Source organism: Spermophilus citellus, assembly GCF_964194105.1.
Source record: "Spermophilus citellus genome assembly, chromosome: 5".
In the NCBI taxonomy this organism is placed as follows: domain Eukaryota; kingdom Metazoa; phylum Chordata; class Mammalia; order Rodentia; family Sciuridae; genus Spermophilus; species Spermophilus citellus.
The window spans coordinates 115380906-115513961 of record NC_138186.1 but is presented as its reverse complement, the minus strand read 5'-3'; the positions used below and the strand labels follow the sequence as shown (position 1 = coordinate 115513961).

The 133056-nt window shown below is 43.1% G+C and overlaps 1 protein-coding gene across 2 annotated transcripts; it reads left to right on the top strand.

Moving 5' to 3' along the window:
* The first annotated feature begins 27946 nt into the window (after positions 1-27946).
* Positions 27947-131293, top strand: SCML4 (Scm polycomb group protein like 4). 2 transcript variants are annotated; one of them, XM_081295899.1, is made up of 9 exons: positions 27947-28077; positions 71119-71333; positions 85239-85368; positions 94806-95006; positions 99488-99682; positions 104781-104816; positions 118133-118423; positions 128426-128571; positions 130953-131293. In XM_081295899.1, the coding sequence occupies exons 2-9, from the start codon at positions 71178-71180 to the stop codon at positions 131076-131078; spliced, it is 1281 nt and encodes a 426-aa protein (XP_081152025.1). In that variant the 5' UTR covers positions 27947-28077; positions 71119-71177; the 3' UTR covers positions 131079-131293. The 2 variants fall into 2 exon arrangements, with proteins under 2 accessions (XP_081152025.1, XP_081152026.1); XM_081295900.1 differs by lacking the exons at positions 27947-28077; positions 71119-71333; positions 85239-85368; ... (1 more) ...; positions 99488-99682; positions 104781-104816 and adding an exon at positions 110205-110303.
* Positions 131294-133056: the final 1763 nt, after the last annotated feature.

Here is a 133056-nt window from a genome sequence, read left to right as displayed (position 1 = left end):
CACAGATGAACTTTGAGGACATGATGCTAAACATCATACCAAATGCTATAAACTAGTCACAAAAGAGACCAACTACATGCTTCTGTTTATATGAGATACTTAGAGGAGTCAAAATCATAGAGACAGAACAGAAAGTGGTGGTTGGGGCTTGGAAGAGGGAGCAATGAGTTATTAATGGGTACTGAGTTTTGGTTTTACAAGATGGAAAGAGTTCTGGAAATGGATGGTGGTGATAGTCCCATAGCATTGTGAATGGACTTAATGTCACCTTAACAAAATGGTCATGATAGTAAACTTGATGTTATGAGCATTTTACTGCAATAAAAAAAAAATGGAGTTAAAAGGGGAATGGTGAGTTAGCCTGTGTGGTATGGGACTAGAGCTGACCAACAGACCAATGACACAGAAAGGGAATCCAGAAACAGAACCACATCTGTGGCTGGACTCACAGACAAGCTGGTTCGGCAGAACAGTGGGGGAAGTGAAGGCGCTTTCAAAATGTGCTGCTGGACAATCAAGTATCCATTTGGGGAAAAGAATGATCCATGGCCCCGTCTCCTGGCTCACACAACAATTGATTCCAGGTGGCTTGTAAATCTAAATTTGAAAGGCATAACAATAAAAGCTTTTAGAATATAATATAGGAGAATATATTCATGACCTTAGGGTAGGAAAAGATTTTTTAAACAGGATACAAAGAGTATTTCCAAAATGGGAAAAAATTGATAAATTGAATTATATTCAAATGAAGACCTTCTGTTCTTCAAAGACACAACAAAGAAAAATGTAAAAGGCAAGCCAGAGAGTGGGAGAAGATATTTGCCACCCACATAATTGATGAAGAGCTTGCCTCCATAATGCTCAACCAAAATAAAAAGCAAAAACAAACAAACAAACAAACCCCATAAATTGCTAAGAAAAAAAGAAAAGATAGAAAACTCAACAGCAAAATGGGCCATAGACTGAAAAAAGAAAAGGTGCTTCTGAACACCCAAACCCAGATTGGGTGTTCAGAAGCAGACCATGAGAAAGGAGTTTGTGGTGTAAGATGTTTAGGAATCAAGATGCTTTTGGTGAGTTGAGTTGTATTTATATTGAAACCTAATGTTTTTAAAGCAGTTCTGGTTCTCCAGTAACCTTCAGATGAGTGCTATGTACTTAATTTTAAAATAAAACTAGTTTTCACTAAAAAAAAAAAAAAAAAAAAAAAAAAAAAGATGCCCATGGTGAACAAAAGCAGAGGGTGGGGAGAGGGATTGGGCAGAGAAAGGAGCCGGACTCCATGACTCCCTGCAGGTCTGGTGAAGCCTGGGGCAACCTGGCAGGGTTGTCCATCAGGCAAAACTGGCTATGCCTTTACCCTCCCATTGAGCCAAAGCTGGGGCTCCCCAGGAAGAGCATGACCTTGGCCAAGGTGGTTCTGTGCCTTGAAGGGGGATCTGAGTGACTTCTCCCCACAGTTATCCTGATTCACAAAACTGGATAACCTAATGGTCAACCAATACTCGAAAAGAACAGTTGAAGCTCTTCATCCATTAGGGAATGCAAATGAACCACAATGAGGTATCACCACAAAGCTCCCCAGGATGGCCAGTTGAAGAAAGTAACTGAGTGGAGGGGTTTGAGGCCATCCAACAACCGCAACTCTTACGTACTCCTGGAGGGAGTACAGATTTATAGATCCTTTTGTGAAACAGTTTGGCATTAGTTACTAATTTGTAGTAATGCGTGGGCAGTGGCTAGCAATGACACTTCTGGGTATTTATTGGACAGAAACGGGTGTATGTATGCAGCAATAGACATGCATGAGAATGTTCACAGAAACGCTACCCTAACAGTCCCAAACTAGAAACAGCCCAAACGTCCATCAGTAAAAGGACAGATTTTTGTTTCTGTTTGTACAAAGATGGCAGAAGGCAACCTCCAAGATGGTGCCCCAAGGACCCTTGTGTCTTGATGCTCTCATTTGTGTGATTCCCCTTCTGCATGGACAGGGTCAGGCTCTGTGATCAGCAGCATAGGGGCAGCAGGGCTGGGTTACGTTATGAGTGACTGCAGCTTCCATCCTGGGAGCTCTCCTGCCTATGTGCTGCCTCTCTGCTCATTTGCTCTGGGGAATTTGTGTGAGAAGCAGCCCCCCATGGCAAGGCCCACACGGGGATCTAATCTCCTGTCAACAGCCAGGGGAGGGAATTAGTTATATCTTGCGAGTTAGTTATATCTGCAGCCTTAGTCATACCTCTGGAGAGGACAGCTAGAGGGGTAGTTTGGCTACAACTATGTGGGGGGACCCTATGCCAGAACACCAGCTAAGACATTCTTGGGTTTCTGACTCAAAAAAAAGTGATATAATAAATGTTAGCTTTAAGAGGCTCAGTATTTGGATCATCTATTAATGCAGTAATAGATAAGGAACATGGTTTTCTATAATGAAAATAAATGAAGTTACAACTATCCACATGGGTGAATTTTACCAACATAACAGAGTGAAAAGAAACCAACCATAGACTATGCTGTTACTCCAATACTGAATGTTCAGAAAATAGGTGAAGCTACACAGCATTTGGGGAATACATGACCAGAGGGCAAAATAAAACAAATCAAGTGAGTGATCCCCATGGCAGCCAGGATGGTTACCTTTGGGGCTACAGGAGGGCATTGGGAAGGGGCGTGGGGAGTGCTTCAGATCTCTTGCCAATGTGCTAGTTCCTGATCGGGTTGGTGGTAGCAAGAGTATTTGTTTTGGAAAAATCCAGTTAAGCTGTATGGTTCTATTTTTACACCTTTTCTCTATGTATGCCTATATTTCACACACACGCCTCCGTGCACAAGGAGAATGGAGAAGGGAACTCTTTAGAAGAATTTTGTTACAAGGATTTTTTAAAAAATCAGATAGTAACTGGAAGAAAATTGTGATGATTTCTTTTTTTTAATGATGAGGTATGTTTTATGTTGGAGAAAATGATCCACTGGAGAGAAAAAACTGATAACACAGGTGAGGGGGATCACTGGAGCCCTGATCTAAAACAGGTGAGGAGTGGGCCTGGGCTGAGCCAGATGAAGAGAGAGAGAAAAAGAGAGAGGGCTAGGGGAGATATTTATTTTAAGGCACTGGCCCATAGGACTGTGGAGGTTAGCTAGACAGAAATCTCCAGAGTAGGCCAGCAGCCTGGAGGCCCTGGGAAGAAGTGATGTTGCAATCTCAATCCAGGCCATCTGGAGGGAGATCCTCTTTTCCTTGGGAGAGGTCAATCTTATTCCTTTTAAGGCTTTCATCTGATTGGATGAGGCTCACCCACATTATAGAAGGCAATCTGCTTTATTCAGAGTCTACTGGTTTACATATTATTCTCCTCTTTAAAAATACCTTTAACATCTAGACCAGTGTTTGATAAAAAAAAAAAAATCTATATCTTGCGAGTTAGTTATATCTGCAGCCTTAGTTATATCTTTGGAGAGGCAAATTGTGGAGGTAAAATCTATCTAGGCAAATTGACACATAAAATTAGTCATGAAAACAACCTCGTGTTGACAGTCTCTGCTATTAACATGCTTAGGGCTGAGGAGAAGGAGAGTGGTATGTGGGGTGTTAGGACAACTCTTGCCCTTGCTTTTCACTGGGAACACCTGCCTCCGAATTCTTGCTCAGTCTAGAGAATCCTCTTACAGCGTCAGAGAGAGGTAGAAGAGGCTGAAATCATTATAGGAATAAGTAGACTTAAGATATAAGACATCTGTCCTTTTATTTTGAGTTAGTAGACAGAGCCTGAGAATTTATTTTAGTGGAATGAGAAGGAGTTGGCATCTTATAGCATTTTACATGCATTTTTCTTACAGATCTTACATTTGAAAACACAGGATCTCCCTATCACCCCAGGTTGTCTGGTGGGGTCAGCGAAGCTCTAGGCTGCCTAATGCTCTCAACCTGCAGCAGTGAGTTGGCAAAGATGCTCTCAGGGGCTGTGGGTGTCTCTCCCCCCACCCCCACCCCCGGCAGTCAGTCAACCAGAGGCTCCATTCTGCCCCCAGAACTGGGTGACCCGGTAGGAGATTGCTTTGGGGTCAGTATTAGGGCTGCTGGATTTAGCGAGTGAATAAAAGGAGATGCTGGGAGATGCTGTGGGCGACTCATACTTGTGATCGCTTGGTTCATGAAGACACTGAAGTGGTGTCTTCCGTGGAGTCACTTTCTTGTTCCCTGTTTCAGTACACACTGTTCCCCTAGGAGCCCTGTCACTACCTTCTCCTTCCCCAGTCTAGGATTCAGTCATTCTTTTTGCGGCGGGTGGCAGCAAAAAGAATGAGTGAGCGTCTTCTCCAGCGGTGGCCACCAGGGGGCGTGAGACGGCCAGGGCGGGCTGGCCCCGCTGGCCGGGACTGGGGTTTCTGGTCCGTTCCTAGAGCTCTGCAGAGGAGCAGAAGTGGCTGGAGCGTTGCTGCAGTCTCCCACGACGTCCCCCAACCCTGCCCAGCCATGTCCCATACCCCCGCTGGTCCAAAAATCAGGGTGGCCTTGGCTCTTTCTGTTTCACTGAGCCAGAGTCCAAACCATCTCCCCTCCGCTCTCTCTCCGGGACTGAGCAGCTACTCCTTGGACCCCTAGATACAAAAGAGGGTCAGTCTTTCTGTGTCTGTCTCTCCCTCTCTCCCTCCCTCCCTCTCTCTCCCTCTCTTGGATGAGGCTGCCACCTGCCTCCTAAGGGCGCTTTCCCATTGATGGGTTCACTTTTCAGGGTCTCTCACTAGAGCAGGGGCAAATGCAACCTGTCCTTGCAGGAGATTTAATTTTTATTAGGACACGCCATCACACATCCACAGTTCATTGAGGCTGGCTTTGGGGCCAGTGTTAGGGCTGCTGGATTTAGCGAGTGCATAAAATGATGTCCAGTTACATTGACATTTCAGGTAAACAGCAAATTATTTTTTTCGTGTAAGTATGAGCCATGATATATTTGGGACATACTTATACTACTATAAAAGTTTAAAAAATGAAATTAGAATTTGACTGGATGTCTCTCTCTCTCTCTCTCTCTCTCTCTCTCTTTCTTTCACCTTAGCCAGCAATGAATTTAGGTGGAGGAGGGAGGGGAAGATTGTGGGGGACAAAAAGAGAATGTATGGAGTTGCTGTGTGTGCATGCGGAGGACCGAGCTAGCTCGCAATAAACACCTCTTTGCTGCTTACACCGATCTTGGGTCTCTGGTGGTCTTTTGGGGGTCCCGAATTTGTCCATAACATATGGGGGCTCGTCTGGAATCCCCCTAATAAGCTTACCCAGACACCCTGATTGAGAGGTGATTAAAACCTGGCCGGGCATAGAGAAGATTTTAATGAACCAAGAAGTCTGAACATCTCTTGTAGAAGAATAAGAATTAGATTTGGTGATTAAGTAAAGTTAAGCAGGAATACTGTTTTGGCTCTCTTGAATAGCAGAACCCCCTAAAGTCCAAGTTGGGACAAAATTGGGAAGCTTGATGTCTTCAGTTGCCCTGAACAAGTTACTGCAATCTTCTAAAGCCTGATCTCAACCTGGCACCTGCCTCATGAACATCTAAAGCTGTTAAAGAAGGTGGCAGCAAAAAAGAGACGAGGATCACTAGGCAATGCTGAGCTGACGTGGATCTGGGGTGAACAGTCTGGGCCTCTCAGAACACGCACTGAGCCCGGATCGGCTGAATTCAAGCTCCCATTCGCCTGCTTCCCGCAAACAAACAGCTATGACTCAGCACTAATCCATCCGGCTGAAACAACTGGTCAGCCCTTCTCATCCTACGGAGGGAAACGAACTGTCGCCATTTGCAAGAGATACCACCATGGCAGAGAACTGATATCATCAGACTGCGGCGGAGGAGATAACTTCATTGAAACCTGCGGCTACAGCATCTAATATATTTATAGGAGTAAACAGTAACTCATCAGTCAAACAGAACAAGAAGTAACATGAGCAGCTTCAAAAAGCAAGGAAGAAAGGGAGTACAAACAATGCAGGACAGCCTAAATATTCAGGAGGACCTAGAGTCATCAGAAAAATGGTCATATAAAGAACTCAAGGAACACCTTAGACAGATGGAATGGAACCTTAAAGAGGATACAAGACAGCAAATTCAAGCAGTGAAAGAACACATTGAGAATGAATTACATAAACAGATAAAAGAAGAAGTTAAGCATCTTTATCAGGAGATAGAGATTATAAAAAATAATCAAACAATAATTCTAGAAATGAAGGAAACGATAAACCAAATTAAAAACTCAATTGAGAGTATCACTAACAGAGTGGAGCAAGTAGAAGCCAGAACGTCAGATAATGAAGACAAAATATATCATCTTGAAAAGAGTCTAGCCAACTCAGAAAGGCTGGTAAAAAATCACGAGAAAAACATCCAAGAGTTATGGGATAACATAAAAAAACCAAACTTACGAGTCATAGGGATAGAAGAAGGTACAGAGATTCAAACCAAGGGAATGAGTAAACTGCTGAATGAAATAATTACAGAAAACTTTCCAGAAATAAAAAAGGAAACAGATATACAAATTGAAGATGCATACAGGACACCGAGCACACAAAATCACAGCAGACCAACGCCAAGACACATTGTTATGAAGATATCCAATATACAGAACAAAGAGAAAATATTAAAAGCTACAAGAGAAAGGAGACAGATTACATTCAGGGGTAAACCAATAAGGTTAACAACGGATTTTTCATCACAGACACTGAAAGCAAGAAGGTCATGGAACAATGTATTTCAAACACTGAAAGACAATGGATGCCAACCAAGAATTCTGTATCCAGCAAAATTAAGCTTCAGGTATGACAACGAAATAAAAATCTTTCATGATAAACAAAAGTTAAAAGAATTTGCAGCCAGAAAACCAGCATTGCAAAGCATTTTGAGCAAAACACTACACGAAGAAGAAATGAAAAACAATAACCAAAACCATCAGTAGGAAGTGCCTCGGTAAAGACAGAGGGCGAGGGGAAAGATAATCATGGAGAAACAAACTAAATTTTTTTAAAAAAGGATAAATAATCAAACATGGATGGAAGTACAAACCATATATCAATAGTAACTCTGAATGTTAATGGCTTAAACTCTCCAATAAAGTGACATAGGCTGGTATCTTGGATTAAAAAAACAAATCCAACAATATGCTGCCTCCAGGAGACACGTCTGATTGGAAAAGACATACACAGGCTGAAGGTGAAAGGATGGGAAAAAATATACCATGCACACGGTCCTCATAAGCAAGCAGGGGTGGCCATCCTCATATCGAATAAAATCGACTTCAAGACTAAGTTAATCAAAAGGGATAAAGAAGGACATTATATACTGTTAAAAGGAACCATTCACCAAAAAGACATAACAATTATCAATATTTATGCACCAAATAATGGTGCTGCGACATTCATAAAGCAAATTCTCCTCAAGTTCAAGAATCAAATAGACCACAACACAATAATTATAGGTGACTTCAACACACCTCTCTCACCATTGGACAGATCCTCCAAACAAAAGTTGAATAAAGAAACTATAGAACTCAATATCACAATCAATAACCTAGACTTAACTGACATATATAGAATATATCAACCATCTATGCTAAGCCTCAGGCTAGCATCATTCTGAATGGACAAAAGTTGAAGGCATTCCCTCTAAAATCCGGAACAAGACAGGGATGCCCTCTATCTCCACTTCTATTCAATATAGTTCTCGAAACACTGGCCAGAGCAATTAGACAGACGAAAGAAATTAAAGGCATAAAAATAGGAAAAGAAGAACTTAAATTATCACTATTTGCAGATGACATGATTCTATACCTAGAAGACCCAAAAGGGTCTACAAAGAAACTACTAGAACTAATAAATGAATTCAGCAAAGTGGCAGGATATAAAATCAACACTCATAAATCAAAGGCATTTCTGTATATCAGCGACAAAACTTCTGAAACGGAAATGAGGAAAAACACTCCATTCACAATATCCTCAAAAAAAAAAAAAATACTTGGGAATCAACCTAACAAAAGAGGTGAAAGATTTATACAATGAAAACTACAGAACCCTAAAGAGAGAAGTAGAAGAAGATCTTAGAAGATGGAAAAATATACCTGTTCATGGATAGGCAGAACTAACATCATCAAAATGGCGATATTACCAAAAGTTCTCTATAGGTTTAATGCAATGCCAATCAAAATCCCAATGGCATTTCTTGTAGAAATAGATAAAGCAATCATGAAATTCATATGGAAAAATAAAAGACCCAGAATAGCAAAAGCAATTCTAAACAGGAAGTGTGAATCAGGCGGTATAGCGATACCAGATTTCAAACTATATTACAGAGCAATAGTGACAAAAACAGCATGGTACTGGTACCAAAACAGGCGGGTGGACCAATGGTATAGAATAGAGGACACAGAGACTAATCCACAAAGTTACAACTATCTTATATTTGATAAAGGGGCTAAAAGCATGCAATGGAGGAAGGATAGCATCTTCAACAAATGGTGTTGGGAAAACTGGAAATCCATATGCAACAAAATGAAACTGAATCCCTTTCTCTCGCCATGCACAAAAGTTAACTCAAAATGGATCAAGGAGCTTGATATCAAACCAGAGACTCTGCGTCTGATAGAAGAAAAAGTTGGCTCCGATCTACATATTGTGGGGTCGGGCTCCAAATTCCTTAATAGGACACCCATAGCACAAGAGTTAATAACAAGCATCAACAAATGGGACTTACTTAAACTAAAAAGTTTTTTCTCAGCAAGAGAAACAATAAGAGAGGTAAATAGGGAGCCTACATCCTGGGAACAAATTTTTACTCCTCACACTTCAGATAGAGCCCTAATATCCAGAGTATACAAAGAACTCAAAAAATTAGACAATAAGATAACAAATAACCCAATCAACAAATGGGCCAAGGACCTGAACAGACACTTCTCAGAGGAGGATATACAGTCAATCAACAAGTACATGAAAAAATGCTCACCATCTCTAGCAGTCAGAGAAATGCAAATCAAAACCACCCTAAGATGCCATCTCAACTCCAGTAAGATTGGCAGCCACTATGAAGTCAAACAACAACAAGTGCTGGCGAGGATGTGGAGAAAAGGGTACACTTGTACATTGCTGGTGGGACTGCAAATTGGTGCGGCCAATTTGGAAAGCAGTTTGGAGATTCCTGGGAAAGATGGGAATGGAACCACCATTTGACCCTGCTATTGCCCTTCTCGGACTATTCCCTGAAGACCTTAAAAGAGCATGCTACAGGGATACTGCCACATCGATGTTCATAGCAGCACAATTCACAATAGCTAGACTGTGGAACCAACCCAGATGCCCTTCAATAGATGAATGGATAAAAAAAAATGTGGCATCAATACACAATGGAGTACTATGCAGCAATAAAAAATGACAAAATCATAGAATTTGCAGGGAAATGGATGGCACTAGAGCAGATTATGCTTAGTGAAGCTAGCCAATCCCTAAAAAACAAATACCAAATGTCTTCTTTGATATAATGAGAGCAACTATGAACAGAGCAGGGAGGAAGAGTAGGAAGATAAGATTAACATTAAACAGAGACATGAGATGGGAGGGAAAGGGAGAGAAAAGGGAAATTGCATGGAAATGAAGGGAGACCCTCATTGCTATACAAAATTACATATAAGAGGTTGTGAGGGGAATGGGAAAATAAACAAGGAGAGAAATGAATTACAGTAGATAGGGTAGAGAGAGAAGATGGGAGGGGAGGGGAGGGGGGATAGTAGGGGATAGGAAAGGTAGCAGAATACAACAATTACTAATAGGGCATTATGTAAAATTGTGGATGTGTAACCGACGTGATTCTGCAAACTGCATTTGGGGTAAAATTGGGGGTTCATAACCCACTTCAATCTAATGTATGAAATATGATATGTCAAGAGCTTTGTAATGTTGTGAACAACCAATAAAAAAAAGTTGTACACAATAAATGAAAATTTAAAATAAAGTAAATCCTGTTTATGTAAAAAAAAAAGAGAGAATGTATGAAGACCTCCTACAATTTTTTGTTTTGTTTCAGGCAAACTCAAGTACAACCTTGTCTGTCACACTTTTCTCCCAAATCATCAACTTCCTTAACAGGTTTTCAAAAATTTTTTAAAAATTTGTTTTAATTAGTTATACATGACAGTAGAATGCACTTTGATACATCATATATAATAGAGTATAATTTCTATTCTTCTGATTTTACATGACGTAGACCTTAACAGGTTTTTAAAAGAAGCAACTGATTATTATAAGCCTGGCATTCAGCATTAGCTTTTATGTCTGTGGAGCCTTTCCTTTTGAGGAGCTTAATATTTTTATACTATTTTTTATGGGTAAACTTGTATTTTGCTATTTGAGAAGGAGATTTACTTTCTGACTGGATCCAAGCTGAATAGGGAAAATATGGGATTTTTTCTAACCACCCTGAATGAAGAAACTTCTAGGGACCTCATGTCTGGGTATTTCAAGCACAGTGGGTTTCTGTGCATGTGGGTTCTATTTCCATTGTAATTGGAGTTTGGGCCAAAGATTCACTTCTTATATGGACCAAGTCCCTTCTAATATTCCTAATAACACTGGCCTTTGTGGAGCTCATTTCCCTCACCTTATTTTGGAATAGGACACACTTGGAAGTGGACATGTTCCTCCTTGGTCCTGACCTGCCTGGTTCTTAGAGAAGAGGAGGCCAAGAGTATGAGTATGCCAGAACTGCTATAACAAAGATCACAAACTGCAGTTTGTGATCTTTGTTATAGCAGTTCTGGCATACTCAAAATAAGGTGAGGGAAATGAGCAGGAATTATTGTCTCAGTTCTGGAAGCTAGATGTCCAAAATCAAGATGCTGTTAGGGTTGGTTCCTTTTGAGGGCCACGAAGGAAGAATCTGTTCCAGGCCACCTTCCTCGTGTCTCTTTGCATTGTCTTCTGTGTGTTGTGTCCAAATTTCTTTCCATAAGGACACCAGTCACATGGAATTAGAGTCCAATCTAAAGATTGCACTTTAACTTGCTTAGCTCAGTAAAGACCCTATCTCCAAACAGGGTCACATTCTGAAGTACTGGGGGTTAGAATTCCAACATTATCTTTTTTGAGATGGACACAATTCAACTTCCAATACCAAGGAGACCTCATGAATGAAAGAGCAATTCATTGGTGCCTGAGACATGACTTTTGTGGAGTTCCCTCAGCCCCTCAATAGACAGGGCTTTGGCTGCCAGGCTGGGGCTTTGGCTGCCAGGCTGGAGCTTTGGTCAGGAAGCTCCTAGAACCTTTTAAGTTAAGTTCATGGGATAGCTGAGTGTCCCTGTAGAATACTTGAGCTGAGTCTGGAGCCTGCAGTTGAGGTCCACTGAGCTCCTGGCAGCAGAGGGGTTTCTCCTCCACAGTGGGCCTTTCTGTGAGGTGCTGGTCTTCGGGGTTCCTCCTGCTCAGAGCAGAAACTCGCTTGTCTCCTCTCACCGCTGGTGTGTATAAGACCTTATGTAGCATTTTCTCCACAGGTTTGCCCAGTACCTGCAGCACTTGAGTTCAATGGGGAGCTAGGCATTGGTCCAGAAAAGAAAAACAGGGGCCAGGCATTTGGAGGATCTGAGATAAAAATTTAATGGCACACGTAGTAAATGTTCATAGTAATTTGGGTCTCACAAAACCCTGCCTCCCCACACTGTATCCCTTACTCAGACAATAAAGCTAATGCAATTTCGTGTTCTGTCACACACACAATTGAAAGCTGAGAACTCAAAAGAATACCCTTGCCTATTTCTTTCTAAGGGAGCATAGTCCCTGAAGAGTTTCAAATACAACTTATCATCCTCATAAGATTTTAATATTCTAATTAGTAACAGGAAATTATGCAAGTAAGTGAGAAAATTCCCTGTTCCTCCATTGGTTCACAGAGACAAAAGAATCCTGTCAATTATTCTGCAGTTTCCAGAGAACCATCACTTTTCCAGTAGCGGCCAAGGCCAGGGTGCCGCGTTGCAAAGACAACAGTACATATCGTCTTCTCGCATTTCTGATGCTTGGGAGTGTCTGCAGACTCCAGTGATGCTAACTTGGTAGTCAGGGCCACCATCTCCTGCTACATTACTACTGTATTTTTTACCCTTAAATCTAATTTGAGATGGTCCCTTTGACTTAATGTGAGATCCCTGTGTCATTCTGTGAGAATATGATTTTCTTAGCATCCCTAAAATATATAGAGAGTGTTAGAGACACATAATTTGGCATGTGAACAAGTGAGATGGAGCATTGATGGTAGTGAAGAACTTCCTCCAACCACCACACACACTGTGACTGTCGGTGCAATTTGGGGCTCCAGATATGGATGCTTGGGAAAAATTGGATACTGTCTTTCAAAATAAAGTCATTTGACAACATAAGGAAGCCTTGATCTAGCTGGAGCCACTGGAGCAGCTGGGGCTTATCACCTATCTATGTGGCATACCTTTCAGTGTGTCCAAGGCTGGTGGCTGCTCATGGGTACCTGCAACTCATTCCTCCTCTTCCTTCTCTTCTTCTTCTTCCTTTTTCTCTCTTTCTTTCTTTTTTATTCTGGTATTGGGGATGGAACTCAAGGGCACTCTACACTGAGTAATATCTACAGCCCTGCTAATTTTAAATTTTGAGACAGGGTCTTGCTGGGGCTACCCTTGAACTTGAAATCTTCCTGGCTCAGCCTCCCAAGTCATTGGGATTAGAGGTATGCCCCACCAACAGCTTCTTGATATATTGAGAGTGCATAATTTTTTTTCTCAATATGTTGAAGGTAAAAAGATTTCACATAGAAGATTATTTAATGGAATGGCCTCTGTCCATGGCCAGCGACATTCTTTCTCCTGTCTCTCTTCCTATTGATGCCCTCCTACCACATAGGCCCATCTATCCATTGTGCTTTCTATGTTGGTCTCTTCATTTTCTTTACTCCTCCTTTCACACATTTGTGTCTGTTTCCCAACATCTAATTGCTTCGCATCATGGTTAACATTATATTTTTAAATTCTTTTCTATCTTCCATCTTCCGTCTAGCTCTTCTTTAGCAAATACATACTCACTGCATGCTGATACAGCTATTTCCCCTATTCAATGTACCATCATTACATTTTTCTTTGACTTTTAAAATTTTTCCTTGTTGTTTTATTTTCTTTCACTTCAAAGGGAGAGGGAATGGAGGGTACAGATGTTGAGGCTAGCCCACAGGACATTTCCAGCAGCCCTGATCCTGAATCTTCCACTTTCTTGGTTGGTGATTGCCCTAACTCTTGTGAACCCTGGTGTGTGCAAAGCTCTTTTCCCATCCCCTCTGGTCAGCATTTGGGGGTTTGGGCAGATTATCCCCACCTGGAAACATGTTTGTTCTCGTTTCCCAATGCCAAATGTGCTTCTGGGATACTGCTCTTCTTCAGTCCTCCTCTGTAGGTGACCACATCACAGAAGTCACCAGCAGGTCAGTGGCAGAGCAGGCAGGTGGACAAAGGTGTTGGCAAGTGACAGCGTGTATGGGGGAATTTTTTTCCTGGGTTATTTTGAACAAGGCACTTGGGAAATGCACTTCTCTGTACTTTGGAATATCTGGTGGTCAAGGGCACTTTACAGAGAGTTTTAAGATGGCAAAAGAGTTTTAGAGCAAAATAGGTCGCTCTAAATTTGACGAAGCCAATTCTGGATTTGTTTTAAATTTTGGAATGAAGACCTTCTAAAGGGGCATTGGGATGCTATTTCTGACCACTCCCAGGAGGATCCTTAATCTCTGTATAAATCATCAGATACAAGTGGGGATGTGTGGAGCAGGAACTCTTCTCCAATTGCACAGGTCAGGTTTGTGGGTGTAAGCTTTCTCCATCCAGGACCTCTGTGAAAACTAAATGTTATAAATGTTTTTAAAATTTTATATACTATTTATATCATTTTTCAAGCTGACATTTATGGAGTGCCTTTGACATGCCAGGTCTTGTCTCAGCATTTTGAATGTATTCATTCGTGTAGTACATACAGCTGATCTATTCGTACTTTTCTTTTGCAGATGTGGAACCTGAAGCCTACACAGGCTGGGTACTCTGCCAAACGCTATTCACCCAACACATGTCAGAGTCAGAATTTGAATCCAGGCAGCTCAGATGGAAAGCAGTGTTTTTGCTGCTGTCTGCGACCATGAGCTCCACAGTACAAAAGGCTGCTCTAGTTTCCCCTGTGCCAGCAAAGTGTCTGGCATGCAATAGCTCTGGGCAGGTGTTTGCTTGCTGATTTATAACAGGAGGCCATTTTAGAATAAAAAGGGAAAGAATCTTTACCTATTAGAAAGGTGATAACTGTAACTCTACCTTTTTAACTATTTATCAATTAGTGCTGTGGCTCAGTGCTGAGGAGCCTTCACTTCACATCCTATGATGCAATCTAATGGGCGGCAGGAGGGAGATGGTGTTTGGGGATTGAGCAGATATGTGGGGTGTGATGCTTCTCTGATGACATCGCAAAAGTCATTGGGGAGAGTAAAGAATTTAGTCTCTCAAATCTTCATATCTTTTATGAGTTAACATCACTCTCACTCTGAAGGGCCCAGGAAGAGGTCAGGAAACCTGCCCAAGGTCACCAGGCCAAAATGTGGTGTGGCAGGCGAGGGGTCCACGTGAACAGGCTGGGAGCATGGGATGTCCTCTTTCCACCCTGCATTGCAGCTGAGCAGCTGGGGCTTGGAGAGCTCCCTCCCTCCTCACCACCTCCAAGTCCAAACTCCTTTACTCCCCCATCCCCAAGGCTTTCTGGAAAATCATAATTTTAATTACAACCCTCTCACTTTCATAGCATTATTGACCCACCTTATCCCCCTTCTCCTCTTACTTTTCCTTCTTAACACTCATCACCAGTTAACACATCCACATTTTACTTATCTTTCTTATTATCTGTCTCCCTGCGGTGGAAAGTAAGCTCCTGCGAGGGTAGAGATTTTGGTCTATTTGATAAACTAAGCCTGAAACAGTGCCTGGCACTCAGAGGGCATTTGTCACCTGTTAGTTGAATAAACAAACTCAGATTCCCTGTAGTTTCTGCCAGCGTCAGTTAGAAGGATACGAGGTGCTCAGGGATCTGAGCATAATGCTAGATAGGGCAAAAGTGCCTAGTGACCAGAGAATCCCAACCATGACAGGTGTGCCCTGGTCACATTTATCCCAGACCAGGGCCTGATAGTAAAGAAGGCACAGGCTGGAATTTCAAGGAACTCTTCCCTGGATTCAGAGTTCTCTGATCCTAGATTCTCAGAAGTATTTAATGAATTGCTATATCTCATTCATTCATTTATCATTTCACAAACACTTGTTGAGTGCCTAAGATGTAGCAGGCACTGTTCTGGGCTCTACACAGTTCCCTGGACCTCTATTTATAGTAGAAATGCTTCAAGAAAAGAAAAATTCTGGGCTGGGGATGTGGCTCAAGCAGTAGCGCGCTCGCGTGGCATGCGTGTGGCCTGGGTTCGATCCTCAGCACCACATACAAACAAAGGTGTTGTGTCCGCCGAAAACTAAAAAATAAATATTGAAATATTCTCTCTCTCTAAAAAAAAAAGAAAAGAAAAATTCCAATGTCCATCTGAAGAACAAAGACTAAGTATTATCATAAGGAATGTGTAATAACATGAAAAATGGTTTATTTTAACAAAAAAGTCATATTAGTTTTAAATTTTTAGATTAGGTTTATAATTTTTATTTTATTTTTAATTGAATTTTATCTTTTTTTTAAATTATAGCTTTTCTCAAGTTAAAGCAAAGTCATGTTCATATTGTTTGTGAGTTCCTCCACCCTCAGAGGTGGAAGATCAATGGCTTACTTTGTGTCTTCTGAAATTTTAAAGAACATGCTTAACATTTTAATTTAATACTTTAAAAATAGGCCTACAGTATATATTATGTGACATCTATCAAGAAGGATATTAAGAAGGCAAATAATTCTATAAGATTGATATAAAAATAGCATTTCTCTGTTTCCCCATTCCTTCTTTTTAATGGCAGTTATCTTTTTAGCAGGTTCTTGTGGTATTTGCTGCTCAGTTTCTAATTAACCTTCATATGCTGACATTTCCTGAATCTTTGCTGTTTTAGACATAGTCTATTAACTGCCTACTTTGCAAGACGAGAGTTTAGCTCCTGAATTCCTCATTTCACCTCTCTTTCCCCACCTCCCCAATAAAGTTATATGATAATATTTAGTAAAAGCAATACTTAGTGATCATATTGTTTTGTGTCTATATTATTTGGAACTGAGTTATGTAGTGTTTTATGGCTATATTTAACTTCACTTTCTTTTTCTTTCTCCCTCACTTCCTTCCTTCCTTCCTTCCTTCCCTTGATGAGTTAATAATTATTTCTCTGTCTCTCTCTCTCTTCTGCTTGTTTGCTTGGTTTTCCAAGTATCCATCTCAAACGTTTGCCCAAACTACCCACCGCGTTCTCTCACCACGTTCTCGCTGCCTTACTTCCCAGTTTTACATTTTCCTTTAGGGACCTCGCCCCAGGATGGGCAGCTGTCTAGGTCTATTTGGCACCTATCATTCTAGAATGTCCTTCCCCATTATTCTGGAATAAATCACTCCTACTTGCTGCCCTGTGATAGTGAGTATGAAGTTGTTCATCTTCAGACATTTGAACTAGAGGACACCAGGACAAGATTGATGCAGTCACTGGGGTGGACAATGCACCTGGCAGAGCTGGCTGCAGCTGCTGGTGTGGTCCAAAGCACACTCTGATAATCCATGAGGAGTGACAGCGTGCTCCCAATTCCACTTACTGGATGTGTGTATCATCCCTAAAGAAAATGGCAACAGTGAAACACCATGTCCCTGAGTGCCCCCTTTGTGTTCCCCAAAACCCATCCAAGTTAAGGCAATAATCAGAGGCTCGTCAAACAAGCAGAGTCAGCAAGCTAATGCCGATGATGTCGTCACTTCTGCAGCTGAACATACAAAACTCCTCTTTCAGTGGTGACTGTCACAGAACTGAAGGTGTCATGGAAAGGGTACATACTTCTTGTCCAACAAATTGCCACTGGACCAAACACCGTGAGGGAGAGAAAGTGCCACTTGGCAAAATATCTTGAGAGATGGAGGTGCTCTCTGTTCAGCCTGTCACCACTGAACTCTTCTTGGAGGAGTCACTGATCTCTTGTAAGCTTGCCACCAATAAATCATATGTCTCCCAAGAGGTCTCTGGGCACTTTCTTTGGCCTTTCTGAAACCTATCCCCCACTGCCTGGCTCAACTGGGCTGTAGATATGACAATCTGTGAGTCATGATAGATATCTGAGAGATAGGGCCTTGAGGGTGGAGTTAAGACTGGGAGTCAAAAACTCCCAGGATAAGAACAGCATGCATGTATAATTTCCAATGTATGAAAGGGTAAATGTCACACGAGAGATTGGAAATACATCACTGAAAGAATAACGGCTTTGAGAAATGTAGTACTCCAAAACTTCACCGCCTTAGGCCATGTCCCAGCTGAACAAGGACATTATTAGGGACATGTGGCATTTCTAGCCTGGACAAACTCCCAATTACACAGGGTTTAACAAGACACATCCATGGGAAATTGCCAAATTTAGACAAATTCTAAGTGAGCTCTGGAGCATGTTGTCCTGATTCTCCTAATTTCTTTTGAGAAAATGGGAAATTATATTAATAAAATATGTATTTGTTTTGTTTTGCATGAATTGAAATGTTGATTAATAGATGTCATCATCTGTTTGAGGAGTCACCACACCTGTCTGGGAAGTCAAAAGTTTTCAGAGGGAGAGCTACTCCCATCCCAAAAAAAGAGGCAGATAATTTCTTATGCAGAGGCCAAGGTATTTCTTGGGGAACCTAGGGAGGGTACTCCCCCATTGTGGGTAGCCCTGAGTTGGAAAGTCCTGTCATGTGGTGAGAGATTCAGTTCTGGAAATGGACGCTGGGCCTGGATGATACGGTACCTACAGTGCAGTTTTGTTGGTTAACATGTTCCTGACGTGGCCTCTGGGGGTCAAGGGATAAAGTTTCTACAGTAAAGAGACTTAGTGCCTCTCTGACCTTCAGGACTCATCGTGTTCTGGCACCTATGTCCATTGATATGTCTTCAGAGTGCTTTCCTGCCCAAGTATTTTCAAAGGAGAGAGCAAGAGAATCCCAATTAACATAGTTTTGCAAAAAAAAGGCATGGTTTCTTAATGCTGCAATTGAAATTCATTTTAGATTATTCATGTCAGCAAAATGCCAGACTAGTGTGTCCAAGCCCATTGTTCCTCCAAGGAGATATCAAAATGCAACCAAAAAAACTGGCTAACATAAACTTGTGGGAGGGGGAATTAGAGGCTCACTTCTGTGAACCCCTTCCCTGGCCCTGGTCTGCCATCCCTCTCCTGAGCCCATCTCTCTGTAATCTTCTATTTTACCTCTTTAGTTTTTTTCTCTGCTACCTTGGAAGTTTCTGATCCTTCTAGTAAATTTTCCATTTCTGCTCTCAAATTTTTAATTCTCCTAGCTTTTAATGTCTTTATGAAATATAGCAACCCATTCTCGTGTTATCCATGTAATATAATATACTTTGTCTTCCAGGGTGTTGTTGATATAATATGCTATATTTTTGTCTTCCAGGATATTAGGTCATAATTTAATTTTTTTTCTCTTCTTGAATTTTGTCTGTTTTCTCCAGATTCTTTTTCTGCCTGTTTTTGGTTTTGGTCTCTTTCATGTCAGAGGCTCACACTGAAGTTCAGCCTTTAAATTGTGATCAGAATCTCTTTGCATGTGGTCACCAGTGGGCTTCACTGGAGGAGCATCTGCTAGGTCGGACTCTTGCATAGGAATCCCAACTGTCAGTGTAGGGCTTCTCTTGTAGCTGGTCAGTTTCTCTCAAGGAAGCCTCCAATGTCACTCCTGGGGGTATTAGCCTCCCTGTGCACAGTCTAGCCAGTGAGAGGGTGGGGGCTGTGGGTCTCACTTCTCAGAATGGGAACTTTTCTCAGATTTGTTCTTGGTGCAGCACCTCTCCCTGGGGCTATTCCTGGCCCTAGAGATAGAGTAAACCTGCATTCTGACAGGGTTGGGGGACAGCCACCAGCAGTACAGGGCTATGGAGAAGATCCTGCCTTGTTCTTAGTTCCCTCCCTTCATCATTTGGAGATCTCTGGGGCTTCCGGTTTCAGAGGCTTCCTGGGCCCCATGATGTACACAGAACACTTATCTGGTTGCCCCACTTTAGAATAAATGGTCATATTTCTCAGGTCTCTCAGGCCAGTTCCGTTGCCAATCTGCCTCCCAGCTTCTACAATTTTGTCGCTTTTACCCGATTCCCTTCTGCTCACCGCAGCGTATTTGTGCTGCTTAAATTCCCCTTTCCTTTTTACAGCATCTAATGTGTATGTGCCAATTATTTATACAATCTCTGTCCCAGCTTTGAATCCCTCTTGAGTGCCTGAGAAGCTAAATCACACAGGATAAGGGCTTGAGCTTCTTGGCCAGGGTCATAGACGTGGTCAAGCCAGAATCCCTGCACTCAGCCACTCAGGCTTCCCATAAAACTGGGACATCCTTGTTAAACTTGCTTTTTATCTTCAGGTTTGGTTGTTCGCATCTCTTTCAGGGTTCACAGGGAGGTAAATGCCTTGCACTCTTCTTTCAAAAAAGGAGGGAAGCCTGGCATCCCTCCCTAGAGTCCTCCTAACTTTCTGGGTTTCCTACTTGGTCCAAAGAGGCCATGGCTGGTCACTGGATGGTCAGTCAGAGGGCACAGTCCCAGATGTGGCCATGTCCTGTCACTGCCCCTAGCAGGCAGTTCACGCCCTTCACGGCATCCCCTCAGCCCCCAAGCTGGAGGGAGCTTGCTAACCAGCTCCTCGGGCTTCCAAGGCATCTAGGGGTTTCCACCAGGTTCAAGTGGACAGAACCCGGCTTCAGCAAGTCCCTTCAGGTCGTGCCTGCTCTGAGCTGCACTGGGAAACACACTTGCCAGGCATCCCTGCAGCCATGTCAGCCCTCTTCTCCCAAAGGCCAGGCCCTGTCTGTTAAAAGACTGTTTCAGGCCCTGAATGGTGGCGCTCGCCTGTAATCCCAGCTCAGGAGGATGAGGCAGGAAGATCATGAGTTCAAAGCCAGACTCAGCGATTTAGCAAAGCCCTAAGCAACTCAGTGAGTCTCTGTCTCTAAATAAAATACAAAATAGGGCTGGGGATGGGGCTCAGGGGTTGAGTGCCCCTGAGTACTGCCCCCCATCCCCCTCTCCACCCCCCAAAAAAAGACTAGTTCAGGGCTGGGAATGTGGTGCAGTGGTACAGCGCTTGCCTGGTGGTGGTTTTTTTTTTTTTTTTTTTTTTTAATCAGCTGAAATTGCATGCAATCTTACTTTACTTGAAATCTTTTCTTTCTGGCTCTTTGGTGTACACATAGAGATTTGTCTGAGGCTTTCATTTTCCCATTCCAACATGTTCAGACTGGGTTCAATTCCCAGAACCGGAAAAAACAAAACTGCAGTTCAACTAAATGAACACCCACAATTTGAGGGCTGTGGCTTCTCTGGCAGTGGCTGCCCCTCTGCCCCATAAATTCTGGGTTTTCACATCCTGGGAAGTCAAGGTCCTCCCTGCAGGGCAACCTGCTTCCCCAGGCTGACAGTGTCACAATCCCAGGCCGGCCCGGATTCTCGGTTATCTTGGTTTCGCCTGCGGTGACCCAGGATGCAAAACTCAGAGTCTTCATCAGTTTCTACCAAGAAATTCAACCACATCAAGCATTTCATAATTTCTGTGGTCTTTCCTGAAGATCTGTGTCTAAGAGGGCGGCAGAACCTGGGGTCACGTGTGCAGCGCAGGACACCTGAACATTCTCCCGCGCGGGTGCTCCTCTCCTCCCAGGTGGCTCCCACTCCACCTTCTTGCTGATTTTGGCCCCTGATTGCTCTTCCCTTTTGTTCAGAAGAGCAACACAGTTCTCATTCACGTTCCCACCCCTCCCCAGGAAGCTCCAGTGGGGGTGTGTGGGGGGAAACAGAGCACCCCATCCCCCACTCTCAGTTTTAAAGGTAGTTTGGAGCCAATCAGCATATTCTGGGGGCAGTCATTAGTTCAGGGATGGGGCGGGAACCAAATCCAGACAATGAAATGAGAGGGGTGTCATCAGTAGGTTCTTGGAAAGAAGGTTGTTTGCTCATGTGTGGAAACTACCTGGAGAAGCTTTTTGTGCCAGACTGGAGGGAATGGGGAAGTATGGGGCCTGGAAACTGCTGGCAACCCTTTTGTGACCATGAAGGTAACCAGACATAAGATAATTTGGACCATATCTTTGCTGACATCATTGAGTGCTTTTCTTTTTTTAAATTTTTTTTTTTTTTAATTTTGGTACCAGGGATTGAACCCCTGGGTGCCTAACCACTGAGCAACATCCCAACCCTTTTTATTTTGAGACAAGGTCTCACTAAGTTGCAGAGGCTGGACTTGAACTTGTGATCCTCCTGCCTTAGCCTCCCAATCACTGAGCTCTTGAATCAGCTTCACCCTAAACTCTCTGGACTCCCTGCTGGTTAATGCATTATGTTTTTAAAGCCAGTTTGAGTTGTTTTTGTTGTTTACTTGCATCCTTATTTCCCTCTTCTCTTAGATGTTTCTTTTCTTTGGACCCCATCTCTGCGTCACATTATACCTCATGTGGGTTTATTAGAGACATGGTCCACTCTGAAGTTGGTTGTCTGTAAGGGATTTATTAATCAGCTGCTTTTCATTCAGCAACCAGCTGCTTTTTATTAGAGAATAAAATTTTCAGACTGCTAGTCTGCATTCAGGTTCAAACTTTGTTTCAAGGACAAGGGTGTGTTTGGTAACAGAGGGGCCCATCTTGGAGTTGTTCCTCAAATAGAGAGGGAGCCTCAGGTGATCCATGACTTTATTTTAGAAACTACAGGAAACCCGAAAAGGCTGTTTTCTAAAAGAAAAATCTAAAAATGTAGAGTCTTGCTGTGTCTCTCCCTCCCTCCCTAGACACACACACACACACACACACACACACACACACACAAGCTCCACCATCACCTTTCTTAGAAACTGAGCCCCGAAGCAGTAATTTTTATCAGCTGAAATTACATGCACCTTTGCTTTATTTGTCTAAGGCTTTCCTTCTCCTGTTCCAGAAGTTTCTCAGCACTCTACAGTTTGTTTTACATGTCTAACATGGGGGAAAATATCTTGGGAGGAAAACGAAAACCGAGCTAATAGTCAAAAAGTGCTTAGAGGAGTGGGGATGCAGCTCAGCAGTAGAGCTTTGCCTGGTATGCACAGGCCTGGATGGCACTGCGCCTGCGCACTGGTGAGCACGTGCTTGTAAATAACCTGTATGCCTCTTGAAGAGAAGCTCGTTTGTTTCAAAGAAACATAACTGAAAGCAGAAGGGATCAAGGTCTTGTCCCAAGGAGATTAAATTTTAATAGCTAATGGCGGGGAGAGAGAAACAGGGAGGGAGGGGGAGAGAGAGAGAGAGAAAGAGAGAGAGAGAGAGAGAGAGAGAGAGTCAGTCTTCCTATCAGGCAAGCACTGTACCACTGAGCCACATTCCTAGTCCAGAAGACTTTCTTCCTTTCTCTCTCTCTCTTTCTTTCTTTTCTTTTCTTCTTTTTTTTTTTTTTTTGTTGTAGATGGATACAGCACCTTTATTTTATTTATTTATTTTTATGTCCTGTTGAGGATGGAACCCAGTGCCTTACATGTGCTAGGCAAGTGCTCTACCACTGAGCTACAACCCCAGCTCAGAAGCCTTTCTTTCAATCATAACAAATGACAATTTTTTTTTGATGACTGACATCCAAAATCAATTATTATTATTTTGTGTGTGTGTGTGTGTGTGTGTGTGTGTGTTGGGGGGGAAGAATTTGGTCTGAAAACCTGGATAACATTGATTAAGATTATCACCACTTTAACTCTTAGTTTCTTTCATTCATTCAGTGATAATTACTTGTTGATTTTCTAACACAGAACAGGCACTGCCTTGCATGCTAGTAATACAGTAGAGAACAAGATCCATTCCCTGCCATCTTGGAATTTACAGCCTTGCAAGGGAGGAAAAGTGCTGATGTTGGTATGCGCTCACCATACTAGTCCAGTTACCAGACAGTGGCCTGGAATGAGGATCTTTGGGCTCTGCTCCCACCCACCAAACCACCAGACCTTGAGACAAAAATTTCCACTAAGATAATCCCTATATGTTAGCTGGAGTTACAGGTCCAGAGCCACACAGATAGGAGGCTTGTCTGGAAATGACCATGTATTGCATCCAGGAGAACTTGAGTGAGTCATCCTTGCTTTGGACGGAAGTGATTTTTACTTCATTTGATCATCAACTTCCTATTCTTTAGTACATAGCTATTCTAAAAATAAACTCTGATATGATTCCCATTGACCATGGAACCCATGGGTGGGGAAGGATAGGAAGTCTGCTTCTGATTTTGTATTGGTTGTGCTGAGTATACAGCAGGGACCCCAAAATATTCAAGATGGTAAAACCTAGAATGGAGGACAACACAATGGCTTAGGTGAATTGGGGGACACATTCAATCTTGAAGCCCTGGCCAAGACCTTTGCTGAATGTAACCTACAGCTCCTGGGAGACAAAGGTATTGTTTTTATTTTATTATATATTTATTTGGTTCCAGGAATTGAACCCAGGGGTCTCAACCACCGAGCCACATCCCCAGCCCTTTTTATTTTTTATTTTGGGACAAGGTCTTGTTAAGTTGCTTAGGACCTTGCTAAATTGCTAAGCCCAGCCTTGAATTTATGATCTTCCTGTCTCAGCCTCCCGAGCTCCTGGGATTCCAAGCACTCCCCCAGATTATTTTTATTTTAATGGTGATTTAAGATTTATAATAAATATAAACAAATGTGACAAGGAAAAATCTGTTACTAATCAATTGATTAATTCTCATTATTTTTTTCTTTTTCTGCAGTCCTGGGATTGATCGGAAGTTTTCCTTGTACATGGTAGGCAAGTGCTCTATGACTGAGCCAAACCCCCAGCCCTTTACACAAGTTTTTATTATCCCAAAAAGAACTAGGTGATTCTTTGTAGTAAATATAAAAAAGAAAGTAAAAAAATAAAGATCATTTAGGGGCTGGGATTGTGGCTCAGCGGTAGAGCGCTCACCTCATACGGGTGGGACCCGGGTTCGATCCTCAGCACCACATATAAATAAAGGCATTGTGTTGTGTCCATCTACACCTAAGTAAATATTTAAAAAAAAGATCATTTATAATTCTACCACCAAGGAATCATTACTATTAACATTGCTTCCATATTTTGCAAATCATTGTTTTTTTTCAAAGTAAGATTCCATTCTGCATATTATTTTGTAACCTACAATTGTTTTTTAGCCATCATATATTGAAAACATTGTTTTTCAAGTCATTCGAAGTTCTTCTGTGACCTCCTTTCTAGAGCTTACCTTGTGTACTCTGTAGTGTGGACATATGATATATTTACTTAGGTAACCCTCTTTTTATCGAACGCTCAGTTGCTGCTTACTACAAAGACCAGTTTTGCCTTTAACTTTGAAATGTCTCTGCTTGAGTAGTTCAAACCCCACGGAGGTCAGGGCTTTAGGTGACAGTCTGAGGAACCAAGAGATCTGAAGTCCACTCTGACCTCACTAACCAAGTTAACATTTGCTCCTTCTATTTCCCCTTTGGTAAAGTAATAATCATAAGCCTCACACTTTCCATAGCCCTGAGGGGGGTTCCTAAGTTTTTGGGGACACTTAAGGCAAAGTGTGTTGAATAATATGGAAGAGAAGATGTGGGACCCCTTACCAGGGAGGCTGGGTCTCCCTTTCCTGCTTCAGGAACAGAATCTTGGCTTTTCTTCCTTCTTTCTCTACGTTCTCTCCTCTTTACTTCTGCCCCAAATCGACAGTCCAAAGCACTAGTTGCCCAAGTCTTATCCTATTGAGAAAGTGTTCTTGGCTTCTTAGTAATTGTGGCTATAGCCACAATTACTTAAAGAAGGAAGCCACAAGGAAGCACTCCTCCAACCCCAAATGTGGGTCTGTTCCAGCCTTCCAGCCTGGCAAGGAAAGCCATTCAAAGGACTGGAGAATATCAGACCCTGAGGGACCACAGAGGTGCTCTGGTCTCCTATTACCATTCCCCCTCCATTTTAAAGAAAGACAGTGATTCACCTGACATCATTGGGCTAATGGCAGAGATGGAATAAGAAGAGGCTGTGCCAGGAGGCCAGGTGGTAGGATGATTAAGCACATGACTTTGGGGACAGATTGCCTGAGAAATCCTATCTCTACCATTTCTGAGCAATGTGACCTTCTGCAATTTTTTTTTTAACATGCTCAAGTCTCAGTTTCTTTATCCGTAATATTGAAATGATATATAACACCAACAGCTGTAAATGGGATACTGTATAAAACTGTAATTCTTCAGTAAACTTTAGCCATTATCATGGTAACCAAGGTTTTTCTGCAATAGAATTGACCCTAGTTCAAGGCAGAGTCCTGTCAACCTGATGCTCCAGTTGGAAAACACACCTTTTGAGAACAAAGGATGGTTTTGATGTGAATGGTGGCTTTGCCAGCAACCCACAGAAAGATTAGTCTTCCACTGTGGACAACTGTAAGTGGATTTGCATTGGAGACACCTCCCAAATTAATCTGCTTTCTGGTCACCTCTTGCTAAGCACCACTCAGGTGACATTTGTGGGGGAAGAGTGGAGCAAGCTTCATTGGTCTGAGGGAGAAATGTAACCACAGTGCCAAAGAAAATTAACATGGCCCGAACTAAGCAACCTGGTTGTCATCAGAATGTAGACGATTTAGAGATTTTAGGTCTGAGGAGTCCCCTTTTCTTCTTAGTTTATCCCTGACATCCTATCAAATTTTTTTTCTCTTACATGTTCAACTTAAAATTTTCTTGGAATTAAGAATATTTGGGATTGTTTTTAATACATAGGTTTAATTTTTTAAGGTCTATTGTCCTGGTTGCAGAAAGGAAGAAATCCCAATGAGATCAGTCTATCATCTCTCTCTCTCTCTATATATATATATATACACACACACACACACACACACACACATTTTTAAAGGTAACCAGCTTAATTTAGCTTCAGTTGTAGGCATCACTGCCAAGTTGCCAAGTTGCCAAGTTGGCCTATCAGATGGCAACACTGCATCCCAGGCACAGCTCACTTAAGGACAAGCATGGTGACAGGACAAGCATGATGACAGGACATCTGGGAGGGGATAAGGAAGCCTGGACTCCAAAGATGGAGACTCCCTCAAAGCTGGGCAGGAAAATGAAGAACTCCTTTTTTGGGGACAGATTCGTCAAGCCCCCCCCCCCCACTTTTTAAATAAGGATAGGGAATAGTTCGGGTTCTTTTTAGAAAGATTTGTTTTATTTATCAGAAGAAACTTTTAAAAATGAAGCCTGGCCTAGTGTCTCAGCTCACTGAAGGGGCTTCACAGCTGGATGTGGTGTAGGATTGTGTATGAGTCACAGGCAGACCCACAACAGGGTTCACAAATGCAGGCCAAAGTTAAATCATCCAGCGGGTTCTACTTTCTTTTCTCCTCCTCTTCCTTCCCACCCTTTCCTCTTCCTTCTTTTCATGAAATCAACTTATATGAAGTGACTCAAATGAAAAACTACCAGACCTGTGCCTTTTCCCACATAAAGCAAAATTGGATGATTGGTTGATTGCTTTTTAACAAGTGCAATGCTTTGACTTCAAAAAAATTAATTTCCCCTATCTTCATAATTAGAGGAGAGAGATGTATTTTTTTTCTAGCGTGACTTTGCATGTGTATTCAGGAAAACCTCAAGTTGTATTGCATTTTTTAATATTCTCAGTAGCTAACCAAGTTGTGGCCTAAGCCCAAGCCTTAATTAGTGCTGGTTGATATTTAGTCCTGGCTGAACGTGCTCGCAGCTCATCCTCAGGAATAAGCCTGTGTAGGTTGCTTTTCATCTTGTAGGAAATACTTGTGAATACCCCAGTACCCTGAGAGGATGAAATGAGCAATGGGGGAGCCTTGCTGTATTCTGCAAAAGGAAACAAGAACAAGTCCCTTCACCAGTATAAACTGATTTGTCCCGAGAAGGCAGCATGGCTATCTTCTAAGCCCTTTTCTTGTAGAAGGTGCATCCACCCTACACAGGCTGCAAACATATTTGGGAGTGTGGAAACACTTATGCACTTACACACATAGTTCTGTAGCCAAAGTCAAGGCTCAGTGTTAATGACCTGTACACAGGTGTTATGGGCAGCTGCAGAGTTAATATGTACAGCCATGGTGTACTCACCTGCACAGGCTCATTTCTGTGGTAAACACACGGGCTCCCCTGAACGATGATGTTGTTGGAACGTTTCTCCTTTTTTTTTATCCGAAGTCAAATATTCACTCTGTCAGATCACCACTATCTTATAAGCCCAGTGTTGGCCCTCACTGCTGCAGGACTGGGACAAAGAGATGATGTTACAGTCTGGTTTCTATGGCAACAGAGGAGGGGTAATGAAAACTGAAATGTTGGAAACACCCATTCTGACAATTGTGACATAATTCAGGTTATTACAAGGACGTAACTACCAAAGAAGCAGAAGTGTCATTACCTTGCAGCTCGTGTCGGCAAAAAACTACATAGCACATTTCTCTTAGTTGGGCTGCTAAGAGGAAGGAAACATGAAACACACACACGCACACACACAGGCCTCGTTTTCTGCATGTAAAATGTGTGTGTTCTTTAAAAGCCAGTGGTTGGCTGGTTTTCCGGACATGATGTGGTTGAAGCTGTCATTGTAATGGAAATTCATTGCTGTAGCTATGGTAAATCGAGTGTTCTGCCTGTGCTGAATGCATTAGTCTAATGAGATGTTTGCAGCCGGAGAGCAGGGCTGCTGGAGACTTACTGTGAGCTACTAGCACACGGGTGGAAGACAGCTTTTGCAATACTCGGTTCCCATGTGCCGAAAGTCATCTGTCTTCTGAGTCAACACTCCAGTCCTGGTCAACACCCTGATCAGGGCTCTGGTGAACAAGCTGTAGGTAAGGGAGATGCACAATTGGAGGGTGTGTCGTTGACACGGGATCCTTCTCTTCTAGCTATCAGCATGACAGAAGACCTATTCTAGTTTTTCCTGGGTTGCAAGCCTGCCCCTATGGCAATGCACGGTGTCCTGCACTAAAACCACCGAGTCCAGCAGGTAAACTTCGGTTCCTCCTATTCAAAATACAATGTTTGCTTTCTTAACCAGGACCCAGGAAGAAAGATGTGGCATAGAACTATACAGTTTATAAATTTTGGATATATACACATTCACTACGTTTTAACTCTGCATTTAAATATATAGAAAGTTATTTTTATTCCAAATGTGAACTCAAATAACTGGCTAGCTTTTTTTTTTTCCGCAATAACTTTTCTTTGCTCTGCTTTTTTGATTAAAAAAATTATAGTGTGTCCTGAGATTAAAATATCTACCTAAAATTTGACTATTAAAATTGGTGTACTACAAACAATCGAAGTGTTGTTTTTTAAATTGATTTTTATCTTGAACATCCTGGATGGAATATTCCGCGTTGTCTTTGTGTTGGTTTTTCCTAATCTACCAGTCACAGATGAGAATAGTGTTTATTGCTGGTTGCTGGTTTTAGTTCAGATGACCGTGGAGTGTTAGGAATAGTTTTCCCAAGTTCAAGTACAAAGTCACCTCCTTCCCAGGTGGAGCACTGTGTGACCTCAACTGGTCTCCAAATGTTCCCTCTGGAGCCTGAGATGTCCTCTCTGTGTCTCTTGCTGGCAGGACAGGACCTGCCGGAGAGCGTAAGGTGCAGCTGCAGAGTAAATCATTTTACCAGAAACTGATGTGTTTGATCAAAGTTTTCTCCATTATCTGTGACAGTAAATGAAAGGTGGTTGGTCGTGTTGCCTCTGGATTCTATGACAGTTCTCAAAAAGATTAGAAAATCAGCTTTCTGAGAAAGTGGCTTTTTAGTTGTCTCAGGCACTGTGGTTCTTGAGAAAGTCATCCAGGCGCTTCAGAATTGAGGTGTTTGTTGTGCACTGTTTTTTCTTCCTTTCCAACCACAGAAACAATTTTTGAAGAGTTAGGGACATAAGTTGCTTTCTTTTCTTGAGACTGTTTTTTGAAGATAGAATATATGGAATAAAATCATAAAAGTATAAAAAATATAAAGGCACTCATAGAGCAGTATTTGTGTGGGACTCATTTTGTGTTGCTTGGTAGAACTATCTTGAAAACAGGGATTGTTTGAATAGTACCGAGTGATTGTCAAAACTCAAAATGTTAATATAGAACCCCTGTTTTAGAGAAGTTGTTTGGTGGCTTCAAAATCTACCTTTTAAACACATTTGTGACATATTTTTAAAAAATATAAATGCATTTTCTTTAACTCTTTAAATTGTGTATGTAGAGGACTCTGTGTTCGGTTTGACAAATTGATCAGTCTGTTTGATTTATGGGATTATTTTAAAAAGTGCAGATCCCACAAAAACTCCGTTCTTTTATGTGTGACATGTTTAAATTTCTCTCCTGTGGCACCCAAATTGCTTTTTATTTTGTTGCAAAAGAGAGAAAGCCAAGGAACAGTAATAACAAGACAAAAAACAATAAAAGAAACAAGAGTGCATTGCTTTCCGTCGGGTGTTTGCTTTTGGTGGTGTGTTTTCGCCCAGCGAAACCAGCTAAGCAGTTTCACTTTCTGGTGCTGGGTCCTCGGGTGGGGGTCGCTGCTCGCCTCTAGCAGCAGGTAGGCTGAGCTGATCAGCTGCTGGGAAATGAGCCAGATACAGTGACCCTGCCCTCAGAACTTTTGGCATGAAAATTCAAAAAAAGTGATGACTATTAAAATGTTCAATAAGATTTGCTAAGGACCAGGAAAAAAAAATCAGGCAATACTCCGAAAGGATAAGGACAGAAATTTTACATTTTTAAAAACTCTTAAGAATGGGAAAATCACAAACAGATTGCTTCAAACCTCTTCTAATGTGGTGGCTTTTATTTAATCTCATTTCTAAATCTCAATTACTTCAATAAGTTCAAGGAAACATAACTGAGGTTCTCTGAAATCATAATAAGGAATGCTCAGACAGGAATAACCTTTACATTGTAAATCTGGGGAGTTAAAGTTTAGAGCATAGGTCTGTTGACAATTTTGCATGACCCCAGGGCACATGACGCACACCTACGTGCATCCCTTGTGACTTTTGGTCAGGACAGATGTGTTGTTCATGGGGTCCCTGTAAATTTCCTTGGGATATTTTTTCCCTCCCAAGTCAGTGCTCTTGGAAACCTCAGCATCACAGGTAGCTGAGTGTACTGTCCCGGTGCCCCACAAGTCCTGAAACTCAGTTGAGGGGACACTACCCCTTCATGGGCTGAGGGCTTCAGAATTCCAAGTACCTCCAGTTTACTTCTCTCACTGATCCCTGAGATTTTATTTGGGGATGGAGGGAGAAAGGAAATGAAGAAAGACCCTCTTGCAATCTGATCATCAAGAAACATAAATTCTAGCCTAATGTTTTTGGGGATGGTGTTTGTGAAAGCAGTCTCCTTGGTTGTGAGCACACAAGCTTCTTTCTATTGGTGGGCAAATTTGACATTTCTAAGAAGGAGCTTTTAAAAAATGCATCCTCAGACATCTTATTTCTTAACTCTGCCATCTCCTGAAAGGCTAGTTTGAGATTTACACGTTTTTAATTTTTTTTCCTTCTAAGACAGAAGACAGGTAAGGAGGGGCCAGGGGGATTTGAAACACTCTTGGGAGAAAAATCAAATATTTTGGTACAAATATAATGTAACAGAAGCCACCAGGGTGTCTAGTAAATTACCCTAAATTTTAATTAATGAGTCACAAAAGCTACACCACAAGCTTTAAAAATTACCCCTTTATCAATAAGGTGATAATTAACTTTCTCTGGAATTAGCAATTCTGAGCCTCGGGCAGTATGCAGCCTGGCAAGTTTTCTGGAATGCTGCCAATTTTTAACAATTGGTCCTTTGGCAAACCCACTGGATTTTAATTCAAACATCCATTCTGACATTTCCCAATGTGGTTCAAAGACCATTGAAATCACCCAAATCACGGTAAAATTTCTGAGCTCAAAAGAGTAGCTCAGAATATTTGGTTTGCATTTGAATCTGTCACTTTCTTTCTTCATTTTTCCTTTTCTACCTTTTCTCTGAAAACCTCTGCATCTGCAGGAGCGCAGCACTCTGGTCCCTGCTATAAATCTCAGCTGTAAATCGCTGTGGTGAATCCTGTGTTTGTTGGTGCGCCCACACCAGGTCCGGTGCCCTGGCTGCCAACCCACGGGGTGCTAAGTGTTTTCCATTGTTGCCGCATTCATCTTGTTTTCAGCTCTGGCAAGGACTTGTTCCCTCATATTTCTGCAAACGCTCACTTGTGGTTTGTCAGAAGATGCCGAGATTTAGAGTGAGAGTCGGAGAAGAGGAGCTGTGGGCAGGAGGGTCATTTTAGATGTGTCCAGTCGGTTTGGAATTGAGTTTACTCTGATTTACACCAAGTAATGTGTGAAGAGGCATTTCAGAGCAGTCTGTGCCATACAGACCTTTTAGACAGACAGACAGATACACGCACACAGCTTTCCAGTAGTGCTGCTGGTCACTGGTGGGCAGCCCTGAGGGGCAGCCCCATGGCCCCAGTGGCTGGCAGACAAGTGGTAAGGGATGCAAATCACCCTTCCAGAAGTCACTGGATTCTATAAGCGTTAGTCTTGCGGGGCTCCTGCTTCTCTCAGCCAAGACAAGACGGGATACTAGTGACAAGGCTTCCTGCTGGGTTAGGCGGGCAGTTCTGACAGAGGCGTGAACCAAGAATGTTCCTGCCTTCAGGCCGGTGGGGTAGAGACCAGCAGCAAGCAGCACTCCTGCATTCTGGAATAAATCAGTGCTTGCAATCAGGACGGTCCCTTTGCCATCACTGAGGAGATAAAACACCTCTATTGCTTCTTGGGATGATTGCTTCTTGGGCTACTGTTTGAAAGCAGAAAGGAATCTATCACCCTGTGGCAGTCCTCACTTTATATTAAGCTGAAAAGTCATTCCACTGAGTCTGTGTGACACCCTGGAGTCATGGGAGTATATTCTCAGATCCACATGGTAGACTGCCCTGAGATTACTATGGTTTGTACCAGTTACATCAATTAAGTTTTATGTAGAATCCAGGGATGTGAAACTATATATACTCCTGTTTCCTCCCCCAGCTCAGGCACACTCTACCTAAATTTTTTGTTTGTGGAGGGGCAGGTGTGCTTTTTTTCTTTCTGGCAGCTGCAGTTATTGATCAGAACTTGGTTCCGCCCTTATTGATTTCCGAGAATGATTGCACCTTCCTGCACCAGGTGCCACCTGGCTTTGAGGAAGGCTGAGGAGTGAGCGGTCTTGCTTTCTCCAGAAGGCACACAACACAGAAGCAGAGGAATGGAGTTGGCTGTCATGAGAACATTAATGTGCCAAGGAAAAATAGTGTCAGAGCTGTACTTTGAAAGATGGTGATGTTGTCTGCTTGGTTCTGTGATGGTGACTCAACTTTTGAGAGCTGAATATTTGGTAACAAAAACCTTTGCCCCTTTTCTCTTCCTGTGCTGATTATTATAGACCCCAAAGCCCTCATTCTTCCAAGTCAGAAACAGACGGCTTGGAAGTAATATTAAAGAAATGGGCAGCCTTTTGTTAAGGTAGGTAGTAAACTTGGGGACAGATGCTGAGCTGGGCAAAGCAAAGAATTGGACTTAGACCCTCCAATTGAGTCTAAGTCCAGGAGGGAAAATGGCACCAAACAAAGAGGTACTGTAATAAAACCCAGCGAAGGGACCTAGTCCTTCTCCTTTCCAATGAGGATTTGACAGTTCCTCTCCTTCGAATATCTGCAGGTGCACTTTAGAAAAGATTCAATAATAGCTAACAAGAGCACATGGCTCTCAACTTCTAGATCTATGGATCCTTTTCTTTGGGCATTGAAGGAAATATTTCCTCCTTTTCCTTCATCTTTTATCCATAGGTCATCCTGGGACATTATTGCTATGATGAGAAAACCAGGGTTGAATACCAGGAGTGTGTTTTTCCTTGGTGGCCAGAGCCAGGCCCTGAGTCCTCTCACCAGCCCAGTGTGTTCTCTGAAGGCTATGCCTTGGATACAGCTTCCAAGCCCACCTGGGGCTGGCCTCAGGATCTGCATCCTGTTTTGACAGGCAGCCCTTGTCTTGGTGAATGAGGAAAGGAAGAACTGAAGAGAAAAACACAAAGTGTAAGCCAGTTTTGGGGCATTCATACTTCTGGTTTTGGAGCCAGAATTTGGAGGTCATGTGACTCAAACAATTCCTTTGGGTGGAACCATTTCTGAGCTTCTATAGGACTCTAAGCATCCTTCTCTTTCCTCATGGCCTTTCAAAAAAGAGGCTGACCTCTTTTCCCCACAATTCTTTAGGATCTAGAACCCCATTGTTAGGAAATGATGATGATGTGAAAATTTTAATCAATCAGCTATTAATACATGCTATTTATTCCAAAGAGACTGTTGGATGAAGTGCTGGCTATATTGATCAGAGCTATGGGAACAGATGTCCACCATGTTTTAATCGTGAGCAGTCTGTGGTCACTGGTTATATCTGAGCAAGTTTAGTTCGTGCTATTTCCACTGTTGCATGTACCAGGGGAGTTTGCCTTGAGATTCAGGGGTCAGTCCAACAGTCTTTTGTGTGTTGCCCCTTGTGCTGGGAGTTCTCCCTTTCAGATGCCAAAATGTGCTTGAGCATATTTGAATGTGTATATATATATTAGTTGTAGATAGACAAAATACCTTGGTTTTATTTATTTATTTATTTATTTATTTTTACGTAGTGCTGAGAATCAAACCCAGTGCCTCACATGTGCCAGGCAAGCGCTCTACCACTGAGCCACAACCCCAGCCCCAAATGTATCAGTTTTAAGACATCATTTTCATAAAATCTTCAAGTGGATATATATCCATATGTATGTATATGTATGTATGCATATGTATGTGTATGTGTGTATATGTGTGTGTATATATATATATATACATATATTCACACACATAACTTTGGCACATTACAAACAAAGCTTAGAAATAGTGGGGGAAAACTGGTTCTAATGCCTCAAATCACCATCCACAGTGTGAAAATATAGCCCTTTTTATAAGTATTTGTAACATAATGAATATTAAATATTTTAAATAAAGAGGGCAAATGGTATGGTGGGGGCTAGGTTAGCATCTGATGTAGAAATGGTTAATTGGTCCCTGAGTGAAAGGCTGTATGAGTGTGTGTTGCTTTAAATGAGACCAGGTGAGTAAAAACTCTCCCCAGGGATGTGAAGTCAGAAACTCAATTTGGGGTGTGATGTGTATAAGAATGTTTGGGGACCAGTGACATGTGATAGCATAGAGGACTGGTCCTTTCTGTTGCCCTCCCTTTTAGTCATTTGGCATGAACTCAATGAAGAATAAGAAACTTAAAGTGTCCTCATAGCAGACTGAGGAAAAAGTACCTTAAAAAGGTTTGTTTGATGCACACTTCTGTGGAAACAGCCCAAATCTTTTTTTTTTTTTTTTAGATCAAGTGCTAAGTTGAGTTTTTACTATATATATATGTATTTCTGAAATTGGTCAGGTTACTTCTTAAGACTATATTTGACATTTTCATGCCTGAAGAGAAAAAAATTTTAGTAGGACCAAGGACCTCATAGATTTTTATCAGAGGACATTGTGAGGTTTTGTGGCTTCGTGGACAAAGCTAAGGAAACCCAGGCCTCCCTTTGGTGCAGATTTCCTGTGTTCTGCTCATGTGTTTTGGGTACTGACTACCAGTTTTCAGAGGTTCTCTTTCTCATCCTGGAGAACACAGATTTAGGGCAGGGTAAGGAGAATTAATATGGGGCCCATGGATCCACATAAGCCCCAGACAGATTACCTCTCTGTAGAAGTTGAAAGGTTAAAATAATGACCAAAATGATGACCTTGAGGGTAAAGCATCTGATAACTGAATAAAGACATGAAAGCAAAAGCCACCTACACTCTGAGCAGGGTCTACAAGTGAGTCCCAGAGTCCCAGGTGAGATGGGTTTGAAGGCATCCCTCCCAGGACAAGGTCAGGCCCCCACGTTTCCATTGTAAGGATGCTCCAGTTGTCAGCAAGAGTAGCTTTTCCTTTCTGTACTTCCCCCCAACTTCCTTCTCTAACAACTACATCTTCTGAGGACCCACTTTATCCTCAGAGCTGCACAGAATACATCTCCATTTGGAGTCACATAGATTCCAATTCCAAAAGCCAGCTAATTGGCTACCAGTGTGGTCAGAGCCAGTACTGGAACATCCCTGAAATTCCTGGAACCTCTCTTCCTTCCTGGGGATGGATCTCCTTGGCAGCCCCCATTGCCCAGGTTCTAAAAAGAAACAATATTGAGAAGGGCTTAGTAAACCTGAAGTGCTATACAAGTGGTAATAAATCCATGCTTGCACTTATTGGGTGTCATCTACTCAAGGAGGCTGGGGGAAGCTAAATATACCTGTTTGATGCGCACAGGAAGTCAACCCTGGAAGGCTTGTTTTTATCTCCATCACACAGATGGGGAAACTGAGGCTTCTGCTACCTAGCTTGTTGAGAACCACATGGCCATATAAAGTTTGCCAAATCTTTTCTAGTTTGAGAAATGGACTGGGGATTTCACCTGCAAGGGCTGAGGAGAAAGAGCTCATTCATACCTCAGAGCCAGCTGCTCCTGCTCAGCCAGACTGGGCAGTTCCAAGACCAGCAGGTTCCAGAAAGGAAATGATTCCCTGGTGTTTCCACTTGAAAAGGCATTTTTGGTCCACAGCAAACTTTTCTTTTTTAAAGCAGTGGGCTCTCCGTCCTGTCAGACTCAACCTCCCTTTTTTATTACCAACATTTTTAACACCCTGTTTACAACCCTGAGGTGAAATTCCCAGATAACATAACCTGCCCTTACCTGTCATTTAAGAAAAATTAGGGCTGCGGGTATAGCTCAGTAGTAGAATGCTTGCCTAGCTTACAAGAAGCTCTTGGTTCCATGCCCAGTATAAAAAGAAAAGAAAGAAAAATTAATATGATGTCTAATTGAAATATAAATGGGAATGAAAGCAAAGTGATTCCAAAACTCCTTCTGGTGCCTGTGACCCACTCCCTACTCCGCATAATGTCCAGAGTAACCTACTCCCCACCCCCACGCTGAAGGATATACAGTTGTTACCATCAGAAAGTATGCATTTTCAGGGAGAACTATTATTTTAATAAATATGAGTTTAATTTTATGCGATCAGGTGCTGATAGTTGCTCCCAGGGGTTCCGAGTGGAGCTCTACCTTCTAGTGCAGTGTAAAACAGGTAGCATGAGCTGCCTGTGACACGGTTTTCCAAAATGATAACTCTTGGAATTCTGCACAAAATAAAGAAGAGTGTTCTCTCATTGTATACACTAATTGCATTTCTGAAAACACAAAGTCTATAATTGAATAGAAATATTTTGCTATGGTTTAACTGTGGTTCCAGTGTGTCCCCTAAAGTTTCATGTTCTGGGAGCTTGTCACGTAGGAGGGGGTGTTGTGGTACTGGGACCTTTAAGAAGGGGGCCTCAGGTAAGACAATTAGGTCATTGGGATGCTGCCCTTGGAAGGGATTAGAGTAGTTCTTTTGGGACCGTAGTAAGTTGCCAGTAGAGAAAGTTCTTATAAAAACGGTGAACCTGGTAAAAAGAGGAAGCCTGGTACAAATATGTATCAATGAATCCCACCATTATGCACAATTATAGTGCACCAGTAAAAAAATATGGGGAAAAAAACCCAAAAAACAAAGAGCAAGTATGAATCCCTGAATCTCTCAGACTTCCTGTTTTGCCATGTGATCTGTCCGTCTCACACATGGTCCTGCCATGATGCAACTATCACAATGTGCTGTAGCCAAGGAGCCCCTCACTAGAGGGCCTGCCTGCACAGATGGGGCTACCCAATCTTGGACTTTTGGGCCTCAAAATTATAAGCTAATTAAACTTCTTTAGAAATTATTCAGCTTTAAGTGTTTTGTTATAGTAATAGAAAACAGATGAAGACATACACTATGTTTATACACAAAATAAAGTTATTCCTAGGTTTAGAAAAATGAGGTCTTTCTATATGGCCAGACGATGGTTTATCATGCCATACTGCTCCATAGTGGAAAAGTGTGGAGAAGGAAAGCGACTCAGAACATAGCAACCAGGGAACAGAGAGAGCGTTCAGTTCACTGAGGACTAAACATATAGTCCAAAGTATGGCCTCAGTTCCCTATCTTCACCAACTATACCTACCTGCCTATGGTTACCATCCAGTTAATCCATTCAAGTGGATTAATGCACTGATTAGGTTAAGGTTCTCACAACGCAATCATTTCACCTCTGAACTTTCTTACATTGCCTCACACATGAGCTTTTGGGGGACACCTCATATCTAAACCATAACAACTATCAATGGTAAACCTGTCTCATAGTGGTCTCTTATGTCTTATCAAATTAACAACAATTCTTGGAATTTTAGGCGAGTCACACTCCTGTACCCTCACTCTAGACAGCCAAGAGATTCACAAAGCTTCCAACTGTCCCCCAGAGCAGAGAAGTAGTCTTGAGGTCCCCAAATCCCTTTTAAAAGGGAGCTGGAATTTCTCTATATCCCCTCTCTTCACTTATGTCCCTCCCCTGCCTGCACAGTACAGGTTCACAAAGCCCTACAATTTCTGAACCCCAACAAAAGGGGTTGTACTATGGTGTCAGTCTGGTACCTCAGATCTTCCGCTAGCTGAGTCAGGTCTCTTTGTGTGTCTTACCTTGCTCAGGGGTCAGGGTACAGCCTAAGATACTTGGTGCACTAACTGGAAGGGGGATTCTTGATGATATGGGTTCTTTAAGTGAAAATTATTAATCCAACTTTGATTAGGTTTTCTTTTTTCTCCAGTTCTTAAGAGATTAACTTGCTGAAATGGGCAATCATTATTAGGGCCCAAATTTTAAAACTCTAATGTTTTTAAATTGGATTACCTCCCCATAAGCTGGTTAACAGGCTCCATTTCCTGGAGCCTGAGACACCCTGAGTTAAATATCTCACTGCGTCAGTGACAGTGCGAGGGTTAGGACAAAAGTCCTGCATTCCTGAATCCCATTGTTAATAAGAACCTGAGTATGTGAAGACACCTTAACTTGAGGAGAGGGCAAGATGTGCTGATGGAGCATGGAGAGGTGTGAAAATACGTTTCTTATATGACTCAAACCCACACACTTGTTGGTGTGAATTGAATTTGACCCTGGCCTGTCACTATTATGGGTGACATCCACACACTGGCAGAAGCCTTGGGAGAGCCACCTTATCTATAGACCAGTGATCCTGGGGGTTTAGAAGGTGAATTTCTTATCCACATGTCACTCAGTGATACCCCCAACTGAGGATTTCCAGTAGATTCTTGGCCCCACCTGGTGGGGCGGGCCATATGCAGTGGTCCACGGTGAGAAGAGTGAGAATAAGCACCCTGGGCTTTGGGTTCTTACCTCCCAGCTGGGAAGTATCAAGACTGAGCTTCTAGGACTGAGCTAGTGCCAACAGTGGCCAGCACCAGGGCTCTGCCCTATTAGCCCAGGAACAGCCTCTGCTTGTTAACTACCTCTTTGCCACTGACCATGTTCAGGGTGCCTGGTGTACAGAGGTGCTCCCATGATTTCTGGGTGCATCAATGAAGGTATGGACAGGAGGGGAGATGGATTATGAACCTGAGGGCTTGCTTGGCTAGCCTTATTGAGCTCCAGTTTGGAATTTCAACTGTTTTAATGGTCATCCCTGCTTACATCTTCCACAGGCACCCTAAACTCAACAGATCCAAAACCAGACTCATCATTTACCCCCTTCTCATTGGAATATTCTTTCTTTTTAAATGTATCACTGTTCTTCAGTTATCCAAGATACGTTTTAGAATCCCATACTCTTCCATGCCTTCAAGTTGGAAAACAAGTCTAACAGATGCGACTTTCAGGAGAGTTTCCTGTATCCCCTTTCTCCCCATTTCCTCTGTTGCCCTTGCTCAGATCCTCATAGCACCCTTCATGGGGACCACAGCCATGCCACTTTTGCTCTGCCTCTTTGCTTCTAATTGCTCCTCCCTGCCACCCACCTTATTATTGCTCCAAGGATATCTGTGAGACACAGATCTGATTACTTTGGTCTGTTTGTGCTGCTCTGACAAAACACTTTAGACTGGGTGATTTTTAAACACGAAACAATTCATGTCTTATGGTTCTGGAGACTGGGAAGTCCAAGGTCAAGATACTGGCAGACTGGTACCTGGTGAGGTCTGTTCTCTGCTTCTCACAATGCCGAAGTCTGGCTGGGCACAATCCACGAGCCACTTGTCAAGCAGAAACGAACTTTATTTTTAGAACACACACACCGCACCACATGAACTCTTCAGGAATTCCCTCAGAGCCCAACTGCCACCACTGGCTTCCAGCGAGCCTCTCTACCCCCCACTCCTCCTGCTCTTGAGGCCAATTGACTGGGTTGTGTGGGTGGAGGAGTGGGGGGTAAAGAGGCTCGCTGGAAGCCAGTGGTGGCAGTTGGGCTCTGAGGGAATTCCTGAAGAGTTCATGTGGTTCGGTGTGTGTATTCTAAAAATAAAGTTCGTTTCTGCTTGACAAGTGGCTCGTGGATTGTGCCCAGCCAGACTTCGGCATTTGGTGGCCCATACGGGAACGAACCCGCGACCTTGGCGTTATCAGCACCAAGGTCTGATAGTGCTTTGATGGTACATCCTCCAGGGGAGATGAATGCAGTGGCCTCACATGGCAAAGGGGATGGAAGGGCAAGAGAGCGCTCCCTTCAACCTGAGTCCTTTTATAAGGGAGCAAATTCATGTGGACAGAACTGCCATGACTTAATCACTTCCTGAAGGTCACCCTTCTTAAAACTGTTGCATCAGGGGTTAAGTTTCAACATGAATTTTGGAGGGGACACCATCATGCAAAACAGAGCCCTGATTCGGTCATTCAGTTGCTTACCTGAGAGTCCATTGCTTACATTGGTGGTTGTCAATTTTTTTGCCCATGTTCTCCATTAAATCATCGCAATATTTGTATATTACTATAATACACATTCTTGAGTATGCATCTCCATTCCATGTATAGATTAACATACATGTTAGTATTTTATACACATTCTAAAACATACTCGAAAATAGAAAAGAAAAAGCCACCTGAGCCTTCTGCCTTATCCACACATTCTCAAAGCCTCTGTATTTTTTCATCTTTTCTTTCTGTGTCCTGGAATTCTCTTCTCTTGCTTCTCCATGTGATGAAATTTGATGAGTCCTTCAAGACCATTTATAGTAGCCAGACTCTTTTTTTTTAAATTTTTATTATTGGTTGTTCAAAACATTATAGTAGCCAGACTCTTAAAATATATATATATATATGAGTTGTAGTTGGACACAATATGTTTATTTATTTTTATGTGTGTTGAGGATCGACCCAGGACCTCACATGTGCCCATTAAGCCACAATCCCAGCCCCAGTAGCCGGACTCTTAATCTTCTCTTGCTGCAGGATCTGAGAGTGTGTTTCTGGTGGCAAGGAGGAATGTGTTGGGGTGTATGTCCCTTTGCCAAGAACAAATTGTAATAGTAACGTATCTTTCCTTCCTTGTCAAATATTCCAAGGAGGATTTCTCCTCTGTTTTCCTGGGTAACATATGCCTCCTCCAGACCAGCGAGGAAGCAGGCATTCAGACCTGAGGAGGGTGGGAGTAATTTAGCAAGAGGTGCAAAAGTAAACTTAATTCTGAACATCACGCAATTAGGCTAATGTGATTTAGACCAATGTGATCAGTGAGGTTTGTTTATTTTCCCCTCAGACTCTAATTAATTCAAGGAAGTGCTGTAGATTGTAAATTTTAGTAAACGAATAATGGAACTGTTCTTTAAAATAAAAGCAGTGGCAGCAACCTAGTCATTTTACAGTAGCATGAATGGAAGATAATTACAGTTGGAAAGAGCTAGTCCCCAACCAGTGCAAGAAGCCGAGCCGTGTCTCCAGCCTGCAGTCTCTGTGAACACAAATTGCAAACCAAGTTTCCCCATATAGCCGAGGAGAATGCTTAACTCACTTTTCAGATATTCCTACCAGTGACCTACAGGGAATCACGCTAATAAATATGACAATAACATTGTAATGGGGCAAGAAAGGCTGACACAGCGTTTTGTTAATTTGAGTTCAGCATTAGCAGGAGCTTTGTAACCCCTGAGCAATGAAATGGGAGCGCAGAGGTTCTGCTGCAGGCATTTTAATTAGAGGTCCTGGGAATATCTCTAGGCCGTGGCAGCTGAGTGAGACCTGTCCCCACCAAGTGTACCCAAAGCAGGCCTTCCTCCTGGCCCTCAGCAGTCATTAAGAGGCCTTGCCAGAGGCAGGGTCCTGGGGGAGGGGAGCAGAGTTTCCAGGAGGGGAGGAGGCTGGTGGGCGAGAGTCCAACAGTAATTAGCTGCCCAGATGTCAGCACCCGAGCCCTTGTTTTAACGAAGTGGTGGCAGAGATTGACAGAAATGGCTTGACCCATGATGGATCCCAAAGCATTTTTTTTAAAGGCTTCTTTTACTCTTGCTACCTTTCATAAATTGACTTAAATACGATGTGAAAATAAAGACATCATAAATCAAAAGCTGTTAGCATACTTGGTCCCTGAAATTTATGGGTATTAAGCAGAAAAGGCTTAGGAACATTTCACCAAATAATTCTCCAGTCCCTGAAGACTCATTTCGTTTTCCTTCCTCTCCCTCCCCCAGGGCTGATGTGGGCTCTCTGGCTGCCAGCTAGCACCTGAGCCCAGGGGGAAGGAGCCAGTGCTCCCATCAGGCAGGCGGCTTGGTTCCCACAGGTAGGGCTGGAAGCCATACCCAGGTGTAGACACCACATGGGGAAAGAGCAGAGAACTGAGAGAAACAGCTGTCCGTTGCCCTTGGGTTCTGGCAGTGTAGCCTTAAAAAAGGCCAGGTCCATCAGACCTAGTGGTCTCTGTCCCCATCTCTTTCCCTTTTAGTTCTGGGGCTGGGAGAAGGGATTAAATGGAGGTGAGAGGCCCTCAGACCAGGGCCTCTTAATATTCAAAGCCATCTATTTCTGTGATGGTTCAAGAACATGAAGGCTGGCTTTGGAGGCCCAATGGTAAGTACTAGATGATTCCCAGGAAAGAGTACTGGGTCCCTCCAGAGACTAGTATGAAGGAACTGAGCCACTTTATGCTCTGTCTGGTGGTCACTGCATCTCACGAAGTCAGAGGAGAAGTAGAAAGAATTGGTTGTGTTCCTAATATCTGTTAGTGCATCAGTGGACTCAATGAATAATTATGAAGTACCTGTGGTAGGTGAGGCACATGGAATAACTTAATGGCCCCTGCAGAGAGATGAGGGCAGGTGAGGGTCCACTAGAGCAATAAGGGGTCTCTACTCCTTCAATGGGGAAAGAGAAGAAAAGAAAGGTTCTCTGCTTAGACATTTTTCTGAGGTTGAATATTCAGGCCCAAAACTCAGCCAAGGCCTCATGCTCTCTGATTTCCACTGGTCCTGGTTCTTCCCAGAGATAATGTCTGTCGCATTCCAAAGCCATTGTCCTTATGGTCATCAGGAGTACGATATTTCAGAGCCAGGCTGACTTCTCATCAGGTCTCCCTGCCGATGTTATGACAGCTGTGTGTTCTCAGATCCGAGGGCCCATAAAAGAGCTCACCATATATGTGAAATTTGACATCGATCTTTTCTGAGCTAATGTGAACACTTTATGTCTTAGAAAGAATATAGAATCAAGTTGAAAATATGGCTTTGGCTGGGTCTGAGCATAATCAGGGTTTTCGGGTGTAGGTGGACAGATTTCATGTAACAGAAGCATCAGGGCCTGTAAAATCAGCCCGGTGTTAGAGTTTCAGGATGTTGTACTAAGTGATCCTGCAGTGGCTGCCATCCCTCACCTTTATTTAATCCGGGGTATTAAAATGGCAGGACATTGTGGGAGACCAATCTCGCACTTGACTGAGTTAACTCCCCTGCTGGGCGATGTGGTGTCAGGCACCCATGCTGCTAGACTGCCCCGCTCTTTTAGGGTTCGATTGACTGTCTTCTTGCCTGGGCGTGGCTTCCTAGAGCCCCATGAGTGAAGCTATGCTCACCTGTTCCTTTGTAATATAACCCCTTGCCCTGTTTAGGACAGATCTTCCATGGAAGTGCCTTGTGTGTATCCCCTTCTCCTACTGTGCCCTTGGGTGTGGCCTACCTAGATGTCAGTCAACCTGCTGACAGTGGACATCAGGAAGATAGACTCAGCCCCTTGAAACCTGACCCCTTGCCTCACATGAATAGCTTCTTCTCAATAAAAGGGGTCAATGCGTGCTCGCTCGCTCTCTCTCTCTCTCTTCCTGTAGACCCTTAAGGTCAGAGGATCTGTCACAGCGACCCCAAAGAAAAAGGTATTTGTGTCTCTTGTGTGGTTATTTTGCGCAGCCCAGTCAGCCCAGTTTACCTGGAGTGACCCCTGAACCTTTTAGTTGCAAATAGGACATGCTACCTTAAAAGACAGGATCTCAATCCTCCTCACAATTAGTGAGAATGAGCATGTTGTTGAAAAGCTTTTCTCATTTATTCATATTTCCTTTATGTCTATTGACATATATTTTAGGTGCTGACCTAGAATAAAGGCGAAGAAGGATGTAATACTTGCCTTCATTGGAGCTGATGGTCCATGTTTTAGTCAGTTTTTTTTTTTCTGCTGTGACTAAAGATCTGACTAGAACAACTGTAAGGAGGAAAAGTTTATTTGAGGGCTCACGGTTTCAGAGGTCTTAGTCCATAGACAGCTGGCTGCTCCATTCCTCGGGGCTTGAGGTGAGGCTGAACATCATGGCAGAAGAGTACTGCAGAGGGAAGCAGCTCACATCATGGTGATCAGAAAGCAGAAACAGAGACTCTACTGGCCAGATACAAATATATACCCCAAAGCCGCTCCCCAATTCCCATCTTCTCCAGCCACACCCTGGCACTTCAGTTAACCCCATCAGGGATTAATTCACTGATTAGGCTATAACCCAAGCATTTCTCCTCCAAACCTTCTTGCGTTGTCTCCCACATGACCTTTTGGGGGACACCTCACATCCAAACCGTAACACTTCAGTAGAGAGGTTGGCAAACATTTTGACTACACCAGATGGTTTTGGCTACATCACCCTTGATTCTTATTCCATGTCTCCTGCCCCTGCTTCAATTCTCCAGAATTCTCCAGTCCTCCCCTCATCCTCAGACTCTTACTCTCACTTTTCTCTCCCTGTAACACGGCAGCAGTGCCTACAGCACAGCTGATGGTGAGGAGTCGTTGAGCTGATATATAAGCCCCAACTCAGACTCCAGCTGCCATTTAATAAATCTGAAGCTGCCTCCCTCTTTTCCTTTCCAGAAAAAGTAAACCCCTCTTTCTGGCTACCCTGTCTGCCTGAGACTCATTCCAACTCAAACACCTTCCCCAAGACATTCTTTCAATCTGCTCTTTCTCTTGAACATGTTTTAATTTTTTTTTGTACTGGGGATTGAACCCAGAGGTGGTCAACCACTGAGCCACATCCCCAAACCATTTTTCTTTTCTTTAAAAATATTTTTTTAAGTTGTTGATGGACCTTTATTTTATTTATTTATTTGTATGCCATGCTGAGAATCTAACCCAGTAACTCACAGATACTAGGCAAGCACTCTACCACTGAGCTACAACTCGAATTCTCCTTTAGGTGCCCTGCATCTGAAAGGCTGAAATTAAAATGCATTAGCAGAGCCCTGGAGCTTAGTTTGCCTTGGGGTCCGACCTTAGGCAACTGTGGGCATTCTGCCAGGTCTTAACTTTGTAGCAGACTTTTTAATTTTTTAATTATAGTTTTGAGTTATACGAGTTGAGCACACACACATTCGGATTTAAGATGAAATTAATAAGTTAGTACAGAACCCTTACCTTACCCTATTGTGTTTTTTAGTCCATTGGTTTTTGTTCCTAATTTAATTTGCTTCCTTCCTTATAGTTACTATGTCTTTAATTTTTTCTTCTTTTTCTATTTTATTAAGGTAGAAACCTAAATAATTTATTTTAGATCTTTCTTCTTTTCTCATATGCATATTTAAAACCCTAAATTCTACTATGTTGGGTTTTTCTTTCCATTTTCCATCAGTTTCAAAATATGTTCTGATTTCTCTGATGATTTCTTCCTTAACCTAAAGCTTATTTGGTAGAATATTTTAAAATTCCCATATTTGGTGTCTTCCTGATTTGTTTTTGTTATTGACTTCTAAGTGACCTTTCTGATCTGTACTGAGAAATTTATTGAGACTCATTTCATGGCCCAGATTTTGGTTGATCTTGGTTAATGTTCTGTGTGTATTTGAAAAGATATAATATTCTGTAGTTGAAGGTCTAGTGTTCTATAAATATTACTTAATTTGGTTGATAGTGCTGATCATCTGTATCTTCATAAACTGTTGTCTACTTGTTTTATCAATTACTGAAAGTACAGGGTTAAAATTTGTAACTGTAATTGCAAAGTTGTCTGTCCCCTTAATTGGGTCAGCTTTTGCTACAAGTATTTTGAAACTCAGTTATTGTGATGCACATTTAAGATTTTTATTTCTTTTGATGATTTGACTCTCCTTATTATCTCTATTTCTGAAAAATAAAACTGTGTGACATTAGGTCTTTCTTGTGATTAGTGTTTGTACAGTGTCTTTTATTGATCTTTTACTTGCAACCTATGTGCAATTTTAAATAAGTGTGTCTTGTAGCTATTTGGGTCTTCTTTTTGTTATTCTGTGTGAAAGAAACAATTGGAAAATAAAATAAAAGTGCCATCCACAATAACATCAAAAACCCCCCAAATATTTCATAATATATTTAACAAAATATGTGTAAGACATCTACACCAAAGACTACTAAAACACTTCTGAGACAAACTCAAAGTGTCTTAAGTAAATGGAGAGAAATACCACAGTATGGATTATAAGACTCAATATGGTTCAAATGTCAGTTCTCCCCAAATTAATTTATAGATTCAATTCATTTACAATTAGAATGCCAACAAGTTTTTTCACTATATAAAAATTAAAATACAAAATAATCTTGGAAAAGGAAAGTAAAGTTGAAGAACTCATACTATGTAATTTCAAGACTTCCTTTTGGGAGGCTGAGGTTGGAGGATTGTGATCTCAAAGCCAGCCTCAGCAACTTAGTGGGGCCCTAGGAAACTTAGAGAGACCCTGTCTCTAAACAAAATTCAACAAAGGGCTGGGGATGTGACTCAGTGGTAAAGCATCCCTGGGTTCAATTTCTAGTACCAAATAAAAAGAAAAAGAAAAAAAGACTTTCTAAAATGGTATAGCAACCAAGGGAATTTGGTATTGGCATAAGGATGGGCAGAAACATCAATGAAGCAGAATAAAGAGTCCAGAAATAGACTTAATTCCATGTGGTTAATTGATTTTGATAAAGGGGCTAAAGTAACTCAATAGAGACAGAAACATCTTTGGAAAACTGGTGTTGGAATGATTGCACATCTGTACAGGGGAAGAATGAACCCTGAACCTTATCTTACACCACACACAATAGTTAATTTAAGATGAATCACAGACCTCAAACTGTAATAGGTAAAACAGCAAAGCTTATTACTTAGAAGAAAATATAGGAGAACATCTTCATGATCTTGGGTTGTGAAAAATTTCTTGGAGATGGTGCAGAAGCCACTAATCATAAAATAAAAGGTTGCTATATTGTATTTCATCAAAACTTAAAAACATCATCTGATCATTAAAAGACACTATTTAGGAAATGAATAGGCAATCCACAGAAGGAGAGAGATGTTTTGCATTATATATTTTAAACAAAGGACCTGTTTCCAGAATTTATAAAGAACTCCTATAGCTTTATATTAATAATGAAAAAGAGCAAACAACTGAATAAAAATTTGGGCAAAAGACTAGAACAGAAACTTAAACAGAAGAAATCAAAATGCCCAATATACACATAAACTGTTTTCAACATCTCTACACATCAAGGAGATGCAAAATAAATTCCACCTACCAGAGATCTAACATGGAAGACTGACAGTGCCAGCGCTGGTCACAGTATGGAGCAACTGGCTTCCTTACAAAGCCAGTCGGGGTGAAGATGGTACCATTACAGGAAAATTGCATGGTAGTTCTTGATAAAGTTAAACATAAACTTAATCTATGACCCACTCCTAAGTATTTATCCAAGAAAATAAAAACATATATCCACAGATGCTTTGAGTGGTAATGTTGCTGGTAGAGTTTTAAAAAATAGCTTACAACTGGAAAAAATCCAAATGTCCATCAACAGGTGAGTGCATGAGCAGATTGTGGCTTGCTCATACAGTGAGCTGCTACTCAGCCACAAAAAGAGTGAGGCTACTGTATACTCAAAAATGTGATTATGAACCAATGAAGCCAGATGCAAGAGAGTATGCATAGTATGACTCCATTTATGTGAAGCTTAAGAATGGATGAGATTAATCTATGGTGATAAAAAAATAGAATAGCAGTCGCCTTTGGAGGAGAAGGGTTGACTGGAAAGAAGCATAAATGAACTTTCTAAGATGATGGAAATGTTCAGTATTTTGTTGGGGTATGCATATGTGGTGAATATGTTTGTTAACACTCAAACTGTACTGTTAAGACCTGTGAGTTTCATTGTATGTAAATGATACCACAATTAAGACAAATATTTTTGCCTGTAATCCCAGCAACTCCACTCAGGAGGCTGAGGAAGGCGGATTACAAGCTCAAGGCTAGCCTTAACAATTCAGGCCCTAATCAACTTAGTGAGACACTGCCTTAAAAAAAAAAAATAAAAAAGGACCAGGGATGTAGTTTGGTGGTGAAGTACCTCGGGGTTCAATCTGGGGGGGGGGAGAAAATCTTAACTCAAAAGGAAAACTTTTGTTGTACAAATTAGCTGGAAACTTAAAAAAAAAATCATGCCATCATTACAAGAAGTCCTCTCAGATTTTCTTATCTTCTCAAAGATAGAGCCATAAAAGGCTTCTAAACGATGGCAAAGGATTTCTACAGAAACTTATATGTGAGTTCATTAACATACCACCATCCCTGTTAAAAGGTGGTATTTCTCCCAATGAGAAGGTTGATGTTTACTATTTGTACTGGGTCGAATACAGTGCCTTCTTCGTGTCTACCTAGAACCTCAGAATGTGAGGTTATTTAGAAATAGATCTCTGCAGATGTAATTAGTTAAGACAATTTCACACTGGATTGGGGTGGGGCATAAATCCAATGACTAGTGTCATTATATTCAGTCCATGTGGAGACAACAGAGGCAGGAAGGGGGAAGCAGTCCATGTACAAAGGTGGAAGAGATGGGTATGATGTGGCCAAATAATGCCAAGGATCCCTGGCAACCACCAGAGGCCAGGAAAGTGGCATGGAACAGAGCCTCAGATTCGCCCTCAGGCTCCAAGAAGGAACAATGCTGCAAAATTCTGGCCTTCTGGGAGAGAATGAGGCCACCAAATTTAGGGTAATGAATTATGACAGCATTAGAAAACGAATACTCTAGTTGCTGGGTTATCAAAGAATTAAGTTAGGAATTCAAGCATCTTTCTGGTGTACTCAGGTAGAGCTGAATCAATAAGCTAAAAATGTGCTCTAAAGTATACATATTTATTTTAGATATACACAGATCATCTTGTACACAATTTTGATAACATACAAATGAGGTAGTTGTATATACTCAGCGGCCACTTCTTATGGTTATTTTCTAATGGAATAATAAATTCTGGAGACAGTTCTTTGTTGGCACACAGAATAGCCTGAATGTGCCCCTCTGGGCTGCTTTGGGACAAGGGAATGATCATTTTCTAAAGGAGGTACTGTGTCCCAGGATACGGATTTACCATGATTTATTTTGCCCGTTCAGCTCAATTAGATGAAGCTTTATTAAATGCCTCAGTCTGAGCATTTCAATTTAAATCTGTCCAATTCAATCCAATCCAGTACAAAACAATTCAATAAGCATCTATTGAGTACCTTCTTCCTAACCGTTGCTCTGCTGTGATCACATCTTTTGGTTTCATCTTCATTGACTACCTCTGCCCCTCGGGTCTCATAGCAAAGATACTTTCTGAAAACCTATTATGAAATATAACCAGAGACTGATAACAAGGCCACAATAAAAGAGATTGATGGTTAGGATAGAGACAATATTTTTCTTTTCCCATGCTGAACTTCTTATTTTAATAGATTCTAATGTCCTTACTAAATTGAGCTTCTTAGAGGTTGGGATTTGCCCCTAGATAAAGAGGTGCCTATAAAAAAAAAGTGACAGAAAGGATGAAAGCAGAGAGAATTGGATTCCAACTAGGTCACGATGAGAAACACACACTCCTAAATGATGGGGAAGAATGAGCTTGACCTGTGGGGAGCTTTTCAGCTTGTGTATAGTATTTCTTTGCCTTGCACAGTTCCTTGTTATGGGTCCTGGGTCTCACCTGCATGCAGGGGTTTCCTGTCCTGTAGAATAAGTACCCACTGGCTATAATGCATGGTGTCTCATGTACTTCTTGCTGAGATAAGGAAGCACATTAACTACTGCTTACTCCCTTTTGAATAAAATTGGATCTTGGACAATAAGAATTCTGAGTAATCCTTTTAATTAATCATTTAAATTCTTGATACGGGGGGATCACTGGAGGCCATGTTGGAGGCTGCATTCCATATTGGGGTTCTACCTCGTGGTGCGAAATGGAACAATCTGCTTCTTTTCAAGCTAGATGCCCTTGGTTATTTCAACTCTTCCACAAAGGAAAGTTCCACATGCCTTTCCTTTTGGAGTCAATACTTCTTTAAATTCTCGCCTCCAGAAACAAACGTGAAATTCCAGATGATCTGTGGATGATGGGATTATCATTTCTTTTAATCTGGATGCTATATAACCGACTTTCCCATGAACTCTTTTGATAAAATGACCTACATCGTAATCTTAATCTAAATGAGGTATCTACTTCATTAAAATTTCTAAATCTTCTTCATGCAGGAAGCCTTGTTCATCAAGTCTCTCTTGTACATTCATGAATGATATTTTGGCTTTTAAAAGTTTCATTTGATTGATTTGGTCCACATAAGTGAACACTTTTGAATGTCAGTTCTGAAATCTGTGGCATTGCTGTCTCTCCTAGCCTTGGTTCATCTGGTTATCTGACAGACCTGCTTTCTAAATTGTCCCCCATGTCATTGTGGGGAATGTAACTGAACTCTCTAGATACCTGTGGCACACCACTAGAAACAATCCATAGCTTGGTGCTGCCATCAACCACATAACTTGGAACCTGAGTAGTGTGTCATGAGCTATAATTTTATCTAACTGTGTTAACCTTTTGTTCACATGTTACCATCTGACCATGAAACAATCTTGGAAAAATTTGTCAAATATTTTGTAATAACTCATCCATCCTCCCACACATCCCCCCATGCATTCCCCATCCATTCTCCATCCATCCCCCATCCATCCCCCATGCATCCCCTGTCCATCCCCCATCCTCCTACCTCCACTCTCCACCCTCCACCCTCCACCCTCCATCCTCCATTCCCCCCATCCTCCACCCTCCACCCTCCATGCACTCCTCTGTGCCCTCAGCCCTCCTGGCTGTCTTGGCCCTGTAGCGATTATAGTCACCTCCTGCCTGCTCTCTGCCACAGCCCAAGGAGGACTGGCCGTCCCCAGAGCCCTGTCCTGGTCCCGCAGCTTGGCAGCAGCCTCCTGCACAAACCCATAGCTCAGCGGCCACATAAACAGTGAGTGGTTATAGCATTTCTCCTTTATTTCCAACCTGATTGCCCTGCCCCTGCCTCTCAGTAAATCTAGTTAGGTTAACCCCCAAACCTAATTTAAGAGCCAATGTCACATTATGAACGATGAGCACATTCTTCTATAAGCACTTACAAATTTGTTTAAAAATCAGCTGTGACTAATTACTACAGCTATTCATATCCAGAATCCAACTTGTTTTGAATTTTGGGATAAAATATGCCCCCTTCTGCTTTTCTAGTATTTCTCTTGTTCCCTTGATTCCTCAGGAACTTTTAAAATGCAGCTCTATGACCTCAAATCTGGAACCAGGTCTACTGTGTCCTGCCTGCACAGATATGAACTCATTCAGCTTAAGAGCTGGGAATTCATCTCACTCCAGTCAGAATGGCAATTATCAAGGATATAAGTAATGGGCTGGGATGTGGTTCAGTGGCAGAGCCCTTCCCTCGAAAGTATGAGGCACTGGGTTCAATCCTCAGTATCACATCAAAATAAATAAAGTAATTAAATAAAGGTATTGTGTCCATCTACAACTAAAAAAAAGACTATAAGTAACAATAAATGTTGACGAGGATGTAGGGAAAAGGTACACTCATGCATTGCTGGTGGGACAGCAAATTAGTTCAACCACTATGGAAAGCAGTATGGAAATTCCTCAGAAAACTTGGAATGGAACCACCATTGGACCCAGTTATCTCACTTCTCAGCATAGACCCAAAGGAGTTAAAATCAGCATACTATGGTGATATGGCCACATCAATGTTTATAGAACTTCAATTCACAATAGCTAAACTATGGGGCCTAGGTGTCCTTCAACAGATGAATGGATAAAAAAAATATGGTACATATACACAATGGAATATTACTCAGCCTTAAAGAAGAATGGAATTATGTCATTTGTTGATAAATAGATGGAACTGGAGATTATTATGCCAAGTGAAATAAGCCAGTCCCCCCAAAACCAAAGGCCAAATGTTCTCTCTAATAGGATGCTAATTCACAATAAGGATTGGGGAGTGTAGAATATAAATTCATTGGATTAGACAAAGGGGAATGAAGGGAAGTGGGAAAGGAGGAGAATGAGAAAGACAGTAGAATGACTCTGACATACTTTCGTATGTTCTTGTATAAATACATGACCAGTGTAACCCCACATCATGCACAGCCACAAAAATAGGAAGTTATACTCCATGTACATATGATATGTCAAAATATATTCTACTGTCATGTATTATTAAAAAGAAAAAAAAAAAGAAAGTTTCACTGAGAAAGAAAAAAGAGCTGGGTTCATTATCTCTGTCCCACCTCTTGGCATGTGATCTGTTGCCACATCTCTGAGATCCTCCCCTGCGTGTACTAAGCAGAAACAAAATAGTCCAGAGTGGGTCTGGCTTTCACCTGTCACCCGCTAACCCCTCAGTTACTTTAAGCAGTGGGTTAGTTAAGTCCTTGTTCTTCTTACCCTTTGAAAATGAGGAATTTACCCAAGGAAAGATCTCTGTGTTCTTTGCCTTCTGTGCTTTGGCCCCGACAAAGGCCCAGGGCCCGTTCTGGCCGGGACATTCCTGTGGGTGTGCAAGCTTGTCCTGCTGTCCCTTTGTATCCTCGGGGTCTGACACAAATGTCTAAATGTTCAGTAAATATTCATACAGATATGGATTTTTTTCAGCTGGTGAACACTGAAAGTGAATGCAGAATTGATTCAGCTGCTGTTACAGCCCAGAGAGATCTTTGAGATAGGGGCGAAGCCCTGGAAAAAATGGTCCTGTGAACCTTTGGTGCCCTGTACGGACTCCTAGGCCACAGGAGATGGTGCAGGGCCCAAGGGTGTTATTGTTTTCCTTTTTGACCTTTTCTTCTGCAACCAAGAAGTCAAGTCCACAATCAGGTCATTGTGTTGCTCTCTCCCTCCCTTTCATTTTATGAGTCAATCAAATCATATTGACTGAGTATCCATCCTAAGCCAGGCCCAGAGAGCTCAGGTAAGCTTTTACCCAGACCAGACATGGAGTAATAAAATCGTCCTCTTGTTTGGGTGAGTGAGAGGTTTCTAGACTTTTTGGTCTCGCGGAGTCAGATTTTATTTCTATTTTTTATTATTATATTTTGGTGCATTCTAATCATACATTGTTGCATATTTCATTGTTACAAATTCGTACATGTACACACTATAACAATATGATTTGGCCAATTTCATTTCCCAGTACCTTCCCTTTCTCTTCCCTCTTCCTTCGTTAGGGAACAGACAGATGAGGGTGGTGGGAACATGAGGTAAGAGAAGAATTCTATAAAGTGACCCACTGAGTTGACCTGCACATGCGCTTTTCCAAGAAGAAATTACCTGCAGCCCCGCCTGGCCTAAGTGGACAAGATATGTCACATTCCTCAGCAAACTACCTGTTAATTGCCCCAGAAATGTAGGCTCAAATAATGTTGATAAGAGGAACCCAGGTTACCCTAAAGGGGGAGGTCTGGACGATAAGGACAGTTCCTCTTAACCATAAAATCTGTAAGAACTGGTCAGCATGGGCCAAGGTGACTTAGAATTGCCATGACAGTGGGTACTTGAAAGTCTAATGTCACTCTGCTGTCAGCCAAAATTCAAGAGGTGGACCTGGTAAGGACTCTCTGTAAACTTGTTTGGGATCCCTCAATAAAACTGGAGTGTAGGAGAGGCACATTGTCCCTCTCTTCTCTGAAGGGATCCACTCTCTCTCTCTCAAGAGTGTCTCCTTTACCTCTTCTTATTCCTTCAATAAGCTCATTCCTGACTTGATTGCAAGAATCAGGGTTTGAAGAGGGGGGGTCTTCGTGCTGCCTCAGTTTCTTGGAAGGCCTCAGCTCTGTAACACCTTCCCCTGGTCTCCTTCCTACACTGGTTGCCCCTCTGTTTGATGACCCCCCTCCATACACACACACACACACACACTTTTGCCCCGCCCTTCCTTTCTCATTTCTGGCTTCCACATATTAGAGAAAATATACCACTCTTGACTTTCTGAGTTGAGCTTATTTTTCTTTTTAACATAATGCTCTCAAATCCATCCATTTTTCTACAAATGACATAATTTCATTCTTTATGGCTAAAAAACCCCCATTGTGAGTGTATGTATGTATGCATGTATGTATATTCATATACAAAGATTTGATAGACTCATAAAACATATGTTTATATATGGGTAAAGAAAATCTGAGAAAAAATATGGCTAGAATAAATAAAATATGGCCAGAATATATAAAGATTTGAATGACTCATAAAATGTATGTTTATATATGGGTAAAGAAAAAATATTTTTTCTGAATCTCACCAGCGAATATGAGATAATGCCCACAGTCTCTCTCCACTGGCACCTGGTAAGAAAGATATGAGCTGCTAAGATCCAGGAATGTCACCTTCCAGGGCCCTTGTTTCCAGCTGAGGTGGGAGATGCTGCAAGAGAAATATATATTTTTCTCACATTTTCTTTACCAATTCATCCACTGATGAACACCTAGGTTTGTTCCATAGTTTGGCTATAGTGAGTTATGTTATCATAAACATGGATATGAATGTACGGCTATGGTATGATGACTTTAATATTTTAGGGTAAAAAAAATGTTGGGTCATATGAAGGCTCCATTCCTGTTCTTTTGAGGAATCCCCATTCTGATTTCCATAGTGGTTGTATGAATTTACAATCCCACCAACAGTGTAAAAGTTTTCCTTTTCCCCTCACATCTTCTCTAGCATGTGTGTGTGTGTGTGTGTGTGTGTGTGTGTGTGTTTTAGTTGTTGATGGACCTTTATTTTTATTTATTTATTTTTTTGTGGTGCTGAGAATTGAACCCAGTGCAACACCTGTGCTAGACAAGTGCTCTACCACTGAACCACAACCCCTAGCATTTATTATTATTGATATTCTTAGTGTCTGCCATTCTAACTGGAGTGAGATGAGATCTCAGTGTAGTTTTGATTTTCATTTCCTAATTGCTAAATATATAGAACATTTTTTTCATATGTTTGTTGTCCCTTTGTATTTCTTCTTTTGAGACATGTCTGTTTAGCTCATTTGCTCATTTACTGATTGGTATTTGAAAGAATGATCAAAGTTCGTCATCAGAGAAAATTCCCGTTTATTGAGGAACAGCTCTGCATATTTATAGAGCCGGAGGTAGTTTGACAGTTATGACAGTTTAATGGTTGAACTGTTTGATAGTTGGCATGGGGTGCTTTCTGATTGGTGGGTAAGGATCATGTGAGTCAGCAGGGCTAGTCTGATTGGTGGGTAAGGATCATGAGAGCCAGCAGGGCTAGTCTGATTGGTGGGTAAGGATCATGTGAGCCAGCAGGGCTAGTCTGATTGGTGGGTAAAGGATCATGTGAGCCAGCAGGGCTCACCATTGGACGGCTCTTCTCAGGGGATGGGGAAGTTAGTCTTTGGAGCTGGGGTGACTCCCAACAGTATTTGTGGTGTTTTTGGTTGTTGTTGTTGTTGTTTGAGTTCTTTATATATGCTGCATATTAGTTCTCTGTCAGAAGAGTAGCTAACAAAGCTTTTCTCCCACTCTACAGGTTCTCCTTCTTACTTCTGTTTCCTTTGTTGTGCAGAAGACTTTTAGTTTGATGTTATCCCATTTATTAATTTTTGGTATTATTTCCTGAGCTTTAGGAGTTCTATTTAGGAAGTCATTGCCTGCTCCTATCAGTTGAAGGTTGGCCCTATGCCATTTTCTAGCAGTTGCAAAATTTCTGGACTAATCTCTAGATCTTTCATCCATTTTGAGTTGACCTGTACAGGGTGCATGTTAGGGATCTAGTCCCATTCTTTTGCATATGGATAACCAATTTTTTCAGCACCATTTGTTTTAAAGGGTGTCTTCTCCCATATATGCTTTTGGAGCCTTTGTGGAAGGTCAGATGAGTGTATCTGTGTGGGTTTGTCTTTGTGTCCTGTATTTGGTTCTATTGGTTTATGTGTCTGTTTTTATGTCAGTACAACCCAGTTTTTGCCACTATAATATAATTTGAGGTCAGATATTGCGATGCCTCCAGCATTGCTTTTGTTGTTGTTTAGAATTGCTTTAGATATTCTGGGTTTTTTTTCATTCTTGCAAATGAATTTTATTACTTTTTTTTTCTAGTTCTGTGAAGAAAGTCATTGATGTTTTTATGGGGATTATTTTGGGTCTATGTATGTCAATATGGAAACTTTAATCTGATTCTGCCTATCCATGAACATGGGAGTCTTTCCATCTTCTAGTGACTTCTTTGGTTTCTTTATTCAGTGTAATGTAATTATCTTTGTCGATGTCTTTCACTTCCTTGGTTAGTATTTTGGTTTTGAGGGTTTTTTTTTTTAAGCTATTGTGTATGGAATTGTTTTTCTGATTTTTTTTTTTCAGTGACATTATCAGTTAGGAAAGCTATTGATTGTTGTATATTGGTTTTGTAGGAATTGGCCTTAACATGCAACATCTCCCACCTCAGCTGAAAACAAGGGCCCTGGAAGATGACACTCCTGGATCTTAGCAGCTCGTATCTTGTTTAACCCAGTGTTGGTTGAGAGAGACTGGTGGGGCATGATTGCTGGTGAGATTCAGGCCCTTCTGAGCTGTCATTCATACAGATTTGACAGAATTCTTCAACTATGGTGGGCACACATAATAATACTTGTTTTAAAAGCTTGTATGAGAATTTAGCAAAATAATATATGCATGTATCTGTTTCATTAATTCACTTATTATTCATCTTCTATTTGTTGCCTTGTTGGTACTGTGAGGTGGGTCCTGGGTGTGTATACCAGGGACAGTACCCACAGCACTGGGGACACAGATTTGAGGGAATTAACTGACTGGAGAACTGGAACTACTGCCTTCCAGAGGTGGGGTGCTTCATATAAGGCGTTGTTCCAGGAAGGCCCCAGGAGGCTTTGTGACAACTTTGTGAGGCTTTGTGGCTGCTTCTCCAGGCAAACTGTAAGAGTGCACCAGGCTCAGAGCCATTCTGAGACTGAGATGATGGGGGCGGTGGGGAAGCTGTGTGTTGATGATGTGGGACGTGGAGACTCCAGCTGAACTAGGTCTGCACCCAATGGCCAATAGGACCTAACCACCATGCCACGGGACCTGGGAGTGGGGAGATGAGAGCAAGTAGAGCTGGGCTGGGACTGGAGGAGGGGAGACGTGATGACTGCAGGTGCTCTGAGTCATCCTCCTGAGAGTCCCCCTCCTGAGAGTGCCTGGGGAAGGCACTGTTCTGGGTTCCTCTTCACAGTCCAGTGCTCTGCACGGTGCCCCCAAATAGCAGGTACTCAGAAATGCTGCTGAGTGGTTGCAGGGAGGAGTAAGGGGAGAGTCTGTTTCTGGCCAGCATTTCCCTTTTGAGAGCCAAGAATTTGCTTTTGGACCCTTGTCTTACAGTACTTGTGAAGCCTGAGGGGCCAACAGGCTGTGTGAGAGTGGCCACATGGGGACAGCAGACAGAGGGGTAGTGACCTGCACACCATACCTGGTGGTATGATGCTATGACCACCCTCACCAGGACAATTAAGGAGTCTTTGTGACTCTTAGTGATCAGAAGAAGCCAATTCAGCAGCATTTCGCTTTCCTTCCTGTAAGGTGGAGAAACTACACCCAGGGAGAACTTTCCTGGGCTCTTGTTCCACCACCTCCCCTTTACCCATTCTATTCTCAAACCTGGCGACAGCCCCAACATTCCTAGTATTTAAAGACCCTTGGATTTTCCTTGGTGAAGCTCAAGGGGAGAGCGAAATAGTCAGCAGTGACTTCACGTCTGGCCATGGCTGGTGCCAGTGGCTGGCATCCAGCATCTGCTTTTCCTATTAGCCTTCTTGCTTTATAGAGGGCTCTGAGCCCCTTCTGATGCCAGGGTGTCACCAGCAGCTTCACCCCATGCAGCGGGCACTGTTTAGATGAGCAACAGGACTAACATGACACTCTGCAGGAAGAGACAAGCATGACTTTGTCTGGACTCATTGGGTATATTTCTTTTGCTTGGCAAATAATAATAAATTGCCTTGTTGTGTACTGTCTTTAGGGATACTACAAACAAGGTAGTCAGGAAATAGCGTTCCTGTGGACTCTGTTCTCTGCAAAAAGAACAAAGAAAAGAATTATTTTTCTGGGAACAGCAGTAATGTCCATCCCACGGGGGTCTGCAGATGACAGTGTGCTCTCATGGCCATTTTCTCACTGGATCCTCATGGCAGCCTGGTGGACGTGGCAAGTACTGGAATTCCTGTTTGACAGGTGGGGACCCTGAAGCCCGAGGTCACTCTGCCAGTTTACTTACTGCCCACTTTGACTCAAGGATCAGCTCTCCTGATCCTTGCAGAAACATGGTCCTTGTCTATTGGGGAAGGAAGCAAAGCTTCCTTCATTATATAGTTTCCGCAAAGTACTTAAGATACTTTGGTGTTTTCCAGAGAGTATCACATTGTAGCGATCCTAGTCACACATTGCTGTACTTCAGAATGAACAACTTCAGAATGCCTGAACATCTGTATGAAATATTTGTGTTGGGAAGACTGCTGTCTAAAGAAGCCCCATCCTGGAGGAATTTATCAGCCTTTGAAGCTGGTGAAAGGATTCCTACTGAGTGAGGTGCTGACAGGCAGAGTTGTGATTAGTGTTATTTGAATCTTGTTGCTTCATTGTTGAAGTTTTAAGGATTTTTCTTAGTATAAAATATTTGAAAGGTATCTAGGTATACAGTTGGTTTATTCCACACTGGGCCATCTGGAAAAGAGAGTTTGCTTTAGATAAAAGTAGATAAAGTTTGAACTAGAAACAACCCAAACACCAAACCACTAGTGTTTTCTCAAAACTAAATGTAAGTTATAAATAGAGAACAAAACAGGAAACAGTGGTTTGCTGAAAAAGAAAGTAGTACTTGTAGCTTGTAGTTGCCCTATAAAGTGCTTTCCCTTACACCACGGAATGCACGTTCAGAGACAGAGTGAGAGAAAGTCTCTGGCTGCGGCCTCCTTAGCAGAGACCAGCACCTTCAACAAGTGCTGTCTTGCTACTGCTGCTCTATTTTTTCCAACCTTTAACAAACATTTGGGTGCCTCCGTATGCTGTAGGCACTGATAAATAACTGCACTGTTCCCTGCACCCAGTTGTCTGGGGGCCAGCGAGTTATTGGGTTATCTTACACCCCCTCGGCTTTCACTTAGTGTCAGTGCCATCTCTTTTAGCCTACAGACATGTGAAGATGTGGCTTTAGGGGGGGATTCCCTCCTGTCCCCCTAACTAGCTCCAGGGTGGACCCTGTGAGACAGCTGTAGGGGTTTGTGCAAAGAGCCCTGGGGTGGACTTCGAGTTCTGTCCATGGATGGGCAATCCTCATGTAACCCTTCCAGGCCACGCTCCTCCTCTCTAAATCCAAGGACAGTCATGCATATCTCAGAACCATGGTGAAAATTAAGACATGGGCTAAGTGAAGATGTGTTTTGGCAGCATGTGATAAGCTGGGTCTTGCTGGGTGACCTTTTTCTTGGAAAGTGGCTATTGGGTCTTCCATGGGTGGAGCTCTGGCCACTACTAACAAATAGAAGCAAATGCCCTGATCTGGGCTGGGGAGTGGGAAGATTCCTGGAAGAGGGGCAGTCCTGACCATCCTTCATTCATTCAATGAACATTAGTTAAGACCCTAAGATGTGCAGACTGTATAATAGGTGGGGATGTGTGGATCACAATGTAGCCCTTCCTTCAAGGGGCCCAGGTATATTGGGAGGAATAGACATAGATTAGAATAAATGGAATAATGTGTTGTAGGTGCTGAGGTGGAAATATCTCAACCTTAACCCAGGGAAGGAGGTGGAATAGAATAATTCTGCCTGAGTAGCAACTTCCAAGCAGAGCTCTAGGGAAGGAGCTCTGGAAAGCTACTTCTCTGAGGAACACAAGTCTTTGAAGGTGGCTCCTTTTCATCTATTCAAGGGGAAAGGATTCACATGTCAGGCACAAGCTGATGCCTGAAGGAGAGAGGAGATAGTCCTGTCTCTTGAAAAGTAATCTCCTTAGACAAAACCATAAGTAGGGCTCCAAAGAGAGGCTTCAGAGACCTGTTGTGATTCAGCTCCTACCTTGAGTCCTTGTTCTTCTTTAGGTTCTAACTCAGAGGAGGCCGCTTTCATTGTTATTTCCAAGCCCACAAAAACCTCTGGGAGAAGCTAGAGTAGGCAAGTGGGACCCAGGGGCTGTACACAGAGAGCCTTTGGCTTAGGGGTCCTCTAAGGTCACCAGCAAAGGCAACTCCAGCATGCAGGGGCCTAGTGAGGTCAGGTAGACAGGAACTGCCAGGCTAACCCATGACATAGGCTCTGACTGTCCCTGTTTTGGGGACCCTGAAAAACCTCAGTCCCTCAGAACCACTTTGCTTTGCATACCCTGGGCTCTTTGGTCCTCATCCTCACATGAGTTGCTTCACAGCTGTCCTTCTACCATGTCTGTGTGAGTGTCTCTTCTTCACTGCCCAGTGGTTAGCTTCTAAAGGCAGGAGGGGAGCCTAGGGAACTGGCTAAACCATAGCACCCCAATGACCTGGCAGGTTTTCACACAGGCCACACAGGAAAGGCTTGACCACAGCTAAGCTGAGTCTGGCAGAAGGCCTGTGACCCCCCCAGAGCATGAGTCTGTGGGAGGCTCATGAGCAGCTGCTCCCAGGCCTTTTGCCACTTGTCTCCCAACCTGTCCAGGAAGCCATCATTAAACAGGTTTTCTTGGTCTCCTGGTGCTGGTGGAAAGTGAGGTTTTCTGCCTCGCCCTGCTTAGGGTATAGCTATAAAACTGCTTAGCTGCATCTTGAAAACATCTCCACAGCAACAGGGCGCCATATTGCTCGTGAGGCAAGCATCTTGGCCCTTTTGTGTCTGTGTTGTCCAGGGACAGTGACATGAAGGGAGTCTGTGCTCTTCTGGCATTTCCTGTCAGTTCAGTGAGAAGCTGTCCCAGTCTAAAAAAGGTTGGTTGTTTCTTTTACCAGTTGAATCTATCAGTTTTGCTCAATGAGAGTTTGGAGATCTAAGCCTACACAGATGAGGGCACTGAGGCCCACTATGGTGAAATGACTTGTGCACCTCTAGGTAAGAGTAGGGCCAGCACTGGAGCCCAGTCCTGGGGTCATTTCCATTAGCACCTAATACTGAGCCTCCTGTGCCATAAATGTTCCCTGAGATGGTTGCTGGTTTGGTCAACTGAATCATTTGGGTTATGATTGATGCAAATGCACATACCATGGGACATGATGATTGTAGCACTTACATATTGATTGACTTGTGATCTGTGATCTTGTCAGGGTTCAAAGCACCCGACCCCACCCACCTCCTACACACCAATGCAGCTGGGCCTGAAGGATTAACAAAAACAGCAGATCAGAGCCTCTCACTAATTTAGATTGAGTATGTTTGTTTTGCTTTTGGAACACATACAGAATGCAAAAGTTAGAAAACAGCTTACAGAGAAAAGTCCCTTTCTGTCTCCAGTCTCTGGGCCCCTAGTTCCCCTCAAACAAGAGACAATTGCTACTATCTCAAAAACACTTGCAAGGACAATTTATGCATCTATAAACATAGACAGTGGCCTCCCCTTGTCAACAGGGGACACATTCTATTTTCCCTACAGTGATGATGTTTGATTTATACATTGGCCTCAGTAAGATATTAACAATAATACATAATAATAAAATAAAACAATTATAACAATAAACTGTAATAAAAGTTGTGTGAATATGGTTTCTCTTTCTTTTGAAATATGTTAATTCCTCATTGCACTATAGTAGTATTTTCAGACCGTGGTTGAGCAAGGGTAAGTGAAACCACAGAAAGTGAAACTGCAGGTGGAGGGGAACTGCTGAGTGCATGTATGGATGTGTATGTATCTATGTGTGTCTTCCTCCCCTGCTATTTGTTTGCATGCTATACATGCCACTATATAAGTTTAAACAGTTATCTTGAAGGTCATTCCCTCTCCTTTTTCTTACCCACGAGTCTGCTGGCCATGTCAATAGCAGAAAGCCTCACATGTCCTTCCCCAGGTCTCTTCTTACAACCATGGGTTTACCTGTAGGCATATCTCTACTGTGGCCACAGAGAGGCAGACTCTATCCTTTGAAAAAGCAGGGAAAGCTCAGTGCAGCGGCTCACATCTGTAATTCCAGCACTTGGGAGGCTGAAGCAGGAGGATCACAAGTTCAAAGCCAGCCTCAGCAACTTAGTGAGACCATGAGCAACTTCGCAACACCCTGCCTCAAAATAAAATATAAAAAACTGGCTCAGTGGTTAAGCTCCTCTGGGTTCAATTCCTGGTACTGCCCCCAAATCCATGCTAAAAGAAAAAAAGACAGGAAAGACAGGCAATGCCCTACAGAGCCTGTCTTACAAGGATCCCATTCTATCTGGTCTTTAATGACCTGTCTAAAGGGCAGGCAAATGCCTCCTTTGCGCATATGTCTGTCAGGGATTAAGCAGGAAATGTCTTTAGTATTTAAGAAATTTAGTATTGACTGCACAGAAATGGCCACACAGTGATGGAGGCTGGGCACTTGGTTGTAACCACTCCAAGGTTCAAGGGGTCAAAGGAAAGGTGGCATGGCAAAAGCTAGGGCCAGCTCATCCACCAAAGGTTGGAACTTTGGGGGCCTGTCCTGCAGAGCCTGGAGCCAGAGGAGAGGCTGCTCCTGATAGAGACCTAGGGAAGCAAAGAGAAGGGAGCCAGTTCCTGGGCTTCACCCATCCCCATTCCCCACCTCCAAAGTCAATCCACCTCCTCCCACTGGGCAGACCAGCCAGCAGCCTGCTGTCACAGGAACCAGGGGAACCAGTGTGAGGGATCAGCCCCCTTTGTAAGGAATGTAAGGAGGCAAACAAACTCAGGACCAACACACAGAATCTCCATAGTGCTGTCTCCTAAAAGGGTGTCAACTGAAGCACATGGCCAGCCAGTGTGGGGACTTGATTTAGAAAAAAGGGATGGACACCTGAAGCTAGGAGGTGGCCCGGGCAGTTCTTCCTGAGCTTGATACCTGCTTTTCCTGGCCTTCTGAGGAGCAGCTCCAGGCCAGTGGGCCCAACGGCAGTGCTGGGGGCTGTAGGCAGTCTTCTCTCCTCTTCCTGGGCTGGCTGAGGGAATGGGGGCCCTAGAAAATAAGGAGACTTCCATTACAGCTGAGCAGCTGTCCAGCCACTGAATTCTTCACACCTTTGTGGTGTGCATGTGTGTGTGTGTGTGTGTGTGTGTGTGTGTGTGTGTGTGTGTATCTTTCCTCCTTCCCCTTAAATAGATGGCTTTCTATTGCCCTGGCTGCTGTACTAGTACTGGGGGCAGGGAAGTTTCCAGCAATCAGGGGTGGAGGCTGTGCTAGGGTCAGCCTAGGGTGAGTGGAGTTGCAGGGATTTCAAGTCTTCCCTCACAGCACATGGCTCAGTACAAGGACCCAGGGAGCTCCTGGCACCCCACCATCCACAGAGTGAGATTTCTGGTTCTACCTGTGGAGGAGGCACTGGGGTCCCTGAGTCTTGGGTACTGATGAGGCACATCTAGAAGCTTTGACTCTGGGTTAAAGGTACATGTCTGCATATGACAACGCCTCTAAAGATGTCCTGCAGATTCGTCATGTTTGCTTGTTCTGCCAAACTCTCTTTCTACCTGGTTATTATGTGGGAAAATGGGTCAACCAGTTTCTTTTGTTCCCAGGGCAATTCCTATTTTTCAAGAACAAGTTGACTTATTTACAATTTCTTTGTATTTATTCATCTCTATTTAGATATATAGAGACAAATGCATATCGGTAATTAATGGAATGGCATAACTATACATAAGTTCTGCCATATTTACCAAAATCAACTAAGATAAATTATATTCTATTTTGTTCATTCTTCAATTGTATTAAAATAATTATAGTGTCTGGTATACCTTATCCAAGACTTTTGAGTATAAAAAATAACTTATTGCCTTTCACAATTTATTTAAATTTGCTACATTACTGTTATGTACAAATTATTAAAAATTGTCTATCTTCTTAGCACCACCCCTGATATCCTTAAAATTATCCTTGTTCTGATAGTAATTAGCTGTTCAAAGCTAATCCTGACCCTTCTCTGTCCTCCAGACCTAGTTTTATTTATGGAATAAATTAAAAAATGGAAATAGTATCAGAGAACAAAATTTAAGTGCTAGGAATCAGTACATTTGAGTATTGGATTTGGCTCCTGTCGGCCAAATTTTAACATCAGAATTAGGAAAAAATATGTATTAAAAATGTATTTTCTCAATTTAATAAAATGATATTGCTGTTCTGATTCTTATGAAGATTTTGTTGACCTTTAAAGTATTCTATTATATTGGACATATTTCTATCCAAATGTATTATATATATTTCTAGATATTCCCCAACTCCATCCATTTTACCAAATTTTAAAATATGGAGGAACACTTCTGATTGTAGCCATTTCACCATTAGCTTAAGTGAGATGGCTGGAATCCATGGTTCACTCTGCAGGTGTGATTCTGTACCAGGTACTATGACATCAGAGTGGGATATGAAACATGGTCCCTGGCCTCCATAAATAGACAGAAATCATATTGTGTATAAAACAATGAAAAAGCTATATTAGTCATAATTTTAGAAGTGCTTGCTAAAACTTGTAGTCAGACAACAGGTGGTGAAGGAGTTGAGAGACCAGTGTGTGGAGGAGGAATGGTCTCTGCGCAAAAGAGCTTGGGCCACCTTGGAGAACAGCAGAATTTAGCCAGAAGCCAAGGTGCATCTTTATCATTGGAAACCACCCCAAGTACAGCATTCACAGCCTGTTCAGCCATGGGTATTAATATGCATGTGAGGCTACTGGTAGAGAATCACACCAGAGATGTCAGCTCATGGTGAATTCAACATGGAGCCTCAGAATGAGAGAAAATAGGATTGAGGTTGTGTTTTTAAAAAATTTGTTCTAATTAGTTATACAAGACAGTAGGAATGGAGTATAATTTCTCATTCTTCAGGTTGTACGTAATGTAGAACCACACAGGTCATGTAGTCATATATGCACATAGTATAATAATATCTGATTCATTGTACAATGCTTCTTACCCTCCCTTCACCTCCCCTCTACCTCATTCAAAGTAACTCTATTCTTCCCTAGCACTTCCCCTCACTTATTGTGAATTAGCATCTGCATATCAGCAAAAACATTTGGCCTTTGTTTTTTTGGGATTGGTCATTTCGCTTAGCCTGATATTCCCCAGCTCCATCCATTTTACCAGCAAATGCATCATTTCATTCTTCTTTAAGGCTGAGCAATATTCCATTGTGTATATATACTACATTTTCTTTATCCATTTATCTTTTGAAGGACACCTAGGTTGGTTCCATAGTTTAGCCATTGTGAATTGAGCTGCTATAAACATCGATGTGGCTGTGTCTCTGTAGTATGCTGATTTTTAAATACTTTGGGTATAAACTGAGGAGTGAGATAGCTGGGCCAAATGGTGGTTCCATTCCAAGTTTTCTGAGGAATCTCCATAATGCTTTCCATAGTGGTTGCACCAATTTGCATCCCCATCAGCAATGTGTGAGTGTGCCTTTCCTCCAACATCCTCAATAACATTTATTGTTGCTTGTATTTTTAGTAATTGCCATTCTCACTGGAGTAAGATGAAGTCTTAGAGTAGTTTTGATTGGCATTTCTAGAGATGATGAACATTTTTTCATATGTTTATTGATCGATTGTATTTCTTCTTCTCTGAAGTGTCTGTTCAGTTCCTTACTCCATTTATTGATTGGGTTATTTGAGTTTTTTTTTTTTGGTGTGAAGTTTTTTGAGATTTTTATATATACTGGAGATTAATGCTGTATCTGAGGTGCATGTGATAAAAATTTTCTCCCATTCTGTAGGGTCTCTCTTCACATTCTTGATTGTTTTCTTTGCTGAGAAGAAGCTTTTTATTTAGTTTGAATCCGTCCCATCATTGATCCTTGATTTTACTTCTTGCCCTTTAGCAGTCTTGTTAATGAATTCAGATTCTAGGCCGACTTGGTGAAGATTTTGGCCTACTTTTTCTTCTATTAGGCACAGGATCTCTGATCTAGTACTTAAGTCTTTGATCCACTTTGAGTTGAGTTCCTTCAGGGTGACATATAGGGGTTTAATTTCATTTTGTTACACATGGATTTCCAATTTTCCCAGCACCATTTGTTGAATACACTATCTTTTTCCAGTGAATGTTTTTGGTGCCTTTGTCTCATATGAGATAACTGTAATTATGTGGGTTTGTCTCCGTGTCTTCTGTTCTGTAACATTGGTCTCCACGACTGTTTTGGTGCCAATACCATGCCATTATTGTTACTATGGCTCTGTAGTATATTTTAAATTCTTGTATTAGGTGACTCCTGCTTCACTCTTCTTGCTAAGGATTGCTTTGGCTATTCTGGATCTCTTATTTTTGCAAATGAATTTCACGATTGCTTTTTTCTATGAAGAATATCATTTGATAGGAATTGCATTAAATCTGTTTAACGCTTTCGGTAGCCTCGCCATTTTGACAGTGTTAATTCTGCCTATCCAAGAGCATGGGGGTCTTTCCATCTTCAAGGTCTTCTTCAATTTGAGGTTGTGTTTTTGAAACAACAATGAGAAAGACCATTACACTGGTGCCAGGATCCCATTCCATGAAAATAATAGGAGGGAACGATTTAGAGGTCAGTGGAGACTAGGGATTCTGTAACTATCTCCCCTCATGCTTTTAGGACCAACAGAAAATCACTGATATTGTTTCCAGTGGGGTGGCCCACCCTGAAACATACCTGCTCATATCTGCTCTATCTCCAGCCCTGTGCATTTAGCCTGCTCTGCTCTGCCTGGGAAAATTCTAGCTGTGATGTCACCTTCTTGTGCTCCTTCTGCCCCTGTCCCTCCCAACCCTGCTAAAAGAACTGCTTTCTTTCTATGAAGCTCTCGTAATAGTTCATAAGCCCCATGTTGTCCCACCTACTTGCACGTTCATATTGCCTTTCTCCATCTCCTCCTCCTCCTCCTCTACCTCCTTTTTCTTCTTCCCTTTCTTCCTTTGCTTTCCTACAGATGGTGACTGTCAGGGCGATGTGTCTTATTTACTCTCATCTGTGAGCCCAGTGCCCAAGCACAGTGGTTGACGCTCAGGGCCTTTCAACAGATGTTTATTGGCTAAATTAGTAAACTAATGAGTGACAGAATGAGTGGATAAATGAATAAATGCCTCAGGATAACTCCGGAGTGACTCAGGGGCCCCCTGGGATTGACGTGTACTTGGATTTGGTCTTTTGTTGATCTTTATCTTAATGAAGCACCATTAGCCAGGACCTTGGTTTCTATGTAATAGATCTGCAAGACTGAGGGGTAACATGTGATCCCAAATTCAGAGACCAGCCCTTAGTTTCTCTTGGTTTCACTTGTGATATTTTTACTCAGGCCTTGCTTTGATAAGAAGAGGGAGACTTGGGAAACAAGCAGTAAACCACTTGGTTTGATATGCCCAGTCAGGCTTTGACAACCTCTCACAGTTTGTAACTTGGAGACATATTGATCTGATGATTAGGCTGTTCTCGGGGCAGAATCTTTTCAGGTTTGCTAGAGCTTCTGGCGCCACAGTGACTTCCAAATCCAACCCCAGTGGAGGCAGTCTGTCCTGAAGTCCACAAACGAAAGCAGAGCAATTCAGAAGTATAAAGGCCTCGAGAATTTTGCAACTTTGCAAGTATTTATATATTTGGTTGTATCAAATTATGTATCTGTAGCTAGGATGTCCTTGGATTACATTTGAGGTCTCTGAAAATCTTTGGAGATGGAAGAAATCTTTGGTGGAAGGGAAATCACCCAATTGTCACCTGGTCCCTCGTTGGAAGGTCCTGGAGGCAGGCCGTGTCAAGGAGGACGAGAGCACCAAGCTGGTTCTCTCAAGTCCAGAAAAGCAGCCTGTCTACCGTCCGTTATGGATCATCTTCTCAGCTCAGAGACAACCTTCTCTGATATTTTTGGCAAAATAGCCCTTTTGGCCTTTTTATTATTTTTCTTTGGCATGTTAAAGCAGGGGCCTTAGAGTCCTGTGGCTGGGAAACCAAAACCATAAGAAAATAGGAAAACAAAAGGCCATTTAGAGGAGCACAAAAATCCAATAGAAACTTCCAGAGAATAAGAATCATTCACTCCTTGTTCATTTGTTTTCTTTATACAATTTTCCCCACCTCTGATTTTAAAAATTCAAATGGTGCAAAATGATACAAAGAAAGAGAAAAACATCTTTTATTAACTTTCTGCCCGGAGACAATTGCCATCAGCCTTTTGATGGTCCTCTTTGTTAGACCTCTTTCTATGCCTAATCCTACCAATTTAACTATGTCTCTATCCATAAAAAACATATGGAGAGAATCATACTAGGCACGTCATTTGCAATTTTCATGTATGCATGTGTGTATGTACAGACTTATACACAAACATATTTAAAATTACAAAGCATTCCCCATTGTGAAGGTGAAATAATATACCAAATCATGGTTGTTTTGAGGGACAATTTGATTGCTTTCAATATCTCACGATTATAAGTAATGTTGTGATGAGTATCCTTGACCATATATCTTTATTCTGTTTTTTAATTTTTTTAAAACAATACATCTTCAGGAGTAATAAGGTTAGATCAGGATGTTTGCACATATAAAGTTTATATTTTTTGGCGGGGAGGTTTCTGGGGATTGAACTCAGGGGTACTCTACCACTGAGCCACAACCCCAGACCTATTTTGTATTTTATTTAGAGACAGGATCTCACTGAGTTGCTTAGGACCCCACCATGTTCATAAGGTGGGACCCTTCCTTATTTTCAGTATTTATCTAGTTAGTTCGTTTTACTAGTTAGTTTTATGTAGTTAGTTTTACTCCTTCTGTTCATGCATCAGTATTGGAAAGGGAGATTTGGGGAGGGGGATCCACTTTTGCCACTATCTTTTTCAAAGTGGCTAGGCCTGTTATTGAAAGGACCACATTAGAAGTCCTTTCCCCAAGCTCTATAAAATTATCCCAAGGAGATATTTAGAGAATCCCCCAAATAAATTCACTTATTTACTCACTTAAGCAACCTCATTACTTAAAATTATTTTTATTTATGACAAGGAATTGGGGAACATATTTCTGCTTCATAGATGAAAAACGTCATCATCCAGGTGTGATGAATTGAGGAGCCCTTTGAGGGGACTCTTCTCAAAAGAGAGGAGACCCTCACACCTTCTCCCTGGTGGGTTTTCTCTTGTTGACTTTTGATCCTGATGTTAATGGATAGTTGCTACCTCCTCACTAAAGGCAAAGTAAAAGGTAAGGAAGCATTTCCCCCACTAGGAACACTTCCTGTTTCCTAAGTCTGCACAGATTAACTAATAATGAAGCAGAAACTTGAGGATGAGAGGTCAAAATGGAACTCAGACCAAGTTTCACATAACAGAAATCTTATTAAATACATTTTGTTGGTTTTCAGTATCTTTGGTAGCCCCTTTACCAAAGAGAAAAAATAAAAAAGGGAATTTGAGGGGCATTTATTGGCATTGTGGAATCCAGACGCTAAGTCTAGAACCAGAATGATTTGGTTTTGCTTACATATTAGTAACTTTATGTTCACTGATCATAATTAAGATGCTTTTAATTATATCACATGTCACTATTTTGTATACTACCAGGAAAGAAAAAATGCTTCTGATGGAATTCTGACATACTTGAAGTACTAAAGTGTACCTTGATTTCAGAGATGTTAAATGTGTGTATAAAATATGTATCTTAGAATCAATGAGATAGGATATTTTTCTTCAGTTTACCAAACAGGAAAAATTGACATCCTAAACAGCTTGTTCCTCTAACAGAAATTCTCAACTGTGCATTCCATAAAATATTAATAGTTTAAAATTCTATGTATTAAATATAAATATGGTATTTCTAAGAACAATCAAGATTATTGATAGACTACTGTTAATCTCCAGAGAAATAACAAAGTGACCTGACCTTTGTAAATGATGCCTCAAATTTCCCCTGTCAGGTTTTTAAGAATTTCCTCTATTTCATATTTTGCTTCCTGGGTAAAGCAGTCTAGTTCCCCACTGCTGCCCTGGTCAGGATGTAGGGACTGTTCCCATCATCTTCCCCAACTTCTTCTGCAGCCTTGGATACTTCCACTAATCCTTAGAGATGAATTTTATGACTAAACATCAGCCCAAGGTAAAGTCTGATGTTCTGCCCACTTGGTACATTCCTAAACGTTCTAGCAAATCTGATCCCAGGGTCCATCAGCTGCTCCTTGCTTCTGGGTTTAGGTAATTCTACCTGAGAAACTTGTGATTCGTATTTTTAATGCTATGCTAGGATTATTAGAGCACGGGGATCTACACAAAGCATTACACAGGTGACACTTACCCACAGTCCCAATATCTTTCCCATGGTGGCGTTTTGGCATGTCTTCCACTTTTTGCCATAACAATCTGCATAATTTGTGTGACACTCTTTCTCTCAGCAACATGTTATGCAAAGAGTGATGCTAAAGGCTCTTAACAAGTTGATTGTTTTATTCTGTAGATATGTTAACTATTCCCCTGTTGCTCGTTATTTGAGTTGTATTCATTTCATTTTTGCAATTCTAAATTACATAAAAATGAACATCTCTGTATGCAAATCTCTGTCCATGTTTTGATTGAGGGAATCATGCACTTTAATACAATTGTACTGTTAAATTTTTTTTTGAGGGAAAAAACAGATCATGACATTTTATAACCCAATCGAAGGAGTAGGAGTAAATATGAGATAATGGCCGCATTTATTTCATACTACTATTATAATGGTCCAAAGCTGAACTGAGAAACTGAGACACAAGTCATCTTGTCATTGATGACATCACCAGTTTCATTGGTTGCCAGTGTCTTCCCTGCCTCGTTATAGGCCCCTGGAGAGTTGCTGTCCTTGAGATTATACCAGGGGGCCAGTCACCTCCCTGATCCCAGGGGCACTGTGAACACTCCTGGGGTGCCTGACCTTCACCTGGTTGGTTGTCCCCTCCAATAAGTATCACCCCAAGTCACCAAACTGGATCTGTTTGCCTTGCAAACCAAACACTTCTGTTTTTGTTTTGCTTCATGTCTGGGCTAATTCTTAGCACCTCTTCTGCCTGTGAGCGGTTTGTCACCTCATTCTGTAAGACTGGCACCAGCAGAGATGCAGTCACAGAGGATCCCGGGGAGAAAGCGAGGCCGACCCCCACTCCACTCCACACCTGTGAAGATGGCCGTCCACAACCTTTATTCTGCTTCCGCTGGCTCCTTACCAGCCGTGAAGATGCCCAAGAAAAGGGGGCGGAAGCCTGGGTACAAGGTATGGCTTTCGATGAACTTGTGTTGGGCTGGGGCCCCCTGGGGCGTGGGCAGAACCCCACTGCAAGACGCAGGGAAAGATGGAGAGCTTGGTAAACACAGGCTGAGAAGCAAGCCTCTCTCCAGGCAGCACGCGAGGGACAAGGCCTCATTGTTACAACATGGCACAGAATGCCTGCTGTCACATGCATTTTTACAAGTGGAGAAAGCAAATTACACCAGATGGGGAAGCTGTAAGGCGAGCAGATTTTAGGGTCATAGATGAACACACGTTACTAAACCCTGCGTCTGAATTAGTGTCTGTGACACTGTGCTTTCCCTGACTGTTCTTACTGAGGTGGCTCTTGAAGCCATTTCCCAGAATTCTTTCGTCATTCCTTTGAGTAGAAGCAGATGATGTTCCTGAGCCACTTAAATGAATAACACAAGCAGGCCAGAATCAAAGGACGTAGAATAGTCCTCCCAAAATGGGCAACCATAAGGAAAATTCAGGGTGTTAATTGAGTTTTCTGCTTATATAGAAGGTGCTGATGTCAAGTTTGGCTACAGGAGGGCAAAGCAGGCAAAATTTTAAATCCTATGACCCTTTTAAGAATTAACAATGATTTGAAGAGACTGGAAGGACAATAGATCTTCAGATGTAACCACAATCCCAGAAACCAACCCAAACCCGAGGGGCAGCTCCTTCTGTAAGACATGTTGGAAGAAGAAAGAATATTCTGCTTGTTCTCTACAAGTCTTTTGGGCATTAGGAAATGAGTTTCAGAAGTTTTCCTCCATTTGTTTTTCTTGAAATTAAGGTTTGTGTTTCCATCTTGAGACCTGAATACTGAAACCCAAATGCAAATTAGCAATTAACTCTCATATATTAGGAAAATGTATGGAAATGATTTCAGGTCAGCAGAAAGAGCTTCTGAAACAGTTGGTAATGAATTCAACCTTTATTCCATTGCTTCTCCCAGTTCTTCCAAATGCTGGAAAATAAAAACAGGTAGGTGTGGGGAAGGTTGGTTACTCCAAGTTATTTTAAGGTCATTTTTCTTTTAGTAGGAAAAAAAAAAAAAAAGCTTTTACTAAGTCATCTCATGAGGTAAAGTCTTCTGTCATTGTTGCATTTTCTGACACGGGGGACCTTCTTCACTCATAGTGTGCCAGCTTTAGAGTTGTGTCTCTGGGGCTGGCCCAGGGCAGGTGTCACTCACTCAGGTCCCTGTGCCATTGCTGGCATCTGGGAATCGTATCTGGAGGGCTAAAGCTGGGCAGCTCTTCTATTTATAGAGCCAAGAAGCAAGTCCAGGCTCTGAAGAAACAGACTGAAAACTTCTCTCTTCTCTTTGGCCTTCTTCTTGCTCCCCTGGGGGCTGTGACCCAAGAATGAAAATTACCAACAGACACAGCATTTTTGGAGCCAGGAAGAATGGAAATTCAATCCATGGAATGGACCTGATTTTGCACTTTTCCTGTCTCCTAAAAAGGACAGTTTTCAATGCTCCTGATGCTCAGAGACACTTCAGGTCAGGATGAGAGTTTTTTGGTTGGTTGGCTGGTGGTACAGCTCGTGCACAAAGCCAGCAGCAGGTCATTTTCGTGACTCCGTAGGATTTTTTTCTGGGGAAAGAAGCCACAACTCTTTTTTTTTTCTTAAATATCTACTTCTTAGTTTTTTTTTAGGTGGACACAATATCTTTATTTTATTTTTATGGGGTGTTGAGGATCGAACCCAGTGCCTCACGCATGCCAGGTGAGCACGCTACCACTTGAGCCACATCCCCAAACCACCACAACTCTTTTTGTGAGTCTGCTTCCCTTATATTTAGGAAAACGTATGAGAAATATTTCAGGCCAAGAGATCATGGACAGCTTCTCAAGTCGTAAGTTTAATGTTCTAGAAGAATAACTCCAAACAAGGTGCCAGACTGAATGATGTTCTCACCCATCAATGATGACATGAGAAAGATAACCATTTGAAGTCTTCATAAAGCTAAAATGATTCTGCTTAAAGGATCATCCTTTTTTTTTTTTTTTTTTTTTGGAAACATATCTGCTTGCTATTGTTTTGTGCTAAACTAATTTTTTGATTCATTAAATGTTAAATGCTGATAGGATTTGGTAATTTAAAAATATTCTTAGCTGGCAAAATAAAGTTGGCAACCTATTAGCTCTCCCTGGTTTTATTTGGACAATTCCCTGGATTCTGACACCCTCATTTTACCATTAATGAAAGGACTTTAATTGTGGAGAAACCAGCAAGGAAATTGGACAGTCTCACTCCATTTACCAAATGGCCACTAATTTGGCAATTTTAGCTAACTGGGACACAGTTAGGAGACAGAAGTTATTAAAAAGAATTCCTGACCAAGCGAAATAAGATCTTACTTGGTCTGACCTTAAAGATTTTGTATTTTATTACTAAGAAAATGCTTCCAAGGCCTTCATCAGAGTCCACTTACCTTCACTGTAAACATTGCTTACAGACTCAGTTCTAGCAGTTTATGGTCTTCTATTTGAAGGAGAAGGTGTTCTTGGAGAGAAGACCAAACAGACACCTGAACCCTACAAGCATAGTAAGAATTATTGTTATAACATGGTACTAGTATAAGAACAATATAAAACCACAAAATAATGCAGCATAACATCAGTTTTATAAAATAACAAAATATAATTTATCATGTCAAAATAGTATGGTGAGGTGTTGATGATATTATTATAATGAAATAATACGATTTGGAGCCTTTGGCAGGCTTTTCTGGAGATTCTCAGGAGGCCTCATTGTGCTGACTGCATCTCAGGTCTGTGCTAGTGGACGTTTGTCCCTTCTGGGCTGGAGGTATTCCAAGCTATTCTGTCAATCACCTCTGTGCTCTTGCACATATGGGAGGTCTCTCTGGTTCAAGAACTGACACAAGCTTCCCCCCCACCCCCTTCAAGACCCAAGAACAGTTAACAGTAGTGAGCTCGAACTGCTTCTGAGTCTTGAGGATAATTTGAGTGAATTGCAGGCCGAAAAGGAAGGGTTAAACTGGCGGTCATGTCCCCTGGAGTTCATAGGTCAGGCCCCCTCCCAGGGCCCATCTGGTCATCTCTCTCTTGACCTCAGGCCAGCAGCCACATTGCTGGGGCATGCTTGCCACTATGTGAACATCACATTTTATGGCCTTACTGCCCCCTGTCATCTCTGACAAAGGAAGCAAAAGCCTCTTAACATCATATCTTCTGTGAAGAGCCATGCTCTGCTGTGAAGATAGCTGCCTTCGTTCTCAAACAGAACACTTACTTCTTAGCTCAAAGCATCTGTTATTGGCTTTGGACCTTCGTTCAGAGACTCCCCAAGATCAACAGGTAAATGTTCTTAAATTTCCTGACTAAAAACACTACTGAAGTCTTTTTAAAGAGACAGGAAGGATTGGCTTCAAGGATGAATGCTAGCTTCTATTCGGTAGGTACAGCTATTCTGATGTAGGATTTCCATCTGGCTGGTCAAAACTGTGAATTGGATAGTAGTTGTTGAAAACAAAAAAAGAATTTTAGTTTTTTTTTTTTTGTGCCACTCCCAATGTAAGGGCCACAGAGGACACTTTTTAACACTTAAACACTTTTAAGTTTAGTCAGCATTTTTAACATTTTTACCCATCATTTTCTCAAGTCTGTCAGTGAACATAATAATAAATTCAGTCCTATTATGCAGCATTTGCCAATTTCCAAGGTGAAGATATTCCCCGTGTAGCTAATTTTGAGCTATATTATGGTGAACCTGGACATGGGCTGGGAAAGGATGTTCAGAAGCACAGCTTTGGTGATACAGGTGCAAAGTAAAATGATTAGAAAGTGATGAATTTTGAATATTTATTGCTTCTGTTTTTAATAAGCTTTATTTAATTATGCCTGTATACACTTGGATTCTAATAATGATTATTTAGCAATAAACATGCAATATTCCTGAAACTTTAAGTCATCTCTTATGGATGAATATAAGCTGGCTCCAGCACCCCCTGCTCTGAGTTCTGCTGTGAGCAGGATACATAGAAACACATTTCCAACATCCCTTTTCTCAACAGAACTGATTGATTTGACCCCACAGCTGCTGATGTACGAAACTTGGCCCCCTCCCCAGTTTCTGTAAGAAACCCAATTACACCAAGCATTTCTCGAAATGTGTTGCTTCTGAACAAGATTGTTGGGGTCATAGGGCACGGTGGACAGGGTGACATTAAATGATTCACTGTTTTTCTGAATTCCACTTTCTGCACTGGTGGTTTTCCTTCTTCCTTCTTGCTCCTGGTACCCTGGGGTACAATTTCATTGTGTCTCTCTTGCCTTTCCTCACAGCAAGATTAAATCATTCCTCCCCACCTGAGGCAGAGCAGCAGCCCACTCCCTGGTCCTCTCTAGATCCAGATGGAGAATCTCAACCCAACGCAGAGCTGCTGGGAGGATCTCCAGCATCCTCGTCCTTCCCCCACATCATCTGCATCTCTGAAAGGCACATTCCCCTCCCACCTCCAAGCATCTTCTGATGTCATTGCAATGCCCACAGTATATTGTATTTGGACAATTTTATTTTCCTAGGAAACTTTTAGTGCAAAGAATATTTAGTTAGGATCCCAAATTTGCCCAAAGCAGGCCTCAAGGCCAAAGGATACTGATGCTTTCATTTCTTGTGTATTTAATCTATCCCCCATGTGCAGGGCAAAAAGGTGGTATCGGTGGATCCAGTTGAGGATCCCGTGGACCCAATCGACTCCTAGGAATGGAATTAGGTCATTGGCCACAAACTTTCTGTTATTGAAAATAATTTGCATTTCTACCAGGCAAGTAGACTAAAGTCTGAGGTCTTAAGCAGGCTAAATTATTATTCAATTTAGTATGCTACATTTCTTCTAATGAGCATTTGATTTATGGCATGGACTCAGATTCATTGCTTCCAAAATCTGTCTACTGAATGGTATATACACGGCCTTAAGGGTTGGGAGAAAGCTTAACAACCAACAACTCTAGCCCATTAATGGATTGGAAGATGAAATTCAGAGGCATTGAGTGAGTTTCTCATAGTCTAATGTGAGGTGGCAGCAGAACTAGAATTAAAACAATGGTCATACAGGATGGCAAAATACAAGTAAAATGATAATAAAATTTTTGTGTCTTAAATGTATAAAAAGAAAAGAAACAACAACAAAAACCAGATACTATCTCTGTTTTAGCCAGTTTTTCTGCTGCTGTGACTAAAAGATCTGACCAGAACAACTGTAGAGGAGGAAAAGTTTATCTTGGGGCTCATGGTTTCAGAGGTCTTCGTCCATAGTCAGCTGGCTCCATTCCTTGGGGCTTGAGATGAGGCAGGACATCAAGGCAGAAAAGTGGTGGAAGGAAGCAGCTCACACGATGATCAGAAAGCAGAAAGAGAGACCCCACTCTCCAGATACAAAATATATACCCCAAAGTCATGCCCCCAATAACCTCCTCCAATCATACCCTACCCACCTTCAGTTACCACTCAAGTTAATCCCATTAGGGAATTAATTTGTAGGCTCTCATAACCCTATCATTTCTCTTCTGAACCTGAGCTTTTGGGTGACATCTCATGTATCCAAACCACAACGATCCCATCTTCTTGCCACTCCCCTGCAATGCAGGGGTGGGTGGAGTTGATGACTGAAATCATGCCCATTTCCCACATGTTGGAATGTGAACAACTTCCTCTTTATGTCCTCTCCCAGAAGTTTCACACTGAAGGTTTGAGTAGGAATATTTTGAAACATAGGGTCAAACGCAGTGTGATTGCTCCCCCAGAGTTAGTTAAAGCAGCAATAAGTAAACACATGCTAATGTTTTAAAACCAACATAAAATATACTATCAAAGCAAAGATCATGTGAATGAACCTAAAAATTATCCTGGATTTTGCAATCATAACCTCACTTCTGTCTTCAAAGCACATCCCAAACGCAACTAGTGTCTACCTCCCTACCTCCACCCTAGTTCAGCCACCAGGACCATGCCTGGACCATGCAGTGACCTCCTTACTAGTGTTCTCTTTCATGTTGCCTTCCCTCTTCCCAACCGCTCTCTTTGCAACATTACAGTTTCCTTTATAAAACAAAATCTGGGTTGTGTCTTCCTGCACAAAATTTTCTAATTATTTCTGTCACTCTTAGAATAAGATCCAAACTCTTTTTTCACCACAAACTGGGTGATTTGAAACAACAGCTTTGGATGGAAGTAGAAGTCTGAAATCAAGGTGTCAGCAGGCTGTGCTCTCTCTGAAGGACCCTGAGTACAATCCTTCCTTTCCTCTTCCTGGTTCCTGCTGTGTGCCAACAATCCTCCGTGTTCCTTAGCTCTGTGTATCACTGATCTCTGTCTCCGTTAAGATGTGGCATTCTTCCTATGTGTCTGTGTCGATTTCTCTCTCTTTCTGTAAGGACACCAGTCATTGGATTAAAGCCCACCATCACCCAACATGTTTAATTTCAATGCGATTACATCTATAACCCTATTTGCAAAGTAAGTCAACATTTATGGGTACTGGAAGTTAAGATTTGAGCACATATTTTTAGGGAAGCCCAACTCATCCCACAATACTGACTTAGAAAGTCCTTATCACATAATCCTGACCACCTCACTGATCCCATCTTCCACCCTTCTGCATCTTGTCCACAGTTCCTTGAAGTGGCCCAGACTCCCTGGTCCCTTGAAGAAGCCAAGCTTTAGGAGGCTGACATGAGTTACATCATCTGCCTGGAAAGTTCTTCCTTTAGTCACAAAAGACCACTCCTTCACATTGAGATGCTGACTTAAATGTCACCCACTTATATACACAGGTCCCTTTTGATCACATCATCATATTTCACTTCTCAGAATAGTGCTTCTCACAATATGAGTTTTATTGTGTGTTGGTTGTTTGTCTCCTGCAACAATATTAATGCCTGAGAACAGGCACCTCATGTCCTCCACTCACAGTGGAATCCTCAGCACTTCGAACAGCTCCAGGCACACAGTAGGTGCTTCCATAAACATTTGTTGACTACATGATTGCCTCATTGATTGAATGAATCAATGGATGTGGTTCAAAGTCCAGCTACCACTTGTAAAAGCAGTACTTAAGAACCATTTGGTGTATTGGGAGCAGCTTGCTCACAAAGTATTATCTGCCAGGTTCGAGGTAGGAGGGTATGTGCAAAGATTCGTGAAGATGTGATCTTAGGTGATACACATAGAAAATGTAAATGGGTCCCAATTTCTCCCTTCTGCCATGGCTATACGAACAAGAAAACTGGGGATTCATTTACATTTCTGGAATTTCTAATAGTTGCAATATTAACAATAACAGCTATAATGCCAGTTAGCTTTTATCAAATCCTCACTTTGCACCATGTTAAACATTGCATTAAATTCTTGCCTCACCTCTTTGATAGTATCAACATCCTAACTTTACAGATGAAGAAAAGCAGGCTCTGAGAGCCACAGTAGCAAGCCTCAGGACAGAGCTGGTGAGTGTGCTAGCTGGACTCTGAACCCACATCCAAAAGCCAGATCTCACTGCCATTGTATACGCCCTCTGCCACCCAATCTCATTTAGAAAATGTGCTCTGTCGGTTTATGCTCTGCTGACGTGCAGGTGCCTCCACACCTCTTCATGCTTCCCCAACTACTACCCCTGTGCCCATATTACCCTCCTCTTACTTCTCACCACTTTTTAGTTAATGCTTCTGTTATTACAAGAGAAATACTTGAATTTTTACATCAACTGACCCTTTCTCCTTTAGTGTCCTTCTAAACACACTTTCAGTTTGCAAACAAATCCCCTCCAAGTTCTCTCCAGTGATTCTCCAGCAGATGATTCTCCTACAGAAGGTCCTCCCTGAAAGACAGCTGAAGTAAGAAAATTTTGAGGCCCATATTTTGGATCTATAAGTGGAAAAGAAAGATGAACTCTCTGGGTGTGCTGTCACAGGCCTGTAATCCCAGCAAGTTGGGAGGCTGAGGCAGGAGGATTGCAGGATTGAGGCCAGCTTCAGCAACTTAGCAAGGTCCTAAGCAACTTTGGAAGACCCTGATTCAAAATAAAAAAATAAAAAGGGCTGGGGATGTGGCTCACTGGCTAAGTGCCCCTGGGTCCAATTTCAAGTACCAAAAAAAAAAAAAAAATAAAGAAAGAAAGAAAGGAAAAGAAAAGAAAAGAAAAGAAAGATGAGCTAATCCCAGATTCCCAGCCCCTTTGTTGGTGGCTCCAGTTGGCAGGGACCAATACATTGCCTTGCCACATTATCCATAATGGTAATTTAAGGCAAAGGAAAGCCCCTGCAGCAGCCATTGGCAGCCATGCCCTGGCTGAGGACTCCATTGTAGCTTTGAATGAGGTTCTGAACTTCAGGTGAAGATGACATGGTACTAGCATCTGTCCACTGTTGTTGGCTTTGAAGGTCAAGGATTATCAGTGGGTCCTCTTCCAGTCTTTTGCTGCTAGGAAGAGACCTTTCTTCTCTCCTCCTCTCCACTTATCCTTTTTTTTTTCTTGCCAGATTCGGTCTTTAATATTTTAAAAAATAAACTCGATTTTAGATGTTTTTTTAAAATTTTTTTAGTTGTAGATGGACACAATACCTTTATTTTTTAATTTTTATGTGGTGCTGAGGATTGAACCCAGTGCCTTACTCATACGAGGCAAGTGCTCTACCACTGAGCCACAGACCCAGCCCCCAAATACCTTTATTTTATTTATTTATTTTCATGTGGTGTTGAGGATCAAACTCAGTGGCTCAAACATGCCAGGCAAGCACTCTGCCATTGAGCCGCAATCCCAGCCCTCTATCTTAGATTTATAGAAGAGTTACAAAGACAGAACAGAACTTGGGGAAGTACCATGCCCCTAGTTCCTCCTATTGATACCATCTTATGCTACGATGGCACATTTGTCACAACCAGTGAATCAATAATAATAAATTGGTATTAAGCAAAGTCTGTACTGTATTCAGATTTCATTAGCTGTCCTCTATTCTGTTCCAGGATCCCACATTATATTTTGTCATCATGTTTCCTTAAGCTCTTGAGATGTAATTGTTACTCGGCTTTTCCTTATTTTTGTTGACCTGGGCAATTTTGAGGAGTACTGGCCAGGTATTTTGTGGAATGTTCTGACACTGGGGTTTGACTACAGTTTTTCTCAATACTAGACTGGGGTTATTGATCTTTGGGAAGATCTCAGAGGTAAGTGACATTTCATGATGTCATATGAAGTACATACTATCAAGATCACTGTTGATATTTACCTTTGACATAGGATTGAGGTGGTATTTGTCAGCTTTCCTCACTGTTAAAGCTACTTTTACCCCTATTTCCATCTGTACTGTTTAGAAGGAGGTCACTATGTGCAGCCCACACTTAAAGACAAGTCATGTTAGTCTACTCGGGAAAGAATCATCTATGTAAGTTATTTGGAATTTTTGTGTATGAGATATTTGTCATTTACAACTCTCTCTAGCATTACACGTTAGAGTTGTTATGAGATTTATATGAGCAATAAACAGTCTAGATGTTTAAGTTTCCATCACCACCACCACCACCACCATCATCATCAATCTTTCTAGGGAAGGATCACAAGGATCTCTGTGTGATTTTCTTGAAGTTCACAGGGAGGGGAGAAATGACAGCTTGCCAATTCTGTTTTCCCTGATGAACATCATTATCTTTAGATTTGGGTTAAAGGACTGTAAACCTGCAAATGTGGATTAAGCTGAGGTCCTCCCAGAGCCCTGCCCAGAATCCTCTGGTACTCATAGCCAGCCTCTCCATCACAAGCCATGCAGAGTGGGATAGTATTCCCAGGGACCCTTGGTGTGTGACCTGCAAAGACTGGCAGCCCCTTGGCAAATGAGGAAGCCACACCAAAGCCATGGTGACTGAGTCACAGCAGGCTTCTAATGTCTCATTCCCACCATTGAAGTTTCTGTTAAATTATTTTTATAATATTTGGCAATGTATTGCTACATGATGGGCCCTTAATTTTTTAAATGCTGTGCTCAGAATAAGATGAAATCTGTTGTTAATCTTAGCTTCTGATGAATACAGAGGCTCCCTCAAGAGCTCCAAACTCTGTACCCATACAGCACTCTGCAGTCGATAGGCTTGCTGATGGCTGATCTCATTTTAAATGCATTTTCACACATTCAGTGTCCCCTTGGTGCTGTTCAGCAGCCACACTCCCTTCCCAGTCCTCCCACCTTCCTGATTCATAAGCATGCTCACCTCCCCTGTCTTCCTGCTCAGCTTCCTGCATCCCAAGGAAATTAGAAGCCATCAGAAAAAGACCTGCAAGATCCCACCTCCCGATCCACCTACCCAGAAGCCAGACCTTTATTTTTTTTCAATAGTTTTTATTTATTTATTTAATTTTATCTGTTAACTGCATGACAGCGGAATGCATTACAGTTCTTATTACACATGTAGAGCACAATTTTTCATATCTCTGTTTGTATATAAAGTATGTCTACACCAATTCATGTCTTCATACATGTACTTTGGATAATGATGTCTATCACATTCCACCATCATTGCTAATCCCCTGCCCCCTCCTTTCCCCTCCCACCCCTCTGCTCTATCTAGAGTTAGTCTATTCCTCCCATGCTCCCCCTCCCTACCCGACTATGAGTCAGTCACCTTATATCAGAGAAAACATTGGGCATTTGTTTTTTTTTGAGATTGGCTAACTTTACTTAGCATTACCTTCTCCAACGCCATCCATTTACCTGCAAATGCCATGATTTTATTCTCTTTTATTACTGAGTAATATTCCATTGTGTATATATGCCACATTTTTTAATCCATTCATCTACTGAAGGTTGGTTCCATAGTTTAGCTATTGTGAATTATGCTGCTACAAACATTGATGTAGAAGCCAGACCTTTATATTCGGCTTTTCTTCTCTTTGAAGCAGATGAAAGGTGCAAGTTCACCTCCCCTGCACGCAGTGAATCTCTTCCATCCTCAACTTCTCAAAGCCCCACACCCCAGGTCTCCACACACTCCCTTATATCATCAGTTTTTCCTTCTCTACTGGATTATTGGCATCAGCATTAAAGCACTGTTATTTCTCCCATTGACTTTTGGTGGTTGTCAATGGTGCTCCATGTATATAAGTATACAAATATCTCTTTGAGATCGTACTTTCGGTTCTTTTGGTATGTGCCCAGAAGTGGCTTGCTGGGCCTGTCGTATGGCAGTTGTATTTTTTTTTTTTTGAGGAAATGTCTTTCACTTTTCACAGAAATATTATATTTTACATCTCTACCAACAGTGCACAGGAGTTCCAGTTTCTGTACCATCTCACCAATATTTGCTATTTCATGGGGGTTTTGTTTGTTTGTTTAATAGTAGCTATCTTAACAGGTGCAAAATCTTTTTTGTACCTAAGGGGCAAAAATCCTTTTTTTAAAAACATTTATTTTTTAGTTGTAGGTGAACACAATACTTTTATTTTATTTTTATGTGGTGCTGAGAACCCAGTGCCTCATGCATGCTAGGTGAGAGCTCTTCCTCTGAGCCACAACACCAGCCCCAGGGGGCAAAAATGTTTTGATCCTACTATTCCCTCTTTGCTTTTTAATTTCTCTGTTTATCAAGATATTTATTACTTCATTATTATAATTTTATCAATGAAGGTTTTTACACAATATTTATGAGATTTCCAGACATTGTACAGTTTTTGATTTTGTGAATGGAAGTTTTGCCATTGTTTTCTAATGATTTATTACTTATTTGTAGGAATTGATTGATTTTTGACAGTTTCTTTCACATATTATACAATTTACACATTTAAAGTGTATAAAGCAGAAGTTATTTGTTTAAAATACTCAGAAATATGGGTAACCATCTTCACAGTGCCTTTGCTTTTTATTTATGTATTTATTTTGGTGCTGATGATTGAAGTCAGGGTCTTGCACAAGTGAAGCATGCATTCTACCACTGAGCCACCCCCCAATCCCACACAGTGAGTTTTAGGATAAGTTCATTACCTCAAGAAAAAAAACCAATATCCTTTTCCCTCTTTTTATGTCTAGTTCTCTTCTCCCCTTTATGACAAAATTCCTTGAATGAGTTGACTACTTCCTGATCCCAGTGCCTCTCTCCCATTATTTCCTAATCTTATTCCAATCAGGAACCACCCCATTTTAAAATTTCACCCCAAAATACAACTTCTCAATTGCCCTTCCCATGCCCTTTCCCTGTTTATTTTTCCATAAGTTCTTATCACCATATAACTGTCAATATATGTATTTAAGTATTCCATTTGTTGTCTGTTTCCCACAATAGAATGTAAATTCCATAAGGGTAAAGATACAATTTTATTTCATTTGCTTTGTTCTCTGTTGTATCCCCAGCAATTAGAAGAGTGTCTTGCATTAAAAAGGGCCCAAGATGCATGTTTGTGAATAAATGTAGAATGACTGGGTAACTAGCAGTCAATACTTTTTATCAATCACTAATACTATTATTCTATCCTAAAAGTACAGGCTATGGATGGGGACTGTTAACAACCGAATAGACAACCTTGCTACTCATTTGTGGTCCAAAGTCAGTATCACCTATGATCTCATTAGGATGCAGAATCTCAGGTTTGACCCCAAACTCCTGAGTCAAAGTCTGCCCTCTAAGGAAACTCATCAGGAGGTTTCTTGGCAAAAGTTGAAAAGCTCAGGGATTGAGCGACAGCCTTCAACTTAACTACGTAATAGAATCTGAGTACCTTTTGAAACCCCTGACACCTGGGTCCCACTTCCAGAAACTGACTTTCTTCCTCTGGAATGAGGTCCAGACAGGTCAGTGGTGAAGAAGGTTAGTAACTAATGGGTTCGCTATTTGGGGGTAGAGAGCTAAGATTCAAAGCTTGTCTCTGTCCCAAGCTTGGTACAGAGAATGATTTGTTGATATTGATCTTATCAATATCATCTCCACCAAATTCCATAAGAGAAGATTTTAGCTCTTCATTTGTGGTTTCAAATGAGAAACCACATTTAGTTTCAAGGTGGCTGCTGCTCACTACCAGGAAAGGCACTCCTGTCCACATCCAGGCCAGCTGCAGAGAGTCTGCTACAGGAAATAAGCATAGAGCAGTGTCGGTCCCTGGAGGGATGGCTCCTGCTTGCTTTCTTTTCCAGAAGGATCCAGTGATCTTTGCAAGTAGAGAGCTCAGCAGAGAGTGAGGAGTCTTCAGGGTCAGTCTCCTGGATGTGGGCAAAGCCCTGTCTACAGGATTCTAGGGAGCACAGGGATACAGGCGGGGGACTGTCCCTCCCATCCTGTGTCCTGCACTCATAGGGCTTATGAGTGACACTTTTGTTGTTGTTGTTGTCGATGAACACAATACCTATATTTTCTTTATTTATTTTTATGTGGTGCTGAGGATTGAACCCAGTTCCTTACACATGCTTGGCAAGCGCTCTACCACTGAGCTACAACCCTGGCCCCACAACCAGTGACACTTCTATACCTACTGCTTGCCACCATCATTTCCTGGGTGGCTCCACTATAAGGATGTGGTGCAGAGCTGACCTCTGAGTGTAAACCCCCAATATGAATCTTTTTTTTTTTTTAGAGAGAGAGAATTTTAATATTTATTTATTTATTTTTTAGTTTTTGGCAGACACAACATCTTTGTTTGTATGTGGTGCTGAGGATCGAACCCTGGCTGCACGCATGCCAGGCGAGCACGATACCGCTTGAGCCACATCCCCAGCCCCCCAATATGAATCTTGATGATGAACTTGAATCTGAACCTCATCCCTCCAAGCAGCACAATAGGAAAGTTCAGAGGCATGATAGAGAACAGCAGTTAACTGACCTCTAGGAAAGATTCTGGAAGGGCACGGAGAACGTTTCTAGGTTTCCACTGACCACTTGGGCTCTCTCTTGCAGCTCAAGTCTCGGGTGCTCATGACTCCTTTAGCCCTCTCACCTCCGAGGAGTACTCCGGAGCCCGACCTCAGCTCGATCCCTCAGGACGCAGCCACCATACCCAGCTTGGCAGCCCCACAGGCTCTCACAGGTAGGTCAGCAGGATGGACTCCAAGGCTGTGATGGTCTGTAGGTAACAGCGTGGCCCACCATCTAACAGTTCCTTTATGTACTAAAATGATGTCACTGAGACAAATGGACAGATAGGACAACCAGATTCTCTGAAAATATGAGTTTACTTGCCTTGCAGTTTAGATCATTTGAATCTTGGTTTTCAGTGCAATTGAGATCAACTGGTTGCTTGTGGGTGGGACAAGAAACTGTGGCTAGGTGCTTCATTTCAGAGCCAAGTTTCTGGAGCACCAATGTGAGCCTGCCGACCTCAAGAATGTTTCCATGTCTGTGTTTGCACTTCAGATCCCCTAAGAATAATCTCCTTTAACCCCACATAGTACCCTCTAGTGTGGGCAGGTTGTGTGCATCCTAGTCTCTCTGAAAGAGCATCCACAACAGTTGCATTCTTTTTTTTTTCCAATCTATATCAATCATGATATTATTTTTTTATTGATTATTTAAAGCATTACATAGCTCATGATATATCATCTTTCATACATTTGACTCAAATTGTGTTTTGAACTCCCATTTTCACCCCAAATACAGATTGCAGAATCACATCTGTTACATATTCACATTTTTACATAATGCCATATTAGTGACTGTTGTATTCTGCTACCTTTCCTATCCCCTACTATCCCCCCTCCCCTCCCCTCCCCTCCCATCTTCCCTCTCTACCTCCCCTGCTGTTGTTCAATTCTCTCCCTTTTTTTCCCTCCCCCTTGCCCCTCATAACCTCTTATAATTTTATGTATCATTGAAGGTCTTCTACTATTTCCATGTGCTTTCCCTTCTCTCTCCGTTTCTCTCCCCCCATTCGTCTTTGTTTACTGTAGTCTTTTCCTCATGCTCTTCCTTCCTGTTCTGTTCTTAGTTGTTCTCTTTATATCAAAGCAGACATTTGGCATTTGTTTTTTAGGGCTTGGCTAGCTTCGCTTAGCATAATCTGCTTTAATGCCATCCATTTCCCTGCAAATTCTATGATTTTGTCATTTCTTAGTGCTGCATAATACTCCATTGTGTATAGATGCCACATTTTTTTTATCCATTCATCTATTGAGGGGCATCTAGATTGGTTCCACAGTCTAGCTGTTGTGAATTGTGCCGCTATAATCATTGATGCAGCCGTATCCCTATAGAGCGCTTTTTTAAGGTCCTCAGGGAATAGTCCGAGAAGTGCAATAGCTGGGTCAAATGGTGGATCCATTCCCAGCTTTCCCAGGAATCTCCATACTGCTTTCCAAATTGGCCTCACCATTTTGCAGCCCCACCAGCAGTGTACAAGTGTACCCTTTTTCCCACATCCCCGCCAACACTTATTGTTGTTTGACTTCATAATGGCTGCCAATCTTACTGGAGTGAGATGGTATCTTAGGGTGGTTTTGATTTGCATTTCTCTGATTGCTAGAGATGGTGAGCATTTTTTCATGTACTTGTTGATTGAATGTATGTCCTCCTCTGAGAAGTGTCTGTTCAGGTCCTTGGCCCATTTGTTAATTGGGTTATTTGTTATCTTATTGTTTAGTTTTTTGAGTTCTTTGTACATTCTGGATATTAGGGCTCTATCGGAGGTGTGGGGGGTAAAAATTTGTTCCCAGGATGTAGGCTCTCTATTTACCTCTTTTATTGTTTCTCTTGCTGAGAAAAAAACTTTTTTAGTTTAAGTAAGTCCCATTTGTTTATTCTTGTTGTTAACTCTTGGGCTATGGGTGTCCTATTAAGGAATTTGGAGCCCGACCCCACAATATGTAGATCGTAGCCAACTTTTTCTTCTATCAGAGGCAGTGTCTCTGATTTGATATCTAGCTCCCTGATCCATTTGGAGTTAATTTTTGTGGATGGCGAGAGAAAGGGATTCAATTTCATTTTGTTGCATATGGATTTCCAATTTTCCCAGCACCATTTGTTGAAGATGCTATCCTTCCTCCATTGCATGCTTTTAGCCCCTTTATCAAATATAAGATAGTTGTAACTTTGTGGATTAGTCTCTGTGTCTTCTATTCTGTACCATTGGTCCACCTGCCTGTTTTGGTACCAGTACCATGCTGTTTTTGTTACTATTGCTTTGTAGTACAGTTTGACCTCTGGTATCGCTATACCTCCAGATTCACACTTCCTGCTTAGAATTGCTTTTGCTATTCTGGGTCTTTTGTTTTTCCATATGAATTTCATGATTGCTTTGTCTATTTCTACAAGAAATGCCGTTGGGATTTTGATTGGCATCGCATTAAACCTGTAGAGAACTTTGGGTAATATCGCCATTTTGATGATGTTAGTTCTGCCTATCCATGAACAGGGTACATTTTTCCATCTTCTGAGATCTTCTTCTATCTCTCTCTTTAGGGTTCTGTAGTTTTCATTGTATAAATCTTTCACCTCTTTTGTTAGGTTGATTCCCAAGTATCTTATTTTCTTTGAGGATATTGTGAATGGAGTGGTTTTCCTTATTTCTATTTCAGAGGTTTTGTTGCTGATATACAGGAATGCCTTTGATTTATGCGTGTTGATTTTATAACCTGCCACTTTGCTGAATTCATTTATTAACTCTAGCAGCTTCTTTGTAGACTCTTTTGGGTCTGTTAAGTATATTATCATGTCATCCGCAAATAGCGATAGTTTAATTTCTTCTTTTCCTATTTTTATGCCTTTAATTTCTTTTGTCTGTCTAATTTCTCTTGCTAGTACTTCGAGAACTAAATTGAATAGAAGTGGTGATAGAGGGCATCCCTGTCTTGTTCCAGATTTTAGAGGAAATGCCTTCAGTTTTTCTCTGTTTAGGATGATGCTAGCCTGAGGTTTAGCATATATAGCTTTTACAATGTTGAGGTAAGTTCCTGTTATCCCTAGTTTTTCTAGTGTTTTGAACATAAAGGGATGCTGTACTTTGTCAAATGCTTTTTCTGCATCCATCGAGATGATCATGTGGTTCTTGTCTTTAAGTCTATTGATGTGGTGAATAGCATTTATTGATTTCCGTATATTGAACCATCCTTGCATCCCAGGAATGAATCCTACTTGATCATGGTGCACAAGTTTTCTGATATGTTTTTGTATTCGATTCGCCAGAATTTTATTGAGGATTTTTGCATCCAAGTTCATTAGAGATATTGGTCTGTAGTTTTCTTTCTTTGAAGTATCTTTGTCTGGTTTTGGGATCAAAGTGATGTTGGCCTCATAGAATGAATTTGGAAGAGCTCCTTCTTTTTCTGTTTCTTGAAATAGCTTGAAAAGTATTGGTATTAATTCTTCTTTGAAGGTTTTGTAGAACTCCGTTGTATACCCATCCGGTCCACGGCTTTTCTTGGTTGGTAGTCTTTTGATGGCTTCTTCTATTTCTTCTTTTGTTATTGGTCTGTTTAAATTGTGTGTGTCTTCCTGTCTCAATCTGGGCAAATCATATGCCTTAAGAAATTTATCGATATCTTCATTATCTTCTATTTTTTTGGAATATAGGGTTTCAAAATACTTTCTAATTATCTTCTGTATTTCTGTAGTGTCTGTTATGATATTGCCTTTTTCATCCCATATGTTAGTAATTTGAGTTCTCTCTCTTCTTCTTTTCGTTAGCATGGCTAAGGGCTTGTCTATCTTATTTATTTTTTCAAAGAACCAACTTTTAGTTTTATCAATTTTTTCAATGGTTTCTTTTGTTTCAATTTCATTGATTTCTGCTCTAATTTTAATTATTTCTTGTCTTCTACTACATTTGCTGTTGTTTTGCTCTTCCTTTTCTAGGTTTTTGAGGTGTTGCGTGAGTTCATTTATTTGTTGGTTTTTTCTTTTTTTGAGGTAAGAACTCCAAGAAATGAATTTCCCTCTTAAAACTGCTTTCATTGTGTCCCATAGATTCCGGTATGTTGTGTCTGTGTTATCATTTGATTGTAAGAATTTTTTCATCTCCTCCTTTATGTCTTCTATAACCCATTGATCATTCAGTAACATATTGTTCGTTTTCCATGTGATGTAGGATTTTTCCTTCCTTCTTTTATCATTGATTTCCAATTTCATTCCATTATGATCAGATATGGTGCATGGTATTATCTCCACGCCTTTATATTTACTAAGAGTTGCCTTATGGCATAATATATGGTCTATCTTTGAGTAGGATCCATGTGCTGCTGAGAAGAACGTGTATCCACTTGATGATGGTTGATATATTCTATATATGTCGGTTAAGTCTAGGTTATTGATTGTGCTGTTGAGTTCTATAGTTTCTTTATTCAGCTTTTGTCTAGAGGATCTGTCTAATGGCGAGAGCGGTGTGTTGAAGTCACCCATAATTATTGTGTTGTGGTCTATTTGACTCTTGAACTTGAGGAGAGTTTGTTTTATGAACGTTGCAGCTCCATTGTTTGGTGCATACAAATTGATGATTGTTATGTCTTGTTGGTGGATGGTTCCTTTTAACAGTATATAGTGACCTTCTTTATCCTTCTTGATTAACTTAGGTTTGAAGTTGATTTTATTCGATATGAGTATGGCCACTCCTGCTTGCTTCCGAGAGCCATGTGAGTGGTATGATTTTTCTCAACCTTTTACCTTCAGCCTGTGTATGTCTTTTCCTATTATATGAGTCTCCTGAAGGCAGCATATTGTTGGATTTGTTTTTTTGATCCAGGTTACTAGCCTATGTCTCTTGATTGGTGAGTTTAGGCCATTAACATTTAAGGTTACAATTGAGATATGATTTGTACTTCCAGTCATGCTTCTTTATTTATTTATTTTAGTTTGGCTAGTTTTGCTTTTTGGTTATTTTCCTCCCCCTTTACTGAGATACCTCCTGCTGTTAGTTTTGGGCACTATTTTTCAATGCCTCTTCTTGTAGTGTTTTGTTCAAAATGCTTTGCAGAGCTGGTTTTCTTGCTGCAAATTCTTTTAGCTTTTGTTTATCATGAAAGATTTTAATTTCATTGTCAAATTTGAAGCTCAATTTTGCTGGATATAGTATTCTTGGTTGGAATCCATTATTTTTCAGCGTTTGAAATACATTATTCCAGGATCTTCTCGCTTTCAAAGTTTGTGATGAGAAATCGGTCGTTAACCTAATTGGTTTACCCCTGAATGTAATCTGCCTCTTTTCTCTCGTAGCTTTTAATATTCTCTCCTTGTTCTGTACGTTGGCTATCTTCATAATTATGTCTTGGAGTTGGTCTATTATGGTTTTGAATGTTTGGGGTCCTGTAGGCTTCCAGGATTTGGCAATCCATTCCATCTTTCATCTCTGGGAAGTTTTCTAGAATTATTTCATTTAATATGCTGTCCATTCCTTTGGTTTGAATCTCTGTGCCTTCTTCTATCCCTATGACTCTCATATTTGGTTTTTTTATGACATCCCATATCTCTTGAATAGATTGCTCATGGGATTTAAGCATCTTTTCTGTGTTGACTATATTCTTTTCAAGTTGATAAACCTTGTCTTCATTATCTGATGTTCTGACTTCTACTTGATCAAGTCTATTTGTAATATTCTCGTTTGAGTTTTTAATTTGGTTTATAGTTTCCTGCAATTCTAGGATTATTGTTTGATTTTTTTTTAAGATCTCTATCTCCTCGTAGAGCTCGTTCTTTGCCATTTGAATTTGTTTGTTTAATTCATTTTCAAAATATACTTTTATTTCTTGGACTTGCTGTCTCATGTCTTCTCTAATATTCCTTTCCATTCGAGTTAGGTATGCCTTGAGTTCTTTCCCTATCCCTGTTTCTAATGTTTCTATGTCCTCCTGTAGAATTGAGTTGTCTTGCATTGTTTGTAATCCTTTTTTCCCTTGTTTTCTCATGTTATCCATGTTACTTTCCAGCTCTTTTTGATTGTCGTGTTTCTGCTCTCTTCTATAGATTTGTTTTGTTTCTGTATTACTCTGATGTCTCTCCCTTGTGTTGTTAAACTATGCCTGCTAACGTGGATTCCGCTGGGAAGGAATTCCGACGTCTGAGCTCCAGTGACGACACTACTCTGCTATGACGGGCCCCAGTCTCCTTGCCGGGGTGCCCTAATGGGGGGTGTGACTGGACTGTCTCTGTTTGGTTTCAGCTCCCGGTCGCGGCAGGCGGGCAGTCTCCAGCCACCCAGTATCACAGGCCGCGGGCAGGTGATCAGTCGCCAGCGGGTGGGCGTTCTCCTACCGCCCAGTTGCATGGGCAGTGGGTGAACTGCCGCCGGCGGGCCTGCAGTTTACAGCTGCCCAGTCGCGAGGGCCTTGCCTCTAGTCTCCTGGTTTCTCCTGCTAGTCTTGGTTTCTCCTGTTTTGTTGTTGCAATCTGTCGGAGAGTGGCGGTGGATACTTCAGCTCTCCAAGATGGTGGCCGCTGGTTGCCTTAGTGGAGTGTCCCTTGTGGGGGATGGGGCTGTACCGCTTCCTTCCCCGTCTGCAATCCCGAACTCAGCCCGGAGGTCAGTGTGGGCTTGGCTGTTGGGATACCACCGTGTCGCAGCCACTTATCTCCCTGCTTACCAGTTAATCCCTTCTCTGTGGCGCCATGCCTTCTGTAGCTGCGGGGCAGGCCGCGCGAATCAGACAGCCTGGATCTCCGGGGTCACACCATTGGCTTTTGGGATCCCCGGCACTCTATGGTTTTGATTTCTTCTGCTTGCCCCTCCCCCAGCGCTGGCTAGACAGGTTTTGTTTTGGCTGCTGATGGAAGGGGGGGTTGAAGGTCAGGTGCCTCTAGTTCTCCTTTAGTCTTTATGCAAGCTCACTGTGATACTCCCTTCCCCTGAAAGTCTAGGAGAGATTTTATGCGAAATCCCCCTATGTATGGGGGCTGAACTGAGTGACACACACCTGTTTTGTTGTTGCAATCTGTCTGAGAGTGGCGGTGGATACTTCAGCTCTCCAAGATGGTGGCCGCTGGTTGCCTTAGTGGAGTGTCCCTTGTGGGGGATGGGGCTGTACCGCTTTCTTCCCCGTCTGCAATCCCGAACTCAGCCCGGGGGTCAGTGCGGGCTTGGCTGTTGGGATACCACCGTGTCGCAGCCACTTATCTCTTGCTTACCAGTTCAACAGTTGCATTCTAATAGTGACAGTAATCTGATGGTATACATCTATGTGCCCATGTGCACAAGCATGGGCACGTGCGTGCACACACACACACACACACACACACATAGAGTGATCCCCATCACAGTCCCACTGGCTGCTCCCATCCCACTTAAGTCCCTTCAGTCCCCTCCCATGGCTCTTGGGTAAAGACCAAACCTGTTAATATAGCTGAATAGGCCTTACTGGCTCCACCCCCTGGGATCCTGCCTACTGCCCTTCAGTCAGTCGCCAGGGCTGGCCATAGGGTCTTCTTAGCACATCCTCCTCCATCTAAAATGAGCTTCCCTTCGGGTGGGTCCTCCTTCCTGCCTCAGCTCAGGCACACCTCTAGAAAGCCTCCTTGCCTTTCCTGCCACCAGCTCTGCTGGTGACCTGGGCTAGCTCCTCCCTGTTGTCCCTCACAGACTCCTGATCTCACCCCAGCTCCTGTGAGAATCTGAAGAGGTCCACCTCCCTCCAGGACCATGGGCTCTGTGAAGGCCTGGGTTGGGTCATGTTACTCAGTGCCTGGCACAAAGACCCCTTGTTAATTTGACTTTCTTTACCATCTGGAAGGAGTGGAAGGGAGATGGCCCCAGAGCGTGAAAGAGCCCTTGTCTTCAGAAGGACTTGAGTCCAAATCCCCGTCACACCATAGACTTCAGGCTTCAAGCTGTCCTCTCAGTACTTTCAGCCTAGTTTCTTCCTTGGTTGAGCAGAACTGATAATACCCAACTCTCAGGCTTGTCTTGAGAACATAAGAGGTGCTCAATAAAAGCAAGCTTTCTCCATCTTTCCTGTTACTGTTTAACCTTTCCAAAGTACATTTGGTCTCCTCTTAAGGAGATCTTAAGTCCCCCTTCAGGCTGGGGATATAGCTTAGCTGGTAGAGTGCTTGCCTCTCATGCACAAGGCCTTGGGTTCAATCCCCAGCACCACACACGCATGCAAAAAGTCCCACTCCCTTGAACAGTGGCCACTAAGGTAAGATGCATATATCATGGGAGGGTGGGGTGTGTCATGATGGGAAGGGCAGACACTTAAACTGGGGGTGTTCAGTATGGAAGAAAATTCTACACCTGCTCTTAACACACATTTTTATCTCATCCTGGTAAACTTCTATTTTTTAGATATGTTTTAGAATATAAATAAATACCTGTGAGACCAGCCTTTACTATGTCACTGAAAGGGAGAGAACAAATTTTTCCACCTTATTTGGGTCTGTTTCTCTCCAGGGGTGGGCTAGGGAACTCTTTGCTTATGGAATGTGGCTTGATTTCAAGGACATTGAGAAACTTTGGGCTTTTCTAAGCAAGGTGATAACAGCGTAACTGTTATTTTAAAATCTGAAAACAAATGTTCTGGTAGTAGAGGACAGGAAATAGGCTGACCCATGAGGAAACTATTGTCAAATTATAGGTAAAATAGATGTTTGGGGGTGGGAGTTTATGCCATTGTCCTAGAACAGAATTAAGTGGAACTTGTGTAAACTAAGTGGGAGCCCCTCAACCAACTGCCTAAGTCACTTATATTGACGATAATCAGCTCTGTGGGTGGTCTTCTCTGTAGGAACATTTTCTCCTTAAGAAGGATTTAGGAGACTTTTTGCCTTTTCTTAAACTTCGAAATTCATAAAGATTCCCCTGTAATTTACTGAAATCTATTGTATATGGAAAATCAGTATTGTAGACATTCTAACATTTTCTATAGCTTTATATTACATAAATTTGATACTTTCCTGTAAAAAAATGTATACAATACATTAATAGAGTTAAGAATGTAAATAACCTCTACATAGATAAACACAATTTGAGATATATTTTCAAAATTTTTGTACTGATATTACCTTTGGGGATCATTGATTGAGCTCTCCTAAATGGGTTGTCAAACATTTGTTTTCTCTGAGATTATGAATAGCACTCTCTTTAGAACTTCATTGAATATGTAGTCTCTGGAGTGATTGGCATCGTGTTAGTTTTTTATTCATGGAGAGTTCACAAAGAAATGGCCAACTTTATGTTGGACTGACAGCTCCCTTGGATGAGGAAATATTTTGTACGTGTACTTGCCCAGAGAGGAAATACATTTATACTCACGGTCCTCCTGGGTCACCTTATCAGTGACCTGAGTGCCTCAGAAGGGACCCCCTGTACATGTGCTCCTTGTCAGGAGAATCCTTTGAGAGCAAGCCCTGGAAGGTGGGGTGTCTGGCGATTTTTTTTTTTTTTGCCTCTTTTGCTTTTTAAATTGGGAAGAATCTGTGCTGCTTCTGAGGTTTTCAGTTTTCCCAAGGTCAAGGCCAAGGGCACAGGTCTCTAGAGTCCCCCCAGCATGGGGAGCAGCAGGCTGACCTGCTGCATATCTGATGCAAGGGCACTGTGGTCTCTGTTCCCAGTCTGCCTCTACATCAACAAGCAAGCCAACGCGGGGCCCTACCTGGAGAGGAGGAAGGTGCAGCAACTTCCTGAGCGGTTCGGCCCAGAGAAGCCATCGGCGGTCCTGCAGCAGGCCATCCAGGCGTGCATCGACTGCGCCCACCAGCAGAAACTGGTCTTCTCCCTGGTCAAGCAGGGCTACGGTGGCGAGCTGGTGTCAGGTGAGCCCTGGAGTAGGTCATGCGAGGAGGGCTGTGGGGGACTCCATGATGAGAAAGCAGCCATCCACAGGTGGTGTGGCAGGGCCTGACCTCCTCCTGCTGGGCTCCAAGGACCAGGCTTCTGTCAGGGCTCAAGAAGTTGCTTCCAGAAAGAGACAAGAAGAATGGACATCTGAATCCTCTCTAGACTCTTCTCTGTCTCCCAATCCCTACTTCCAACCCTTCAGCAAGTCCAATTGCTCTACCTCCAAAATACATCTGGGATCCCATCTCCTTTCATCACCCATATCAACCACTGTGATTCTTTAAAAAAAACAAAACTGTGCTTCTGCCTCAGGGCCTTTGCAACACCATTTTTCTCTTTCTGGAATGTTCTTCCCCACATGTCCATGTGACTTGTTCTTGGATATTCTCTAGGTTCCTACTCAGATGCCTTCCTTATCAAAGAGTCCTTTTCTGGCACCCTGTCTAAAGTATCAGCCCTTGTCACTCTAGTCTTCCTCACTCCCTTCCTTACTCACAGCACCCACCACCATGAAAGATGTTTTCAACCCCAATTCAAGAGTTTATTTAAGAAAAAAAAAAAACATAAGTTCTCTCAATGACAGAGAAATCCCTTTGCTCGCTGTCACAGCCCTCCTCCAGCTACAGCCCACACAGCAGCAGCTTCCAGAGGGAGCCCTGTTGCTCCCACCATGTGAGGGGGCAGGATGGAGAGCTCTTGTCCCCTTCAAATGTTTTGCCTGCAAAGGCTCCTTCTGGTCTACCCCAGGCTCTACACAATGGTTGCTCCTGCCTGCCCGTAGCACCAAGCCCTTACAAGGGGTCTTGTCACCAAGGGGACAGCCTGGTGTCTCCTTTGGCTCAGCACTAGGGAGATGTCCTTCCAAAGCGTCAGGGATTCTCTGATTTTCTGGCAGTAGGGCCGTTCAGGGAACCTGGCTGACTGACTAGGGGAGGCTGCAGTCAGAGTAACCCAAGTTGGGCACTTCCTTTATCTCCAGCCGCCATGGCTGGGGGTGGCCAGGTTGTCCAGCTCTGCTTCCCTGACTCCATGGAGACAGCTGACCTTTTGGAGTTCCCTCTCAGCGGGAAGCTGGGTCTCACTTGCTGGCGATTGATTTTGTCAAGGTTGTGTCTGCCCCAGAGTTATTTTTAACCCTCTCCTTCCTTCCTTCCTTCCTTCCTTCCTTCCTTCCTTCCTTCCTTCCTTCCTTCCTTCCTTCCTTCCTTCCTTTCCTCCTTCCTCCCTTCCTTCCTGGTGGGGAGGGCTCTGGGGATTGGACTCAGGGCCTCACACATATTAGGCAAATGCTCTACCACTGAGCCACACCCACCCCCTGACCCATGGTAATTTCAAGACACTTTAGCAGAGAGGAGAAGAAACACAGCATGGAGGGGGCAGGAGAGTCGTCAGGTCCTCCGAGAGCCCTTGGCCATTCCTCTCCTGACTTCTGTCGGGAGCCAGGTTCCAGGTCCTGGGCTGCCCTTGAGGTTGAAGGCCTGTCCTTTTCCTTGCTGCATTGCAGGGCTAAGGCACAGACCTGGGCTAGGAGCAGGCTCCTCCTCACACTGAGTCCACTCCTGAGAGCCTCCTGTCTAAGTGCTTTGTGGTCCCTGTGCCTAAGCTGCAGAGCTGACCCTGTGCCCTGCTTTCCTGCTCAGGCCTCTCTGTGGCCTCAGGGCCTTGGCACTGGGGAGAAGCAATGCCAGAGTGGACAGGGCCTCACCAAGTTTCCCTTGGATGAGGGAATTCCCAGGCAGGCCAGGCCGAGCACTTTCTCCTGGGGTCTTGGAGAAGGCCACAGCACAGAGCCGACTCCTCACGCTGCCACCTTCGCGTCACTAAGCACAAGGTGGGTTTTTGTGTTATAGATAAAGATGGAGGCTTGGCAAGGCTGTGTGACAGCACCAAGGTGGCTTAGGGAGAGAAGTGACTCCAGGAGAATTGCCAGACTCCTACACTCCACTTAGAAGCCACTCTGTGTGGCACTGTTCTCCAAATGTCCCTCCATCACAGCAAGGGATCACATGGGGGCTGGCATGTGAGCGAAGGAACCAAAGTGCTCATGGCTACAAGAAGCTACAGGGACCTTGGGCCACACCCACGAGTTAAGGGGACAGCATCACAGAGCCCTGTAACCCACTCCTGGCACACCTTTGGGGATGCTGTCTTAGCCATGCTGTCTCAGAGGAGTTGATTTTATGAACCCACGAATTCCTCCTGTAGAAGTGGGATTCCCCACTTTGGGGATTTCCCAAGCATTTCCAAGAATACACGCACATGGGTTGATGGGACAGGCCTGAGCTCCTTGGAACCTCCTGCTGTGGGTTCCATTCCATATCACCCAGGCTTTCAAGCTATCCGAGGCTAGAGGCTGTGCTCACACTAAGAGGGAATTTCTAGAACAGCTGGGACAACAATGCCCTTCATAAGCATCATGGCAGCCCTTTCCCTGGACCTGGCAATTAGAGCCACCTGGGGTATTAAAATGAAAGGCAATGTCACACAGAGGCCAGGTGAGCTGGGAAGTCACTCTGGCCTACTTTCTTCCTCATCTGCAGCCTGGGTCCACTGTCCTCAGGAGAATGGTCACAGGGCCTATGTGAGGTGGTAAATACCAAAGGTCTTGTCAAACTGGAAAGGGCTACATGAAAGAAATGGATTCTTTTGATTTATTATTACAATAGTGTAGTCCTGGGGTGGGAAAGGACTGTGAGAGAGATTCAGGAAGGCGCATGCTCAGGGCTTTATGAAACTGATATTGCTTCTGCATTCTAGCAACTATTTAGAAATTGAGTTCCTTTTTACTACAGAGAGATTATTTTCCTTTTATAAAGACTGTTTCCCCAAATGCTTCTTCAGAAGTACCCCCTGATGAAATTGCATGGAAATGGAAGGAGACCCTCAGGGGTATACAAAATTACATACAAGAGGAAGTGAGGGGGGCTGGGGATGTGGCTCAAGCGGTAGCGTGCTCGCCTCGCATGCGTGCGGCCCGGGTTCGATCCTCAGCACCACATACCAACAAAGATGTTGTGTCCGCCGAGAACTAAAAAATAAATATTAAAAATTCTCTCTCTCACTCTCTCTCCTCTCTCACTCTCTCTTTAAAAAAAAGAGGAAGTGAGGGGAAAGGGAAAAAATACAAGGGGGAGAAATGAATTACAGTAGAGGGGGTAGAGAGAGAAGAGGGAAGGGGAGGGGAGGGGGGATAGTAGAGGATAGGAAAGGCAGCAGAATACAACAGACACTAGTATAGCAATATGTAAATCAATGGATGTGTAACCGATGGGATTCTGCAATCTGTATATGGGGTAAAAATGGGAGTTCATAACCCACTTGAATCAAAGTGTGAAATATGATATGTCAAGAGCTTTGTAATATTTTGAACAACCAACAATAAAAATTAAAAAAAAAAGAAGTACCCCCTGAACTCTGGTTCAGGATTAGAACTGAACACCTCAATGTGAACTCATGTTTATTTGGATGTATCAGTGTGTCTGCATCTATCTCCTTCTATAGATATGGACATAGAGACAGATACAGATATGGATACCTAGGTAGACCTGTAGATAGTGAGTAATTATAGCAGGCTAGCATACATTCTTATCTTTGTCCACCAGAGGGCTTAGAATCGCTGACACCTCGGTAGCAATGGGCACACCAGGTGCCCCAATCTAAATTTCTAAATATCATTCTTCAATGAAAGGAGTCAGGACTGTTGAAGGAATGGCCAGTGCAGGGAAAATACAAGATTCACTTGGAGCATATGGAAACGCTCAAAACCAAAGTGGTGCTAAATAAAATAAAAGAGAGGGCATGTTATAGGAGTTGACCTGTGAGAGCTCCCAAAGACAAAAGTCAGGGCAATTTGGACAACAAAATAAATAAGGTAGTTTTGGACAGCCCACGGTGTGCTGAGATTAAGAAACGACTGAATAAATCACTAAACAGGGGACAACTCTTCCCCACAGAAGAATTTCAGATGACATGTAGAATTCCCCCGCCGTCCTTGAGAGTGGACAGGCTGAGTGACTTGTCCCCAGGAGGAATGTGGGGCATGCTGTCCTGGCCAGGTGAGGAGATCCGTTCCCCCTTGATCTCAGGCCTAAAGGGCACTCCATCTCTGTGGTCTTCCTTTCCCCAAACCCATAACCTCATCTAACCATGAGAAAAACATCAGGCAAAACCAAACTGAGGGGCCTTTCACACAATACCTGCCCAGAACTTTTCAAAGCTGTCAAGGTCAACAAGGAAACGCTGAGAAACTGTCAGGACCCAGGAGACCAGGGAACTTGCCAGCTAAATGCAACGTGTCATCCTGGATGAGACCCAGGAACAGAAACATAGCGGGACAACAGGTGAAATCCAAACACGACTGACTTCAAACTGAACCCACACGGCCCTTCTCAGGGCTGGCTCACGGGCAGTTTTATCCTGTGTCCAGCTCTGAGTCACTGTCTCTGTGCTTTTCCAGTCTCAGCTTCCTTTGATGGGAAGCAGCACCTGCGGAGTCTGCCTGTGGTGAACAGCGTGGGCTACGTCCTGCGCTTCCTGGCCAAGCTGTGCCGCAGCCTCCTGTGTGACGACCTCTTCAGCCACCAGCCCTTCCCTGGGACCCCCAGTGCCTCCGACAAGGCCCAGGAGCGAGAGGAAGGACGGATGGAGTCAGGTAGGCCATACCTCAGGTGGGCCGGAGAGGTGACTGGGAGCTGGCAGAGCCGGCTGGGACTGAGGGGTCCCTGGACTATACCCACCCCAGGCAGCAGCAGGAAGTGGTCACTTCAACTATTAAGCACTAACATTCAGGCTTTGAGGCTTGTGGTGATAGAATTCAGACTCCATCACATCTAAGGAGTGATTTTTCCTCACTTGAGGATAATCTAGACGCGGGGCATCTGCTCATCATTATTGAATAGTTGAAGGACTGGGAGACTATGGAATTAAGAAATCCCAAAGGATCCAGAGCTAAGAACAGGTGAAGGTGGTGCTGCCCAGGAGTCTCAGATGCCTGCCTGTGTGGAGAAACAGTGCTACGAGGTGTCTCTTACTGTAGGAATTTGACTGTATTTAAAAAATGTTTTAGTGAGAGCTGGTATTTATTTTGCCCATCAGAAGATGCGAAAGTAACCCAAGGGTTGAGCTTCTTTTGTACCAGCAGCCACAGACTAGCTCAGGACAGACAAGGCCACGGGGGCCACACTTGCCACGGTGTGGTATTGTCTGTCAGAGGGGCTGGATGCCCATGGGAGGGGCCCCTTCCCCACTTAGCAACTCTGAGTTATGGATTTGCAAAGAGTTGAATGTGAATCCCAAGGTAAGACAGAAATTTTTTTGCCTTTTGTCTTTTTCTGAAGGCAGCATTGTTGATCTATGAAAAGCACACAGGTAGTGGAACTGGAACTGCCATAGGGTTATTCTGTAAGCATAATCCTCTTCTGTTCCAGGCACTGTGTGAGACTGTCTTAGATAAGACAAATGCATCAACTAAGAAAAGTTTTTGAGGAACAGATGACATTAAAAATAGTCACAGGCCTGGGGTTGTGGCTCAGTGGCAGACTGCTCGCCTAGCATGCATGAGGCACTGGTTTGATCCTCAGCGTCACATAAAAATAAAAAAATAAAGATATTGTGTCCACCTAAAACTAAAAAATAAATATTTAAAAAAAAAACAGTCATGGAAAGATTTAGAGCATTCAACAAAAGGGTACTTAAAAAGAAGAGTGGCTAGGGCTGAGGTTGTGGCTCAGTGGTAGAGCGGTTGCCTAGCATGCGTGAGGCTCTGGGTTTGATTCCCAGCACCACATACAAATAAACAAATAAAATAAAGGTATTGTGTCCATCTACAAATTTTTTTTTTTTAAGTGGCTATACCTCAAGCCCAGGAGGACGGCAGGGGAGGGATCAATTTAGATCCTTAGCATAGATTTTCTTGGAGACTATCAAGAACTTTGCCTATGGTTTTGCTTTAATCCCTCTGGGATGTGGGAAGCAGGAAGAAACTTGACTTTCACAAGTTTCCAATTGGTAGTAATTGAACGTGGTTGATGTAAGCAGATAACGTATTTGTCTGTGTTTTTCTTCATGTCTCCATGTGTGAGCTTGAAAAAGGCTTCTCGTCTCTCTGTACTCGTGTTCCCTATGTTCAGTGTGAGGCTGGAGGTGCTTTATAGAATGTTTTTTGGGGTTTTGATGGTTTATCAATCTGGCCTTTCTTATGAGCATTAGCTGACTTGGAAACATTCTCAAGTAAATTTATTTTCTACTGAATCTTGCAACGAGATAGCAGAATGGTGTGATTTCTCAAACCCTCGCCTCACTGTTCCATTGATCAAACAGTGGCCTATGGGACATGACATAAAGCCACATAATTCTCGTCTTCTACTATCCACTACATTTATCCTGTGGAACCAGTTTCTCCCTGACTATGGATGGAAATTTAAGACAAATCTTGTGATCTTTCTGGTTCCTTTCGTGTTACAAAATGTTCTCTAGTCAAGAATGAATGTGCCCAGGTCAGAGAGATGCTTGAACTTTCAATTTCATTCAAAGATATTTTACTGTTCTGCACAATCCTGGCTCAGGTTTGCCTCAGGCCAGCCGTCTGCAGCACTAACAGAGGGCATGGTTGGCTTCCCTAACTATCCCCAGCGGGTGTTTCTGGCACCTCCCGTACCTACATAATCTTGACTTCAGGGCCCTTCACAGTAGTGTGAGGAAGGAGGGGAGAGGCGAGAGGCCTGGGAGCTTGCCAGGATCTGCTGTGAGGTGGCATCATGTTCCCTGACCCTGGCAAATGTTTTAAGCGCATTCTTCATCCTGTGGGGTCTCACATGGATTCTTTGGTGACCCTATCATCTCTTGCCTGCACTTTCCTTGACATGTACAAATGCAACTCTACTCAGGATGGTCACTTACAATTCCTTCCACAGTCCAAGACCTCTGGGGGTCACCTCCAGCTTCTTTCTGCTGAAGTGCCCTGTGCCTCAGATAGTCCTGTGGAAGGAATCTAAGACAAACCCTCTTCAGATCTCTCTTCCCATGGCCTACACCTGGTCCTTGAGAAGCCTACACTCTGCTCCAACAAAATCTGGATGTGCAGGCTGGTTCCTGAGGGCACCTCTCCTTTGTTCTGACAGCCAGCTGCAGTCTCTTGGTGGGCATTGAACAGCCATTGTATCTCCCAAGTTCCAAGGTATTGGAGTAATAGACCCTCACAGTGTGTTCCATTATGGCTGAAAAATACAAACTATTCACATGGCCACGCTGAAGCCATTGGGAATAAACTGAATAGTTCTCGCCACAATTTTTTTTTCTGGCCAATGTTTTTCAGCTGCTGCGATCTGGCTTCCAGGCTAGATGTGGGTGGCATCTCTTGGTAAAAAACTGGCTCTCCACCACCTCTTTTTTTTTTTTGCAAGGGCTGCATGGTGGCTTCACACTTTATTCTATGTGGTAGCTGTTGTCTTGTGGCCTCAACCAAAACTAAAACTAAAATAGGTACATTTTGACATGGCATTCCAGGAGGGTGACAGCCTTCCTCAAAGCTGGCATGTCCAGCAGAGACTTGGTTTCCTTCCTAGTCATTCCTGGAGGAATGACCCCATTGCCCCTGACCCAAGACTACTTTGAAATAACCAACAGCTCTGTTTTAGTCAGCTTTTTCACTGCTGTGATTAAGGATCTGACCAGAACAACTGTAGGTGAAGAAAGGTTTATTTGAGGGCTCACACTTTCAGAGGTCTTAGTCCAATAAGGCCGACTCCATTCCTTGGGGCTCGAGGTAAGGCTGACCATCATGGCAGAATAGTGTGGCAGAGGGAAGCAGCTCACATCATGGTGATCAGAAAGCAGAAAAAGAGACTCCATTCACCAGATACAAATATACCCAAAGCCACACCCCAATTTTCACCTCCTCCAGTCATACCCTACCACTTCAGTTAATCCCATCAGGGATTAATTCACTGATTAGGCTAAAGGTATAACCCAGTCATTTCTCCTCCAAACCTCCTTGCATTATCTTCTACGTGAGCTTTTGGGGGACAGCATATCTAATATTTATTTTTTTAGTTCTCGGCGGACACAACATCTTTGTTTTGTATGTGGTGCTGAGGATGGAACCTGGGCCACACGCATGCCAGGCGAGCGCGCTACCGCTTGAGCCACATCCCCAGCCCTGCATATCTAAACCATAAGAAGCTCCAAAGCAAATAGCCTTGTGGCAATAGCTCCTCATGCTCTGGGTGCTACAGAATCAAGTGCTGAGTCTTTACTCTTCAGGGAGCTTCAGGGAGAGGGCAGGAAGCAGTGGCCTAGTTGGCTCTGAGAAATCCCCTTACCCATGTCTTTCCTACCAGTGTGCCATGAGCCCTCAGATGACACCACTAGGGAGTTGGCCTTTAGCGTAAGACACTGCCTCGTTAGAATTGCCTGTCACAGTTCCCTTGCAGTCTAACATATCAAGTTATTATTACGTTAGAGGATGAATTCGTTTATACCCACTTTGTCATCATTGTGACAGGAAGGGCCATCTGCAGGAAGGGGTGGAAGCTTTTTGATATTAGGCTCCATAGGTATCCGTAGGACGACATTGTTCCTAAACAAGATTGTAAGGTCTTGAGCTCATTTTAACCAGAACAATCCCTGCTCCCATTCTGCCCCAAGGTGTTCAGTCCAGGCCAGAGTGTCTCAGCTTAGTGTCACATACTTAGAGGGTTTGTCACTGGAATGTGTCAAAAGGCAGCAATCCCTTGATGTGAAAATGCAAAGCCATGACAACTTAGGAGCCATCCAGGGAAGTGGGATGCTATGGGAAGGAACCGGGAAGATATTGGGAAGATATCAGGAGGACACGATTCCAGTGCGGAGGTCAGCAGCTGCCGAGTTCAGGAGTAGGGGCTAGACTAGAATGGTAAAATGCTCAGAAAAACCAGGTCATGTGCACTTTGTTCTCTGTGGCTGAAAAGCAGAAATGAGACCCACTCGAAGGTAGATTTCATTAAATCGAAGGTCTTGCCACTCAAACTCTGGTCCCCTGAGGATGGCAGAGCTCAGCAGCCCTCCAGGACTTTGACCAGCATACCCCCAGCTGTTTTGAAGGCACACTGAAATTCCAGAGGTGTGGATTTAAGCAACACTCCCCAGGTACAAAACTTGACAGTTAAATAACCAGGAAGAGCTCTGTGAAATCAATCCCCTCAAAGAGTCAGGTGGGGTTGACATCATAAAAGAGTTCTGAAAAGTCAAAGCCACTCAGAAGTAGAAGGGGCATCTTGGGTGGAAGGTCCTCATTACTGGTGACATATATATGTACATGTTCACCTATGAAGGCCACTAGAGGCACTTTGACAACCCAGAGAAGTAGGAACAAGATGTCTCCTCTGGTCCTTTTCAGGCTGAGAGTCATGGGTTGGAGTCATGGCAGAGGACATCCCTAGGCAGCAGGAAGAACAGGGACCCCAGGAGTCCCAGCAAGGGACCTTACAGAGGTAAAGGGAAGGACACCAGTTTTCTCCCTTGAAAAAACCTTCCTGGGAGCAGAGACAGGGCTTCTTACAAATCTCTTCCTCAGATTTTGAAATATATCTTCTCTCTCCAAAAATCTTTTTCCTGGGCTGGGGTTGTGGCTCAGCAGTAGAGCTCTCACCTAGCATGTATGGAGCCCTGGGTTCAATCCTCAGCACCACATAAAAATAAATAAATAAAGGCATTGTGTCCAACTACAACTAAAAAATAAATATTTTTAAAAGAATCTTTTTTTCTATTTCCAGTGAAAACCAGGTTTCAAGACCACCCAGCTGCAAGAGGTTAGTGTTCTTGGCTTGAATCAGGAATTGCGGGCCTATCCCTCTAATTCCATTAACTGTCTAAACATGGCTAGTGCTTTAGGAAGTAGAGCAGCCTCTGGATTCATCAGGAGATGGAGGCAGAAAGATGATCTGGTAACATTGGTCAGAAGTCATGAAATGATCCTGGGGAAAATGTTCTTTTATGTTTGGGTATTGAAAAAACAAAGTTGCAGGAATAAATATCCTTTAGTTGCTTTGCAAACTTGAATGTGCACAGGAACCACCTGGACTTCTTAAGAAAATGCCGAGATTCGCTAGCAGACTGGGGTGGGGCCTGAGCACCTGCTTCTAACAGGTTCTACTGGTTGGGGCCACACTCTGAGTGATCAAGTGTGGGCTGGCAGAGCCCAGCTCAAATAGAGAATTTTCTTCCAGTCTATCCACATTAAGATGCTTCCTTTTGGGTACAAATGTTGCTGCTGAAGATGATTCTGATGTCCAGTGGAGGCATTCCATGGTCTAGAGAAGAAGAGAGAGGCACAAGGGACAGAGTGGTTGGGTGGAGGTGGCAGCTACAAATCCAGGTGAGAAAGAGATGCGTGGATCCAGGAAGGAAGGTGAAACTAAGAAAGAATGACAGACACATTTCTCAGTGTGGCCTGGCAACCTGCAACAGGAGTCCGGTACCCTTTAAGTCTCTTCCAACCCTGAGAAGATGCCCATCTAATCTTCCAGGCCCTTCTTTCCACATCCATGACGGTATTTGACTTTAGCTTATACTGTAGGACCCTAGGTCCAGAGCTTACCTCCCCTGCAAGATAGACCTGGGGGCAGGGCCACCCATCCCCAGCAGAGCCTGTAACAGAACAAATGCATACGAATATTTACTAGCTTGCATTCTATGCAACCTAGCAGAACAAACTTCTATAGAAACCACAAATGTGAGAGCTGAACCCTTCTGCAAGATCTAATTGAGTAGCGGGTTTCCTGTCTTTTGAAGGCTTAGCATGATATAAACAAATTGTTTACTTCTTGTTGAGTGGCTTCTTTGATGCACAGATGGTAGGAGGTTGATGAGGAGGGTCATTTACTCCCCAGACTTGCTCTTTTCTTCCTTGGCTGTGTCTTTGATCCTGGCACCAGGAAGTACTAGAGTAACAGACCCTCACGGTATGTTCTGTTATGGCTGAACCTGTACACACGACATTTAGAAAGCAAATCCACTCCCCTGCTCAGTGACAGATTTGTCTAATATAATAGCTCTACAGAGAGTAACCACATGGAGGACATCTATCTTTCTAAAAGATTACTTATTTCTAAAAGGGGATAGAGTATGTCAAGTGGCGTGAGTGCCATTATAGATCCATCCATCTAGCCAGTTGTGGACATTTATTTAATACAATGAGATGCACAGAGACCAGGCCACTTGCTCAGAGCCACATGGGAGGGCAGCCTTGGGAGGAGACTGCATGCAGGTCTTCTCTCCTGGCCCTTTGCTTGTCCTCCCAAGTCCTGCTACCTGTAAGGCCCTGTTGCCCAACACTGGTTGGGAGGGGTGCACCCTGTTTCCCATCTCAGAAGGCTGACTGCACCAAGTGGATTTCACCTGGGCCACCTCTAGCAAAGAGGTCAGGGAACAAACCAAACCCCAGTCCCCTTCAGTGAGGCTGCAGTGGAAACCGCACTCCAGAGAGGTCCGTTCTCTCTCCTCCTTCTGGGTTCACCTTTGTGCCATGGCAACACTGGTCACAGGCAGGCAGAGCCGGCATCCAACCACCTGGAGAACTTTCTCATCTTTACAAAACCCCACCCCACCAGACATGAGGCCCTGTTGGACCTGGTATTTAAAATAATATAAGAAATGGCAGAGCAGGAAGAAAGAAGTGAAGGGGAAGTTGTTGACTTATGAGTACAGAGTTTCTGTTTTACAAGATGAAAAGAGTTCGGGACATAGACAGAGGTGATGGGTGTATAACGTTAGGAATGTCATTAATACCACTGAACAGCAATTTTTAAAAACGGTCAACCTGAGCTAGGCATGGTGGCATATACTTGTAGTCCCAGCAGCTTGGGAGGCAGGCTGAGATTGAAAGTTCAAAGCCAGCCTCAGCGACTTATGAGGCCCTGAGCAACTTAGTGAGACTCTGTCTCAAAATTTAAAAAAAAATAAAAAAAAATAGTCTGGGAATGTGGCTCAGTGGCTCAGTGCCCCTGGGTTTAATCCTTGGTACCAAAACAACAATAACAAAAAAGTCAACATGGGCTTTTGGGTGAAGTGGCAGATGTTATGTTGTTTTGCTCCCATTAGTGGTGTGATGGGTAAAATGAATAAAATTGGTTAAGGTGGTAAATTTGATGTTTCACATATTTTGCCACCATAAATATTTGGGGTAGGGGAGGAACTGAAACAGGATCTCCTGGAAGAAGAAAGAAAAGAAGTGATGGAAGGCATTGTAGTCCAGGTCCCCTTGCAGCTGCTGGTCTTGCAGTGTGAGCCCCAGGACTGGGACACTGGGGCGGAGCTTTGTTCTTTCTGTCACAGCCAGGGGCCACACAGACAAAGTGAGCTCTCTGGATCTCCAGCTGAGCAGGGGGAAAAGGGAGTCATTTGCAAAGGAGAATAAATTGTCAGTGGCAAGTTCAGGTCTTAAGAATCCTTGCAGAAGGTTTTGATGGAAAGGTTAAAGAAGAGTGCACAAGTCCTGCAGCAAATACCAAAGCCTTCATTTATTTTCTGACACCCAGGACCTGCAGAAGCCCAGAGCCCTGAGTGTGGAATAAGAGGGGTGGAATAGGGATGTGCTCGCATGGAGGGTCAAGTCCTAGTGCTCCCACCTGCACTGGGGAAAGCCATGGGTTGTGCGTTCAACCATATCTTTCAATAAATTATGATGTCTGTACATATGTTAAAACATTGAGCTAAAAGGGAAAAACACAATATCTCTCTCTCTATCTCTCACTACTGAGCCAGTCCTTTATTTTATTTTGAGACAGGGCCTTGCTAAGTTGCTTAGAGTCTCAGTTGGCTTTGAACTTTTTTTTTTTTTTCTTTTGGTACCAGGGATTGAACCCAGGGATGCTTAACCACTGAGCCACATCCCCTGTCCTATTTTGAATTTATTTAGAGACAGGGTCTCACTGAGTTACTTAGTGCCTTGCTTTTGCTGAGGCTGGCTTTGAACTCATGATACTCCTGCCTCAGACTCCAAGCTGCTGAAATTACAGACATGAGTCGCTGTACCTATCAACAATCCCTCTCTTTTTTTTTAAGGATCTCCAGAGGAAAGCCTGAGCTTTGTAGAATTTGAAACATATTTTTATTATATCCAATAATTTATTGAATCCCACTTCATTGTAAAAGGCTAAGGTTACAATCTTAGAGATCAAGGAAGTTATTTACTCAGTACTCGTAGTTTAATGAATGAATGACAGTTCCAATTAAGTTGTTTTAATTGCTCAAGGCTCTTACATCTGAGATAGAGCATATGATATTGAATCATGTTAACTACCTTGATAACATAGAAAATATCAATATTCTTCTTTTCCAACATTTCATGTAAAATAATTTTGTATATTTTTTTAAAATATTTTTTTAGTTGTAAATGGATCTTTTATTTTATTTATTTATATGTGGTGCTGAGGATTGAACCCAGGGCCTCACACATGCCACTGAGCCACAACTCCAGCTCTCATTTTGTATATTAAAAATGCAAACACCCAAGACTCTAGGAGCAGAATGAGGATGACAGCGAATGTCCAGTGTACTTTCTATTTGTGAGCGCTCCTTCTATGAAGGAGTGTGGAGGAGAAAAAGAGCCTATAAAAGAGGCCAAGTTGTAAATTGTGCAACAATCTGAGTAGAATGATGAAATATCACACTGTCCCACTCTGTCCCACTTGGGAGGTAAATCATCTCTTTGTCTAGCGTATCCACACTGTATATACTACTAGCCCATTAGGCACTTAGTAGCCATCAGAGTTTTCAGAACAGTAGTGCAGTATTGTGGTGCTATGTTCAAACCATTATGTAGTAGCCTTATGGTACATCACAATGCCAGTGTCATTCACCTCACTTCATCTCGTCATGTATGTATTTTATCCTGTCACATCAGCACAAGAAGGATGAGTACAGTACAATACAATTTTGAGAGGGAGTTGAGAAAGAGGAAAACCACATTCCAATAACCTTCCTTACAATATGTTATTATATTAGTTTATTGTTCTATCTTTATTATTGCTGTTAATCTCTTTTTTTATTAATTTCTTTTAGATGTTGGTAGACTTTTATTTATATGTGGTGCTGGGAATTGAACCCAGTGTCTCATACATGCCAGGCAAGTGCTCTACCACTGAGCCCCAGCCCCACCCAGCCCTGTTGTTAATCTCTTATTGTGCCTAACTTATAAATTAAAATTTATCATGGGTATGTACTCATCAGGAAAACGGTATGCACGGCACATGGCACTGTCTATGGTTTCAGGATCCATATGGATCTTGGAATGGATGTCTCCCAGATATGGGGGACTACTGTACAGAAGTACTGTGAGGCTTCCTCAAAGTCAGGATGTCCATTTAGAGCTGAAACTTGTAAGGTGTCTTCTATTTCAGGGACTCAAACCGTTTCCTAAGGACCACTTTTAATTTTCCCAAAGTTTATAAAAGACCCCAAAGCATGGGGGCTGTTTAGGAAACAGAGCCAACTGTGTGTTGGGGGGGGGGTCCCGGGGTCCCACCCACGTTTGCCTTCCCCTGCTTCTGCGGAGTTCCTGTGAGCCTTGGGGTAGAGGCTTGGCAAAGCTGCAAGATGACAGGGAAGGTGGCCGTGGACCCTGCTCTCCTTTTGACACTGAAAGTGCATTTGTTATTCCAAATAGCCAACTCAAAATTGCCTTTGTTTCACATTTTCAAAGGGGGGGGGAATCAATCTATAGCTTAGAATAAAGTCTTATGTAAACCAGAAACATCCGGGAGGACGAAAGAAGTTCAGGTGTCAGGAGTGAAAATTATGATTGGTTTCTGTGCATCTCATTAGGGAAGAAAAGGTACAAATGTACTTAAGTGGACCGGAGGGGGTCAAGGCTGATCCTAAGGCTGAGCCATCTGAGCTAGAGACAAGCTCTAAGAGAAAATCTATACTGGCCAGAGACCGAGTTAATGGAAAATTTAATTGAGGCGAATGAAATGCTCAGCCTCTTGGTTGTGTGGCTGGGTGCCCTTTGAACCAGGAAGGCTGGGCCAAGAGGCCACAGAGGGCCCTAAGGGGGAAGAAAAAAAAAAGAGGCGCTTATCTGCACAAACAAGGGGCGGGACTGAGCCCGGGAAAAGAAAATCAGAGCCTCCAACAGAGCCTCAGCCAGAGGCTGCACCAGGAAGGAGGAAATCTGGCTTCTGCCACCAAGAAGGTCCACAGCAGAAGGCCCCGCAGCCCCAAGCGGGTGCTGGGAACCAGCAGTCACCAGAGGAGTGTGGCTGAGGCTGCCTGGTGGCAGGGACAGGAGCACCCAGGTAGGAATGGAGGCACATGCTTCTGAGCTGATTAGAAGAGGTGTGGCTCCAGGACACCTGCTTCCTCCCGCCCTTGCCTCTGTTTGCTTCTCTCCTTGCAGGTCCCCTGTCCTGTGCCCAGGAACCTCTGGGCTGTGCTCTCTAGGTGGTGGCACCTGGCTAGCATCGGGTGATAGTTACTCACAGCTCTTGGAATCTGCCAACCGTTTTGCTGCCTTTTCTAAGGTGGGCTTCAGGTCTGGGGGTCTGTGCTGTCACTGCCACCACCCCTGGTTCACAGGAGGAGTCCTCTGGAAATAGACCAGAGTCTGGGCGGGCCATGGGCTGGCTGGGTTGAGCAGCCCTGCTAAGGGTCAGGCCATCGATCCTGGGAAGGGCCGTGCTCCTGGCCTGGGGGAAGTGGCAGTGATGGCCACAGGAGGAGGGGTTGCTCTGCGCAGCTTCCCCCTCGACTGGGGGATTATGACTGAAGGGGGAGGTCAGTGGGGGAGGGGGAGGAGAGAAAGAGGGAACCTGTTAGAAATGGGGAAGAATAGTGTCGAAGACTCTGGAATGTTTTGGTGATGATTGGCTAAAATAGTACGATGGGAGAATAATTTTGCAATTGGTGATATTATTCCATTTCAGGGCTTCACTTGATTAGAGAATAAAAGCAAAGTGCCAGTTTAATTTTTTTAAATGACGGCTCCCTTCCGTGTGAGTGGTCAAGTCTGCATGCCGATTGCTACCTTTATTTATTTTGTTGATTTAGTTTCTCTTTTCTTTTTTAATGTGGTGCTGGGGATCAGACCCAGTGCCTCACATGTGCTAGGCAAGCGTTCTACCACTGAGCCCCAACTGCAGGCCCTCTGGGTGCCAATTGTGAAGAGGAGTTAAGCTTGGTCCGGAGGGCTGGAAGTTTATAGGCTGGGGATATTCCCTCCCAGCTTGGGGACTTCCACTCTCTCTGCCCTTGGATTTCTCCTTCCTGCCCCTCTTACCCTTTGGAAGTTCCCTGCATCCCTTGTGGGCCACCCCCACTCTCCAGCCAGCAAAATAGACCTCCATTCCTGGAGGTCCATCCCCACTTTCTACTCGGGACATTGCAGGGGGAGGGAGGCAGGGGGGACACCCCACTCCAGGAACCCTGGAACCCTGTTCCCCAAACAGGGAGGTTGTGACTCCTGAGCACACGGGTGTCCCAGGAGGCTCCGGTAGATTTGAAGTGCCGTGAGTGCTCTTTGGCCTCTTGGATAGGCACACTTTACACAGAGAAGTCCACCAGTGAGCAATGATGACAAAGAAAGGCCAGGCTCTCCTGAAGGTTCTCAAGACACTGCACCCCGAAATGTGGCAGATTTCTTGAGCACGGGGACACTTGCGTGATGTCTATTTAAGCATGCTCTCTCTTGTAATCTTGTAATCGTGCAAAAGGCAGATTCTTCCTTGCTTCTTTTTTCCTGGGGGAAAGATGGGATGCTTCTTAGGCTGCATTCTTAGTCTTCTGGATGACGCAGGGGTTGCAAGAAAAAGGCTCCCGCTGACCCTGCCTTGCTCAGCCAGTGTTTTCCACAGCAGTTAAACGGCCTTCAATGGAGCCATTCTGGATCCTTCCAGGGGGAGAGGTCTAGGGAGACAGTACGGCTTATTTCAGATGAGAGGGTCTTGTAAGGATCTGGGAGGAAATGACCACGAACATCCTGACCTGTCAGCCCTGTGGTTTTTGAGGAGCCTGTGTGTGGAATTTGGATTCTCCACGGGTGCTGGTGCTGGATGATTCCAGGTCTGTTGGCCCCATCTGGTGTTCAGTCTCCAGTCAGCCACAGAACCGCTTGAAAATTGTGGTTCTTTCCAAATACAGATTTGCTCCTTTCAAACAAACAAACAAACAAAAAACAAAACCAACTTTTAATAGTGAATTTAGATTATAAATATGTCCCAGTTCCATTAAATTCTTAAGCTACTAGAGGTTCTGCATACCTATGATTCATCTACCTGAATGTTAAGTGACTTAGTGAGTTTTGTACAACATAGAGGGTATGTATACAGCACTCATCTTTTAAATTGAATCAAGAGGGATTGGAGTTAGATATAAAGAAGAACTTTTCCACCGTACTGTAAGATTTTTAGCTCAATGGCTTGAGTGGGAGATGATAACATCTCTTTTGGGGAGCTTTTAACTAAGGGCCTCAGTTGTTGTCCTTGTTTTACTCTGTAGACAACACCCTTGCCTGAAAAGAAAGACTGGATTCAGCTCAGTGTGTTTCAAATGTTAACATTCCACCTTCACAATTTTTACTAGCTTTGAGTGACACCTTTAGCAATGTTAAGACATTTCTTTCAATTGATTTATTCTTTTAACTTAAGCCTTTAGTTGGCTTAAGCAATGAAACATATTGTATCAGTGAAATTGGTTTGATGGGGCTGGGGGAGTGGGCTCAGTGGTAGAGTGCTCACCTAGCCCATGTGAGGCCCTGGGTTCGGTCCTCAAGCACCACATAAAAAAATGAATAAATAAATAAAATAAAGGTATTACGTCCATCTACAACTACAAAAATAAACAATTTGTTTTTTTAAAAAAGACATTGGTTTGATGTGCTCTTTGCATTTTATTGATAGACATTAAAATACACAACTATCAAAAATAACATTTACCTGTTGTGAAAGTTCTTTTGTTCTACAAAAGGATGGATGTTTAAATCTTAATCCCCAGTTTAAATCTTAATCCCTGTACATGGGGACTTACATGGAAATAAGGTCTTTGCAGATGTCACCAAGTTGAGGTCACGCTGGATTAGGGTGGGCTTTACTCCAAAGACTGGGGTCTTTAAAAGAGGAAAATTTGGAGACAGACATAACGCCTGGGAAGAACACAGGAGGGAGGCAGAGACTGGCATGCAGCATGCACCGCCAAGACGCTGAGGACTGGGGAAGACCTCCAGAGGCCAGAGGGAGGCAAGGAGGATCCTAGAACCTCTAGAGGTCGCTGCCCTTTTGATCTCAGACGTGTGGCCTCCAGAACTGTGAGAGCAAACCTCTGTTATTTAAAGCCACCTGCTTGGTCGCGATTTCTGCAGCCCTAGGAAATGCCCACCCCCTGATCTACCTAAGGTCCGTACCCTGACCCACCAGTGGGAGGCGCTAACACTTGGGGGAGCGCCGGGCTGGATGCTCCGTGATCCTGCCCCAGACCAGTCACGTTCACACTCAGTTATGACGTAAGGGTTAGTGCTCCTCTTTATCAGTGTGAGAAGGTGCTGTGTGAGCCAGGTTTGAAGAGATCTATTCTGAAAGCCATCATGTCTGTGCATCTGAGCTGACTGTTCATACCTGTCTATCCCAGAGCCAGAGTCTGGGGCGTGGTGGTTGGTCTCCGTGGTTGACACCTGAGCAGACTTTGGAATCGCTAGAGCACCGTTTGCCGGGTGGAGGGCTATTGCTGGATGCTCTCTGGGGTCGTTTTATCTTGTGATGAGTCCTTTTGGATTGTAGCCCAAATTGACTGGCTTTTATTACCTTTGTCTCGGCAGTTCCTATGCTCCCCATTCCCACATTTTGTCATAGGAGAATGGCCTTCCATCTGCATCTGTATTTTCCAACCATAGTGCTGAATTATCTGCAATCTCTACCTTGAACTCTCAGAATTATGTAGGCATATTTAATACAGACTTAAAATATTAAATAAACTGAAAGTGTTTTTGTTAAATCTTTTTTCATTGCTTATCACAAGTCTACATGAAGGATTTGTAGGTAAGCCCCTTACAATACAAATTTCAATGCATCTTCTGTGTAATGGTAGGCTGACTGTTAACACGGACCCAAATGTTTACTCAGTAAATATTTCTCAAGCTCCTCCTCTAGGCCAAGTACCATGCCAGACCTTGCTGTGCTTCCTCACCTGTACCAAAGCATCTACCATATGGAACCTGGGAAGGATTGGTGTCTCAGATTATTGAGAACTTCATACGGAAGGAAACTTAAGGACAGTCTTACTGCTTACTGGCTTTAGAATGGTACTGGCCTATAGTAGGTGCTCAATGAACATTAGTTTCCTTTCCTGTCAATTCATTCCAGAAGCAGCTTGGTAAATGGCTCCATAGCCAGTTCCTTTTTAGAGTCTTCATTCTGATGGCTTAGGACCCAAAGAGAGGAGATGCAGGAGAGGCCATCCAGACAGAAGTGCAAGTTCCAGGTCTCCAAAGACATCCTGCAGCACTTCACTAGATGCACCACTAGCATACACCCTTAGGCTCTCACCTCACTGGGTCCTAGTGCCCAAGCAATGCTGTCCCGTTCTCTTGGGATAGTATTCACAGCCTGCAGTCCATGAAGCACTGGGCTCCTGCCAACATCTTTTTTTTAAATAGCTTTTTGAAATGTAATTCACACATACAACTTTCCCACTTAAGAATACAATTCAGGGGGCTGGGTTGTGGCTCAGCAGTAGAGCTCTTGCCTAGCATGTGTGAGGTCCTGGGTTCAATCCTCAGCACCACATGAAAATAAATAAAATGAAGGCATTCTGTTCAACTACAACTAAAAAAATTTTTTTTAAAGAATACAATTTAATGGCTTTTGCCATATTCATAGAGATAGGTAGTCATCAGCAAAGTCAACTAGAGAGCATTTTTATTACCTTAAAAAGAAGCCACATACTCTTTAGCTATGTGCCCTACACCCTAACCCCAATCCCTAAGCAACACTAATCTCCTTTTTGTCTCTATACATTGCCTATCCTGGACATTCCACATAAATCAAATCATGAGGTAGAATCACCATATGATCAAGCAATTGCACTCCTAGGTATACACTCTAAAAGAAATGCAAAGAAGTGTCTATACAAAAACCAGTATATGAATATTTATGACAGTATTATTCATGTTAGCCAAAAAGTGGAAACAACTCAAATGGCTATCAACTGATGAATGGGGGGGGAAATGTGGCATTCTATACAATGGAATATTACTTGGGCACTAACAGGAATTAGTTACTGACACATGCTACAGTGTGAATGAACCTGGAACACTATGCTAAGTGAAAGAAGCCAGCCATGAAAGATCAGATATTAAACGATCTCATTTTCATATTGCTCGACGAAACTGTATAGAAATACAATTGATTTTTGCATGATGATTTTGTTTTCTGCAATCTTGTTGAACTGATGTGTTAGTTTCAATAAATTTTTTTTAGAGAGACAGAGAGAGAGAGAGAGAATTTTTTTTAAATATTTATTTTTTAGTTTTTGGCGGACACAACATCTTTGTTTGTATGTGGTGCTGAGGATCGAACCCGGGCCGCACGCATGCCAGGCGAGCGCGCTACGGCTTGAGCCACATCCCCAGCCCTCCAATAATTTTTAATTAGATTCCTTAGCATTTGGTACGTATAAGAGATAGTTTTACTTTTTCATAGCAATCGAGAAGCCTTTATTTTCTCTTTCTTACCCAATTTTCCTGGCTGGAACCTCCAGAATGATATTAATAAAAGTGGCAAGAATGATCATCCTTGTCTTGTTCCCATTCTTAGGGGGACAGCATTCATTCTTTCGCCATTAACTATGATGTCAGCTACAGGGTTTTGCAGATACCCTTTGTTAGGTTGAGGAAGTTCCCTGGTTTGTTGAGTGATTTTTATCTTGAAAGCATTTTGGATTTTGTCAGATATTTTTCTGCATCTCTTGGGATGATCGAGTAGTCTTTGCGTTGTTTCGGTTCTTCTGTTGAAATGGCTTATAACATTACTTGGGGATGTTAATCAACATTGCATTCCTAGGACAAATCCTTCTTGGTCAAGGTATATAAATAAATTGTTTTATGTGTGGCTGGGTTCCATTTTGCTAGTATTTTCTTTTGAGGATTTCCTTATCCACATAAATAAGATGTTGGTCTATAGTTTTCTTGGGATGTCCATCTGGTTTTGACATCCGGGTAACACTGGCTTCATAGAATTGGTTAGAAAGTTATTCTTTCCTCTTTCACTTTTTGGAAGAATTTGTGAAGAATTGGCATTATTGTTTTTTTCCTTTCCATGTTGATAGAATTCACCTATAAAGTCATTTGGGTTTGGACATTCTTTGTGAAAAGTTTTCATTTTATTACTAATTCAATCTCTTTATTTGCAGTATGTCTTTTCAGATTGTGTCTTTATTTTTGAGTCAGTTCCAATAGTTAATCCCTTCCACCTAAGTTACATAATTTACTGACACATGGTTATTCATGTATCCCTTAATAATTTTTATTTGTCTAAAATTGGTAGTAATATTTCCTTTTTCATTTTTGATTCTAGTAATTTGAGTTGTTGTTGTCTTCTCCCCTTTTTTGGGTCAATTTAGCTAAAGATTTGTTAATCCTAATGATCTTTTGAGGAATTGCTTTTGGCTTCATTATTTTATTGAATGACTTTTGGCTCGAATCTTTGTTATTTCCTTTTTTACTGCTTGCTTTAAATTTCATTGGCTCTTTTTTTCCTAGGGTCTTAAGACATTATTCATTTGAGATCTGCCTTGCTTTGAAATGTATTTATAGCAATGATTTTTATCTCTAAGCACTGCTTTAGCTGCACGCCCCCTGCACTGGGTTTTATTTCCCATCCAGTTCCATGTGTCTCCTCAACTGTGAGAAATTTGACTAGTTCTCCCAGTTCTCATTTTTTCAATACCTTCATTGTGGGAGGAATCCAAACATGGAGAAGATGTGCGGATCTTGTGGCCCCAATGTGTGTCTCCATTGTGATCTTGGAGTGTTGTCTTTTTATTTCTGGTTGCATTTTGGGGGGGGGGAATATTAAGATCTATTTTGATGATGTTTAATATACAGATAATTATTGATGAGGCTATACAGACGTGATTTTGTCTGGGGTGGGAGAAACTAGAATAATTTCTTTTTTAATATTTATTTTTTAGTTGTAGTTGGACACAATATCTTTATTTATTTTTATGTGGTGCTAAGGATCGAACCCAGGGTCTCCCACGTGCAAGGCAAGCGCTCTACCGCTGAGCCACACCACAGTCCCAAACTAGAATAATTTCTTCCTCTTTCTATCTCCATAATTTCTCAAGACTTTGTTAAAAAAAAAACAACCATAAAAAACAAAGAAATCACCACTTGGGCCACAGATATAGATCATAGACAGTTTAACAGACTTCAAGTTTGAGCTTTAAAGGATTGGAAAGTCCTGATGGACTTGGGGAACGGATGTTGGGGTCCGCAGACTCTTCAGGTCCTCCATCCCACTGCACATTAGACTGGTTCTTTGGCTCTCATGTGCAGAGTCTGAGAAAGACCCTGGGTTGTCCAGATCAACATTTGTGTCCTTGATGTATTAGATCTGAGCATGTGGGGAGGAAGCACTATTAACCCATGTCACAACCCCAGCCAAAGCTGATTCTCCCAACTTTTGAGACACAGTGACTCCTGTTTGATCTATCCTGGGAATCCTGACCCCAGGAGGGGGGCAGTGGTGATGGACAAGAGGGGAATGAGCAGGGACAGGTGACCAGCCAGCAGAGACTACCAGATGGGAGGAAAGGGGGACAGAGGGTAACGCCAAGAGGCTTTGGTGTAGATTTTATTTCCAAGTCATCAGTAGCCAAGAAAATAACTTTTCCCCTATAACCACGAAGGACAAATCTCCCACTTGCTACTAAAATATGCTTTAAATGGCGAGGCCGCTGTCTCCATCTGCTGACAGTGTGCCATTTGGAATGAATCAGTGGGGTTCATTTCTCCTCTCCCACCCTCGCACATAGAGGTGACCCTGCTGCCAGGGCAGGCAGGGCTTGCCAGGAGCGAGGCTCAGGTGGCTTCCTGAACTGCTCTGATGTCTCTTCTCTGTGCTGCTTTCCCACTCAGCCAAGACGGTCACCACCGAAGAGTGCCTGGTGAGCCCCGTGGCCATGAACCGCTACAGTATGGACCCCTCCACCTCCTCCTTTGGCCACAGGGGCTCCTTGCCCACCCCCTCCTCACTCTACTGCAAGAGGCTGAACTCTGGAGATGGCCATTTTGGGGGAGGCCCTGCCACCACCACCAGTGGTCCCCATACCAGTCCTGTGTCCTCTGGAGGCCCTGCAGCACCTGGACTGAGGCCCCCAGCCTCCAGCCCCAAGAGAAATGGGACCTCTCTTGAAGGAAACAGATGTGGTAATGTAATGCATGCGCTGGCTTTCCTATGGCTTTGCCTCCTCTGCTCTTGACCTGGGGACACATTCTGGCGGGGGAGGGAGGAGGACATAGCTGTTGGTACATGGGACCACTGAGAGATTAGAAGTTTCCAGAAGCCCCTTCGTGGATTTTTATTGTTCTCAAAGGTGACCAATCTCAACTTTTGACATGGTGTTACAGGACAGACTAGTCTGTGGCAATAGGTTGATTCCAAAATATACGCTGGCTCAAAGGCCATCAAGGTTTTTGTTCAAGAGTCCAAGATGGCTGTTCTTAGTTGCTGTGTCCTTCTCAAGACAGGGATCCAGGCTCTGTCCATTCGGTGTCTCTTCCATTCCCTCCACCTGCAGGCCACAGGCATCTAGTGGATGAACAGGGACAAAGGGAGTGGAGAGGGCAGAGCCGGGGGAGGAGCCTGGAAGGGAGGCACATCACTTCTGCTCACTTCCATTGACAAGAGCCGGTCATTTTGTCACGATAAACTGTGACGGAGTCTGGGAGCTGTAGCTCTGTGCCCAGGAAAAAGAAGAATCAGACTTTGGTAAAGAATTGTCTCTTTCATGGTAGGTGACACTTGCATACGTGGGCAGAAACAGACTTAAGCAAAATTCCCACAATTCTGGTTATTTTGCCAACTCTGTCGTGCCCTCCGAAGAAAGCTTGTTAAGATGCAATATGCTAAAAAAAAAAAAAAAAAGATGCAGTATACTGGGCTGGGGCTGTAGCTCAGTGGTAGAGCACTCACCTAGCACATGTGAGGCACTGGGTTCAATCCTCAGTACCACATAAAAATGAAGTAAGTCATTGTGTCCATGTACAACTAAAGAAAAATATTAAAAATAAAGACACAATATGCCAAAGTGCTTGGAGGGATAGAGGATTATAGGGACAGCTCGGAGGCCCTGATGCTTCACAAAATCATTTTCAGTCTTCAGTATTTCATGAACGAATAGAGGCCATAGAGCAGGTGGATAATCTCAAGGACACAAGTCAGAGAGGCTGGGCTGGAATCCTGGGTCTGCTGCTTCCTGTCTTCTCTGTGCCTCAGTTTCCTTATTTGTAAAATTGGATTAATAATAATAATAGCACCTACCTCTTAGAATTACTGGGAGGATTCATTAAATTCGTACGTGTATTTAGTACAAATCCTAGGCTCAGTAAGAGGCCAATAAATTTAGTGGCCAAAGAGCCCTTGAACAAATCCCTCAAGAGACCACAGCCATCAACTCTACAGCTGAGAAGTGCAGAAGAAAGAAGGCCCCAGGCCAAGGAGGCAGGGAGTCTTCCTCTTGCCCCTCTGCGGCTGCCCGTAGGTGTGGTTTGTGGCTGTCGTTTGTGGCCAGCCACATTTCTCCTCTGGCCGTGCATTACTCCACCGATGGCTGCCATGAGCCACACACGTGAGCCACTTTGCATAATTCAAGATCCCCCAAGCCCTCCCCTCAAGGAACCTCTCCCACCCCGGACTAGCAGAGCCCAGCACAGGACTGCCCTGGCAGAATCAGAGGTGAGCAGAGCCCTGGAGGAAGCAGTGGTTCTGAGAGGCAGAGCACAGACCCTCTACCATGGAGGTTCTTGCCATAGAGGACCCCTGCAGACCACTCCCTGACAATGTCACCCAGAGCCATGGGCCAGGCAGAAGGTTTAAGTGGGGAGAGCCCCATTTTCCAAAGGAGAGAGACAATGTTCCATTTCTAAAATTTGTAAGAACAAGAGAAAGGAACAAGATCTGGGGAACACCATCTTAAAATGAATGAAGAGCAGCCATAGGTTTGCCCCTAGAGATGGCATAATACCTGGCACATAGGAGACAGTCAATAAATGTTCATTGTCTCTGCCCTCATGGTACCCCTGATTGTCAAAACCCTCATTCTGGTGTCCCTCTGCCCTTTAAATGTTTCCTTCTCTCCTCCTTTTCTCCTCAACTCCATTCCCATTTTCTTGAGATGGTAATCACAGGACACCCTGATGACTGAATTGATCCTAATCCTTGGAGTATTGCTACTTCTTGAAAAGGAGATAGGTACTCTCTCTCCCACTCACATTGATGAAATCTCAGGCCCTGTCATAAATGTAGAGTTCCAAGCAATGACAGGAAGGCACAGTTTGGTTAGAGAGAACTTCTGTTACTCCCTCAAGAACTGTGGGCTCCATCTCAGTCTACCTGGTGACGCTGGATTCAGAGAATTCAGGTTCCTTCAAGAGTCTCAGAGTAGCTCCCCTTCCCCCAGCCCCTCAGTGCCTCCTTCTAGTTGGGCCTGGGATGACCTCCTTCTTCATCTCACCCCTCATCTCCCAGCTTTTTGTTCTCCTGGAATTAGATCCTGATTGAGTAATCTCAACAGGCAGCTACTGGAGGAGAAGCCCTGACCCTCCCTCTGGACCTGGCTCTAAGAATGCCCTCTCTCCACGGGATCCCCATCTGTATCCAGGAGAGCCCCACAAGTTCAGGACTTCTCTCTCTCAAGGTCTTAGTGAGATTGGAGAGACAGAGAGAGAGCCCACCAGTTCCTGCCGCCTTCCACTCTGCAAACCCATAATTGCATCCTGAATACAGGTGCATCCTTTTTGCAACTTAGAAATATTACCGAGATCCTTTCTTGAGACCCTGGACATCAGAGTTGTTCACCAATAACAATTGCCCCTGGATGGAACAGTTGAAGGGACACTTTGTGAGGCCCTGGGGATATGAACCCTTCTATGCTCAAAGATTCCACTGAACCACGGCCTTCTGCAGGGTGCTAATGAAACTACCAGAAAAAAACCACTCAGCCATGCAGTCCCAGAAATGAGATGGAGAAAGTGGGCCAGGGCGAGGGAGGCAGAGGACAATGCCAAGAGTCTCCAAATTCACTTTCCACTCTGTTCACATTTCATTGGCCAGAACTTACAGAGCCACTAGCTGCAAGGGATGCTAGGAGGTGTGGTTTCTATTCCAGGCAATCATGATTCAGATGGAAATCGAAGATTCTATTACAAAGGAAGACATGGGGAAAAGATATTGGGTAGGCAACTGGCAGTGTCAGCAACACCTGATTAGAAATGTTCATTTCCTCCATTTTTCCTCCCGTGGCACTTTGTTTTATCACGTGTAGTTCATATTCTATCCTGCCCATGGTAGAGACCAGACCCTCAGCTTCGCAAAGTCTCCCAATCATTTTTTAATTCCTATGAACCCCAGCAAAGCATGGCTTGTTAGAGGCTATTTATGGGCACCTACTCTAAGCCATTTTCCACACACTATTTAAGATTTATTGACAATTATGTTTATAATTTATTATTGTTAAGCAATTAATTTTATGATATCCAACTTAGTGAGGCTCAAGAGGTCAATCAATTGTTGGGCCATTGACTTCAACAGATTTCAAATTTTGTGTCTTTTAAAACTGCCCCAGGAATCTTTGAACTGGCCTGAGGGTTTCAAGGATTCCTTCTGAAATTCTAGAGGATGGAGAAGAAGGGACAAGAGCATTCAGGTCTCCAGGCCCCCTACCCCTCTCTTTAACCAGGGCCTCTTCACATTTGCAGAGCAGGTTTCTATGGGTGCTTTGCTTGAAGAAAATTTGCATAGCTAAAAATGTTCAGAAACCAAGAAATTCCACCATGTTGAATCAAGTGGCAGTTTAATGAAACTACTAGAAAACTACCACCCGTCTTCTCACACATACCCCACCTACTCTTCAGCCTGGACCCCGACGGGGTGTCCTCCAGAGGCTATTAAGGTTTTCTTTCGCTCCAAGTACTGTTCAACATCGCTCTGAAATTGCATCCCAAGTGAACTCAGTAGGCATCAGGAAACTATATCTCTTTCAGAAGGTTTAACCCAAGTCCTTTAACCCTGGAAGAAACCTAGAAATGGATTTTCTCCCTATGGTGCTAATCAAAATGGTTTAAAACCACAGAAGCCAGAAAACTGCATGAGGCTGCAGGCAGGAGGGTGGGTATCGATGACATGACAAATTTCTCAGCCTCCTTCCCTCTCTTGTGAATACTTACCCCGGCCTCCTGTTGCCTTGATGTATCTGCCTACCTCTGCTGCCAGCGGGCTCCGAAGGTGCATGTGCATGGGGCACGTTTCCCTGGTACATGCTGAGTCTCGGGTGAATCTTTGGGAGCTCTTCCCTGTTTCTTAGCCAAGATCCCATCACTAAGAGCTCTAAAGAGGTTTCAGATAGCAAAAGCTGTCTGACTTTTTTATTTAACAGAACATGCTATAGAATTCCCAGCCCCAACTTGGTCCAAGATTCAGAATCAAGAAACAAAATACATCTGACATTGTTATCACAGCCCAAATGCTTCCTGTGGGTTGGGTTTTGCTTCCACGGCATTGGTTTGTCAGCTCTTCATCGCTGTGACAAATACCTGAGGAAATCAACTTATTGGAAGAAAGATTTATTCTGGCTTGTGGCTTCAGAGATTTCAGTCTGTAGTCAGTGGGCTCCATCGCTCGGGCCTGAGGTGAGGGAGAACAGCAAGGCAGAGAATGTAGCCAATTAGAGCTGCTCAGCTCATGGCAGCCCAGAAGCGGAGAGCAAGAGGAAGCAGCCAAGGATAAGGTCTGCCCTTCCAGGACACAGCCCAGTGACCTGCTTCCTCCAGCTAGGCCCTCCCTCCACCATCTCCTAATAATGTCATCCAATTATTAATCCACCAGTGGATGAATTCCTCGATGAGGTCAGAGCCTTCAGAGGACAATCATTTCCCAGATTCCCCACCTCTCAACACAGCTGCTACTGAGGAACCAAGCCTTTGACACATGAGACTTTAGAGAACATTCCAGAGCCAAACCACAACAGTGAGCAAAAGAAACAATTCAGCTGGAAAGAGAAGAATGAGGGCGCTTGATGTGAGGGGGTGGTGGACAAAAGGGTGGGAAGGGCTCATTCATTCTGGGGAAAGAAAAGAATTTGTACAGGGACTGTGGGGGAAATCATGCTGGAAGATTTGGGGGGTCCATGTGAAGCAGATGGGGCTTTGCTCTGTAAAAATAGTAGACCAGATATTTCTGGAATGGAGATGTGACCTGATGGCCATGGAATTTAGAAAGACAAATTTACTAGTTGTCGTCGTCGTCTTCTTTTTGAGTGACATATGAGAAAAAGAATGGCAATGAGCTTTTTCTCAATTCTTTCTAGTCCATATTTTACAAAATTATTCCATTTAATCCTCACAAGAGCCCAAGATGGCAGGTGCTTCTATAGTTGAGGCAATAAGACTCAGAGAGCTTTGGGTCATCCTAGCAACAAATACTTATTGAGCACCATAGGCCAGGGACTCTTCTCAGATCTGAAGATAGAGCCGTGAACAAGGCAGACTGGGCCCTGTTCAGAGTATGCAATGCCAGACAGATGTTAACAAAATTACTGCACAAATTTCATCACTACTGGGATTATTGCTATAAAGGAAAACTTTGAGTATCAGATGGAAAGGGGGTGACAGAGCCTTGTCTTGGGAGTCAGGAAGGGCTCCTCAGAGAAGTGACAGTGGCATCCGTCAGAATGGGCAGCAGCTGCAAGCTGAGGGGGCAGTGGGAAGGAGGGGTGGCTGGAGGCTCCCCCAGATGTCATGTTGCTTGCTAGTGGGTTGTAGTGTTGCTGGTGGCTAAGAAAGAGTCCGACCCTGCAGCTGTGGTCTCTCCTCTCTAGAGGCAGCCTCAGTCCTCACCACTGGTTGGGTGGCTGGTTTTGAAGGATTAAAAGAAAGACGGGCTTAAAATCTAAGGAGTGGCCAATCTCTTTCTTATGTCTCTTACTCAGTGTCTTGTAAATAAGAAAACAGAAATAGTGAAAAATAACACTGTTTCAAGCCACCTGATTTTGCCTAGATTATGGGCTAGCTTGGGCACCTCATAGACTTTACACAGCCTTGTTTCCAGGAAGGCTGCCCTGTACAGAAACCAGGTCACTAAGAGATGCTGGGAACAGATCCACTATCTCCTTCCCTTCCACCACCCTGGCCCCTTCCCACCAGCTCCAGCTGCAGAGAGACCAAGGAGCGACTAGGGCTTGTAACCGCTCAGAAAGGGTAGCTAAGGAAGGGTCCTATGGAAGACCATGGACCTCCCTTCAAGATGCTTCTTGTCAGGTCCAGCGCTGTGCCTCATAGTCACTCGAGTCATAAAACACTCTTGGGCAGCCACAAATGATATTCACAATTTACAGATGAAGAAACTGAGGCCCATAGAGAATGATCTGAGCCAGAAAGGGGCTAGAAACTTCCTCAGTGTCACCAGCTGGTAGTGCGAAGGATCACCCAGCACCATGGGTGGGAGAAACCGTAGAGATCCTGCCAAGCACCCTTCTTACAAGCGGAGAAGCCCAGGGATGGTCACGTGGCGCTGGGTGGCAGAGATTTCTGACTCCGGGCTCATTGTTCATTCCACTCTCCCACAGGACTCCATTGTTAGCTAAATTTTCCTCTGAATTATGAATGAGCAAAAGGCAATTATGTGTGTGCTGTGGGAATGTGCAAGACGAGGGAGATTCACACACATGGTGCAAGTACCTGTGCTGGGGAGGGGGCTGGGACTGCTTTTAAACCCTGACTCACGGCTGTTCCATTTCTGCTAACTGTGGGTTCAGCTTTAGAAACAAGAAGATTTAATTATGCATCCATTCACCACTGGGTTTCACTTTTCATGCCTCCGCAGCCCACCCCCCAGCTACAAGCGCAAGCCCGCAGTTCTCCGCGTTGCAGGACGCTGCGGTCCCATAAGGCGCGCAGCGAGCGAGCGCGCACTTTGCTCGCCTGGATCCGCGGAGGAGCAAGATTTGTTCAGTCCACCGCGGCTTACCATTGCGCTTACCAGCACATCTGCCTGCCCTGGTTATGTCGGGTTGGACCCATCTGTCTTCCTGACACCTTTGCAGCAGCTGGAAGTGGGGGGAAGGCGGTGGTGTATTTATTTTCTTTCTGAGCACAGAGCGCTGGGTAAAGGCTTTGCAAACCTGCTGCTGGAAAGTTCCATATTTCTTCCTTCTAGAGCGAGTTTATGTGCTTTGGATCAGGAGCAACTCCCAAGGTGTGACTTAGGCTTCCTGAGGCTCTCTGCCTTGTTTGACTAACAGGCTCCCCTAGAAAACACTCCGGCCAGCCTGGCAGCCGTGGCTCCATCCTGGAAAAGTGAAAAAATGCTCGCACCAGGCATCAGATACCACTAACACAGACAGTCCCCCCCCCCCCCCAGGCTCCTCCTTGAGGCCAAACCAGCCCCTCTGCCTGGCCTGCCGGCTGTGGCTGATGGGAAACATCTCCCTGACCTCGCTCAAAGGACCCTAGGATCCTGGGGATGATGCTATTAATTGGTCTGGTTTCTCCCCCTTCCTGTCAAACACAGGAAATTAGATTTGACCTTTGCTCTGATCACTCTAGAATCATTCTTGGACTAAAGACTTCCCGCCTTTGTAGTCAGAGCATCTATTACCGCCCTGATTAACGCCCGTGCTCTGATGGGCGGGCCCCAAAGGCAAATGCGATTTCCGTGATTTCTGGTCCCCATGTTGAGTGCAGATGTCTTTAAATGGAGTGAAATCATCTTTAATAAGCATGCATCAGCATTCAGATGGCTCTGGGGTACATTAACAGTTTCCCAGCAATATGCCCCATGCCAAACCACCTTATGGGACCCTTCCAGATCCAACAAGGAAAAAGCAGGAAAAATCTCAAAGTAAATCCAATTCTCAACCAAACCATTATGTATTTAGGATAGACTCGGAAATGTGATGCTGTTTTTTTCTCAGCACTAATGGAGCACCCGGCACTTCTCAGGCATAGTAAGAGGAGAAGGGAAAAAGAGAAGAAAACCACTTTACCCTGAGATTAAAGAAACAAGCAAATGCTTCTCAACTTCTAACTTAGAGTTATTCTGTAGGGAAGCTGCTTCATTATTCAGAGCCTCCACCTTTTCCTAGCCTTAAAATAGGATTAAGGATCACCACTACAAGGCTTTGGTATACAAGTTACCTGTTTTTGCAAAGTGTGTTGATTCATTTCACATTTATCAAACCCACATTTCAAATATACTTACTCTACTTAGATCCACGGCAGAGTCAAAGTAATGTCTAACACCTGTAATAAGAAGGTCTCTGCCAGGTACAGTGAGCATGTCTGCAACTCCGGCGACTTGGGAGGCTGAGGCAGGAGGATCACAAGTTTGAAGCCAGCCTCAATAACTTAGGCGCTGTCTCAAAATTTTTAAAAATAATAATAAATAAATAAAAGGGGTTAAGGGTGTAGGTCAGTGGCAATGTACTCCTGGGTTCAATACTTGTACTGCAAGAAAAAAAAAAAGATCACATTTGTATTTTTCACTAAACATTTCACCGAGGACCAGGGACATAAATGTCTGTGGAATAAATGGAAGGAATCCTCAGGAAAGTAACATTTAACTGGAGGTTCTAGAAAAGCCCATAAATAATTGTACTACAAAGCAGAATGTGGAAAGCATTCTAAGGTAAGAACAAGTCAAGGTTCAGGATGAAGTGGGGGGGGGCAGGTGACATTCAGACAGCAGGAAGGAGAGTGACATTGTCCACCAGACAGCAGGTGTTACCTGGGCTTCAAGGGCTGTGGGACATCAGTGGGAAGGAGAGATGGCAAATGCCTCTTAGAGACAAGTCAAAGCACCAGCTGAGAATGCAGAAGGGAGGCTAGGGGACATCAGGAATAACAGGTGTGCCCAGATGAGGTGCTCAGGAAAGCAGGGGAGCAGGCTGGGCACCTCTTCCCTCCCTGGAGCACCTGCTGGCCTGTCCCTTTTCAGCCCCCACTCTTGCTCCTCCAGCTGAAGAGTGCTGCTATTTTACATCTGATTATTGAATCATGGCCAAAAAATTACTATCAGGGAGTGGCTCCAGGATCTAACCCTATGTTTCTGCCACCAAAGCTCTTCTCCCTCTCCATCTAGCAAGAAACGGAATTACTGTAACTGGAGATAGCCTTGACCTTGAGGAAAGTGGAGACCCATTGGGAAATCACTGCAGGGGTTGCTAAGAGGTTCTTACCCAAGGTTTGGCAGAGAATGGAAGAGACTAGCACAGGAGGTATCCTCCCAAGAGTTTGTGATAATTAAGTGTGGGAGGGGGCAAAGAAGCAGGAGGCGGTTTCAGAAATGGGGGAGATAAGAAGGTGGCTCTAGGGAAAGAGGATGAGTTGATTTGGGACATACACCCCCAAAGCCAACCCTTAAATATTGCCAGGCATCTAAATCATTCCTTTCTCCCTCCCTTCTTTGCCTGGCTTGGCCTCACTTACCTACCGCAAGATCAAGGTAATGATATTCCTGTGTCATTACCATTTCTCAAGGATCAGCTATGGACCAGGCAAAGGGTTAGGCCAAGGAATTCACAGTGTAGTGGAGATTTTCAAGGTGCTCTGACAGCCTTGCAGGAAAGTGGGGGCAATGGGTGTGTCCCTGGGGCACCAAATGAAGTGACATTGTCTTTCTGCATGTGCTCACAAGGCTGGACCACTCACAGTCAAGACTTCCAAGTATAGGGTAGCAGATTTGTCCCACAGAGATGGAGAACCAGGCCCCAAAGGTCCCTCAGTTCTGCCCTGTTTTTATCATCTTAGCGTTAAGCCAAAGGTGGCTGAGAGGGCCCCAAGCCCTTTTACCTCACAGACCTACAGAGGCCACTTTAGACGTTCATCTTGACTCATTTCCCCTGGTCACCAGTCATAGGGGCCCACGGAGAGAACTGAGCAGAAAGGGTCTTGAAAACTCTTGAGTCAGAATGTCAGCCTGTTTGTTTAAGGATAGCCGTTTTCTGGTGCTGCCTCCCCAGGCCACACAGAGGGCTTTCACACAGATGGGCAGTGCTGGCTTCCTGTGCCCCGCTGCTCCTGGCAGAGCAGCCACTCAGGACTGGAGGGCACTGAGGACCCCCTCCCAGGCCAGGTGGGGTCAGGCAGCCTCAGGTAGGGGCTGAATCCTCAGTCCTACTGGCTCACGGTCTCCCTGTGTCTGCTCATCCCACTCAGCCTTGAGCCCTTCTCCGGATGCCCAGGATGCCAGACGGCCCAGGAGCAGAAACCCCTCCACCTGGACCGTGGAGGATGTGGTCTGGTTTGTGAGAGACGCTGACCCGCAGGCTCTGGGGCCTCACGTGGAGCTCTTCCGAAAGCACGTATGCAAGGGGTGGCCTGGCCAGGACTGGTGGGGTGTTGGGGACATAGAAGGAGGATGCTGGAGGGTCTGGACTGAGCCGGAGGGGTACCCTCGAGGGAGCCCAAGATGAGAGAGACAGCTGCAAACACAGGCTTCTCAGAGCAGAACAACCACTTGGTTTTGTTTTAAGGGATATTTGTCCCATCTGTTCTCTCATTTGGGGCTTCATTGGGAGTGCCTATTTTCCTGCCTCTCCATCCATCTGTCTGTGCATTCAACAGTCATTTATAGCACACCTACAATACGCCAGGCGAACTGTAATAGTGCCTGTTCCTAAACTGCTTTGAGGATTAAATGAGAAAATGCACATAAAGTGTTTAGCATGATGTACGGCTCATGGGTAGACCGCAGTTAACAAGTATTATGACAATTATTTCAGCACTTCTGAATTATGTCAAGATGGTAAATGAATAAAAGGTAAGAATTAAAATATTTTACCTGCCACACTTACCATGTTAGTTCTGTATTGTTACCATAACTAATTACCACAAATAGAGTGGCTGGAACAATCCAAGTTTCTTATCTCACAGTTCCATAGGTCAGGAGCCTGGCCTGGGTCTCTGTGGGCTAAGCTGTAGGGTTGGCAGGGCAACGTTCCTTTCTGGATGTTCTAGGGAACATCTATTTACTTGCCTTTTCTGGCATCAAGATCCACTCTCTTTCCTTTGTATCCCCCCAACATCGTCTTTCAAGCCAGTGACATCAAGCTGAATCCTTCTCAGGTTGCCCTCTCCACAGTCCTTCTTCTGATTTCTTTTTTTTTTTTTTTTTTTTTTTTTGATCCCAGGGATTGAACCCAGGGGTGCTTAACCACTGAGCCACATCCCCAGCTCTTTTTTATATTTTATTTTGACACAGAGTCTTGCTGCATTGCTAAGTGTCTCACTAAGTTGCTGAAGCTGGCTCCGAACTTGCGATCCTCCTGCCTCAGCCTCCAAAGCCACTGGGATCACAGGCATGTGATCCACTGCGCCCCACTCTTCCACTTCTAAGGATCCTTGCGATTACATTGCTCCCATCCCAGAATCCAGGCTGATCTCCCTACTTCAAAGTCAGCTGATTGGCAACTTCATACCACCCGCAACCTTAGTTCCCTTCACCATGTCACCTAACATGTTCACAGATTCCATAAATTAGGATAGAGATATCTTAGAGAGAGAGGAGGGCATTATTCTGTTTGTTATGGTAATAATTTTTCCCCTCCCTAACCCTTATTTTTACTTAATGATTCTGTCATAAAATCACACTCTCAGATCTGAGAATGGTCCTTAACTTGGTGCCCACATTTTATCTGGCATATATTTGACTTACCTAACAACAGTGACCAAAGATCAGGGAGCACAGAGGAGGCAGCACTTAAATGAACTTGGCAGGGGGCATCTGGCTGTCTTCCCAGGGTGATAGAAGAGGGTAGGAGTCTAAGAGTGGGATAAAGAGGGAACATTAGGAAATGGGGCTCCTGGGAGGGGCCCACAGATGAGTTTTGCCCCCCCCCCGTCATTGTGTCAGGAACATAGAGAGTGAATGACCAAAAGATGGTGGTCCATCAATACTGGCTGCTGGACAGACATATGAGAGGGGCTGGTGACCCTTGTACCTCTGTGTCTCTTCTCCCCACAAGACCACCCAATAGGAGAGCACTACCTTTTGTCTCTAGTGACCTAGTAAACAGCACTCTAGTGAGCAAGGAATCCCAGTCTGGCTAGGTACATAAATGCCATGTGCATTCTGGAGAGTTACCATTTCCAGAGACAAATCGGAGCTACACCAGGACTTTAAAGAATTGGCTTACTCCCTTAGTAGTTTTGGGGTGAATCAGGCGTATTCTTTACTGTATACCATCTTGTATAATTCACAAGGCCAAAAAACACCTGAAATTCCTCATAGAATTGGCAGTTAATCTGTAAATTGGCTAAAAGTATCTGGGCCTCCAAGAAAAGAAGTCAGTGATAAAATGATTGGAAGTCAGGGTCTCATGCCAGCATCTGGAATGGAATGGAGAGGCAACCTCTGGTTTCCGGTATAATGGATTTCACTTTTTGCTCTGTTATCCCTTGATTGGATGACAAACACCATGGGATATTGGGAACATAGGTGGGGTTATGTTTGATACCTTCAATCAGGAATATTCAATTTAGCAGATGATTCCAGGAGGATAATGGGAAGAGAAGCACAGAGTATTTGTTTGCTTTAATTTTTCTAAGGATCTTGCTCTGTAAATAAACCCATTTGCTCTTGCTACATCCCTTGAGCATACCTTAACTTAAGCAACCATCTGATTACTCTATCTCCTGGGTTTTCTTTTCTTTTTCTTCTTTATTTTCTGATTCTTTCCACCAGGAGATTGATGGCAATGCCCTATTGTTGCTGAAGAGTGACATGATCATGAAGTACCTAGGCCTGAAGCTGGGACCTGCGCTGAAACTCTGCTACCACATTGACAAGCTGAAACAAGCCAAGTTCTGAAGATCTTTAAAAGATAGAAGCTGAACCCAAGACAACGAACTCAAGACTATCTTCTGCCTTACCAACATCCAGCCAACATCGTGAAATAGGTTCTCTTCTTAAAATTAACAGCCACAATGACTTTGTCTTTTTTATAGAAAGAGTGTATCTTCGCCTTTAAAAAAAAAAAAAAAATTCTACCTGGCTCTTTTTAAAAGGCTCATCTATGTTAATGATTTGCCAAAAAATTACCAAAAGCCTATTATTTTTAACATTCCTTGATTTGTTGGTCACTCTTAGAGTGGGTGCTATCTGTATAATGAGAGAGAGTGGGGAACTGAATGCTGTCACTTAAGGAGAGCCCCGGAGGGTTCCAAGGATGTGAGAAGGACTTGTCCCTGCAGAGACATCCACCTCAGCACCACCTGCCTCTGTTCTCACCCAGGGACCCATCAGTGTGAGCCTTGCTGGATTCAGCTCTGAGGGTGACTGCCTCGCCTTGCACTATCTGGAAAACTTGAATTCTTTTGCTTTCTGAAAAAGAGGAAGAAAGATCTTTTCTATTCGCACTTATCTGAAGTACTGTGTTGTCCCACTAGAGGGCAGACTGCTAATGAAATTTCAGGACCCTTGACTGCAGCGGGATGCTTATTCAGAACTCAGTGACTGGCCTGGGGTTTCTTTGAATAAAATCTAGCCTATACAGGGAATTTATCCCACATATTGCAACTTGGGAAGAAATTGTCATCTAGAGGGTTCTAATTCACATCCAAGCATTATTGACTGACTGATACACAACAGCAAAGGAAAGAATTTGGAAGCTTGCTCTGCCCAGATGGGGCTTTAGAGTTCCTTCCTTTCCAGAGTCCTTACTGAGGTGTTGATGTGTTGTCATGTCGAAGAATCTTAGTGACATTTAGCCATGGGTGTTTCTTGAAAAAAGGAAAAGAAAAATGTCTTAACTAAATTTTGAAAATGGAGAGTGTTGATTTCTAGTTGCATTGCTAGATTCTGTAGTCGTATCTGTGGCTAATTTTTCTAATCCTCAACAAATACACAGACACGCTATTATTGGGTTTAATTCAATTTACAAATAGGTTTTCCTTCCTCACCGTGAAGTAATAGAAAAAGAATTGATTTTCTACCCCTATGCAGCTGTGTCCAGAGGACGATGAATTCACAATTTACTAGGCAGAAGGATATCCTCTTCTCTGCTATTTATTTTTTTGTATTATTCTCCTTTCTCTCTCTTTTTTCTTCCATTTCCTCACTGAATAGGAAACATATCCTCAAAATAAATTCACCTTTTTGATGGGCATGTCCTCTTCCTTAAAAGAACATCTACAGTGTTAGAGATGAAGAGGTGAATATTAGACCTTGCAATCCTTAGGAGGATGCAGGTCAAAAAGAACTCAGGGCCTCTCTGGGCCCAAATTTGAATTATAAAAGGCACAGCTTCATCCAGAATGCAGCCTAAGAGGGGTCTCAGCTGGCAAGTGCAGCCAGGTAGGATCTCAGCTCCCTTACCCTTCCACCAGCTGCCCTTGTACGGAACATGACCTGTATGGCCTTGAGGGTGACCTTGATTGGATTTGCATATGGACTGTCTATGAATCAGAATTTAGATGAGGACCATAAGAAATATTGCATGCCACCTTATTGGGGCCCACTTTGCTGAGAAACATTTGAGAAAGCACATCATAGAAAAATCTCTTTTAGACACACCAGCAGTGGCTAGATATAGAGCTTGACAGAGGGGAGGGAAAAAAAAATGTTCCAACCCTACCCATGAAATTGAGCAGACAGTGGAAGAGCTTCATGTATGTTGGTTTCAGCACAAAACAAAACTACCCCACATAAGGCCTTGGGTTAGATGTTGAAGTGAGTAACAGATTCTGTCCCTTAAAAGTTTGTTAATGCAAAGTGCTCACTCTGAAGTTAGATGACTTCCTTCAAGAAGCTGGATAGTTGATGTATTCAGAACCGCCAGTGTGAAAAC

Excerpts from the sequence above, each read along its gene's own strand:
- SCML4 (XM_081295899.1), top strand. The coding sequence starts at position 71,178 with ATGCAGTCACAGAGGATCCCGGGGAGAAAGCGAGGCCGACCCCCACTC. Across the intron at positions 95,007-99,487 it reads CGGTGGCGAGCTGGTGTCAG|TCTCAGCTTCCTTTGATGGG; the intron begins GTGAGCCCTGGA and ends GTGCTTTTCCAG. Across the intron at positions 104,817-118,132 it reads AGACCACCCAGCTGCAAGAG|CCAAGACGGTCACCACCGAA; the intron begins GTTAGTGTTCTT and ends TTTCCCACTCAG.